This window comes from Neofelis nebulosa, chromosome 4, assembly GCF_028018385.1.
Source record: "Neofelis nebulosa isolate mNeoNeb1 chromosome 4, mNeoNeb1.pri, whole genome shotgun sequence".
Lineage (NCBI taxonomy): Eukaryota > Metazoa > Chordata > Mammalia > Carnivora > Felidae > Neofelis > Neofelis nebulosa.
Genome location: NC_080785.1, coordinates 7,378,318 through 7,506,336, shown reverse-complemented (window position 1 = coordinate 7,506,336; position 128,019 = coordinate 7,378,318). Strand labels below are relative to the sequence as shown.

General features: G+C 48.3%; 4 protein-coding genes and 1 long non-coding RNA gene across 10 annotated transcripts; 4 read left to right on the top strand and 1 right to left on the bottom strand.

Moving 5' to 3' along the window:
• Positions 1-16,492: 16,492 nt before the first annotated feature.
• On the top strand, positions 16,493-49,892 carry ZNF398 (zinc finger protein 398). Of its 2 annotated transcripts, none has more exons than XM_058723926.1 (6): positions 16,493-16,802; positions 21,958-22,353; positions 30,221-30,347; positions 30,896-31,009; positions 40,265-40,378; positions 41,397-49,892. In XM_058723926.1, exons 1-6 carry the CDS (start codon positions 16,779-16,781, stop codon positions 42,548-42,550), a joined length of 1,929 nt encoding a protein of 642 aa, XP_058579909.1. In that variant the 5' UTR covers positions 16,493-16,778; the 3' UTR covers positions 42,551-49,892. The 2 variants fall into 2 exon arrangements, with proteins under 2 accessions (XP_058579909.1, XP_058579908.1); XM_058723925.1 differs by lacking the exon at positions 16,493-16,802 and adding an exon at positions 16,867-17,420.
• A 328-nt stretch (positions 49,893-50,220) lies between these two features.
• On the bottom strand, positions 50,221-52,785 carry LOC131508787 (uncharacterized). Its single transcript, XR_009260147.1, has 3 exons — positions 52,406-52,785; positions 51,798-51,939; positions 50,221-50,552 (listed from the first exon to the last, which is right to left on the bottom strand). It is a non-coding gene; the product is annotated as an uncharacterized LOC131508787 (long non-coding RNA).
• An 82-nt stretch (positions 52,786-52,867) lies between these two features.
• ZNF282 (zinc finger protein 282) lies at positions 52,868-78,412 on the top strand. 2 transcript variants are annotated; one of them, XM_058723927.1, is made up of 8 exons: positions 52,868-53,165; positions 55,461-55,880; positions 65,259-65,385; positions 65,925-66,044; positions 67,877-67,996; positions 69,250-69,363; positions 70,842-70,955; positions 77,042-78,412. In XM_058723927.1, the coding sequence occupies exons 1-8, from the start codon at positions 53,001-53,003 to the stop codon at positions 77,800-77,802; spliced, it is 1,941 nt and encodes a 646-aa protein (XP_058579910.1). In that variant the 5' UTR covers positions 52,868-53,000; the 3' UTR covers positions 77,803-78,412. The 2 variants fall into 2 exon arrangements, with proteins under 2 accessions (XP_058579910.1, XP_058579911.1); XM_058723928.1 differs by lacking the exon at positions 70,842-70,955.
• A 7,889-nt stretch (positions 78,413-86,301) lies between these two features.
• On the top strand, positions 86,302-101,800 carry ZNF212 (zinc finger protein 212). 3 transcript variants are annotated; one of them, XM_058723931.1, is made up of 5 exons: positions 86,302-86,457; positions 97,322-97,711; positions 97,844-97,970; positions 99,531-99,620; positions 100,377-101,800. In XM_058723931.1, exons 1-5 carry the CDS (start codon positions 86,434-86,436, stop codon positions 101,231-101,233), a joined length of 1,488 nt encoding a protein of 495 aa, XP_058579914.1. In that variant the 5' UTR covers positions 86,302-86,433; the 3' UTR covers positions 101,234-101,800. The 3 variants fall into 3 exon arrangements, with proteins under 3 accessions (XP_058579914.1, XP_058579913.1, XP_058579915.1); XM_058723930.1 differs by lacking the exon at positions 86,302-86,457 and adding an exon at positions 86,464-86,869; XM_058723932.1 differs by lacking the exon at positions 86,302-86,457 and adding an exon at positions 86,603-86,869 and having other exon boundaries at positions 97,327-97,711.
• A 4,294-nt stretch (positions 101,801-106,094) lies between these two features.
• Positions 106,095-127,647, top strand: ZNF783 (zinc finger protein 783). Of its 2 annotated transcripts, none has more exons than XM_058723934.1 (7): positions 106,095-107,210; positions 113,539-113,940; positions 114,028-114,154; positions 114,319-114,447; positions 121,385-121,513; positions 122,565-122,657; positions 124,461-127,647. In XM_058723934.1, exons 1-7 carry the CDS (start codon positions 107,205-107,207, stop codon positions 125,297-125,299), a joined length of 1,725 nt encoding a protein of 574 aa, XP_058579917.1. In that variant the 5' UTR covers positions 106,095-107,204; the 3' UTR covers positions 125,300-127,647. The 2 variants fall into 2 exon arrangements, with proteins under 2 accessions (XP_058579917.1, XP_058579916.1); XM_058723933.1 differs by lacking the exon at positions 106,095-107,210 and adding an exon at positions 110,060-110,253.
• The last annotated feature ends 372 nt before the right edge of the window (positions 127,648-128,019 follow it).

The following is a 128,019-nucleotide window of genomic DNA, read 5'->3' as shown; positions in this document are numbered from 1 at the left end:
GTAAGCTTTTCTGGGAGTCGTGGTGAACATAAAAAAAAATATGTGAGTTCAAGACTCTCTACCTGTTATAGTCGAAGAAAATGTAACAATAATACAGATAGGGAGTTCCCGAAATAACTCCCTCAGATCCATATATGAATTTACAAAATGTGGATTTGGAGAAAGAGGTCATGTGGAAGCGTTGGGACCCTGTGGTTGCCTCATCATCTTGTTGAATTAAATGACTTTTGTTGTTCTGGCTGTATTTTGCTTTTGTGATGTGAAAATTTCTATTTCCTGAATAATGAAACTTGGACAGAGAGAGGTCCCGTGGGACTTGCAGCACCCCAGATATGATCAAGAGTTTCCTCTGATAAAACTCATGGTAGCCTGTGCTGTACCAATGCTGAGAATCCCACAAGTGTGCCAATTGAGTAAGTACTTTGTCTGTGAAAATGCCAGTGATCCACAAGGATCCCAGAGATGATACAAAATGCTTCCAGAGGGAGGCTGAAGTATTGAGTCATTGTTTCTTTCACAAAGTCTTCTTCAAAAAATGTGAAGGATTTGGGTGGCTCAGTCAATTGGACCTCTGACTCTTGATTTTGGCTCAGGTTGTGATCTCACAGTCGGTGAGTTTGAGCCCCGCATTGGGCTTCACGTTGACAGTGTGGAGCCTGCTTGGGATTCTGTTTCCCTTTCTCTTCCTACCCCTCTCCTGCTCACTCTCTCTCTTTCAAAATAAACAAACATTAAAAAGATATATATATTTTTTTAATGTGAAGGATTGGAAAAAAACCAAAAAACTGAGAGAGGGGAGGGCCTTTTTAAAAATTTTCTTCTAATGTTTTTATTTATTTTTGAGACAGAGAGAGACAGAGCATGAGCATGGGAGGGGCAGAGAGGGAGACACAGAATTCGAAGCAGCCTCCAGGTTTTGAGCTATCAGCACAGAGCCCAACACAGGGCTCGAACTCACGGAGTGTGAGATCATGACCTGAGCTGAAGTCGGACACTTAACCAACTGAGCCACCCAGGCGCCCCAAGGGGAGGGCCTTTTTTTTTTTTTTTTTAACGTTTATTTATTTTTGAGACAGAGAGAGACAGAGCATGAACGGGGGAGGGGCAGAGAGAAAGGGAGACACAGAATCGGAAGCAGGCTCCAGGCTCTGAGCCATCAGCCCAGAGCCCGACGCGGGGCTCGAACTCACGGACCGTGAGATCGTGACCTGAGCTGAAGTCAGAGGCTTAACCGACTGAGCCACCCAGGTGCCCCGGGGGAGGGCCTTTTTAAGCAAGGCATCAAAACCAAACCAAAGTGTTCACCAAAACACTGAAAACGTTTACACAAAAATTTTAAATTTCTATTTGGCAAGATGCAAAATGGCAGACGTCTTTACTAGGTAAAGTATATGTAACAAGAAAAACAAGTGTTTAATTTCTGTACTATATAAAGAGTTTGTGCAACCCAGTAAGAAAATATCAACAACTCATAGTGGAGGGGAAGATGATGGTGGACAAGGCGCCTAGGCTCACCTTGTCCCACGAATACAACTAAATAACTATCACATCATCCTAAATACGCCAGAAATTGATCTGAAGTCTGACAGAAGAATCTCCACAAATAAAGGTAGAGACGAGGCCACGTAGAAGTGTGGAGACATGGCTTGGGAGAGAGACAGATCCTGACCACTGTGGTGGGGAAGGAGCCACAGTCATGGAAAAGAGTGAGAGACACATAAGCGTTCAACGGAACACACGAATCCCCATAACAATTGGCTTGGAAAGCGAGAGGGCCTGAGTTTTGTGCGTTCTTGCAACCAGTGGGGCTTAAAGCTTGGAGTTTTAAAGGGTAGCGTGATTGGCTCCGTGAGCTTGGAGGACACGGGGCTGCTCTTGGAGAGAAGGCAGGGCAAACAGCCCATAGACCTACAACATGGAAGCAGGCAGTGAGCATCTGGGGCACACAGTGGGGAGGTTAGTTGCTCATCTTGAAGTGCGTCCCAGAGAGGCAGCGTTTATGGAGAAAGCGCTCTGGGAACAAAGAAACTAGGCCTGCACAGTTTACGTCTTCTTCTCCTAAGCACAGAGCACAGTGGCTGACACTCACTACTTAATTGCTTACACCAAGCCCCGCCCCCTCATGCTCTGGTGGAACTGCCCTTCTGATTTACACTTGTCTCGTTCCCAGCACAGTGGGTCCCTCCCCCAGAAGACAGGCCTAAACCCCTGCCAACACTGCACTTACTGACCCAGGAGTTTTGCAAGGCTTGGTTCCAGCGGTGGTGATCACAAGTCTCATTTCACAAGAGCACACCTAGTTAAAATGCGCCACATTCAGGCCACAGACTAAACACTGCCCACAAGAGGCAAAGAGAGCCTCTGCAGACTGGCCTGAAGAACAAAGCAGCCAGGACACCACAGCAGAGCACATGTAGCACATAGCGAAGACACTCCCAGCCCTACACTACACTGCAGGGCGCTACAGGACCTCTCCTAATAAAGGCATTACCCTCAAGAACAGGGGACATAGCTGACTTTCCTAACACAGAGAAACACACACAGAGACTTAGACAAAATGAGAAGACAGAGGAATTTGTCCCAAATAAAGAATATGACAAGGCCATGACAGAGATCTAAGGGAAACAGATATAAGTAACATGCCTAATGGAGAGTTTAAAGCAATGTTCATAAGGATGCTCCCTGGACTTGAGAAAACAGTGGAGAAATCAGTGAGACCGTTAACACAGAGATAAGGAATAACATAGCAGAGATAAAGGGCTCCATAAATGCAAGGAGAAACATGCTTGATGGAATGAACACTAGGCTGGAAGAAGGAGAGGAACAAATCAGTGATCTAGAAGACAGAGTAATGGAAAGTAATCAAGCTGACAAAAGAGAGAAAAAATAATTATGCAAAATGAGAATAGACAGGGAAACTCAATAGCGTATCATGGAAGTCCCAGAAGAAGAGAGAGAGAAAGGGGGCAGAGAATTTATTTCAAGAAATAATAGTTGAAAAATTCCCTAATCTGGGGAAGAAAACAGATATCCAGATTCAGGAGGCACAGAGAACCCCCAACAAAATCAACAGAAGCCGATCCACACCAAGATATATTGTAATTACAGTGGCAAAATGTAGTGATAAATAAAAAATTATTAAAAGCAGCAAGACAGAGAGGACAGTTACATACAAAGGAAACCCAAAAGGCTATCAGTGGATTTTTCAGCAGAATCTTTCCAATCTAGAAAGGACTGGCATGATATATTAAAAGTGCTGAGTGGGAAAAACCTGCAGCCAGGAGTACTTACCTCAGCAAGGCTATCATTGAGAACAGAAGGAGAGATAAAGAGTTTCCCAGATAAGCAAAAACTAAAGGAGTTAATGAGCACTAAACCACTCTACAAAAAATATTAAAGGGGACTCTTTGAGTGGAAAGGAGGGACCAAAAATGACAGTATGAAGGTAGGAAACACAAAAGCAGTAAAATAAAATATTTCCGTAAAAAAACCAGTCAAGGAACTCACAAAATAAAAGGATGTAAAATATGATACCACATTCCCAAAAAATGGGGAGGAAAGGAGGAAAGAATGGGTTCAAACTTAAATGGCCATTAACTTAATATAGACTGCTATATGTAGAAGATGTTGTATACAAACCTAATGGTAACCACAAATCAAAAACCACTAACACATGTACAAGAATAAAGAGAAAGAAATACAAACATATAACTAAAGAAAACCAGCAAACCTTGAAAGACAAAAAACATTCACAGAAAATCTTCAGAAACAACCACAGAACAAGTAATAAAATGGCAGTAAATACATATCTATTAATAATCACTTTGAATGTAAAGGAATAAACATTCCAATCAAAAGATACAGGGTGACAGAATGGATTAAAAAACAAGATCGATCTATATGCTGCCCACAGAAGAATCATTTTAGACCCAAAGATACCTGCAAATTGAAAGTGAGAAATATTTATCATGCAAATAGATGTCAAAAGAAAGGTGGAGTAGCAGTACTTGTGTTGGACAAAATGCACTTTAAAACAAAGACTAGTGGGGCACCTAGGTGTTCAGCGTCCAACTTCGGCTCAGGTCATAATCTCCTAGTTTGTGGGTTAAGGCCCCACATCAGGCTCTGTGCTGACAGCTCAGAGTCAGGAGCCTGCTTCGGATTCTGTGTCTCCCTCTCTCTGTGCCCCTTCCCGACTCACGTTCTGTCTCTGTCTCTCTCTCAAAAATAAATAAACAAAAAAAAATTTTTTTAAAGTAAACACTATAACGACTCAACTTGGAGGCACTCAAATATATATGTTAGTAACAAAACTAAAAGAACTGATTGATAATAATACAGTAATAGTAGGGAACTTTAACACCTCACTTACATTAATGGACAGATCATCTCTTTCCTTTTTTTGAAAAAAAATTTTTATGTTTATTTATTTATTTATTTGAGAGAGAGACAGAGCACGAGTAGAAGAAGGGCAGAGAGAGAAAGAGAGGGAGACACAGAATCCAAAGCAGTCTTCGGGTTCTAAGCTGTCAGCACAGAGCCTGATATGGGGCTCGAACTCATTGACTGCGAGATAATGACCTGAGTTGAAGTCAGATACTTAACCAACTGAGCCACCCAGGCACTCCATTTCTTTTTTTTAATTTTTTGGGAACAGAGAGGGCACAAGTGAGCAAAGGGCAGAGAGAGAGAGAGAGAGAGGGAGAAAGAGAGAATCCCATGAAGGGCAGACAGAGAGAGGGAGAGAGAGAGAGAAAAGTGGGGCTCGCCCAATGTGGGACTTGAGCTGACCCAAAATGAGGCTTGAGCTCACCTGATGTGGGTCTTGAACTCATAAAACACGAGATCATGACCTGAGTCAAAGTCAGATGCTTTACCGGCTGAGCCACTCAGGAATCCTAATGGGAAGGGCATCTGAACAGAAAATCAACAAGGAAACAATGTGGGTTTTTTTAAATGTTTATTTATTTATTTTTGAGAGAGAGAGAGTAAGAGAGAGAGCAGGGGAGGGGCATAGAGAGAGGGAGACAGAGAATCCCAAGCAGGCTCTGCACAGTCAGCGTAGAACCCAATGAGGGGTTGGGGGCAAGCTCACAAGCCATGAGACCATGACTGGAGCCGAAATCAAGCCAGATGCTCAACTGACTGAGGCACCCAGGCATTCCAAGGAAACAATGGCTTTGAATGACACACTGGACCAGATGGGTTTAACAGATATATTCAGAACATTCCATCCTAAAGTAGCACAATACACATTGTTTTCTGGTGCACATGGAACATTCTCCAGAATAGATCACATACTACACCACAAAACAAGTCTCAACAAATTCAAAAAGATTGAAGTGACACCATGCATCTTTTCTGACCACAATGCCATGAAACTAGAAGTCAACCACAAGAAAAACTCTGGAAAGACCACAAATACATGGAAATTAAACAACATGCTACTACGTGAATGAGTCAACCAGGAAATAAAGAAGAAATAAAAAAAATACATGGAAACAAATGAAAATGAAAACACACTGGCTGAAAACCTCTGGGACGTAGCAAAAGTAGTCCTAAGAGGGAGGTTTATAGCAATACAGTTTTATGTCAAGAAGCAGGAAAAATCTCAAATAAACAACCTAGCCTTATACCTAAAGAAGCTAGAAAAAGAACAACAAACCTAAAAAACCAGAAGGAAGGAGATAATAAAGATTAGGGCAGAAATAAATGATGTAGAAACTAAAAAACAAAACAAAACAAATAGATCAATGAAACCGGGAGCCGGTTCATTGGAAAAATCAATAATATTTAGCCAGACTTACCAAGAAAAAAGAGAAAGGACTCAAATAAATAAAATCACAAATGAGAGAGGAGAAATAACAATCAAGACCACAGAAATACAAACAATCACAAAAGAGTATTATGAAAAACTATACGCTAATGAATTGGACAACCTAGAAGAAATGGATAACTTGTTAGAAACATAAAAACTACCAAAATGGAAACAGGAAGAAACAAAAAATTTGAATGGACTAATAACCAAGAAATAAATTGAATTAGTCATCAAAACACTCCAAACAAACAAAAGTCCAGGACGAGATGGCTTCACAGGCGAATTCTACCAAGCATTTAAAGAAGAGTTACTGGGGTGCCTGGGTGGCTCAGTCGGTTAAGCGTCCGACTTCGGCTCAGGTCATGATCTCACAGTTCATGGGTTTGAGCCCCGTGTCCGGCTCTGTGCTGACAGCTCAGAGCCTGCAGCCTGCTTATGATTCTGTGTCTCCCTCTCTCTCTGCCCCTCCCCTGCTCACAGTGTCTCTCTCTGTCTCTCAGAAATAAATAAATAAATGCAAAATAATAATAATAATAATAATAATAATAATAATAATAAAGAAGAGTTACTACCTATGCTTCTCAAACTATTCCAAAAAATAGAAAAGGAAGGAAAACTCTCAGATTCATTCCATGAGGCCAGCATTACCCTGATACCAAAACCAGATAAAGACAGCACACACAAAAAAGAAAAGTGCAGGCCGATATCTCTGATGAACATAGAAGTAAAAATCCTCAACAAAATATCGACAAACCAAATAAAAAAAAACACATTTAAAAAATCATTCACCATAATCAAGTAGGATTTATTCTAGGGTTGCAGGGGCGGTTCAGTATTCACAAATCAATCGTGATATATCACATCAATAAGAGAAAGGATAAGAACCATATGATCATTTCAATAGACACAAAAAGCATTTGACAGAGTATAGCATCCATTCATGATCAAAACCCTCAGCAAAGTAGGTTTAGAGGAAACCTACCTCAACATAATAAAGGCCATCTATGAAAAACCCACAGCTAACATCATTCTCAATGGGGAAAAACAGAGCATTTCCTCTAAGGTCAGGAATAGCACAAGGATGTCCACTCTCAACACTTTCATTCAACATAGTACTGAAAGTCCCAGCCACAGAAATCAGACAACAAAAAGAAATAAAAAGGGGCGCCTGGGTGGCTCAGTCGGTTAAGCGGCCGACTTCGGCTCAGGTCATGATCTCACAGTCCGTGAGTTCGAGCCCCGCGTCGGGCTCTGTGCTGACAGCTCGGAGCCTGGAGCCTGTTTCAGATTCTGTGCCTCCTTCTCTCTCTGACCCTCCCCTGTTCATGTTCTGTCTCTGTCTCAAAAATAAATAAACATTAAAAAAAATTTAAAAAAAAAGAAATAAAAGGCATCCAAATTGGTAAGGAAAAAGTAAAATTCTCACTAGATGCAGATGACATGATACTTTATATAGACACAAAAGGCTCCACCAAAATACTACTAGAACTGAGAAACAATTCAGTAAAGTTGCAGGATACAAAATATACAGGAATCTGTTGCATTTCTATACACTAATAATGAAGGAGCAGAAAGTAAAATTAAGAAAACAACCCCATTTACAACTGCACCAAAAATAGTAAAAAACCTAGGAATAAACCTAGTCAGGGAGGTGAAAGATCTGTACCCTGAAAACTATAAAACACTGTTGAAGGAGATTGAAGTATCCACAAAGAAATGGAAAGATATTCTATGCTCATGGACTGGAAGAATAATATTGTTAAAATGTCTCTATTACCCAAAGCAATCTACAGATTTAATGCAATGCCCATCAAAATACCAACAGATTTTTCACAGAACTGTAACAGAGAATCCTAAAATTTGTTTGGAAACACATAAGACCTCAAATAGCCAAAGCAATCTTGAAAAAGAAAGGTAAAGCTGGCAGCATCACAATTCCGGTCTTCAAATCATAAACAGAGGTGTAGTAATCAAAACATTATGGTGCTGGCATAAAAATAGACACATAGATCAACAGAACAGAATAGAAAACCCAGAAATACACCCTCAACTACATGGTGAATTAATTGAGAAATTAGTTGGGAAAATTGGACAGCAACGTGCAAAAGACTGAAACTGGAACACTTTCTTATGCCATACACAAAAAGAAATTCAGAATGGATGAAAGACCTAAATGTGTGACCTGAAACCATAAAAATTGGAGAAGAGAGCAGGCAGTAACTTCTCTGACATCAATCATAGCAACTTTTTTCCTAGATAGGTCCCCTGAGGCAAGGGAAACAAAAGCAAAAATAAACTATTGGGACGACATCAAAATAAAAAGCTTCCACACAGCGAAGGAAAGAATCAATAAAACTACAAAGCAACCTATGGAATGGGAGAAGATACTGCAAATGACATATTTGATAACGGGTTAGTATCCAAAATATATAAAGAACTTATAAAACGCAACAGCCAAAAAACAAACAATCCAGTTTAAAAATAGGCAGAAGACATGAACAGAGATTTCCTTAAAGAAGGAGTACAGATCGGGGTGCCTGGGTGGCTCAGTTCATTAAGCGTCCCACTTCAGCTCAGGTCATGATCTTGCAGTTCGTGAGTTCGAGCCCCACATTGGGCTCTGTGCTGACAACTCAGAGCCTGGAGCCTGTTTCACATTCTGTGTCTCCCTGGCTCTCTGCCCCTTCCCCTCCCCCCCCTTCTCAAAAATAAACATTAAAAAAAGAAGAAGAAATACAGATGGCCAACAGACACATGAAAAGATATTCATTATTGCTTATCATCAGGGAAATGCCAATCAAAACTAGAAGGAGATATCACCTCACACCCGTCAGAATGACTAAAATAACACAGGAAACGACAGGTGTTGGCAAAGATGTGGGGAAAAAAAAAAGAATCCTCTTTCATGCTTGTTGGGAGTGCAAACTGTTGCAGCCTCTCTGGAAAACATTATGGAGGTTCCTCAAAAAGTTAAAACTAGAACTATCCTAACGATCCAGTAATCACAGTATTGGGTATTTACTCAAAGAATACAAAAACAGAATACAAAAACCTCAAAGAGATACATGCACCCCTATGTTGATAGCTGCATTGCTTATAATAGACAAGATATGGAAGCAGCCCAAGTGTTCATTGGTTGATGAATGGATAAAGAAGATGTGAGCTAGGTTTGTGTGTGTGTGTGTGTGTGTGTGTGCGCAATGGAATATTATTCAGCCTTTAAAAAGAATGAAGTCTTGTCATTTGCAATGACAGAGCTAGAGAGTATAATGCTATAATGCTAAGTAAAATAAGTAAGACAGAGAAATACAAATACCAAATGATTTCATTCATATGTGAAATTTAAGAAACAAAACAAATGAGCACAGGGGGAAAAAGAGAGAGATAAGCCAAGAAACAGACTGTTAACTATATAGAGAACAACAACAAAAAAAACCATATAGAGAACAAACATGCTTACCAGAGGGTAGGTGGGGTGGGAGGATATGTGAAATAGGTGATGAGGATTAAGGAGGGCGCTTGTCATGATGAGCACTGAGTGATTAAAATAAAAACTTGAAAAAAAGAGAAAATACCAACAAGCCAGAAAAATGCTTAAAATGTGAACAGTTCAGAGAAAAGGAAATTCACAAGGCTTTTAAGCTGATGATGTTCAGCTTTACTCATAATAAGAAATACTATGAGTATACTCATAATACTAAATGAGATCTCACTTTTTACTCATCAGGCTGGCAGAGATCAAAAAAGTTCAGGATACAGTGGATTCACGTGGGGAGTGAAACAGATACTCTTATACCTCATGGATATATATCTTTATGGATATGACCTCTACAACTTGTTGATATACTTCAACATTTTATGTATACATACCTTTTGACCTAACAAACGTTTCCACTTCTAGCAAAGTTTCCAACAGACATTATTATAGGTATGCACAGAGAAGTATGTTCCAGGATATTTGGGACAGTATTGCTTACATTAGTAATATTGTCTAATTAGATTAGAAATAACCTCAGTGTTTCTCCATAGGGGATTGTTGTCGAGGAACTGTTGGTTCTGGGGTTTCTACGATTTGTAAATTCACAAGTTAGCCTGCTATAGTTTCCAGAGACGGTGGAGAAGACAGGAGACTGCTGGGTCAGAGATGAGGGACTTTATTACTCACAGAGCAGCAGAGAGCATAAGCTTCACATTCCCATCAGTTCGCCCATACGGACAACCCAGGTGGCTCAGGTGGCTGCTGTACACAGTGTGGTTCTGTGTCACAGTAGGGGGACAGCAAGCTTAGGAAATTCTCAACATAGAGTTGCCAGAGTTAGCAAGTAAAAATACAGATGTCCATTAAATTTGAATTTCAGATAAACAACAAATAATTCTTAGTGTAAGTATTGCACAGTCCACACTTGTTGTTTATCTGAAATTCAAATTTAACTGGCCATCCTATTTCACCTGGCAGTCCTATCCTAATCTTATGAGGGTGATACTAGCATACATGTGCAACTTCTTTATTTTTATTTTAATTTTTAAATTTTTAAGTGTTTATTTAATTTTGAGAGAGAGAGAGCACACCAGCAGGGGAGGGGAGAGAGGAAAACAGAGAATCTGATCAGCATAAGGCCCAACGTGAGGCTCAAACCCACGAACCCGTGAGATCATGACCTGAGTTGAAGTTGGATGCCCAACTGCCTGAGCCACCCAGCTTCCCCTACATGTGCAAATTCTGACCTGGGGGAAGACAGTATCTTTATTATCCTAATGAAAAAACAAATATGCCTTCTCCCCCAGAGGAAGACACTACCTCTGTTTCACAGATTATTTGCCAGACAAATATCCTGGAAAAACTTGTCCGGGATAAAAGGTGTCACAACACGTGTAGAGACATGTAAAATCTCACATAAACTGAGGTGTAAAAAAGGCAACATCTACCTCATGTGGTTGATGTAAGGATTCAATTAGATGATTGTCTAAAGTGCTCAATAAATACGAATCACCAGTTCAACGTTAGTTTTTTGTTTTTACAGATAGGTTTTTTAAAAATATCCCTTTTTGAAAAGTTTATTTTGAGAGAGAGAGAGATAGGAGCAGAGAGAGAGAGAGAGAGAGAGAGAAAGAATCCCAAGCAGGCTCCATGCTGTCAGTGCAGAGCCCAACGCAGGACTCGAACTCACAAACCGTGAGATCATGACCTGAGCCAAAATCAAGAGTCTGGCTCTTAACCAACTGAGCCACCCAGGCGCCCCTCAATGTTAGTTTACTGCCTGTTTGGTAATTGCCATTTTTAATTCTTTCCATCCTCTTTTGTCAAGCTTCTGTGAGTTCACAGCTTGCAAGCCTCTCTCATCACGTGCGTCTGCGCTCTCCTCCCCACGATTCCACATTTTAACATCTAGCAGCACTGCCCCATTTGGAGTTCTCTGGACATCCCTTGCCGAGCACACCTCCAGGACTTTGCATTGCTGGAATGACTGTGTTCCCTTCTCAGGACATCTGGTAACTTCTGTTTTTCCTTCAAGACTCAGCTATCAGGTCACCTGCTCCAGGAAGCCTTCCCCGAAACTCCCTGAAACACAGAAATACTACAGCTACCGTAGTACAAACATTTCGTGTTTGTATCTCTTGTGGGTGGAATTACGGAAATTTTCATCTACAACTCCAGGAATCTGATCACTGCACAGTTGCCCAATCTTTCACGTATGCCTAGACGAGAGCTACATGCACTTGTACCAGGGGCGTGCTAACCTTTGGTTTTGGACTCAGAGCCTGACCAAATTCTGCCATCCAGGCTTGGCCATTGCAAGGTGGAATAGCTGAATACTTGCTCAGTGTCATTGCTGGTGTTCTTAGACCTGTACTTGAGTCATGACCGTACAATTGGGTAGATTTCTATCATGTCCCATTGGTGCTTCGATCTTCAGTAGCATGAATATGGCATGTCACTTGTATTTATTGTTAATATCTGAATATCTACTTTCAAGTTAAGGTATTCTAAATTCTTGGTAACTTAGAAAGCTAAATTTGGTGATGTCCTTTATATGTTGTACTGCTAACAGTCAGTTGGAGTACATATGATTGGATTTTTATTTTTTATTTTATTTTATTTTATTTTTTTTCCAACGTTTTTAATTTATTTTTGGGACAGAGAGAGACAGAGCATGAACGGGGGAGGGGCAGAGAGAGAGGGAGACACAGAATCGGAAACAGGCTCCAGGCTCCGAGCCGTCAGCCCAGAGCCCGACGCGGGGCTCGAACTCACGGACCGCGAGATCGTGACCTGGCCGAAGTCGGACGCTTAACCGACTGCGCCACCCAGGCGCCCCCATATGATTGGATTTATTTTTTTTTATTTTTTTTTTCAACGTTTTTTATTTATTTTTTGGGACAGAGAGAGACAGAGCATGAACGGGGGAGGGGCAGAGAGAGAGGGAGACACAGAATCGGAAACAGGCTCCAGGCTCCGAGCCATCAGCCCAGAGCCTGACGCGGGGCTCGAACTCACGGACCGCGAGATCGTGACCTGGCTGAAGTCGGACGCTTAACCGACTGCGCCACCCAGGCGCCCCAGATTTTTAAAAAATGTTTATTTTGGGGTGCCTGGGTGGCTCAGTTGGTTAAACCTCTGACTTTGGCTCAGGTCATGATCTCGCGGTTTGTGAGTTCCAGCCCCGCGTCGGGCTCTGTGCTGACAGCTGGGAGCCTGAAGCCTGCTGCAGATTCTGTGTCTCCCTCGCTTTCTACTCCTTCTCTGCTCACGTTGTGTCTCTCTCTCTCAAAAATAAACATTAAAAAGATTTTTTAAAAATGTTTATTTTGAGGGGCGCCTGGGTGGCGCAGTCGGTTAAGCGTCCGACTTCAGCCAGGTCACGATCTCGCGGTCCGTGAGTTCGAGCCCCGCGTCAGGCTCTGGGCTGATGGCTCGGAGCCTGGAGCCTGTTTCCGATTCTGTGTCTCCCTCTCTCTCTGCCCCTCCCCCGTTCATGCTCTGTCTCTCTCTGTCCCAAAAATAAATAAAAAAAAAAAAAAAAAAAAAAAAAATGTTGAAAAAAAAAAAAAATGTTTATTTTGAGAGGAGGGGGAGGGATAGAGAGGTAGACAGAGAATCCCAAGCAGGCTCTGCACTGTCAATGCAGAGCCCAATGAGGGGCTCGAGACCACAAACTGTGAGATCATGACCTGAGCTGAAGTTGGACATTTAACCGACTGAGCTACCCAGGCCCAGGCGTTCCTGCCCAGATAACTTTAGAAAGAACACTGTTATCTTTTTTGAGCCTACAGATGTTTATAAAAATATAAATATAAACACAGGGCAAAATAATAGATTAGATTATATTATAATTCTAATTACTGTGGAATTCTTTGGTGCAGTGGCATTCATAACACTAAATAAAATCTGTAGAAGGGCTCCTGGCTGGCTTGGTAGGTAGAGCACGCAACTCTTGATATCTGGGTCGTGAGTTCAAGCCCTATGATAGGAATACAGCTTACTTAAAAAGAGATAATAATATAAAATAAAATAAAAATACTTTATAAAAAATATGTAGAAACTAATGTCTGCTTACTTAATTCCATTTAGTCTGTGAATCTCAAAAAGCCCTATCTGGTAATTTTTCACATATTAGGAGGATAAATTAAAAACAGAATGTCGGTGGGGGGCGGTGCCTGGGTGGCTCAGTTGTTAAGTGTCTAACTCTTGATTTTGGCTCAGGTCAGGATCTCACTGTTCCTGAAATGGAGCCCTGAGGCGGGCTCTGCCTGCTTGGAATTCTCTCTCTCTCCCTGTCTCTCTTTGACCCTCCCCAACTGTGTTCTCTCTGTCTCAAAAATAAATAAATAAACACTAAAAAAAATAATAAAAAGCAGAATGTCAACATGGCTACCTCAAAATTTCACGAAGACAAAAACTCATATACAACAGATGTGTGATAAATCACCCTTTTTTTTTTTTTTTTTTTTAAGTTTATTTATTTTGTGAGAGAGAGAGCACTACCTCAGGAGGGGCAGGGGTTGGGGGAGAGACAAAGTCCCAAGCAGGCTCCATGCTGACAGCCCGGGGGCCCAACATGGAGCTCGAACTCACTAACCATGAGATCATGACCTGAGCTGAAATCAAGAGTTGGATGCTTAACCCACTGGGCCACCCAGGTGCCCATGATAAATCATCTTTGTGTCATGATTAAAAGTATAAAGACAGAATGAAAAAAAAGAATTTTTAGATAAAATGAGATACCCAGAATACATTCGTTCTCTCTAAATAATGAACTATTCAAGAATGGTTTTAATAAGATAATACCTCATGGTTTGGGATCTGTGAAGGCTAATGCTTTTTAAAGCTTGTAGAAACAATTGCAATAGAGTAATAACCGTTTCAGCATTTGAAGAGAAAGGATTTTTGAGATTTGCTGAAGCTATGGATTGTAAATATTGATTTATTTTAGAAAACATTCCTAAAAACTGTTGCTGGATTTATATTTTGTTATACACAAAAAGGTTAATGAGAATGTTAAATACGCTCCCAAAGTATATGGTGTGACCTTTGGACACAAGGTTGGAAGAATCAACCTTAATTTTTAGATTTGACAACAAAGAGGATTAAAGATTAATTCAACCATGTTTCCACTTTCCTTACTTGGTGAAAGATTCTTGTGTCTCACATAGTGGATCTGACTTTGAGAAATATTTATGAAATATAAAATCATACAGACCAATGCATGCAATTATCATTGACTACAGGACACATACAGTAAAAGGCTATGAACACAAACACACTGTAATTTGTTTACACCCTTCAGTTTTATATTCATAAAATGGTCATAGCTTAAAAAGATGTAACAAAAAATGACTGGCTGCAAGCAGAAAGACCACTTCCATAATTTTTCTTCAGCCAGTAACAAATTATATGATATACAAGAGATTGTGAGATTGTCAGTTCATATACGAGATATTTAAACAAGGTGGAATAACAGCTATTATGCTTTTCAAAGGTAATGAAGAAGGCCTTAATTCTGTATTTCCCAAAGAACATTACCAACATAGCAAGACTTACTAATAACCAATGGTTAATTACATAGAAAGCAGTTTGCTTGTTGGAACTTGATGCATAAATTGATGTGCCTTAAGAGTGTAAGTATTTCCTGCATGATCCCTGCTGAAAAGATCTTCCTTTGATTCTACTCCAGGGAAGATGCTGAAATTGGTGTGCATACAGGATAAGCTACAGACGGAACTTTGATTATTTTCTTAACTTGAAAGGTAATTAAATCGCTCCATTGTCACATTTCTAGATCCAAACTTTAAGGACAAATTTATTTCTGGTCACTGTGTATAGTGGCAAGAACAGACAAAAATATTACAACTTAGAATCTAAATAAATGAGTACAACCATGTTAAAACCTGTTTCTGAAAGTATCACGCCTTTTCTTGAAAGTGCACAAAACTTTAGTCAGTGAAATTGCTTCAGTGGAATGCTGTCATTGCCCAAGAAATTACCAAGGCCAACAATTAAAAAGGCACAAAGTCTTTACCATAATCAGTTCCTCTTAGAGGAAGAAACACATAAATTGGTGGCAATATTACCATATTATACTGGCAGATGTAGCCTTGCTATTCCTTGAAGCTCAGTTGAAAGTATTTTATTTGGTGATGCAAATGAACCTGTTTATTGGCCATAAGGATCCAGCAGTCGCCAGGGCTGAGAAGTTACTGTTCTTGCCTTACAAAGCCAAACTTTAACATTTTAACTGCTACGCTTTTAATAATAAAACCATAAAAACTGAGTTTCCAGGAAAGTTCGTATTTTCTTTCTTTTTTAAAAGCTCACTCTGTTATGGCGACATTCTCATTTAGAGAATAGCAATTTTTAATTTTTAACTATCAAACCGTTCACCACTTGACCAAAATAGATTTTCAGGTATAGCTCCAGTCTAAAGATAGTTTGTATGCTCAAGAGCAGGTGCCCCAACAGGATGGTTCTCATACTTTTGTGATTTAGTGTTACTTTGACCGTTACGGGCATTGACTTGATTCATTTGTTGAAATACAGGCTCGGGAGGATTTTCATTCACGTCGAGCATGTTCGAACTGAGGGCTGTGCTAGAAACTCAGGACTGTGTGGTTGTCTTAACTGTAACACCCACGACCTCCATAATAACACTCGGCTCTCTCCTGTTCATCAGCACAGACGCGGCAAACCGCAACCTCAATAATCCGAGACTGTAGACTTCGCTTTTGGTCCTAACACAGGCCACATGAGACGTAAGCCGCTTCACCTCGTTAGCCACAAGTGCTATGTCTGCAAATGACGGACGTCTCTTCGTCGCAGATTTGTGCCTCTCGGTCACTCGTCGTAACGCACCGGCTCGCTCCGGCCGGTCTGGCTCTCGCACTCCGCGCATCGCCACCTTTCCAAACTGGGCTGTCTTCCCGCCGGCGCGCCTCCCGTCGTGCGGTGCCCGCTAACCGGGCCCTCAGGAAGAAAGGCGCTCCCGGGAACGAGCCCTGGGTTGGGGCTGGGTCCTAAGCTCCGCTCCGACAGATACAGCCTCTGGGGGTAAGCGAGAAACCAGAAGCCTCGGGCGCCGCACCTCCACCGCCGGGGCGGAAGTGGCCGCCGGGGCCGGCAGGGGGCGCGCTGCGGCGGCGGGCGGGCGGCGCGGGCCTGCGGCGCGTCTAGGCCGGAGCCGTTTCCAGGGTGCGCTCGGTGGCCACAAAGCGCCAGCTGAGGGGCCGCTGCGGGCCGAGCGCCGCTGAGCCTGCCCGCCTCCTAAGCTTCACCGGCCGGCCGCCGTGCCTCCGCTGCGTCCCGGCGCCCCGAGCAGCCGCGCGAGTCCGGGCAGGGAAGGCAGAGCCGGGCGGGCGCCGCCTGCGGAGAGACCCGGGGCCGGCCTGCGTGGGGCCGCGCGCGGCGGCGGCGGCGGCAGCGGCGACGACGACGACGACTCCGGCCCGGGCCGGACAGCGCAGGGCCATGGCCGAGGCGGCCCCGGCTCCGGTAAGAGCGGCCCGCGCGCCGAGCGCTGCGAGCCCGGGACGGTCTGGGCGCCTAGGGCTCGGCGCCGCGGACCCGCGGGAGGGGAGGAGGTCGGGTCGCCCGGCCTGTCAGGCGCGGGGCCCCAGCGCAAGGGCGCTCCCGGGGTCCCGCCGGCGGGGAAGGGCCTGAGGCGCCGAGTGGGGACACCGACGCCGAACTCCGGCCCGGGACGGCGGCGCCCCCTCCCCCATCGTGCGGTCCCGGCGCCTCGGGTGCGAGGCCCGGGGCTCCTCCTTCCCATTCGGACGTTTAGAGCCGAGAGCGCGTCTTCCGCTAATGAAAAGAGGAATGAGTGAAGAGGGGCTCCTCCCGCTCGGTGTCAGCCCCGCCACTGCCCGCCAGACGCGCGGCCGGCAGGAAACTTGGTTGGGTGTTTCCATCAGCGTTCTCCGGCTCCGGCAGCCGTCTGCACAGAATCACGTTCGGGGCCGTCCGCCTGAGCCCCGCGCGGCCGCGGATGCGGCGGGGACGGTGGCCCCCGGGCGGGACGAAGGACTGCGTGAGCGCCGGGGTCCCCAGCGCCCGGTAGATGACAACGCGCGCCACTCTAGGCCCTCCGTCTGTGCTGCTGAACGACTGGTGCGGGTTCCGAGGACCAGATAGCCTTATACGTGTTTATTCATCCCGCGGCTATTTCCCGCAGGCCGGCAGCGAGCCAGGCCCTCTCCCAGTTGCTAGGGCCGCGGAGGTGACCAACGTAGTCCCTGCGCACAAGAGCCACGTAGAAGGAGCAGGGACCGGCCCAGTAGCATAGGACTGACACGGACGCCGTGCATTTTGTCAGCCAGGAAGCCTTTGGTCGCCCCAAGGAGAGCCGTTTTAGTGAGTCAGGAAACAGAATGGGCAATGGAGTGCCTGGAAAGTGAGGAGGGAAAGAGGGAGCAGGTAGCAATGGGGTGGGGAGTAGGGTAGAGAGGAACGCAGCGTCTGCCCTTGGATCGGTTTTCCTTTTTTTTTTTTTTTTTTTTTTTTTTTTTACCAGGGTAAAGATGATCAAGCCTCAATGCCAACCCTATTTAATAGAAATAAAGTGGAAGCTGCATAAATTTTCTAGTGCTGGCATTTAAAAAGTGCAAACAAATAGATGAATTTAATTTTAATATATTTTATTTAATCCAAAGCATACAGAATATTTCAGTGTGTAACCAATATTGAGAATGTTTTTTCTGGGGGGCAGGGGACGCCTGGGTGGCTCAGTCGATTAAGGATCTGACTGCTGGTTTTGGCTCAGGTCATGATCGCCTGGTTTTGTGAGTTCAAACCCCCTCCCCCCCCTCCCCCATCTGACTCTTAGGCTCTGCACTGGCTGCAGGGAGCCTGCTTAAGATTTTCTCTCTCCCTCTGCCCCTCCCCCACGTGCACTGTCTCTCAAATAAACTTAAAAAAAAATTTTTAGAATTTTAGAGCACACACTAGTCGGGGGAGGGGGAGAGAGGCAGAAGGAGAATTCCAAGCAGGCTCCATGCTCAGTGCACAGCCTGAGCCAGAGGCAGACCTGAATCTCAGGACCCTGAGATCGTCACCTGAGCCAAAACCAGGAGTCAGATGCTCAACCCACTGAGCCACCCCAGGTGCTCCCAATATTAAGAACTTACTAATGAAGTTTTCCATTTTCCCCCCTCATACTAAGTCTGCAGAATCTGGTGTGTGTTTTAAACTTCCAGCCGTCCCAGTCACCATACCCACATTTCAAGTGCTAATAGCCACATGTGGTTCCCATATTGAATGGTGCGGGTCTGTCTTTACCGAGAAGAATTAGGAGACATTGAACTACTGACCATAAAAAAGAGAAAAGAACAATGTCCCTAAAAGTGTGGAAAGCGTTGGCATTCAGAGCATAAGTGGAGAGATTAGTTTTAAATAGGATGTGTGCAACCTTTTCCTGGGGGAAGGAAGGAAGAAAGCATGGATTAAGCTACTGATGAGTTTGAAGTGAGAAGCCAGTGTAATAGGAGAAAGTTGAGAGAGTTGCAGGCTACTCTTTCTTCTCAAAGTAGGAGGCCATGTTGTCCCCTGAGGTTGAGGGGGCCTGCAGTGGACAAGGGTCTCACTGCCCCACGTGTGCTCTCTGAACCACCAGCATCTGCATCACCCGGCAGCTTGGTAAAAATGCAGAATCTCAATTTTCCTCCCAGGCCTGCTGAATCAAAGTCTGCATTTTTATTTCTTAGTTTATTTATTGTAGAGAGAGAACGCGCGCGCGTGCGAGCGAGCAAGCATGAGTGGGGGGTGGGGGGGCGGAGAGATGGAGAGAGAGAATCCTAAGCAGGCTCCACACTGTCAGCGCTGAGCCAGATGCGGGGCCGATCTCATGACCTGAGCTGAAATCAAGAGTTGGACGCTCGGGGCGCCTGGGTGGCGCAGTCGGTTAAGCGTCCGACTTCAGCCAGGTCACGATCTCGCGGTCCGTGAGTTCGAGCCCCGCGTCAGGCTCTGGGCCGATGGCTCGGAGCCTGGAGCCTGTTTCCGATTCTGTGTCTCCCTCTCTCTCTGCCCCTCCCCCGTTCATGCTCTGTCTCTCTCTGTCCCAAAAATAAAATAAAAAATGTTGAAAAAAAATTAAAAAAAAAAAAAAAAAAAAAGAGTTGGACGCTCAACCGTCAAAGTCTGCCTTTTAACGAGATCTGCAGATGATTCTCGGGCACGTTAGTTTGAGAAGCGTTGTACTAAAAGTTTAAGGGGTGTGCGGGGGGTTGCAGTGGCTACTATATGGAATGGGAAGAAAAGCGTAGGGGGCACCAGACAATGTTGAGTTCCTGCTGAGCTTAGAGACCACTGGTGTGGGGTGACACCAGTTTTCCCTGTCGTGTGACTTCCTTTAGTAGGGTTTACCAGCTTGCTTACAGGAGCAGAGAAGGAACAGTTAGACTGATTCAGAGCTGGAGCAGGTGAGGCAGAAAGACAGAAAGGGGTTGAAGGTGGTTGAAATGATGCACCGAGGAAGGAAACAAAGCCTGTAACGGGCTGGGAAGCCAGGAGCAAATGGCTTGGGCAGGGGTTTAATGGGATTGCAGAGCAGGTGGTGGGTGAGCTGGAGAGATGGGAGGTTGTGGCCAGGGAGCGGGTTGTCAAATTCGTAGAGTCGCAAGGCTTTGTGGAGGTCATTCTGGTCCAATCTCCCCTATGTTGTAGAACCTACCTTTCTTTCTTTCTTTCTTTCTTTCTTTCTTTCTTTCTTTCTTTCTTTCTTTCTTTCTTTCTTTCTTTTCTTTCTTTCTTTCTTTCTTTCTTTCTTTCTTTCTTTCTTTCTTTCTTTTCTTTCTTTCTTTCTTTCTTTCATTTTGGAGAGAGAGAGAGAGAGACCGACCATGAGCTAGGGAGAGGGGCAGAGAGAGAGAAAATATTTTAATGTTTTATTTATTTTTGATAGAGTGCAAGTGGGGGAGGGGCAGAGAGAGGAGAACAGAGGATCCGAAGCAGGATCTGCACTGATAGCAGTGAGCCCGGTGTAGGGATCGAACCCAAGAACCGCAAGATCATGACCTGAGCTGAAGTCGGATGATGAGAGAGAAAATCTTAAGCAGGCTCCACGCTCAGCGGGGGCTGTGTCTCATGACCCTGGGATCATGACCTGAGACAAAAGCGAGAGCTGGACACTCAACAGACTGACCCACCTAGGTTCCCTGGAATTTCTTTTTTTTAATATACATTTTATTTCACAGCATTTTCAGTGATGGGGCAGCCTGGTATTTTCTTGGAAAGATCTAGTTTCAAAAATTATTTATGTAGGACAGAGTTTGCCTGCCTGAAAATTCCATGTTCTAGTTCTGCCCTCTGGAATAAATGCAATATAATATTTAAAATATTAAACATTAAATAAAAAATGATAATGTTCTGGGGGCACCTGGGTGGCTTAGTCAGTTAAGTGTCCGACTTCAGCTCAGGTCATGATCTCACGGTTCGTGAGTTCAAGCCCTACATTGGGCTCTCTGCTGCTCTGCTCTCAGCGAAGATTCAGATCCTCTGACCCCCTCTGTCTTTGCCCCCCCTCCCTGCTCTCTTGCACATGCACCCTCTCTCTCAAAAATAAATAAACATTGGGGCGCCTGGGTGGCTCAGTCGGTTAAGCATCCGACTTCGGCTCAGGTCATGATCTCGCGGTCCGTGAGTTCAAGCCCCGCGTCGGGCTCTGTGCTGACAGGTCAGAGCCTGGAGCCTGTTTTGGATTCTGTGTCTCCCTCTCTCTCTCTGACCCTCCCCCGTTCATGCTCTGTCTCTCCCTGTCTCAAAAATAAATAAACGTTAAAAAATTTTTTTTTTTAAATAAAATAAGTAAACGTTAAAAAAAAAATTTTTTTAATAAAATAAATAAACGTTAAAAAAATTTTTAATTAAGGGGGCTCCCGGGTGGCTCAGTCGGTTAATCATCCGACTTTGGCTCGGGTCATGATCTTGCAGGTTTGAGGGTTCGAGCCCTGCGTCGGACTCTGTGCTGACAGCTCAGAGCTTGGAACTGCTTCAGATTCTGTGTCTCCTTCTCTCTCTGCCCCTGCCCCTCCTGCACTCTGTCTCTCTCTCTCTCTCTCTCTCTCTCTCAAAACTGAATAAACATTTAAAACATTAAAAAAAATTTTAATTGAAAAAAGTCTGTTCTGCCTAACGTTTTAGAACCATCAAATACTTGAAAATATGTTTTCTCCATACTCAATACTCTCAGCTTTTTAAAGTATTACAGAATGGTACGGTTGAGGTTCGTAAGCAGGGTGGTGGACAGGGCTGGAGCATAAATCAATAAAGGATTTATCAGAGGGCCGTGAGTTCAGAGGAACCTAGAAAGATCTGGTGCACGTAGGCCTTTTCCAGAAATAGAGGATGCAGCAGCAACCCGAGCCTCTGGACAATTGGCTCTACAGCGAAACACCCCAGGGGATAGGCCAGGCTGGTTCTGAATCCAGTGTCCCTCACTGACTTCATTCATCCCTGAACCGCCAAAGCGGTCCTCTTGGCTTTTGCTGCTGACGAGCACCGTAAAGATGAAGCTTTTGCAGGCAGTGCTAAAACTGTATTTAGATGAATCACAGCTGGTTAACCAGCTAACCAGTCCTTCTTTGATTTTAGTTTGGCTTAGGTTCCTTCCAACACTCAGTGTCTTGTCTCCTCTCTCCACCGCGTACAGACTTCTGAATGGGACTCTGAATGCCTTACCTCCCTGCAGCCCCTTCCTCTTCCCACGCCCCCGGCAGCAAACGAGGCCCATCTGCAGACGGCAGCCATCTCCCTGTGGACGGTGGTGGCAGCCGTGCAGGCCATTGAGAGAAAGGTGGAGGTCCACAGCCGGCGCCTCCTGCACCTGGAAGGACGGACGGGGACGGCGGAGAAGAAGCTGGCCAGCTGTGAAAAGACAGTGGCTGATCTCGGGAACCAGCTGGAGGGCAAGTGGGCCGTGCTGGGGACCCTGCTGCAGGAGTACGGGCTGCTGCAGAGGCGGCTGGAGAACTTGGAGAACCTGCTGAGAAACCGAAACTTCTGGATCCTGCGACTGCCGCCGGGGATCAAAGGGGATATCCCGAAGGTAATTCCCTCGCCCCTTCTGGGTGGAAAGTGGTACCACTAGTCCATAGACTAGGAGTAAGGGATCCTGTTGGCCAGTCAGGCTAAAGGAGCGATTAAGTTGGGTTTTGTTCATCTATTTGGGAAACATTTCACGTTCAATTTAGCTGTGATTTGAATTGAAGTGTCCGACTGAAGATTAGAAACCTCTTTCCAATTCAGCGTTGGCTACCTGGCAGATTTTGTTTTTCTCTTCAGCTTTCTCCTGTCCTTTATCTCCGAGTCCCTTTTGTCTTTGTTAACCTGTCTGCTTCGTTCTTGGTGCGGAAGCTAAATTAAATATCATTTCAGTCAGCCCTTATGAATTTGTTGGTAATTCTGGTGAAAAGAGGAGTCTGGGGGAAGAGCTGGCAAGTAGATGGTTTGGGGCTCTCCGTAGGCCTAGGATTGGCATGATCCTGCCCTTTAGTACCCTTTACGGAAGTATGTTGTGGGGCTAGGGCCCGGCCCTTCTGCAGGGAGTGGCCCATACACCAGAAGAAAATAAACTTCATTCTTAATCTATGGAACATAGCCTCGAGGCATCTGGTTTTCCTGAGCACATACTGTCTACTGAATATCTATATCCTGGAGGCACAGCACTGAACAATTCATGTAAGCTTCCCTGGAGCTTAAATTTTAGTGGAGAAAGACAGAAAATATAAACAGACAAGAATATAAATCCCTTTAGGTGCAAGTAGATTAAAAAAAGTGCTATTCAGTGATTTAGTTTTTGGTGGGTTTTCAGAGCAGCTCTCATAAAGGTGCTAATATTTAGGCTGAGACTGAACGACAGGAAGGACGCAGCTGTGAGAAGATCTGAGGAAGAACTTTCTAGGCGGTGACGATGCCCCGTGCAAAGTCCCGAAGACAAACAAACGTGGAACACTGAAGGCAAGGGGAAACCCATTAGCTGGTATGCGGTGAAAACAGGCCTGTGCCTAGAGAAATGGATGAGGTCACGTCATTTAGGGCAGTGTTTTTCAGCACTGACTGTACATAGGAATCACCCGAGGGCTTTTTCCATTTTGGTGGGCATCACACCTAGAGATTCTGATTTAGTGGGTCCTGGATGAGGCTAAAACACAAATCTTAACAGCTCTGTGGTGGGGTCTAATGTGCAACCGGGGCTGTGAATCACTGATGTAGGGGTCTGAGACCAAGGTAAGGAATTGGTTTTATCTTGGGTATAATGGAAAGAAATTGAGGGTATTAAGCAGAGGAGTTCTATCTGGTTGATATTTTGGACAAATCACTTTGCTCCGTAGGAGACGGATCAGGTTGGTAGGAATAGAGGCAGGGAGAAAACAAGAGGCAGCTGCAGCAGTGGGAGGGATGAGAGTGGCTTGGGTGAGGGTAGCCGTGGTGGAGATGGATAGTGGGCAGATTCTGGACTTTTGGCGGAGATGCTGGGTAGAAGTCACGGATGGGAATTTGGTAATGAAGAACAACGATAATTTTAAATTTAGTGTGTGATAATTTACATAGAACTTGTTCTAAGGGCTTTGGTTATTTTCATAGGAACCCTAACTTGCCCAAGATCATTTAGTTACTAAATATAAGTAATAGAGTAGTATTGCAACCCAGCTGGCTCCAGAGCATATTCTCTTAACCACCTTAGGTTTACTGACTGTTAGGCTTTTGGCTCCAAGAACCCGATGGATGGTGGTGACATTTACTGAGATGGGGACTATCTTGAGGAGTGGGAAGGAATTAGGAGCTCTCTTTTGGCAGTATTAGGTTTGAGGTGCCCGTGATACAGTCAGGAGAGATGTTAAGTGGTCCCCGCGGCTCAGAGCAGAGTAATATTTGGCAGTCATGGGTGCACAGACCCTGTTGAAAGTCCTGAGACTGGAGGTGATTGCCTCAGGAGAAAGCATGGCGAAGCAGGGAGAAGAGTCCAAGGACCATGCTCCAGGGGCACGCAGAGCTGGCAAAGGAGACCAAAAGGAGTGGCCAGCGAGATGGAAACAGGATAGGAGTGTATGTGGCATCACAGGACGAGGAGGAAAAGCATTCAAGGAGAAAGCTGTCATTTGGATTGCATGTCACTGAGAGGTCTAGAAAGATGCAGACAGAGTATGATTTGGCAACACAGACCTTGCCGGAGACCTTGCTAAGACGCGGGGCATAGAAGTCTGGGAAGGGCAGGTTGAAGAGTGAGTGGGAAGGGAGAAAAGGGAGAGAATGATGACCGATGCCTCTTTCCAGGTTTGCAGGGAGGGATATCAGAGTCAGCATCTGATAGAGAACCTTCCCCAGTGTGTTTTACTTGTGTGTCTGGAGCCCCTCCAGGAGTTCTTTGGGATAATTTATACTTAGTATTGCCATAAGATTAGTAGAAAAGTTAAGTTAAAGTGTGCGCCCATTGTCTTACTTAGATAAATGGATAATGTTTAAACTCTCCATCTTAAACTCCAAAATCGTATAGAAGATAATGTGATATTTCTTTAAGATATCTTCATAAAGTTAGAACATATTAGAGATTTATTAGCTTTAAATATGGGAAGCAAAATTTGCATTTTTGCTTTGTTGAAAATACTCTTCTTATTCTGTCTTTATTTATTTATTTTTTTTATGTTTGTTTATTTCTTTTTGAGAGAGAGAGAGAGAGCTGGGGAAGGGCAGGAGAGAGAATCCCAAGCAGGCTTCTCACTGTCAGCACAGAGCCTGACTCAGGGCTCAAACTCATGAACCATGAGATCATGACCTGAGCCAAAATCAAGAGTCGGACACTTACTGACTGAACCCCTCCCCCCCGCCCCCGCCACCAGGTGACCCTGTCCTTACTTCTGAGTGCCAAGTTCAGAATAATCTTCCCTCAGTTTTCTTCTTACTTTCAATTTTAAGCTGTGGTAAAATGTGCACAACCTAAAATGTACCATTTTCGCCGCGTTTAAATGCCCAGTTTAGTGGTACTCAGTACATTCACATCACTGTGCAACTACCAACACCATCCATCTCCAGAACTTCCCAAACTGAAACTCTGTCTCCATTAAACGCTAATCCCCCAGCCCCTCTGCCCCGGCCCCTGGCGCCCACCATTCTGCTTTCTGTCTCTGTGAATTTGACTCTTCTGAGTCCCTCATATAAATGAGATCATACACTATTTGTCCTTCCGTGACTGGCTTATTTCACTCAGCACAACATCTTCCAGGTTCACCCATGTTGTGTCAGCATTTCCGTTTTAAGGCTGAATACTCCACTTCTCTCAGAATTTTAAAGGCATCGGTCCTTTGTCTCATAACATCGAATGCCATTGATGATAAACCTGAATACCAAATCAATTCCAAATTAATATTTCTGCATTAATTCCAAATGAACACCAAATCCGTTTACAAGAAATCTGTTCTCTAGAATCTTCCCATTTGTACTTGGTGTGTTTTTTTGTACTTGTTTTTCTAAAACGTGTTGAGGGTGTGTCTTCGTATAGGTCTTTTAACATTTGTGTCACACACTTGGTGTTCTCTTTCATTCGGAAGATGGGTGTCTTGTTCGGCTCTGGAAACTTTTCTTCCATAATCCTATTTGTAGAATATTTCATCCCCATTTCTCCTGTTTTTTCTGGAACTACCACCTGACTCATGGTGGGTTGTGATCTTTGTCTCTAACTTTCCCTTCCTATTATTCACCTTTTTCTGTTTTTTATTTCAAAAGAATTTTTTTATGTTTATTTTTGAGAGAGAGAAAGGGCATGAGCGGGGAAGGGGCAGAGAAAGAGGGAGACACAGAATCTGAAGCAGGCTCCAGGTTCTGAGCTGTCAGCACAGAGCCCGACAGGGCTCAAACTCATGAACTGTGAGATCATGACCCGAGCTGAAATCAGACACTTAAGCGACTGAGCCACCCAAGCACCCCCTATTCACCTTAAAAAAATTTTTTTTATTAAAAAAAATGTTTTTTGATGTTTATTTACCTTTGAGACAGAGAGCGTGAGCGGGGGAGAGGCAGGGAGAGAGTGAGACACAGAATCTGAAGCAAGCTCCAGGCTCTGAGCTGTCAGCACAGAACCCGACGCGGGGCTTGAAGCCACGAGTCATGAGATTGTGACCTGTGCTGAAGCTGGTCGCCCAACCGACTGAGTCACCCAGGTGCCCCTCACCTTTAAAAAAATTTTAAGTTTGTTTATTTATTTAAAAAAGAATTTTTAACATTTATTTGTTATTGAGAGACAGAGACAGAGCACAAGCATGGGAGGGGCAGAGAGAGGAGGAGACACAGAATCTGAAACAGGCTCCAGGCTCTGAGCTGTCATCACAGAGCCTGATGCAGGGCTCGAACTCACAAACTGCCAAGATCATGACCTGAGCTGAAATCGGACGCCCAACTAACTGACTGAGCCACCCAGGCGCCCCATATTTATTTATTTATTTATTTATTTAGAGAGCGCACGCATGTGCAAGTGGGGGGAGGGAGAGAGAGAGAATCCCAAGCAGGCTCCGCACTGTCAGTGCAGAACCTGATGCAGGGATCAAACCCACGATCCATGAGATCCTGACCTGAGCTGAAATCAAGAGTCAGATGCTTAACTGACTGAGCCACCCAGGAGCCTCTTGTTCATCTTTTTAGAGTTTCATCACCTTCCTTTCCAGCCTTTCTCATTTTTATTTTAAAAATTACATATTTAGGGGCGCCTGGGTGTGGCTCAGTTGGTTGAGTGACCGGCTTCAGCACAGGTCATGATTTCATGGTTCTTGGGTTCGAGCCCCGCATCGGGCTCTGTGCTGATAGCTTGGAGCCTGGACCCTGCTTTGGATTCTGTGTCTCCCTCTCTCTCTCTGCTCCTCCCCCACTCACGCTCTGTCTTTCTCTCTCAAAAATAAATAAACATTTTTAAAAAATTACATATTTAATTTTCAAGAATAGTTATTTCTATCTCCTTTTTTTGAAGCAACCTGAATTTATTTAAATGGATGTGATATTCAAATGTCTCTGGGAATATGTATTAGAGGCGTGTTTGATTTGTTCATTGTTTTTTTGTTTTTGTTTTTTTTTCATGTTTGTTTATTTTTGAGACAGAGAAAGACAGAGAATGAATGGGAGAGGGTCAGAGAGAGGGAGACACAGTCTGAAGCAGGCTCCAGGCTCTGAGCTGTCAGCACAGAGCCCGACGCGGGGCTCAAACTCAACGGACTGTGAGATCATGACGTGAGCCGAAGTCGGATGCTTAACCGACTGAGCCACCCAGATGCCCCTGTTCATTGCTTTTCTTCTAGGATCGTTTGTAGTGTTTGTGTATCCTCACAGCATCATTTTTTTAATATTGAGTAAACCTAGGTTGTGTGTCCATAAGTGACAGGCTCAACTGATTAATAGGTTAATGACAGGAAGCTGGCATGTCTCCTCGGCCACTGTGTGAGTCTGTTTAACCAAAAGATCTTTCCTTTACAGCAGAGAGCTGCCTCCATTGATGCTAGACATAGTTGGGCTTTGCTCTGAGGTGCCCTGGTGAGGAGCAAGTAGGGGGTGCAGGGACCACCCAGAGACCAGGAGGGAAGCGGTACTCTGTGTCATCGCATGCCCCCTGGAAGTGCATGCTGTCTCCAGGCGGGCTGGACTGTTAGATGTCCTTAGAGGTGATGTCCGCCGTTTCAGCTCTGGGGTAAACGCTGCCGCTTCCTCCCTCTGCCAGGGCAGTGGAGGGGTCCCTGCTAGTCCCAAGATAGACCTTCAAACTGCAACCCATAATCACTTTTCTTCCCACTCATTCATTGTCTCTACCAGCTTTGAGCTTGGAAATCTCTGGATTCTTCAACTGCAGTCTGTCCTTCACGGAGTCGCGGAGCTGCGGCTTCCTCTTACACCCTGGACCCCCAGAGTGTGCCCATCGTTTGGGTCTCGGTGCGAAACTCATCAAAAACTCTGGTCTAGTGATGGCTTCTCCTTATTCTTGGCATTGCTTTAGATTTATGGGGTGTCTAGGTGGCTCAGTTAAGTGTCTGACTTCGGCTTAGGTCATGATCTCGTGGTTCATGAGATCAAGCCCTGCATTGGGCTCTGTGCTCCCAGTGAGGAGCCTGCTTTGGATTCTCTGTCTCCCTCTCTCTCTGCCCCTCCCCTCCTCAAAAATAAAAAAACATTAAAAGAAAAAAGATTTAGTCCCTGCTGATTTTATTTACTGTCATTTCAGTAGAACTCAGGGAGGGAAGGAAGATACATATGTGTTTAGTTCATAGCCTTGAACCAGAATCCCATCCTGATCCATTTTTTTTTTTAATCATTATTTTGTCATGTGTTTTGTTGTAAGGTGTCACAAATCTTTTGTGTAGTGACATTAGATACAATTATGTCATCTACACTTGCCCTCACCCTGGCTTCAGGTGCTAAGCAAGTGTAAAGTAAGTAATTTAAAGTTCTAGCCCCTAAAGAACAAAATTTCTAGTTGGAAAATGAAGCAATTAGAAAATAAACCCAGTTGCCTCATAGTATTGTATAGACCTTTGACTCTTAATGGGTATGTTAAGTTTATGAAAATAAATATGTATGGTTTTCATTGAATTTTTTAATTTTGGGAAAAAAATGTGTGTGTGTGTGTGTGTGTGTGTGTGTGTGTGTGTGTGTGTATAGTAGATACCAGAAATGTTTCTTCTTCTCTGATCTTCCTTTTTCCATAGCATCCTGTTTTTATTTTACGGGTGGTGTAATATCTCAAATCTTTGTGGGAATACTAGTTAGGAGGTGGTGGTGGTTTGTTTTTGTTTTTTAAATTCTGTTGCCTGGGTATTTGTTTCCTTCCACATTTTCCTCCCTCATTTTAGTCTTTCTTGTTCAAGTGGCTGACTTTGCTAAATGGGCATTGACACTTAGTGCTTAGCTTGTATTTCAGAATTTAACTACAGGAAGCTGTCCAGTGACAGGAGGGTGAGCTAGCCTTATGACCAGCTAGATGCCAGAATGAGGTGATAGTGCCCGTACTAGGTACCTTAAATTCCCCAGGCAACTCTTATACTTCATTACAGAAGAACCTTCCAGTTTTAACATTTTTTTTTTTTTTTTTTTGGGACAGAGAGAGACAGAGCATGAACGGGGGAGGGGCAGAGAGAGAGGGAGACACAGAATCGGAAACAGGCTCCAGGCTCCGAGCCATCGGCCCAGAGCCTGACGCGGGGCTCGAACTCACGGACCGCGAGATCGTGACCTGGCTGAAGTCGGACGCTTAACCGACTGCGCCACCCAGGCGCCCCGAACCTTCCAGTTTTTACCTAGGGAAAAGTGCCTAGCTTTGGATGAAACTTTGCCAGAGGGTGGGGGGATTCTGTTCTGCGTATGACCATTCCCTACATGAAGCCCGAGCTCCCAACTCGGCAGGCTTCATCATTGTTCTCTGAAAGTAATCTCCGGTCTTCCATGCTTACATGTTTTTCCTGTTCCCATTAGGCCTGTTAATAACCCACCAGAGCCCCATCTCTTCTAGACTCATCCCAGCCCTATTATAGCTCGATATTCAAAATTTCTGGTCCATGTCTTCAATTTGAATGTGACCATATGCTTATTTTGGGCAGAAACCATATTTTTGTAATCTTGGCACTTAGGGTAAAGCTTGTACGTAGTGGGTATTCAGAACATGTTGTATTGTGTGAATTATATACTGCTTTGCATCTGTGCCTCTCTCCATGAGGGACTGTTTACAAGTCATGTGCTCCAACCTCCCAAAACTCGTGGCTCTAAAGTTTATTGCCTTTCTCCTTGAAAATGTCTTCAACTCCTAGAGGTCGGGTCTGTGCCCTGTTTTTCCTGTATCCCTCCTGCATCCCACACAGTCTTTGTGTGACAACTAGGCACTTAGTAAGATTGGCTAAATGACTGAATTGCAGTGGGAGGGACTAACTCCAATATGATTATAATTTCAGGTGCCTGTGACATTTGATGATATCTCCATCTACTTTTCCACTCCAGAGTGGGAAAAATTAGAAGAATGGCAAAAAGAGCTTTACAAGAATATCATGAAGGGCAACTACGAGTCTCTTATCTCCATGGGTGAGGCTAAGTTGGCGCCTTTTGAATGAGGGGACCCCAGCTCCACGGGGGCTTAGAGCAGTCCCTTTCCCTCCAGTGGTCCTCATTTTCCCTCTGTCCCCACACACTTCAGATTCTAGGTGCAAGCCAGAGATTTCCAGTTCACCCTTCACAAGTAGGAAATCATAATCTCTCCTGCCAGTTCATTGGATGGAGAATGAAGCTCAGGGTTAGGGGTCTCCCAGTTGCAGTGGTTTCCATAGGTGTTCTTCACTTTGAAAGGGCCTTGTTCTCCCCCTTGAGGCAACTGTCCCTCTTCCTCAGTGAAAGCAGCAGGTGGGCAGTGCTAAAGTAGCACACATGCCTTTCCCATCACCTCTCCTCTCGTGTGCGTTTCCAAGAGATGTCATCCGTACAGGAGGGGAATGGAAGGGGAGGAGTGCTCTAGAATCTGAAACAACTTCCCTGGGACTGTGGACCTCAAAGCCTACAATTCAGCCTTAATGGCAATTAGTTGTCATCCTCATTGAGCTCTTTGTCATATCTCCTTTTCCTTCTTCCTCTCCTAGATTATGCCATGAATCAACCTGATGTCTTATCTCAGATTCAGCCGGAAGGAGAGCATAACACAGAGGAGCAGGCAGGACCAGAGGAGAGTGAGATTCCCACTGACCCCAGTGAAGGTAAGTAGGAGAGGAGATGATCCCCTCCTTGTCTCCCCTTCCTGGTCAGAGACGATGGCTCAGAACTAAGTAAGCAGGGCTTGGGGCTTCTAGAGCCTCTCCAATCTCAATCAGCTAGACCGTGAGTAACGCGTGACCCTCAGACACTTAAATAGGAGGGAGTATTAGAGATTGCCAGTCCGTGGCCTGTCCCCACGACTACCGCACCTCTGAGGGCTATTCATGGTGTTCCGTGACAGGTTCCCACACCTAATTATCTGGTAAAATTAACATCCTTAGATGGCAGGGGAAGCGGTAATGCTTTCCTGGAGGGAAGTGGCTTCAGTGAATATACACCGGGCGGGTCAGAAATGGTGGGGGGGCGGTGGGCGTCCGCAGGGTCCCTCAGAGATGCACTTAACCGGCGGAGCCCAATGATGGCCACCTGGGCAAACTTCACCTGGTTTGGGAGCCAGCTGTCATTAATGAGCCCTCCCTACTTTATTTGGTTGGCAGCTGCCTGCTGTTGTGTGCAAAGACTGCTCAGCCAAGTACAGTTGTATTGTTTGTCTCAAGTCCCACCTCTGCGGTCAGAAAAAGCTCACCATTTCGTTCTTTGTTGGACAGAAAGCTCACAGAAAGTTCATCCTTCAGACCACTCTATTAGATGAACTTTTCTTGGAACCCACCCCCTCTCCCGGGCACTATTTTTTTCCTAATGTTTCATTATGAAAATTTCTAAATAGAAAAGTTGAAATAATTTTACAGTGAACACCTACATACCTACCACCTAGATTCTGTCACTAACAGTTTACACGTATTTATCCATCTCTGCATCCCTATCAATCCATCCTATTTTCAGTGTATTTCCAGTTCAATACACACATCAGTACATTTTCCAATAGGGGCGCCTGGGTCATCTCAGTTGGCGTGGCGCCCAACACTTGATTGTGGCTCAGATCATGATCCCAGGGTTGTGGGATTGACCCCGCACTCAGTGTGGAGCCTGCTTAAAATTCATTTATTTTCTCCCTCTCTCCCCCCTCTCTCCCTCCCTGTCCTCCTTTTCTTCCTTCCTCCCTCTGCCCCTCTCCCCTGCTTGAGTTCTCTCTCTCTCCTTAAAAAAAAAAAAAAAAAAAAATTCCCCATATGTAGTTCAGTATGAATATCATTAGCCTAGAGTTCAATATATATATATATTTTTAAGTTTATTTATTTATTTTGAGAGAGAGAGAGTACGAAGAAGAGCAGGGGAGGGGCAGAGAAAGAGAAATATAGAATCCTAAGCAGGCTCTGCACTGACAGTTCAGAGCCCAACACGGTGCTCGAACCTACGAACCATGAGATCATGACCTAAGCCGAAACCAAGAGTTGGACACTTAACTGACTGAGCCACCCAGGAGCCCTGAGTTTTTTATTTTTAAATGTCTGTTTCTTTATTTTGAGAGAGTATGCGAACAGGCGAAGGGGCAGAGAGAGAGAGAGAGAGGGAGAGAGAATCCCAAGCAGGCTCCACGCTGTCAGCACTGAGCCCAACGTGGGGCTTTATCTCCCAAACTGAGATCATGACCTGATCTGAAATCAAGAGTTGGACGTTTAACTGACTGAGCCACCCATGCACCCCGACAGTCTCTGAATTTTGAAGAATGTATATATCTGCCACACATTATGTTATTCTACAGTCTCTGTGGGTGGTGGTATTAAGCAAACAGGTTGAATTTGACGAACCTTTATATCATGGATCTAAGTAATGAATCTAAAATCATATCACAAAGATGGGTGACTCGATTACAGAAATTATTGGAAATTATGCCATAGTTGATGTTATTGGCTATCTAACATAGTTTTCAACCAGTATAAATCAGTGTGTCATCTTATTTTTGAGGATGAATGGAAAAGGTGTAAATAATTTGGTTTTATAATAATATATGAAAATTTCATTTAGCTGCCAGTTTCTCTATTTTTACCATGTTTTTTTTTTTTTAATGTTTGTTTATTTTTGAGAGAGAGAGAGAGAGAGAGAGAGAGCGTGTGAGTAGGGAAGGATCAGAAAGAGGGAGACACAGAATCCGAAGCAGGCTCCAGGCTCCAGGCTCCGAGCTGTCAGTACAGAGCCCGACGCGAGGCTTGAACTCACGAACCATGAGATCATGACCTGAGCTGAAGTCGGATGCTTAACCGACTGAGCCACCCAGGCGCCCCTTATCATGGTTTTTAAGGATCCATTTGTGGGTGGTCAACCAAATGTATTAATACGTGTTTATGGAAAATTAACAAACAGTGTAAGCATTGAATTTCTTTAATGCTCTGGTTTGATTCCGTACAGTTTTAGCTTACATTGGTGATTATCAACCTAGGTACTTACCAGAACTTGAGGACAGGCTTTATATTATTTGGGCAGATCAATATATAGCATTTTTAAAACCCCCTCAGATGTCTCTACTTTAGAATCCTTTATATTTCCCCCCTTATAGATTTAATCATATATTCATGCCTTTTCATTCATTTAAGCCTATTTTCTTTTGGTTGCTGAAATTGTCAACTTGGCAAGTGAGATGATTTTTAAATGGTTTCCTGTGTCTTTCCAGTACTGCCTCAGTACTTGTTTTCTTAAAAAAAAATACGCTCCAGTCTATTCTGGGGGGTCCCCAAGGCCTCCCCCAGGTTCGGTCCTTCACTAGGAGGACACGCAGGATTCAGCATAATGTCATGCTTAGGGCTGAGGTTTATTACAGCAAAAGGATACAGAGCAAAGCCAGCAAAGATAAAGGTGCCCAGGGCAAAGTCTGGAGGGAACCAGGGGAACCTTCCAGAGTCCTCTCTCAGTAGAGAGTCTCTCTCAGTAGAGTCTCACAGGACACATGCGGTTCCTCCAGCAGGGAGTTGTGACAACATGCACAGCATGTTGTCTCCCAGAGAAACTTAGAGACTTAGCATCCAAGGGTTTCACTGCGAGCTGGTCACATAGGCATCCTCTGCCTAGCATATTCCAAAGTTCTGGACTCCCAGAAGGAAAAGAAACGTTCAGCATAACCTCCACTGCACAAACAACTAGGCCAGGCGAAGCCCTCCTAACATTTGGGGGAAGTTTCCAATTGGTGTAGGGACATAAACCTTGCAACAGGCGTTTCTGACGACAGGCAGGCTCAGGCTGTTGCCTTAACACAGGCCCAGCAGAGTTTTCTGCTCCTAACACACACGCAAAATCCCAATTCCTTTCAATGGAGAATAAACTGGTTATTAGGGTGCATACAAATACTAGGCAGAGGTACTCATTTTAGGCCACTTTAGTGACATAACTAATAAAATATCTTTTTGATAGATTATTCTCCATTTAGGTTTTGTTGTTGTTGTTGTTGTTGTTGTTGTTTTAAAGTAATCTCTACACCCAACATGGGGCTTGAACTCACAATCCTTTGGTCTCATGACCCTGAGATCAAGAGTTGCATACTCTACAGACTAGGCCAGCCAGGTGCCCCTCTTCCCTTAGAGTTCTAACCATTTAAATCCTATTTTCATCTTGTTCTAATGGAAACACTAATCATTTTTGTTTTGTTTGTTTGCTTTTTTACTTTTGTGCAAGCAGCTTTTCTTCCATAAAGCAACATCATATTTTTAAAAATCAATTTTAGGTGTGCCTGGGTGGCTCAGTTGGTTAAGCATCCAACTTTGCCACAGTTTGATCTCAGTTTGTGAGTTTGAGCCCTGCATCGGGTTCTGTGTCTCCCTCTTTCTCTCTCACTTTCTTTCTCTCTCTGCCCCTCCCCCCTCCCCCTGCTTGCACTCTGTCTCTCTCTTTCTTAAAAATAAACTTTTTTAAACTTTTACTTATTTTTGAGAGACAGAGAGAGAGCATGAATGAGGGAGGAGCAGAGAGAGAGGGAGACACAGAATCTAAAGCAGGCTCCAGGCTCCGAGCTGTCAGCACAGAACCCGATGCAGGGCTCTAACTCATGAACTGTGAGATCATGACCTGAACCGAAGTCAGATGCTTAACCATCTGAGCCACCCAGGCACCCCTAAACAAATTTTTTTAATCAATTTTAACACATTGTATAATTTATTATTGTCAGTGTATTTATATTGGAATAATTGATGGACTTCTAGAAACCTTAATCTTCTGAAATAATTTGGATTTTATCCATATTTCTCATAAAATAAAGCCCATAATGTATTATTGTATTACATTTTAGAGCTTTAGAAAGAACTGTGCGTTATAATAAAAATATGTAGCTAGAATGGATTTGAGGATAGTAATGGTACCATGCGAGTCCCCTTCCTTTTTAGGGCCAAATATCTTGGAATTAATGTTACATTCTGTCCCTATCACCATCATCTGAATCCAATGAAGGGAAAGAGAAATTGTTATACCTCCCTAGGCAATGGTCATGGATACCTATTGATGTGTTGGATAAAATTCCATACAATCAGTAGAGAAGAGTGGTGAATGGGAGAATACAGAAAAATATAATCTTGAGATTTTCTGAAATTCTTCTTTAACTCTATTATTGGGGCCAAGTGCAGATCAGCTGTGTGTGGGGGTGGGGGTGTGTGGGGGGCATGGCCATTATTTGGTCACTAACGGTTTGAATATTGAACTCCCAAGTTTTTGCAATTCTTTGGAGAAAAACTACCCAAGGAGTTCCAATGGAATAATTACTGAAAGTCCATTATCTTTGTCCTTCTTCTAGTTCAGAAGCCATGAACTCAAGCAATGATTCTAAAATGACCCAAAAGTAAAACAAATTCGTTTCTAAGTCTTACACTTCTGGGGAGATCTCCTTGGTCATGGTTTCAGGTGCATTGCCATTAGCCCCTGTTGATGCCTGTTGACCCTAGTCCAGTGAGGCCATCGTTTCCTATACAAACTCAGTGATTAAGGCGCATCCCAGTATGATACCCCTTTGATTTTGCTTTATCCTGTTTGAAAACAAGAATCATCCTGGGAATGATAAAACTCTGAGGTTTTAACTCACACAACTACTTAACAAATTCACCTGGCAACGTTTCCGTTCCATGGACAGAATCCAAATACCCATCAGTAGGGGACTCTTGAATAAACAATGGTATAGCTACCTAGTACAGCTCTAGAAAGGAATGAGAAAGATCTCTGTACATTAATTTATGTTTTTTCTTTATTTTTGAGAGAGAGAACGTGAGCAGGGGAGGGGCAGAGAGAGAGAGAGAGAGAGAGAGAGAGATACCGAATTGAAAGCAGGCTCCAGGCTCTGAGCTGTCGGCACAGAGTCTGACGCGGGGCTCAAACTCCCACACTGTGAGATCATGACCGGAGCTGAAGTCGGACGCTTAACTGACTGAGCCACCCAAGCGCACTACCTTGTAATTATTTTATATAATTAAAAAAAAACAATTAAAATTTAAAAATCAAGCATAGGCTGAAATAATTAAACTATATAATTCATGTGTGACATAAATACATAAAATAGATTTCTTTCAAATGGCTTTAAAACATAATATTTGAGGTGCCTGGGTGGCTCAGTTGGTTAAGCATACGACTTTGGCTCAGGTCATGATCGGGTGTTTCGTGGGTTTGAGCCCTGCATTGGGCTCTGTGCTGACAGCTCAGAGCCTGGAGCCTGCTTCGGATTCTGTTTCCCTCTCTCTCTGCCCCTCCCTCACTCATGTGCTGTCTCTATCTCTCAAAAATAAATAAACATTAAAAAAAAGTTTTTTAAGAAATAAAACGTAATATTTTAACTATATATCCCTAGAGGATATATAAAAGAGTCACAAAATAATCTTTTTTTTTTTTTTTTTTTTTAAATTTTTTTTTTTTTTTTTTAACGTTTTTATTTTTGAGACAGAGAGAGACAGAGCATGAACGGGGGAGGGGCAGAGAGAGAGGGAGACACAGAATCGGAAACAGGCTCCAGGCTCTGAGCCGTCTGCCCAGAGCCCGACGCGGGGCTCGAACTCACGGACCGCGAGATCGTGACCTGAGCCGAAGTCGGACGCTTAACCGACTGAGCCACCCAGGCGCCCCACAAAATAATCTTAAATCGAGTTCATATTTTTGTTTATAACGTTGCTATTATTTTGACACACGTCTTCAGATAAAGCAAAGATTATATTAATGTCATTAGGAACCAAAATTTTCAAGGTAAGGGAGAAAAGATACAAGTATAAAATGAAAGGATTTAATGAAAGCTGTGTAATCTTATATATGAATCATGAATATGAATGTAAACTCATGACATTTTTTCTAAAAGGTATGTATTTCAATAGCTGTGTCCATTGAAAAGAGAAGTAACAACAACCTGTTAACTGTTGGCATCCTCATCATCCAGATTGCGGTCTCTAAATTCTGTTTCTCAGATCAGTGATTGTGTGCGTGGAACAGGAAATGTCCAGGATGAACCTGGGATAGTCTGTCATGCCAGAAATGGAAGAAACTAGATGTCTGATGATATGAAAAGACATGGAGCCGCTCTGAAGAGGCTCCCACTGGCCAAAGAAGGCACAATTTGAGCAATGGATTGAAACTCATCAAATATATTACACCCCCCCACCCCCGCAAAAAAAAAAGTCAAAACCACTTGAATCACATTTAGAGGTTTCTAAAGCACTGTTTTAAAAGTCTCGTAGTTTTGGGGCGCCTGGGTGGCGCAGTCGGTTAAGCGTCCGACTTCAGCCAGGTCACGATCTTGCGGTCTGTGAGTTCGAGCCCCGCGTCGGGCTCTGGGCTGATGGCTCAGAGCCTGTTTCTGATTCTGTGTCTCCCTCTCTCTCTGACCCTCCCCCGTCCATGCTCTGTCTCTCTCTGTCCCAAAAATAAATAAAAAACAAAACAAAACAAAAAACGTTGAAAAAAAAAAATAAAAGTCTCGTAGTTTTGATGAATAGTTCATCCTCTGGATGTCTGTAAAAAGACCCTCTTCGTTATACCTAGTCTGTCCCCTCCTGCTCTTTTCCATATATGTGTGTGGGTATAAAATCTGGAAGAAAAAAAGATATGGTTGGACTATGTTTAGTACATTTCAGCCTGTAGTTTAAAGCAGTAAGTTGGAAAGGCAACCTGCTGTGTGCACTAGAACCTGTATTTTCCTGGTCTTGCTGCATAACCTGAGAGTCTTTGGGGCCTTAGTCTTGTCCGCCTCATATTTCTGCTTTAGGCACACCAAATTTCAGTGGACTCTAACTGATTTTAAAGGCACTGGGCAGAACAGTGAGTTCTGCTCATTTGCTACAAATAAAACCAGAACCTACCTACAAGGCTTTTTTGAGAAATAGTATAGTTTGAATTTACTCTGTGTACCTTCTCAGCTTGCCAGCTTGTCCTTTTAGGCCAAAAAAGGCCATATAGGCGCCGTGGCTCAAATAGCAAGCACAGCTGTTTCTGTACTGACCAAATGAGGCATGTTATGTGCAAAGCGTTTGGAGGCTGTTCTTTTTTTCTTTCCAGAAGAATCCACTAGGCCTGAGGGACTTGGAAACACTATTCTTCCCTCTCCTGGGGGTTCAGGGAACAATGAGCTGTATCATTTAATAGGCAAAAGTAATATGATCTTGGGGCACCTGGGTAGCTCAGGTGGTTAAGTATCCAACTTCGGCTCAGGTCATGATCTCGCGTTCCGTGAGTTCAAGCCCTGCATCGGGCTCCACTGACAGCTCAGAGCCTGTAGCCTGCTTCAAATTTTGTGTCTCCCTCTCTCTGCCCTTCCCCTGCTCACACTCTGCCTCTTTCTCAAAAATAAACATTAAAAAATATTTTTAGGGGCGCTTGGGTGGCTCAGTCGATTAAGCATCTGACTTTGGCTCAGGTCATGATCTCGTGGTTCATGGGTTCAAGCCCTGCATTGGGCTCTGTGCTGACAGTTCAGAGCTCAGATCCTGGAGCCTGCTTCAGAGTCTGTGTCTCCCTCTCTCTGTCCTTCCCCTGCTTGCTCTCTCTCTCTCAAAAATAAATAGACATTAAAAATATTTTTTTTTTAAATTTTTTAAAGTACTATGATCTTTTAGAGCCTAGAACCGAGAACCTGAAAAGTATTTTTCTGAGGAGTCAGATCTGTGTTTAAATAGGCCTAAGTTTGTAATTCTGGGAATGTATTTGTTTTTTAATTAACATCTAAGAAAAACTTGTTGGTCAATCTTGTTTCTTCTGCCTTTTTCCTGCTACATTTTAAAGCAGACCTTTGATAATATGGCATTTCACCATACATACTTCCTTACTGGCAATTTATTTAACCTCTGGGGGCCCTCTCTACCGAAATGGAGAAAATATTCCCTACTTTATTATTTCATTAAAAAGCTGTGAGAGAAGGTGAAAACATTTTGGAAGTAAGAGTGCTAACAAAATGAAAGCACTACTGATTCTAGGTTATGTCAGGGTGTCCTCTCCAAGGTAAAAACTCTGATTTGTTTTAAAATGAAAGTAGTGAGGGGCGCCTGGGTGGCGCAGTCGGTTAAGCGTCCGACTTCAGCCAGGTCACGATCTCGCGGTCTGTGAGTTCGAGCCCCGCGTCAGGCTCTGTGCTGATGGCTCGGAGCCTGGAGCCTGTTTCCGATTCTGTGTCTCCCTCTCTCTCTGCCCCTCCCCCATTCATGCTCTGTCTCTCTCTGTCCCAAAAATAAATAAAAAACGTTGAAAAAAAAAATTTAAAAAAAAAAAAAATAAATAAAAAAAAAAAAATAAAATGAAAGTAGTGAGGGACACCTGGGTAGCTCAGTCGGTTAAGTGGGCAACCTTGGTTTTGGCTCAGGTCATGACTATCTCACAGTGTGTGGGTTTGAGCCCTGTGTCGGGCTCCCCACTGGCAGTGTGGAGCATGCTTGGGATTCTCTCTCTCTCTCTCTCTCTCTCTCTCTCTCTCACTCTCCCTCTCCCTCTCCCTCTCTCCCCCTCTCCCTCTCCCTCCCTCCTCACTTGCCCTCTCTCTCAAAATAAATAAACTTAAAAAGTATTCTAGAAATGTGGGTGTGCCTAGGGCACTCATACTGTATTGAAAAAAAATGAAAATAGTGAATCAAGGGATGCTTGGCTAGGTCAGTTGACAGAGCATTTGATTCTTGATCTTGGGGCCACGAGTGAAAGTTTACTAAATAAATAAAAAGAAAGAAAATAGGTTTCGGTATACCATGTAAAAATACATAAATCAGGTTCTCTAGATGTATGCCTTTTTTTCAAAGGCTGATTTAGTTTTGGTTTTCCAGTTGGAGATAAATATTTGGGCAAAACATAGTGTTCAGCACACCAACCCGATCATTGTCACTTTTGGAGTCAAGCCCTGAAGGCCATTCTCTTTTCCCCACAAATAGAGCCTGGCATTTCAACATCAGATATTCTGTCTTGGATCAAACAAGAGGAAGAACCCCAGGTTGGGGCCCCACAGGAGGCCAAGGAGAGTGACCCGCACAAGGGTGCCTATGCCGGTGAGTGAGGACTCGGAGATGCCCCTGTCCAGATTCTGCTCGGGCCAGGACTGACTGAGGAAGCGGCAGGTGGGGGGCGGGGTGGGGGGGCGTGTTGTGGAGGCAAGGATGGGGAAGAAGATTGGGGAAAGGGGGAAAAGGACACACTCAAGTAGGTTAGAAATAATGAAATCAAAGTAAGATGAATTTTACGTGTGAAAACACCCTTTTAAGTGTAAAGACAAAGTCGATTTGTTAGAGGGAGAAAGCTGAGGATTGTGTAGAAAGGATAGAACAAAAACGGGGGGAGGAGATGAGCCATAGAGACAAGAATGTCCTTGGAGAGGCGCAAGTGTTGACAAAGCTCTCCCGCGGGACAAAGTGATGGCAGAAGCAGCAAATAGCTTCCTTCCCAGAGATTTAGCACCATCTATATTTTGCCATCTGAATTGTAGAAGAGAATCCCAAGGTCAGAAGGAACCCATTCATATATATGACTTGATGCAGCCTGTTTTAAATATCTTCTATGCCCTGTATTCCATTAGACTCTAGGAAACAAATAAAAAATACCAGTTGGTGCTCTTCCAGATATTTATATCGGACACCTCCCCCCACCCCAGGACTGGGCATGCCCACTGTTAAGTCTCCAGGGTGAGTGGGGTGGATGACTTCTATAAGAGAAATCAGGAGTTTGGAGAAGATCCATTAGTTTTAGTTTAGGTGTTTAGTTGCGGCCTCTAGCCAGTTGTGAAGCCGGAATTGGGCCTTGCAAGATTGGCGTGACATGGTCGGGTGTGATTTGGGAAGATGGGAAGAGACGGATGGAGGCTACAAAAGGGAGGGCAGAATGAGCAAAGATTCAGAGCCAGAAACGTGGACTGGATTTTCAGGCAAAGTAAAGAGAGCTAATAGTCATGAAGCATTTATCTGGCCGACCGAAGAGAAGTAAGAGTAGACGAATGTGTCATTTTTAGGCCTTGTACCGGGAGTTGCCATCAGACGGCTGTTGACAGGGGTGACCCTGAGTCCTTTCTTTCAGATGAGGAGCTTGTCATCAAAGCTGAAGGCCTTGCCCGAGCCTCCCTGTGCCCCGAGGTTCCCGTCACCTTCTCTTCTCCACCACCGGCAGCGAAGGACGCTTTTTCCGATGTGGCTTTCAAAAGCCAGCCGTCTGCGTCCATGGCACCTTTTGGACGTCCAGCCGCCGACCTGGCCGAAGCCTCTGAGGGACAAGTGACTTTCACGCAGTTGGGCAGCTACCCCCTGCCGCCTCCGGCCGGGGAACAGGTATTTTCGTGCCACCACTGTGGCAAGAGCCTCAGCCAAGACATGTTGCTGACCCACCAGTGCAGCCACACAGGTGAGCACCCCTTGTCCTGTGCCCAGTGCCCTAAGCACTTTCCCCAGCAGGCCGACCTCAGCAGCAGCTCCCAGCCCCACGCCAGTGACACGCCCCCCACCTGCCCGCACTGCGCCAGAACTTTCACTCACCCTTCAAGACTCACCTACCACCTCCGGGTCCATAACAGCACCGAGCGCCCCTTCCCCTGTCCCGACTGCCCCAAGCGCTTCGCGGACCAGGCCCGGCTCACCAGCCACCGGCGAGCGCACGCGAGCGAGAGGCCCTTCCGCTGCGCGCAGTGCGGCCGGAGCTTCAGCCTGAAAATCAGCCTCCTGCTGCACCAGCGGGGGCACGCGCAGGAGCGGCCTTTCTCCTGCCCCCAGTGCGGCATTGACTTCAATGGCCACTCGGCCCTGATTCGCCACCAGATGATCCACACGGGCGAGCGCCCTTACCCGTGCACTGACTGCAGTAAGAGCTTCATGCGCAAGGAGCACCTGCTGAACCACCGGCGGCTGCACACGGGCGAGCGGCCCTTCAGCTGCGCGCACTGCGGCAAGAGCTTCATCCGCAAGCACCACCTCATGAAGCACCAGCGCATCCACACGGGCGAGCGGCCCTACCCCTGCGCCTACTGCGGCAGGAGCTTCCGCTACAAGCAGACGCTCAAGGACCACCTGCGCTCGGGCCACAGCGGGGGCTGTGCGGGCGACAGCGACCCCTCTGGACAGCCGCCCGACCCCCCGGGGCCGCTCCTAACTGGGCTCGAGACTTCTGGCCTGGGCGTTAACACCGAAGGTCTAGAGACCAGTCAGTGGTACGGGGAAGGGAGCGGAGGGGGAGTTTTGTAAATCTCGCTCCTTTCGCGGTTCTCCGTGCCCGCTGGCCCTTGGGCCCTCTGCAGTGATCGCCGTGTGGCACGTCCGTGAGTTTGGGATCTTACACACTTGACTACAGACAGGCCGGAATTTGGAACTTGACAACATTACAAGAACACCACACTCTGAAACCCAGAAAGACCTGGAAAGGGACCCAGCATCCCGATTGTTTCAAAAGTATTACCTAAGCAGAAGTTGTATAAGAATGTTATATACGAATGTTGCAGAGAGGTTAGGAAGCAAGATTTGTCCTCTGGTAATCCATCACAGGGTCGTAAGGTGATAATGATTGTGGCTCTAGGTAGGAAGAGCCTCCAAAGTTCGAAGCCCATCCTGAGGCATGAGAATGTCTCACCGAACCTCTGGTTAATTCCTTGATGGTGAGATGGTTGTTAGGAGGGAGTGCTGGAGCCTGGGTCGCGTATGCCCCTTCCTGACACCAGCTAAAATCTGCTCCTGTGCTGATGTACTGCCTCTCCCAAGATGAGAATTCAAGACTGCCTTCCTAGGTTTCCTAGATTAATTCTTTTAATACATTTTGTTAATATCGGGGGAGCAAGAAGCCTGACTTTAAAAGCTCCTTAAGGAGAACAGTTCCTGACTTTGAATAGTTTGGTTTGAAGAGTTCAGGATCTTACTGGCATTTAAACTGCTAGGAGCCTTTGTGGAGGTCCTCGTTAAAAAAGCGGGAGCAGTGTCCTTAGCCCCAGCTTTAAAATCTAGAGAGCCCAGAGAAATGACAGAACAGCCTGAAATTTGTGCCTGAACCATGACATAAAAATTTATGTCAGATTTTCCTTATTTCCAAGCTAATAAGCTGGTTTTTCCATTCCTGCTGTCTCATCTTCTTGACAGTCATCAGCAGAAAAGATCACGGCACTTTCCAGAAGCGTTACGGAGTTTCAGAAAGTGCCCGTGGCTCTCAGCTTTCCTTTCCTCAGTAGTGAGATGATGGTGCTCTCCTGCAGCTTTCTTGAGTTATCAGTGTCTGCGCGCCCCTTCCGGCTCTCCCCATTGGCAGTGGGCAGACTGAAGGGCTTTGTGAGTCCCTGAGCACTAAGCACCAGTACAGACAAGGACAGCCCCTTCTTGCCTGTTCTGCTTTTAGGGACCTTGGCTCCCATGTGCTCGAGATCATTCAGTCAGAGGAGGGCGTCGGAGTGTGGTCCTGCTACTAAGTGGCTTTGCAGTGGGACGTAAGTCCCTTTCCCTGTACAGACTGCAAATTTTCATCTGCAAAATGATGAGGCTGGTGGAAGGAAAAAAAAGTGAAATTAACAAAGAAATTAACAAAACTCGTGGTTCATTTCTTCTGCCAAAATTCTCTCTCTAACTCTGGCTTCTCTCCAGGCGAAGCCAAATAAGACCCCCCAAATCCAAGCAGAGACGTTCTTGTTGAAACTTGACCAAACTCGATTTGTTTTATTCCGGCTGGGAGCCTGAGGTGGAAGAGACTGCCCTAAGTCTTGGGCTGTAACGCTGTTGATTCCTACCCTCTCTTGTTTCCCCTGAATCTTTCTCAGATGCCTGGAAACAAGGTCTGCAAGTACTTAGGACAGTTTCTTGATGAAATGATAAGGGAGGCACCCATTTTTCCCTTATCATCTAGCCCAGCCTTCACCCAGCCTAGCTATGCATAAACACACTAGGAAAAAGGTTTTGCCCTGGCTAGCTTTGCTCCTGGGAAGGCTCTGTCTGAACATGCTGCCCTTAGAGGACAATTGCATTTATGAAACATCTGCTCTGTGGCATTCACAATACCAGGGATCACAGGAGATCTAAGAATGAGTGTGAGACCCGATTCCCTGCCATAACTTATAGTCTGAAGGCAATGAGAAAATCCAGTGTAGAACAAACCAGGACAACTGATGAAAAGAACCCCAGCATATTGGGATTAGTGCTTTCTAGTTAGAATCTAGACCAATACTGTAGGTAAATGTAGGGGCTTTGGGGCTTCCAAAGCCAGGGTTCCAGCTTCACTGGTGACCTACTAGGAACTTGGTGTGAGATCCAGCTCTGGTTTGAACCTTGTCTCCTCATTAAAGGGGACAAGAATCAAAGCACTACCTTTAGGTGGTGAGTTCCCTTTTCTGGAAGGATTTGAATATTTGCCAGGGTGTGCTAGAAAGGGATTCCTACATTAGGTGTGGTGCTGGTCTAGATAACGTCAGAAACTCTCTACTCAAAGATTTAACGAGGGTACAGAGCTTGTTAATGAGAGAGACCTGTGGGTTAAAATGCTACAAATACATCCCACAGTCTTTTCTGCAAGGAACTGTAGTCAGCAGGGACCCACGCTCTGGCAAGAAGTTGAACACGGTTCAAATATCAATGAGGTGGTTCAAATGCCATGGCAATAGCCATGAAGCTGAATGACAGGGAATGGGCAGGGCCATGCCAGAAAGATGGAAGTCCGTGTTCTACTCCTCAGCCCCATACACACCAGGGGTTTTCGATTGTGCATTCTGGTCTCCTTTCCCTGCACTGATCCTCTAACAGGTAGAACTCCGGGCCAGCTCTAGAGTTTGTTTGCTTAAGATTCCTGAGCGGATGCATAAATGTATCGGTGGAAAACTTAAGTCCAACAGAAAGGTTTCAGAGTGTGGAGAAACTTGGTCCATCGAGGGCTCTTGAGAGAGACCATTTAACTGAAGTTGAAGTAGCTGAGGATTGGTTGTCATGACCAGACAAGATAGGAAAGACAAGAACCCAGAAATGTGCTCTCCGTCTGCCCCTGGGCTAAGAGGTATGTCACGTACAAATAGGCATATCCCCTTGGAGTAGATCCAGATATTGACTCTAACCAGATTCACTCTTTGCTTGCCAAGTTTTTCATTGTCACCATTAGATGAGCCTCTGTTTCAGCCACAGGTGTGAAAATAAATGGAAGTTGATTGCTTGTCTAGAAAGCGAAAGAAGACTCTGGTCCTTTCTGCTGGATTTTTAATATTGGAAACACGGTAGCTGGGCTCTGGCTAGAGCAATGCTTTACGTAACTAAGACTGCAAGGTTCCAGTGGGAGACTGCTGGGCTGCTTTTTGGAGCGTTTCGGAAAGACTTGGGTGACCATGCCCATCTCAACCAGGATGAGATCAGATGGCTGCTTACTGGGGAATAACAAACGTTCACTGTCTCAGTCCACAAAAACTTTGTTGATAATAAAGGACCCAGGTTCCTTTATTCATAACATGGGATGGAGAACCCAGTTTCTGCTCAGGTTTTCTCCGAGGAGAGTCAGAACACCCTGGTCCTTCCCCCCACCTTCCACCCCATATCGAAGCTTCTTAGACAACAAAAAGCTGTCTGAGGGCTGCTTAATAGCAATGAGTCAAAGCAAGTCTTTCCCCAAATGGCTCTTATAGACGAGGAACTCTGTTATCATCAGATAGGTTTCTTCTGTGTGTTTGGTGGATGCTTTGACCCTGTTCCATTAACTCTACAAACTCACAGGGTCTATACATAGGACATCCTTTGAGTAGGGAAGTACCAGGTTCTTTAAGCAAAAGAACCTCAAGTTAGGTCAAACTGGCAGGGAGGGGAGGAGGAAGAGGGGGAGGGGGAAATGCACAGGGCCTTAACTGAAGGACACACGTGGATTAGTAGAGCTTAATGGGCACAGACTCTGAGTCAGACCTGTATTCAAGTCCTAGCATCATCAGAAATATCATAACATATGCTATGTAACCATCATGAGCCTAGTTTCCTTATCTGTAAAATGGAATGACATCTAGGTCTCAAGAGGGTTTGGGGCTTAGAGGAAAAGGAAGCCTGTGTGAAGTGCTTAGCTCAGAGCCTGCCAACACAGGGGTCAGTACGGAAAGTATCCAGAAAGGTTACGGGACCGACTGGAGAGACGATCCTAAGTCTGGGCTGCTCTACAGAAGCACTTAATTGCCTGATGTCTCAGCTTTTTGACCGCCGTCTTTTGCTTCTGTTTAACCTGTTCTTGTATTCCGTCTTTCCTGTACCTCCTGGTTCCCACAGGTTTCTGTGTACCTTGGCCCCACGTGGCTCTGATTCTTTTTTTTCTTCAGATTCTAAAGCATGCGATGTGGCCCAGCTCCCCTTTCTATACCAGGTCACACAGGTTTCCAGCCAACCCTTGGATTGGCTGCCCTTGGGTTGCATGTTCATCTTGGTTCAGTCAGCTGTGGTCAGGAGGAAACGTCCTGTGCTTCCTGCACCAGGGTCTGTGGGCCTGGGAATGGGCAAACGGTGGCACAGGGTTGTATTTCTGGCACCACCAGGACAGGGGACAGTCTCTGTTTCAAAGACGTCTACTTCATTAGGACTTTAAGAGACCAGAGCTTATTGTCCCCACCATAAGGGAACTAGAAGGTACTATTTACGTATCTTGCAACGTGAGCAATCTCTTGCCTTCTAAGGTGTTAACTCCTCCCTTTCTGGCCCCGCTCTAGTTTCTTTTCAAATGTGTAACTCTGGCCATGATCCTGTATGTACGCATACACAATGACTTCTGTCAGCTAGGTCAAGTTGTCTCTTCGAAACAAAAAAGTATTTCACCCCTAGGGCCAATCAACCACTAAAGGAGGCAGAGAGATATGGCCCAATCAGAGAAGCCTCAGAAGCAGTGTGCTGCAATGCTCTCAAAAACTGCCAGGTACATTTGAAATATTTGATAAAGTCTCATTGAGCTATGTGGCTTTAATAGCAAAGCCATTATTTACTGTAAAATCTTGAAACTGGTCTAAAAAGTGAGCTAATAACCAAGAACACGGGCCATATCCTGTTTTGTATCCCTCACGGGCCACGTGCTGATAGGGACATGGGTGTTCAGTGCGTAATCATCCAGTGGAAAGACCACCTGAGCAGGAGTTAAAAATGGGATTCTGGCCAAGCTGAACACTACTTAACTTGATAGGGAGCAAGCCACTTAATTTGTAGGTCTCATCTTCCTAATTCTAATATGCAGACAGAACACGATGGTTCTTCCAACTCCAAAATCATGGAATTTAACATTTTACATCTGGGTCCTGTTTTCCTTGTCTGGTTTCTCCCCAGATTCTGCCCTGTTGAGAGATTGCATCTGACACAGTAGAATAAACACCTTGGAGAGGTATGCATTCTTAGACTCTTACTCTAACCGTATTATAATTACTCCAAAGCCATACAAACTGACAAAATTCCAGCAAAACTATAACATTTTGTTTTAAATACACATTCGACTGCATTTTACTTAAAGCACAGGAAAACAAAAAGAAGGCATACCAAAATAACAATGATGGATCTAGGGTACTGGGGCCATTCAGTGGTTCTTTTTGGAAAGTGGTTCTTCCTCCCCGTGTTTGTAATGTAAAATACTTTATGTCCAGCATCTATAATGCTTTGATAAGAATAAGGCTAATCGTAATGAAAAAATTCTTGGAAAGGAAGTCAGGAGGCCAGAGTTTCAATCTCATTTTGGTTTTCTCATTCCTAGTATGAGGATAATGCCCACTTTACTAACTTTACATAGGTCACTCAAATGAGGAAAGGTCTTTGAAAGCACTTTGAAACATACTGCAGGCCTAAGAAAGTGTTGACATCGATGCAGAATTACTTGTTGACCAGTTAAACAATTTCCTGGATGTTGTTGGTGCATCTTTTCGTTCAAGGCCAGGCAGCAGTTGTTTCTTCGCTTCCAGTCTGCCTGCCTGTGCTGGGGAGAAGCTGGCCCGAGACGGCAATTTGGGAAGCAGTGGGAAGAACAGTCTGTGTGAGCAGAGACTGAAAACAAAGCTTGATGCAGAAAGTGTCAGACCTATATAATGCGTTCACTTCTACCAGCAACTTATGCCAGATAACCAGTTTTATGTATATGAGGAATTGAAACAAATTAGAAAGGCAGGCACATTACTGGAGAGACCGGGCTAAACAGGCTGAATTCAAAATCAAGGAAGTACAGAAAGCAGTCTACATAAGGCAGTTCTTGGCGTTGAATTGTAGTTGTAAAAAAATTGTGTAAGAAAAACAATATCTACAAGCCAAGCTCACCGAGTAAACAGCAGGATAAAAACAATGGACAAGAATAGTTCAATCCGTCCCATGTTTATTAGCCAATAAGTACTAATTCGGGATGCTCATTGCCACAGGGTGATCCTGTAAGGCGGAGACAGGCACACTGTTTTGATCTCGGCTGAACGTGAGACAAAGCCGGGGACCTTAAAAAATAAATTTGTGCCAGGGCCCACCCTGGCATGATCTAATTTTCCTGGGGTGGAGCCTGGGTGTTTTGTTTTTTTTTAAGTTCCCCCCACGCGATTCTACTGTGCCTGCAAGTTTAGAAGATCCTAGAACAAGAAAGTGAATTCTTGGACTGGAAATGAGCAGTTAGCCTGCTTTACTGGAGCAGGGAGCTGTGGATCGGAGATTCATAAAGGGTCACTGAATCCACAACGGGCCGTCCTAATTTCGTAGGAAGTAAGGCTATGGGCATGGTGGTTGAAAAAGTTCTGACTGATCGCAGTCGGTAGGACCTCTAGAGGCCGCGGGAAAAGCCGCATTCTCTCCGCTGCGCCCACTGCGGGCTCTGGCCAGAGAGACCTGGTGTGTGACACACTGTCAGCATACCGGACGAGCCCAGATGGGATCCGTTTCGATGCCTGCAGTGTACCCTGACTCGCATTGTGACACTAGCAGTTTGATGAAGAATGAAAAGGGATCTTGGTGATGTCCTTACCGGCTCGGCTTTAACAATAATACGGGGTTTCACACCTTATTTGTCGCATTTAGGAAAACCAGTATAGGAGCACTGGACTTCATTTGGAATGAATTTTGACCATTTTTAATAATCAAATCCACACTTAAAAGTTGAAGTGACGCCCGTCGGGAGGATTCAAGAGAACATACTGCGATTGTTAATTTACCAACACAAAACCTGTCTTCTGCATGCACAGAGTTTCTAAGCCCTGGACACCTGTCGCAGTAGAACTGTTGAGTAGCTAACTCAGGCACCCAAGCAATCACATATTTATTGACACTGAGCAAAGTACCGTAGTCATTAAGAACCGAAGAGGAGCCAGGGAACTTCACTCATCTGCTGTGCCAAGACTTGTAAAGAAGGTGATGAAATGCCTACTTGAAATAGGCTGAGAATAAACTCAGGAGGGAAAAAGTATTTTCTCTAAACTTTCTGCAAAGCAGGAATTCTCAGAAGTTAGTGAGAAAGAGGGAATGTGTGTGTGCATGCACGCGCACACTGAAGTTTGAATAAAAACGTTGGTAAAGGTGGGTCTGAAAGGGCAAGTATGTTGGAAACTCATTAGGGAGAGCAAACTGACCTTAAAACTGTAGAATACAAAACATTTTTCTGTGACCCTGCCATCAGCACTCTGCCTCTTCAAGTAGCCGGAGCTTTATCACCTCTCCCTGCAGTGCCCGCCCCTCCATAAGCCCTGCCTGATTTTTTTTGTTATAATTTTTTTTTAACGTTTATTTATTTTTGAGACAGAGAGAGACAGAGCATGAACAGGGGAGGAGCAGAGAGAGAGGGAGACACAGAATCTGAAACAGGCTCCAGGCTCCGAGCGGTCAGCACAGAGCCCGACGCGGGGCTCGAACTCACGGACCGTGAGATCATGACCTGAGCCGAAGTCGGACACTTAACCGACCAAGCCACCCAGGCACCCCAGCCCTGCCTGATTTTTAGTCACACTTAGGATATCAGAGACTTTGACACCCACAGGTTACCCTTCCTTGGAGGTTGGCAGCACTAGAGCCTAACGTGAAGACAGGAAGTTGTCACCACAGACACGCCAGCAGGTGAGGGGACCTGCCGCTGCTCTGTTCTCCTTCCCGTGGGTTACACTGTAGGCCCTAAGCCTGCTTGGTAAATTAGGCGTGGGGAGACCACGGAGATAGGAGTGCAAATCCGGTTACCCTGTTGGCTTCGCTGAGTGAATCTGGAGGTTCCCTTCCTCAAATAAAGCTTGTGGTTGTTGAAGGGGCGTGGAGTGCATGGGGGCAGCAGGAATACCTAGGAAGTGATAGACACACGTGATGGGATTCTCCGGAGAAAAAGAACTAAAACGGTATATGGAGATACATTCTAGGAATTAGCTCATGCATTTACGGAGGTCCCGAAGTCCTATGATCTGCCCTTTGCAAGCTGGAATACCAGGAAGGCCAGTTGTGCAATTCATTCTGAGTCCAGAGGCCTAAGAACCCGGAGAGGTGATGTCCAAGGGCGGGAGGAGATAGATGTCGCAGCTCAAGGAAGGAGTTAATCTGCCCTTCCCCTGCCTCTTTGTTTTATTCAGGCCCTCAATGACTTGGATGAGGGTATCTTCTCCATAATCAGTCTACCAATTCAAATGCTAATTTTTTTCTGGAAACACCCTCCTAGGCACACCCAGAAATAATGTTTTACCAACCATCCGGCCATTCTTGGGCCCGACCAAGTTGATGCGCAAAATGACCCATCACGACACATAAATGTTCTGGCATTTATGAATGCCCTCTCCTTTGGCCTCTCCCACATCCTCTGGTTCAGCATCTATCACTTCAAACACCCTGTCCAGAGCAGTAGTTATGGAACTTCTAGTGAGGAGATGAAAAGCAGTTCCCACCAGAGAGACAGAGGGTCCACAGCCTGGGTCTCTTTCCCTCACAAGAGCTGTTTATTAACAACAATACTTGACATTTTATAATCCACATTGTCCAGCTGCTTACTCTGCCCCTCAATAATTTAAACTGCCTCTTGGTTACCCAGTGACTCAGAGAAACAGGTCTAATGACCGGACAGCCCTCCCAGTATGAGATCTCCCCGCCTTCCTAGCACAGCCCTCAGCCCATCAGGCCATCGGTCACTGGAGTACCCAACAGAGGGTCTGTGGGCAGTGCTGTTCCAGCAGCCCCTTCCTCGGGCCCTTCTTGTTTTCCTTTTGGGAGGTGTCCCTGATGCATTCTCCCCCGCCCCGCCCCACCCCCCCTTCCCTCCCTCCCACCCAGCTGTAGCTACCACTGGTTTTTGTGGCCTGTGGTCACCAAGCATGATTGTTCTAGAATAATGCTGGTACAGTGAAAGCTGTACATTTAAATTCTGTTTGAGTTGAGTAGCTTCGAGCTTATCATGCAGGGAATAGAACCTTCACTAGCCTGTAAGCTCCTTGAGGATATGACTGTCCACAAGAGACTCATTCTGTATCTGGAAAGGGTGTCTAACAGAGAAACCACTTGATAATTATTCATCGGAATATGATGCTGTAAGCACAGGTCTCACCTGGGCCAATAATGCCCTTTATTTTACTAAGTGCAATGGGACCAAAGGGTACCAGTCTGGGGTGATTCTGTGGCAGGCCTGCCTCTCCACAGGGCAGTAAGTAGCTTTGGAGATCTTGGTCTTTAGAAGAGAGGAACTAGTCCTTTAGGAAGACAAAGTAGATACAATTTTAAGGATAATTGTAAGACATCTTTGGGGGGTAACTACCTTAGTTGGGTGCCTATTATGTGCTAAGCACTGTTCCCGTCTCATTTGATTTTACAGCTGTGGAGTAGACATTTGCTTCATTTCTATAGGAAGTGACTGAGGGGAAGGTCAGAAGTTAAACTGCTCACGGTCACAGCTAGCGAGTGGTGATTTTGGAACTTAAACTCAGGTATATCCAACTCCAAAGCCCACCCTCTGCCTAAGCAGTAGGGGGCACATAGTAGCTGCTCAGTAAATATTTGTGGAATGAATGAGTGAATTTCCCCCTCACCCTAATCTCCATCAGCCTACCAGGGCCTCCCCCTGGTTCCTCCTCTGATTTAACTGGACGTTTCAAAGTGATGTTGACCTATATTTAAAGGTTTTGGAAGAGGCTGCTATTAAAATACGGTGCACCTTACCTGGGAGGAAGAGTTCGGCCCTCTTCTGACACGTTGGCCCAGATCACTTCTCTGTCATCCAGACCAATGCAAAGGCCTGGAATTGGTCGCGGTAAATTTGGAGTGGGAAGAGGGAGGGAGAGTGGGAGGTAAAGCCCGTAAAGGAACGAGGGAAGGGGAAAGGCCAGAAGATACAGTCCGCAGGCACAGTTACTCTTGCAAATTTTTCAGTAGGGTCAGACACCATTTCCCTTGGGGATGCCCAAAACATATTTGCAGCATTAACAGAAATCGGGACCCGGCATTGTTTGGGACTCTGGGGCCAGGCATCCCACACGCAGGGATCCAACGAGCATATCCACCCAGGGCCACCTGGGGGGCGGCGGTGGGCGTGGCCCAGGCCCCGAAGTGGCCCCCGCCGGTCCCCGCGGGCGGGCAGGAACTCGGAGGCCATTGGCTGGCGAGCTGGCGGCGCAGGGGCGGGGAGCGCCGCCGAAGGGGACTGTTTGCTCCTACGGGCTGTAGATGGAGCTGTCCGGCCCCGGAGAGGGGGAAGGCGCCTGGAAAACGTTCTTCTTCTCCCTGGCCGGCCCGAGCGGGGAACAGCACTCCCAGGATGCAGTTTGTGTCAACACGGCCGCAGCCTCAGCAGCTGGGCATCCAGGGCCTGGGGCTGGACAGCGGGAGCTGGAGCTGGGCCCAGGCTCTGCCCCCGGAGGAGGTCTGCCACCAGGAGCCGGCGCTGCGCGGGGAAATGGCCGAGGGAATGCCGCCCATGCAGGTGGGTGCAGCCCCCGCCCAGCGCCATGGCCGCGCCGCCTGGCCGTGGGGGCGGGGCGCGGGGCTGCGGGCGCCCGGGGGCCCTCGGCGTGCGGGCGCGGAATCGGAGGCCCCGGTGGGCCCGGGGCCCGGGAGGACTCGCGCGGCAGGCGGGGCGCGGCGGCTCCGAGCAGGCCCGGCCCCGAGTCCCGCGGCCGGCCCCGGCGCCCGAGCAGGCCCGGCCCGCGCGCGCCGCCGAGCAGCAGGCCCCGAGGCCGCGTGCACGGGGTGCGGGCGCCCGGAGGAGGCCCCGCGGGGAAGGGGGCCGAGACCTGGCGGAGCCGTGACCGCGGCTCACCTTCGCGCCCGGCGGCCGAGCGCTCGGCCCGCCGCACTCGTGCCCCGGCCCCGGGCGTGTGCGCACCTGCGTACCCCAACAGGTTTACACCGTAGCCACTTTGACAAAAAGATATTTTTGGATGTTGTATTGCCATCTTGCACCAAGTCTAACGAGTCATTCGCTTTTCCCTTGCACCGGGTGTGACGGAGGAGAGGGGCCGTCGAGAGGTGACTTTGCCTTCTTTTCAGCCGTTGGCAAACTTGGCTGCACGTTAGAGTCACCCGAGCAGCGTTTAAGACTCCTGACGCCCAACTTGGCCCCAACCCAGTGAAATCAGCGTCTCTAAGGTTGAGAGGAGACACCAGTCAGTTCTTTAAAGCTCCGTGAGGACCTCAGTGTGCAGGGGAGTTTGATAGCCAGTGCTTGGGAGCTGTGTACTGTGTAAAAGGCGAGGAGGTGGTGCCCATGGAGACCTGGACGGGTCTCCCCGCCCCCGGAGAGTGTGGGAACCGACCCTGGGCGGATCCCCCAGAAGCCCCCTCTGTTCCTGGCCTGCTTCTCGACCGGGTTCTGACAAGTTAGCCGGGAGCTGCTCCGTTGTGTTGGATCATTTTTCAGCCTTAGGTCTCTAAACCTTCCAAAAGCAAATTGGGCCTGGGGACGCTCTGAGCTTCCGCTGTCTGCCCTTGTCTCCTCCTATGGGCCCGGAGGAGTCAAGCCTAAATCTGCTCAGATGGATGGCTTTGATGGAAACATCGCCTCTTTCTTCTGCAGGGCCTGGCATCCAGGGCCCTGTTCCCCTTTATCCCAGGTCACCGAGCGATTCCCTGGAAGCTGTGGGGTGTTCCTCTGTGACGGTCACAGCTGCTTAGAGTTAGGGCAGTTGGCATGCTTGTCCCTAGCCTGCCCGGGTCACCCCTAAGCAGCAAGCCACCACGTTGCCCAGCCTGAGGGCCTCTTCAGCAGCAACAGGGAGAAAAGAAAACGGTACCTCCTCCCATCGCACATGTAAGGAGAATTGGCTATCATCCCTGCTGTTGTCCATTATTAAGCCCTGGTTGCTGCTATGGTATGGGGCTGGTTCCCAGGTCACCAATGAACTGTGACCACCCCCTCTTGGTCATAGGGTTTAGCTCCCAACTTGTACCCAGGGGGCCTCACCTTCTGGGGACAGAGCTGCACCCTGGGGTGCCCCTCCTCCAGGAAGCAAGGACGGGACTGGGAAGTCTCCTCTTCCTCTTAGGCACGTCCTCTTCTCCCCTCGTCAGTGAATGTTTTCTGGTGAGCCTATTTTCATTTTAGAAAATATGAATAAGTAGTTGTATATGGAAAAAAGGCTGCCCTTCAGCTCACTCACTGGGGCTCTCTGGTGGCTCCTTGGGTCACAGCCCTGCTGGGTATGGTGGCACTTTCCTCAACTGTGTTTTTGTTCCCTGCGGCACCTAGAGCTGCCCCATTTGGCGGTGAAACCGGGTGCCGTAGAATGACCACCACTTCTCCGTGCCTCAGTTCCATCATCTCGAAGGTGGAGATAATCATTCTTGCCCCAACCTGCTTAGAGATGGCTGGGAAGATTAGGGTCAGATGACTTACAAGAAAATTCTTACTCTGAAACAGAAAGCACTAGGCAACTCCAGAGAGAGTTCATCACTAAGTCTAGCCCCTGAGGAAAGCGGCTATTCTGTGAAAGCGATATGTGACATTGTAGGCAGGGGGGGGGGGGGGGTGGTGTCCACAGCCTTGACCTGCCAAGGGTCAAGGTAGGTGAACCAGTGACCATGGCAGGAAATGGGAAGGTTGGCTGGGCTGCTTGAGCTGTCACTGGGGACATTAACGAACAGCGTGGCCTGGAGGGTGGGGGCATGGCGGAAGGGCGAGAATCTGAGGCATTTGATTCGTTGTTTCCTGTTGTCAGGCCCCACTCCCCACTCACATAGGGTCTCATCCCAGGCTGTCACTTTCTCGTTCCGCACACAGGCTCAAGAATGGGACATGGATGCCCGGCGACCGATGCCTTTTCAGTTCCCGCCCTTCCCAGATAGGGCACCCGTCTTCCCTGACCGCATGATGAGAGAGCCCCAGCTGCCCACAGCAGAGATCTCGCTCTGGACCGTGGTGGCCGCCATTCAGGCCGTGGAGAGGAAGGTGGATGCCCAGGCCAGCCAGCTGCTAAATCTGGAGGGGCGGACGGGCACCGCCGAGAAGAAGCTGGCGGACTGCGAGAAGACGGCCGTGGAGTTCGGGAACCACATGGAGAGCAAGTGGGCCGTGCTGGGGACCCTGCTGCAGGAGTACGGGCTGCTGCAGAGGCGGCTGGAGAACATGGAGAACCTGCTGAGAAACAGGAACTTCTGGGTGCTGAGGCTGCCGCCGGGCAGCAAGGGGGAGGTCCCCAAGGTACGTAGCGGTCCTCGCGGGCAGAGATGGAAGCGAGGACCCGCACATGTGAACAACTCTTGATTCCAAATTGCCAGTCCTGCCCATGCAACTCTCTGGCTCCCCCGTGTGGGATTTCAGTTTCTCTTAAAGCCTGCCTCCGCTTAAACAACCTAGTCTTGAATTTTCTAGCTCCGCGAGGCTGCCCTCTACCCATTCCCCGCGGAATCCGTGTGCTGCTTTTCTCTGTTGGCCTTTCCCGTCACCTTTCCCAATACCCCCAAGGTACCTGGGTGTCTGCAGACTCCTGCAGCTCTTCATTGCTTGGGGTTTCCCCTTGGCACCTACAGACGACCATGAGTCATTGGTTATCTTTGGATGAACTTACCTGAGCGTGGCTGAGACACACCCCAAACCATGCTAACTGGAATTGCTAGGAAGTTGTGACCTTCCCCCCTGTGGGCCCCTCTTGCAGCTCAGAATTCATGCTCCATTTCCCCCTTCCATTCGCTCTCCCACTGTCCCTCTGGATCCTCAACATAGCACGGTTGATTGATGACCCAGCCTCTGGTCCACTGAGAAAATGGGAGTCCCCAAAAGAGATGCACGTGAAGCCACCACATTCGTCCGATGCTGCCTCGGGCCTGCTGCCTTCCCTGTTCCTGCGGCCTTACTGGCCCACCCTTCACCGACCCCGGGGCTCACTCGGGCCTTCTCCCCCTTTCTCCTCTGGGTCGTCCACTCCTGCCTCTACTGGTTGCTCTAGACATCTTCGAACATTGCCTGTCTCTGTAACGAAACCGTCCCTAGACCCTGCCTCTCCCTCCAGCCCGTGCCTCATTTCTCTGCTCCTCATTAGAGCAGAATTCCTTAACCGAGTCATCAGTATTTGCTGTCTCCAGTTCCTTTTCTCCCTCCCCTTTTTCATCTTTTTATTATAGAAAATTCAAATATACACACAAGTAGATAGAATAGTGTGATGAACTGTCCTGTGCCCATCATCCAGTTTTGTTTTTTAATTTTTTTTTTTAATGTTTATCCTTGAAAGAGGCGGGGGGGGGGGGGGGAAACAGAGCGTGAGTGGGGGAGGGGCAGAGAGAGAGGGAGACACAGAATCCAAAACAGGCTCCAGGCTCTGACCTGTCAGCACAGAGCCCGACGCGGGGCTTGAACTCACGAGCCATGAGATCATGACCTGACCTGTGGTTGGACCCTTAACCAACTGAGCCACCCAGGTGCCCATCCTTTGTCCAGTTTCAATGGCTGTCAGCCCTTGGCCCGTTTCCTCTAAATCCCTACCCACATCCCCTCCCATTTTATTTTGAAGCCAGTCTCAGATATCAGTCTTTTTTTTTTTTTTTTTGTAAATATTTCAGTGTATAGCTCTAAAAAGTAGAGTCTTTTTCTGAAATAATGTCTCAATATTGCTACCACCACAAAAGCCTCAGCCCACTCAGACATCCAGTCAGTGTTCACATTTTCTGGTCTTCCAAACATGTTATAATTTGTTTTCTATTAATTTGTTTGGATCAGAACTTAAGAAGGTGCTATTTTTTTTTTAAGTCTTTTAAAATCTATCAGTTCCTCCTTTGTCTCTTTCATTTTTCCATGAAAAGTGTCTGTAGAGGGGCACCTGGGTGGCTCAGTTGGTTAAGCATCTGACTTCAGCTCAGGTCATGATCTTGTGGTTCGTGAGTTTGAGCCCCATGATCCCCTGTGCGCTGATAGCACAGAGCCTGCTTTGGATCTTCTGCCTCCCTCTCTCTTTGTACCTCCCCAGCTCGCTCTCTCTCTCTCTCTCTCTCTCTCAAAATAAATAAACATTAAAAAAAAAAAAAAAAGAAAAGAAAAGTGTCTGTAGAAGAAAGTAGGCCCTGTGTCCTCCCAAGTTTCTGACTGTCTGGATTCTGCCTCTGCATCCTCCATGGTCTCGTTGAACGTGTTCCTCTATTCTCAGTATCCCAGTACCTTGGTAATTGGATCATTCTCCCTGGAACCTCTGCCCACCAGGCTTTTGCTCTCACCTCTCCATCCTGTCTTGCCAAAGCCTTCATGATGTCCACAGTCAGTTCTGTCTTCGTCCTCTCTGCCCCGAAGGTGGCAATGCATACAGGGAAGCCACCCCCCTCCTTGAAATACCTTTTCACATGGCTCCCAAGTCACCTCTCTTGATTCTGCTCCTATCTACTCGTGGCTCCTGCTCAGTCTTCCGCACTGGTTCACCTTCATTTCCCGACCTCTTCTGTTTGGAGAGGTCTGGAGCTGGGTGTTGACCTTTGACTCATTATCTACGCTCCCTCCCTCATGATTTCATTTCATCTCGGTTTTCTGAATGCAGCCTGTGTGCTGTCGGCTCCCGAATGCAGTCCCCCCCTCCCACACTCTTTCTCTGTCTCTTGCCCAGACTTCCTTCTTAAATGCTAGATTCACATGTCTACCTGCTAATCCAGTGGTATTCAATCAGTATCTTAGATTTAACACGACCAAACTGAACTCCCATCTTCTGCCTGAAACCTGTTCTAACCGAATCATCCTCGTCTCCATGGAAGATGACTCGACTCTACCCTTCCAGGTGTTCAAGCCAAAAACCTTGGGGTCACGTTTGCTTCCTTTCTTTCTCAACCCTCCTTCCAATAGATTGGTAAATGCTGTCTGCCTGACTCTTCTTCAAAATACTGTCCATGGTCTAATCTCTGCTTTCCATCTCCACTGCTCCCACCATCATCTGGTGGGAACCTCTGTCGCCATGGTCTCCTGCCTGGTCTCCATCCTCGTCCCTCACCCTGTACAGTCTGTTCTCAGCAGAGCAGCCAGAGCGATCCTTCAAAAATATAAACCAGTTAGTGGCACCTGGGTGGCTGATTTAAGCCTCTGACTTTGGCTCAGGTCATGATCTCGAGGTCCATGAGTTTGAGCCATGAGTAGGGCTCCGTGCTGACAGCTCAGAGCCTGGAGCCTGCTTCAGATTTTGTGTCTCCCTCTCTTTCTCTCTCTCTCTCTCTCTCTCTCTCTCTCTGCCCCTCCCTCAATTGCGCATGTTCTCTCTCTGTCTCTCAAAAATAGACATTTAAAAAAATTAAAAAAAAAAAAAATCGGTTACTTCTGCTTAAAACCCCCAAATGGCTTCCCCCTCATGCAACATAAAAGCCCCTGTTCCATCAGGAGCCCTCTCTCCAGCTGCACTTTTCTGACCTCCTCTCCCCTCCGCCCTTCCTGTCCACTCCTTCCCGGCCACGCAGTCTCAACCTCAGGGACTTTCCTCCACTAGCAAGCTCCCTCCCTGAGTACCTACCTGGACCCCTCCCGTTGCTTCCATCCATCCAGGGGTCTGCCCTTCCATGCCCCTCCCCCCAAACAAGAAAACCACGCCCCCCCCCATCCCTACATGCTCTTTTCCCTGTCCCTGCTCTGTGCCATTGGGCACCGTAAGTATGTACTTCCTTTTTTTTTTTTTTTTTTTTTTTGCCCCCTTGGATGGTTTTCTCTGACCGGAATGTCATTTCTGCATGGTTCACTGCTGTGTCTCCTTGCCTATAGCTGTACCTGACTTTAGTCAGTATTCCAAAAGTATTTGCCGAGTGAGTCTGTCCAGCTGGAGAGCTCCCACCTCCAAATAAGGGATTGGGTCTCCTCTGTCTCCATATCTGCTGAGGCAACCAAGGCAGTGACTTTGCCAGCAGAGTGGTGTGACGGCAATTTATTGCGGGCTCCTAGAACTGAGTTGTAAGAGTGGTTTGGTTCCTCTCTCGAATACCCCCTCCTGCTGCAGCCATAGATGCCCCTTCTCAGTGTGGTTTGGCACACTGCTTATCTGGCCCAACCGGCATCTCTTCACACACTGCCCTTTCCCCTTCTCCGTGCCACATGCTTTAACCTGGCTCCGTGGCCTCCGGTGGCACCTTTGTGTGTTCTGTGCATCGGATCGGGCGTTAGGTGTACCAAGTTGACATATGCCCTCGCAGAACGATGGGATGGGTATGGGGTCTGGGATCAAAGGACTAGGGTGTGAATCTCGGCTTTTGCCACGTACTGTCTTCCTACACCTGCTGAAGTCTGTTTTTGGTTGTCGCGGAGCCTCCTCAGTCCCTCTTTTGAAAGAAGTGAAGGAGAAGTAAATGATGCTGTAGGTAAATGCCCAGCTGGTCCTTCTGAGTTTCAGTATTCTCATGGGAAATGAAAATGATGATACGTGTGTCGCATGAATTGTGAGGATTCATTGATTTTGTTGATGGGACAACACTGTGTAGCTCGCTGTGTGTTAGTTACCTGTGGCTGTGTAACAGATTACTCCAAAACTTAGCGTATTTACCATCTTGTGCTTTCTGTGGGTTAGGAACTCAGGGAGTTCTGGCTGAGTGGTTCTGGCTCAGAGTCTCATGAAGTTATAATCCAGTTTATGGTCACCTGAAGGCTCGGCCGAGGCTGGAGACCCTGTCTCCAGTATGGCCCACTCACTTGGCTGATGGCAGGAGGCCTCAGTTCCCCACCATGTGGACCTCCCAACACACCTGTTGTGTCCTCACGACATGGCAGCTGTCCCCCAAGACTGAGTGACCCCAGAGAGAGACCGGCGCGGAGCCGTAATGTCTTTTATGACCTGGGCTCAGAAATCGTACACATCGCTGCTTAATTTGTTTGTTAGAAGTGGGTCACTGAATCTTCTGCCCGCACTCAGGGGGAGGAGAATTGGGCTGTACTTTTGGAAGGGATGGTCAAAGAATTTGTGGGCCTATTGTAAAACCCACGCCCGTAAAGCACCATGAGAAAGTTAATTAACGTTGCTAGTAATAGTTAGAATTCATCGTGTACTCTTGGCCATGCTAAATGCATCCGCTTTGTCAGATCCAAGGAAGGCTGTTGTCTCTCAGATCCTCTGTGCCTTTTGGGTTCTATTGTGTCTGTTAATTGGCCGACAGATAATTCACGGATGGTTTTTCTGTCTAGCCAGACTGTAGGCTCCCTGCAGTCTCCAGCCATGTCTCAGACTGTCTGCTGTATCCTGGCCCAGGGAAGTTTTTATGAAGGGATGTCTATTTCCGACCGCGAGAATATGATTCCAGAATTGTGACTCTTCATAGAAATGATGAAGTGAGGCCGAGGAGTCGGCCTGTTGGAAAAGAGAATGAACTTGGTTTTGGATACGTGTAGTTTGAGGTACCTAAAAGGCGACTGAATGGAGCCACTCAGAGGGCTGTGGAAATCTGAACTCTGAAGGCAACAAGGAAAGCTGAAGAGTGTCATGTGCAAAAAGGTAACCACTGAGGTGGTGCAGGGGATGAATTTGCTGAAGAAAAAGCGAAGGAACAGGGAAGGGGAAGGGCAGAGCCTTGGGGTTGGGGGAGGAAGAGGAAGCAGTAAGCTGTGGTGGGCAGGAGGAAGCAGAGTTGTGGAAACCAACAAGGAGAACATTCCAGAAAAGCGATCTGCCCTTTCAAAGAGGTCTGAAAGGGTGAGGGTTAACAAGAGGCCACTGATGACCATCCAGGGTGTGGTTTCAGAGTGTGAGGGGTTCATAGCCGGATTGTAAAGGGTTAAAGGAGGCATGGGTTGTGGAGAAGAAATGCCAAGTGTGTTTCAAGCAAAGAGGGAGGGTAGGGTCTCTTGACGCAGCAGAGTTGGGTTCATCTTAGGTTGGGTGACCCACAAGGGAGAGCCTGGGATGTCAGAGAGAAAAGATTGTTTGGGTTGAGTTTCCCGGGCAGGAGATGGAGGAGAAATGAGGGGCACGTTAGCAGGAGGGTTGGCTTGGTGAGACGGGCCAAGAAGGGGAGCTTGCCAGCAGCTACCTGTGAGCAGAATCTGGGACCGATGGGGGTAGGGGAGGGTTGGGAGGAGGGAAGAGTTTGAAAGATGCCTCTCAGGGAGCACAGCAGATGTCAACAAGATCAACGAGAGGCTTCCAAAGCAGCCTTGGGACAAGTGGCACGAATGTATGGTGGGTGTCACCTGCAGAATTTTGTGACTTTTGTCTAGCAGCAGGAAATTCAAATGCGGAAAGTGGTCTGTGTCGGTTTTCCCAGGTTGGGGATTTGCCGAAGTCTGGTGGAAGATCCAGGAAATTAGGAATTCTCTTCTGTCTCTAAAGATGGGTGATGCGTGAGCTATCACTCAGCGGGTGGCATATAGGTGTGCAGGATGCCCGTAAGGTTATGAGCACCTGATGTGAGAGCAGACAATTCTGTCATTTTTTTTTTTAACATTTATTTATTTTTGAGACAGAGAGAGACAGGGCATGAACGGGAGAGGGTCAGAGAGAGGGAGACACAGAATCTGAAACAGGCTCCAGGCTCTGAGCTGTCAGCACAGAGCCTGACGCGGGGCTCGAACTCACGGACCGTGAGATCATGACCTGAGCCGAAGCCGGCCGCTCAACCGACTGAGCCACCCAGGTGCCCCTCTGTCGTTTTTTTTTAACGTTTATTTATTTATTTTGAGAGAGAGAGAGAGAGGGCATCATGTGTGAGAATGGGAGAGGGGCAGAGAGAAAGAGGGAAAGAGAAAGAGAATCCCAAGCAGGCTCTGCACTGTCAGCATGGAGCCTGACAAGGGGCATGAACCCACGAACCGTGAGATTATGAGCGGAGCAGAAGACAGACACTTCACCAACTGAGGCACCCAGGTACCCCCAAGACATTTTTAATTTATATAAAGCCTCTGCCCACTCACTGAGCTGGGCACCAGCAGGTCTGGTGTTTTTGTTTTTGTTTTTGTTTTTTTGAGAGAGAGAGAGAGAGAGAGTGCATGAGTGGGGAAGGGGCACAGAGAGAGGGAGACACAGAATCTGAAGCAGGGTCCAGGATTTGAGCTGTCGGCACAGAACCCGACATGAGGCTTGAACTCATGAACTGCAAGATCATGACTGGAGACGAAGTTGGACGCTTAACCGACTGAGCCACCTAAGTCCTCTCTTTTTTTCTTTTTTTTTTAATGAAAGTTTTTTTTTTTTTTAAGTTTATTTATTTGAAAGAGAGAGAGAGAGACAGCACCAACGGGGGAGAGGCAGAGAGAGAGAATCCTAAGCAGGCTCTGTACTGTCGCTGCAGAGCATTATGTGGGGACTTCATCCCACGAGCTGTGAAATTGTGACCTGAGCCAAAACCAAGAGTCAGATGCTTAACTGACTGAGCCACCCAGGGGCCCCTAGACATTTCTTCTTCTTCTTTTTTTTTTTTTTTTTTAATTTTTTTAGTGTTTATTTATTTATTTTTTTTTTAATTTTTTTTTTTCAACATTTTTTATTTATTTTTGGGACAGAGAGAGACAGAGCATGAACGGGGGAGGGGCAGAGAGAGAGGGAGACACAGAATCGGAAACAGGCTCCAGGCTCCGAGCCATCAGCCCAGAGCCTGACGCGGGGCTCGAACTCACGGACCGCGAGATCGTGACCTGGCTGAAGTCGGACGCTTAACCGACTGCACCACCCAGGCGCCCCAAGTGTTTATTTATTTTTGAGAGAGAGAGAGAGAGAGAGAGAGAGAGACAGAGCATGAGCAGGGAAGGGGCAGAGAGAGAGGGAGACACAGAATCTGAAGCAGGTTCTGGGCTCTGAGCTGTCAGCACAGAACCTGACTCAAGGCTTGAACTCGTGAACCACGAGATCATGACCTGAGCCAAAGTTGGACGCTTAACCTACTGAGCCACCTAGGTACCCTCTTTTTTTTTAATGAAAGTTTTTTTTTTTTTTTAAGTTTATTTATTTGAGACAGAGAGAGAGAGAGAGAGAGCACGCACCAGCAGGGGAGAGGCAGAGAGAGAGAATCCCAAGCAGGCTCTTTACTGTTGCTGCAGAGCCTGATGTGAGGGTTGATCCCACGAACCGTGAAATTGTGACCTGAGCTGAAACCAAGAGTATGCTTAACTGGGGGCGCCTGGGTGGCGCAGTCGGTTAAGCGTCCGACTTCAGCCAGGTCACGATCTCGCGGTCTGTGAGTTCGAGCCCCGCGTCGGGCTCTGGGCTGATGGCTCGGAGCCTGGAGCCTGTTTCTGATTCTGTGTCTCCCTCTCTCTCTGCCCCTCCCCCGTTCATGCTCTGTCTCTCTCTGTCCCAAAAATAAAAAAAAAAAAAAAAAAAAAAAAAAAAAAAAAAAAAGAGTATGCTTAACTGACTGAGCCACCCAGGGGCCCCTAGATATTTCTTCCTCTTCTTCTTCTTCTTCTTCTTCTTCTTCTTCTTCTTCTTCTTCTTCTTCTTCTTTTAAATTTTTTTACTGTTTATTTATTTTTGAGAGAGAGAGACAGAGCATGAGCAAGGAAGGGGCAGAGAGAGAGGGAGACACAGAATCTGAAGCAATCTGTGCTGACAGCTCAGAGCCCGACGCAGGGCTTGAACTCACGAGCTGTGAGATCATGGCCTGAGCCAAAGACTGAGCCACCCAGGTGCCCCTAGACATTTCTAATTCATGTAAAGGCACTGCCCACTCACCGAGCTGGACGCCAGTGGGCCAGGTGCCCCGAGGGCTGTCCTTATGTAATGTGTCCAGAGGTGCCGCAGGGGCTTGCCTTGGCCACACGTGTGTGCAGGTTCGAAGCCTGACCCACTCCAGTTAGGGCTGGGGAGAATGGAGAGTGGGAGGCCAGGATGCGAGCGATGGCGACAAGGCCATGTGTCCCGGAGGGGAAGCTCAGATAATAAAGTCATGAAGCGAAACCATTTTGAAAGATTTGGTGCAAGGCTGGGCCATGCCGGTGAGCGTCTGAGGGGAGTAGAGACAAGGACCCTTGTCATACCGAAATAGGAGTCCTGGAGAACAGACTAGACTGGGTGGAATCACTAGGGAGCCGCACCGGCGATGGGTGAGCCAGGCTGCAGTGGACTTAGCTGCCCAGTACTGGCAACAGCCGTTCAACATATTCAACACACAGTTACTGGCTCCAAAGCAGGTGCCTCCAGATGCTTGGGAATCTAGCGTCGAACCATCGAGATCAAGGTCCTGCAGCTTTAGTACACGCCCTTAGATTTACGTGTTTTGGTGACAAAAATGTAAGCGTGTACCTTGAGCTAACCTGACTGGAAATACAGGTTTGGGGACAGGGACCCCCCCCCCCCCCTGAGAACCTTCCACACCTCTGACACCTGGAGTGCCAAAAGCAGCATGTGGATTTCAGCTCTGCCTTCAGGTACCCAGTTTACCTGAAAGCGAACTTACAAAGGATATGGTTAAGTGCGTTAAAAAAAAGGGGTGGGGCGATGGCATGTTGACCATCCCTGTTTTGGAAGCATAAGAAGATCGGGAGTAGAGTGGACTGTGCCCACTGAGGTGGACTGGGCTGCGATCTGGGGGGCAAGGAGCCGTGGAGATCGAAGGCCAGGCTCTGGGGTGAAAGGGTCCCCGTGGCCCCTGGAGGGGAGGCTGTGGGGACAAGCAAGCAGATGCCAGACTATGACTCTTGTCGGCCCAGGTTCCGGTGACCTTTGTCGACATCGCTGTCTACTTCTCTGAGGATGAGTGGAAGAACTTGGACGAGTGGCAGAAGGAGCTTTACAACAACCTTGTCAAGGAGAACTACAAAACCCTGGTGTCCCTGGGTAAGAGCGCCCTCCCTCCTCTGGGGCAGGCAGCGTGTGCAGAGGGCAGTGAAACGCTTTCCAACCCACGTTCACACCACCCGGGCAAGGTGTTCGTGTTTATCCCTCAGGGAAATGCAAGAAACTCTGTGCTTATAATGCCCTAAAGATAGAATGATTCTAACAACACGATGGTTGAAAGCCCAGTTACAGGAACTGTCACTATAGCACTCAGCTCGGGGCTGCTTTGTTCTGGAATGTAGCCAAACCGCATCACTGGCACCTGACTACACGCCTCATCCCAATAGCCTTGGACGAGCCCCGGTCTGTCTGCTGCTGGCTTTCAGAGTCCAGCTGTTTCTACACCAGAACCTGGGAATCCGTTCGCTGGTTCTCAAGGTTCCTCATAAGAGATTAGCTCGTATACGTGATGGCCACCGCCTCGAGGGGCCCTCTGGTGGGGAGGGCATTTGGGGTGAGGGAGACTTCTGCCAGCGCCCTTGATCGGGATCCGTTGGTCAACTTCGCTGTGTCCTTCCTTCCCCTCCAACTCATTCTAGACGCGGAGGGCGCGGTGCCCAAGCCGGATGCGCCATCCCAGGCGGAGCCCAGGGAAGAGCCTTGTGTGTGGGAGCAGCGTGACCCAGAAGAGCGAGAAATCCTAATGGATGCAGACACAGGTGATGGCAGCTGAAAAAAAGCCCCGGGCCAAGGGCAGGGCAGGAGAGAAGCCTCACCATCCTTGCTTGAGTTCAAGACGGGCTTCCCTTGAGTCGTTTTTGGGGCCGGTTCTGCCACCACCGAAATAATGGCAGTCACTTACAGGAAGAGGCTTCTGGGCCCAAGGAGCACCGAGCTTGTCTGTTGGGTCAGAGCCAGGCAGCTGTGGAGGCCCAGGTGAGCTGGGCAGAGAGAAGAGAGGAGCAGGCTCGCAGCCTCCCAGGCCTGACCTCCGCCTGCAGGGAGAGGCTGGAGACCTGGGAGCAGCCGGGCCTGGCCCCGGGGCAGATGGGGAGCCCGCATGGATACGGGGTTTTGCTGGGGCCTCACCACAGGCAGATTCACACTTCACGCCTTCCTCACTGCCTTCCTTACTCAAGAGGGGATGTGTGGTCCCCAGGAGATCTAGTTCCTGACATTACGAGTAGGGGAGGGGGCGCGGGGACAGAGGATCTGAAGCAGGCTCGACACTGATAGCACAGAGCCCAACTCGGGACTCGAACTCAGCCTTGAGACCGTGATCTGAGCTGAAGTCGGACGCTTAACCGACTGAGCCGCCCAGGCACCCCTGAACTCTGTCCTTTTTAAGGAAGCTCCCTTAGAAGGTAGCGACCCCTCCTTGCCAGTCTGTTCTCTTCATTGAGATGTAATTCATGTGCCATAAAGTCACTCTTTTATTTATGTATTTATTTATTTTAATTTTTTTTAAGTTTATTTATTTTTGAGAGAGAGAGAGACAGAGTGTGAGCAGGGGAGGGACAGAGAGAGACAGAGACACAGAATCCAAAGGAGGCTCCAGGCTCTGAGCTGGCAGTACAGAACCCGACGCAGGGCTCGAACTCACTAACTGCGAGATCATGACCTGAGCTGAAGTCGGACGCTCAACCGAGCCACCCAGGCGCCCCTAAAGTCACTCTTATAAAGTGTGTAATTCAGTGGTTCACAAAGCTGTGTGACCGTCACCACTGTCGAGTTCCAGAACATTTTCCTCACGGGAGACCCTGGACCCATGAGCAGTCACTCCTACTTCCCCCACCAAGCCCCCGGCCCCCAGCCACCGGCCACCACTGATCAAGTCTCTGTCTCTGGACAGTTCATCCGAGTGGCCCCTTCCCTGCCTTCCAGCTCTGCAGGCGTTCACGTTTCAGTCCGGTACATCAGCAGTCTCCCCGAGTTCTCATCCATCCCTGTGCGGGAGCTAGAGCTGTGGTCGCTATGCCCACATTGTGGGGGGAACGAGCAGGCCGAGAGAGAGGTCGGGTGACTCGCCTGCTGGGCTGCGGGCAGTGTTGAACCCAGTCCCTCATCTAATCTGTCCCCCTCCACCCAAGCCGCCTGCTGCCGGGGCTGGTACATCACGCCATGGAACATCAGAAGGACCTGGCCTGTGTGTGTGTGTGTGTGTGTGTGTGTGTGTGTGTGTGTGTGTGTGTATCTGGCCACCTCTTTCTGACTGGGGTGAAAAGTGAAAATCAGTGACTCCTACACGGAGGTCAAACTTCTGATCTGGTCCTGATTAGCCCCGAACCCAGCCTGGGCTGTTTCTGGAACTCTCTCCCGGCCTTATTACACCTCATCTTGTGGCCAGGCCTACCCCTTTGTCCTGAATACTGATTGTTTCTCTGCTCCCAGGACCTTCTGCTTCTCGGGGTCCCCTGCAGTTGCCCACCAGGAACCCGAAGCCCCCGTGTCCTTCCCTCACAAGTGCCGTCAGCCGTGCTCCTGACCCCAAGAACATCCGGGTGATGTTGTTCAGAAAGGACACCAAAATGACATGATTCCCTCTCCCCAGGAGCGGAGCCCCTGGTGCCTGCACAGGATTCGTCCTCTCAGGTAAAGCGGGAGGAAGCCCTATGTGTCCGGGGCCAGCGGGGCCTGGAGGAAAGAGCCATCCCCACGGAGTCCATTACTGGTGAGTGAGTCCAGGAGCTGCCCGAGCCAGGGAGGGAGAGGAAGGGCCTGGCATGGTCTGACGGCCCCCAGCATTGTCCATTGTGTGTGCCAGGCCAGAGGCCAGAGCTGGAAATGGAGGAGCTGGACCTCGGCCGGGCAGAGAGACAGGTTTCCTGAAGGGGCACGAACATGGCTCCGGCAATCTGCCGCACATCCGGGCTTAGCTTGTCCTGTTTCTTGTCTTTTTTGTATCAGTTTTCAACTATTTTAACTATTCCCGAGAACCCACAAGGTGAGTGTGGGTGTGTGTCCGGGTGTGGAGAGAGAGAGACAGACCGATTGATTTTAAGGACTTGGCTTCAATGATTGTGGAGGCTGCCGTGTCCAGTCTGCTGGCCAGATCCCCTCTTCTTTGGGGGTGCTCGGTCTTTTTCTATGAAAGCCTTCAGCTGTTGGCATGAGGCCCACCCACGTTGTGGAAGGCAGTCCGTTTGACATAAGGGTTCCTGATTTAAATACCAATCTCTGAAAAAAAAAAAAAATACATTTACAGAAATATCTAGAATGACGTCTGGCCAACTATGTGGGTTCCATGGCCTAGCTGTCACAAAATTACCCATCACAGGATCTCGTAACATACTATAGCTCATTACTTATCCAGAGGTTAGAATTCCACAAACCTCAGCCCCCACTTAGTCAGAGCCTCACGCCCACAGGTAAGGGATCACATCATCTGAGTGGAGGAAAGCCCGTTCCCTTTCCATCAGGCATGCTTCCAGATGGCATCACAGTATTAGTATCTTCAAAGAGAGCTTTGAGAGATAAGAAGGCAAGAAAGAGTAAATGAGGTTGAGCAGACTGCAGAAGAGAGAGCACACATCTTAGAAAAATCCCAATAAAATGGTGAATCTAAAAGGCTCATGGAAGGCCTCATTTTCCTGGAAAATCCCCTCGCGAGGAATACCTCTGGCCACGGTGGAGCTTTGTGCTCAAATGTGACTCTTACTCTAACGACTGAAGTTCCCGAAGCACAGAAAGACTCTCTCTCGAAGTCACTGGTAATGATGCTCCCCCCACAGTATCCACGCATCTGCTACAAAAGCTCCATTAAATGGGGACAAGCTGACTTAAACCTTTAATTAATTAGTGTGATTCAATTATGTCTGAATTTTAGGGAAAAGAGATCGTTGCAGGAAATGAGAGATTTACTCAGAGCACAGACTTGCAGGCCCCCTCGTGTCCCCTGATGCCTTTGTTGCTGTATCCCCACAGACTCACCAGCCTCCGCCCAGGACCTCTTGTCCCGGATTAAACAGGAGGAGCACCCGTGCGTATGGGATCAGCAGGATCTGGCAGAGAGAGATATTCCAACGGACCCCAATTCAGGTGAGCAAGATACCAGGATGAATGTCAAGGACACGGAGACTCTCTCTGAGTTTTGTAACTGCTGGGAAGTCAGTCTGATCACTTTTGGTTAAAGGCCAGTGAAAGGCTCAGGGGATAGAATACAGCGTGTCCCTCAGTTAGCAACTTCGTACAGATTTTGGAATCTAACCATTCGTAAAGTACAGAGGGCTTTTCTAAAAGAATCATTACATTGACAGTTTATTGCGTCAACGTAACTGACGCGACAGTTATTTCAGCAATGACAGTTTTTGAGCAATAAATATAACCAGAAAGACTTTTAGAACTGGTGTATATTTCTGTGACAGAATGAAAGTAATTTACATTTTTTGGAATTTTTCATGAGTGGACGCTAGTTAAATCTCTTCTGAGAAACTTCTGGGTACGGTCCACGCATACAGAACAGTGAAGTTGCACCTGTCTGGGACGTGTGTGTGTGTGTGTGTGTGTGTGCGTGTGCACACATGCGTGTATGTGTTTTCACGTGTGCTTGTAGAGCTGGAGAAGTCCCGTGTCCTCATATTTGGTAGCGATGACCCCAGGGTCTCAACTGACCCCACACACCAGGAAGACAAGATCAGACATAAAAGCTAGCATTCCTGGGGCGCCTGGGTGGCTCAGTTGAGCATCTGACTTCGGCTCAGGTCATGATCTTACGGTTCGTGAGTTCAAGCCCCGCATCAGGCTCTGTGCTGATAGCTTGGAGCCTGGAGCCTGCTTTGGATTCTGTGTCTCCTTCTCTCTGCCCCTCCCCTGCTTGTTCTCTCTGTCTCCCTCTCTCTCAAAAATAAAATAAACATTAGAAAAATTAAAAAAAAAAAAAAGCTAGCATTCCTTGTTTCAACTTTAGAACTTAAAAAATTTTTTTGTTTAATGTTTATTTATTTTTGAGAGAGAGAGAGAGACAGAGACAGAGAGAGGGAGCACAAAGAGGGGAACAGAGGATCCAAAGCAGGCTCCATGCCGATAGCAGAGAGCCCAATGCAGGTCTCAAACCCGGGAACCGCGAGATCATGACTTGAGCTGAAGTCAGACGCTTAACCAACTGAGCCACCCATGCGCCCCTGCCATTGCTGGTTCTTAAGTCCCATTACTCGTACCCCGGTCCCATGGGCCGTCAGACACCAGACCTCCCTCTGGCCTCTTGTGGACCCGCAGGCTGCTCTGGGGCTCCGTGGACAGATTGGAAGATGCAGGTTCTCATCTGGGTTCTGCAGCTGCACAGACTTTGGGGGAAGCCTCCTCCTCCGTGGCCAGCTCAATGTCTCGAGCACAAGCGAGATCCCATCCGTGAGGGCACTTGGGAGGGTGAGGAGGCCAGGAAATGAGACAAAGATGCCCCACTGCCATGTGCCCTGTGAGCCGGGGCGGCGGGCCTTGCATGTGAGGGTTTTCTAACCCTTGATGGGCTGCTCAGTGGGAATGAACAGAATCTCAGGCTGCCTTCTTTCCGCGAACAGAGTCTCTGATCTCAGCACATGACATTCTGTCGTGGATCAAACAGGAGGAGCAGCCATACCCGTGGGGCCCACGTGACTCCATGGAAGGAGAGCTCGGATTAGACTCTGGCCCCAGTGAGTAACGCGTCCCCTGGGGCCCCTGGGTATGTCGTCCACAGGGATGGTTGCTTGCCTCGGCCTACCCCCTGACAGGGTGATGTTCTGTATCAAAGCACTGTCTCCTTTCCTCTTGGAAGACGGCAGGCATGTTTGTGTCCTTGTGCTGTCGTCTTCTTTTTTTTTAATGTTTATTTATTTTTGAGAGAGAGACACACACACACAGAGCACGAGTGGGGGAGGAGCAGAGAGAGGGAGACAGAATCCACAGCAGGCTCCAGGCTCTGAAGTGTCAGCACAGAGCCCAACGTGGGGCTCGAACCCACAAACTGTGAGATCATGACCTGAGCCGAAGCCGGCCGCTCAACCCACTGAGCGCCCCTCCTAGTGCTGTCTTAACAAGGCACCACAAACGGGGTGGCTTAGAACAACAGAACGGTATTGTCTCTCCGTTCTGGAGGCCAGAAGTCTGAAATCAAGGGGTCGGCAGGGTCATGCCCTTTCTGAAAACCTCCTAGCTTCTGGTGTTTGTGGCAGCGTTTAGCATTCCTTGGGCTTGCAGATGCATGGCTCCACCTCTGCCTTTACCCTCGCGTGGTGTTCTCCCTGCGTGTCGGTGTCCTTTCCTAGCCGTCTTCCTTTAAAGACATAAGTCAGACAGCGTCAGGGCCCACGCTACTCCAGTATGACCTCATCTTAACTAATTACGTCTGGAAAGAGGCTGTTTCCAAATAAGGTCACTTTCTGCAGTACCTGGGGTTTGGATTTCCACATCTTTTTGGGGGGCTGTAGTTCAGCTCGTAACAGCAGGGAAAGGAGAGGGGGCTGGGAGAGAGCCGAGCCACTGGCGCCTGAGCAGGAGTTGATGACACCAGGTGGCTCACGTAATTAGAAGACGCTGGCCGTAGTCCCAAGCCAGCCCTGAGCTGACCTCCCAAAGTAGCTGGTAAAGATACTAAAGCTCCAACAGGCAGAGGGGATTTTTTTTTCCCCCAGTAGGTAAGGGACCAAACGTCTCACATGACTTGGGTCTCCTGGGTCTTTTTTGAAGTTTCACTTATTGGCCAGTGACCTTAGGCATATGTTCGCGGATCATTTAACACCCTTAGCGTCTGGCTGGCGTTCCTTGCCAGACTTAGCACTATGTCCTTGCCCTCGAGATGGCTGACTTAGTGTCTTCTGGTCAGTATGCTCCCTGTCCATACTCCTGAAACCCTCCAAGAGCCTAGAATCCAGGGAAGAGCTGAGCACATAGATTATTTCTGATCGGGAAGGCCATTTAAAACCCAGGCAAGTGGATCCCGCTCTCCGTGAGACCAGTTGAGTCCAGTCTGGAAGAGTTGGCGGGGGCTGGAGGACTGGTCAGGGAGCCGGAGAGGAGCTGCGTGTGCCCTTGTTGAAAATAGAATTTAAAGTGGTCCTCTTCCGACCTGCTGCTGGGCTGGGGTGAGACCGGGCAAGCCAGGGGACTGACTGAGGCCAGGAAGAAGCGACCGCAGTTTTCCACTTCCTTCTTGATGGTGCTCAGGCCGTTTCTGGCCTCGAAGACGTAGGTGCTAGTTCATTAAACCCCGTGCCAGGAATTCTGCCCAAACCTTTGTCCCTCAGCACGACCGCTTGATTTCTCCAAGTTGCCTGGGGGTACGTGGGCCTGGAGGAGCCTTTTCCTGGAGACCTTGTGTGGCCGTGGGAATGATCGAGGGGAGTCTATACAGAGACTGCAAAGCTTTGCAAGTGAGCAGACCATTTTACCTACTCGGTTTGGATATTCTGAGTCACAGAACGATTTGCCTCGTGCTGTTTTCTCTCTGGGAGGCCTTCGAACCTTGGCATTTGGGAGGCAATGCCCAGTGTTTGGGAGACAGGAGTGTCGGGAAATGCTCCCACCGGCCTAGTCACCAGAGCCTCTTACCAGAGCTTCCTGACTTTCTCCCGAAGGGGGGGCCCGCCTTCCACTTGTTCGTCTTGAAATTAGTATCTCACCTGTGGTATCTCTGAGGTTTAAAGAGTGCACGTCCTTTCTCAAGGACAACAGGATGGACTTTTGGTGAGACGTGGGATCACGTCTTCTGGAGAGGGTTTGGGACTGGAGAGGGTAGTGGAATTAGAGTAAAACACAGAATCCTAGGATGCCCGTCTCTGCCAGCCTCCTTCCCCCTGCCCCGGGGTGTGCAAGAAAGACCTGGTGTCCTGTTTGACCCAAAGTCAGACTTCAGCCTGATTGGACACTACATTGTAGTAAAAGGGATTCCTCAATTATATCTGATAGCTAGTGTAAGACAGGAAGAAAAATCTAACTCAGCCAAAGGGAAGGGAATGTGCGTGAGGCTCCATCGAAGCAGGAAGTCTGAGGAGGACTTTGGAGTCCCGTGGCTACCAGATGCTTCTGGAGAGAGTGGGGTCAGGAGCCTAGAGCCAGACTCCCCTACGCAGATGCCAACACCTACAAAATGCGATTTGAAGGCCCACTCCTGAAATTCCCACGTTGTTCGCTGCCTTGGGTTAAAGTTCTGGTCCCCGCCTTTTTCAATTTCTGTTATTTGAGAAAGATTTCCTCAGTGCCTACTCTGTGCTATGCAGTATTACAAGTACTTAGGAACAGCAGGGAAAAAGAGCCTGGGTCGCTCCTTATGTGGGAAGGTGATGGGGGACAAGCAAGTTCATGAGCACACCAGATAAAGTCAGGGGCAGTCTGGGCTCTGAGGTGATGACTCAGGGGGAAAGCAGGCAGGTGGGGTGGGGGCTGGGGGGTTAAGTCAGGAAAGGCCTCCCTGGGGAAGAAACAGGTTAGTGACATGATCTGATTTCCTTTTTTTTTTTTTTTTTTTTAATGTTCATTTATTTGTATTTATTTTTGAGAGAGAGAGAAGGGGAGGGATGGGGGTGGGGGGGGGGGGACAGAGAGAATCAGGCAGGCTCCATGGGGTCAGCGTAGAACCCGATGCGGGGCTCGAACTCACAAACCGTGAAATCAGGACCTGAACCAAAATTCCATTTCCTGGAATGGTGAGTCCTGGGACAGAGCCGGTTCACTGTGTAAATCAAGTGCTCTACTTTGGGCCTGTGAGATCTGAGATGGCATCCAAGTAGGCAGATGAACACAGGAGTCTGAAGTTCAAGAGAGAACTCGGGGTTAGATTCACCTGGGGTTGTAGGTGGCAATGACTTCTGACAGCAACTCCCTGGAATTAGACCAGACTTCCCAGGTGAAGTACCCTCCTCCACGAGACTGCTCTGACTTCAGACACCAGCTGCAAATTTGAGGGTCCCCAACCCACTCACTTGTGACCATCTGGGTACAAATCCAGGGGTTCCCGTTAGCCCCTGGGGTTCATTCAGTTCACTAGAACAACTCACAGAACTCAGGAAGGCATCTATACTCATAGTTAGTTTTATTAGAGCAAAAGGAGAGATCCACAGGACCAGTTCTGGAAGGGTCCTAAACATTGAAGCTTATGTTGTCTGCTCCCTGTGGGATCAGGAGTGTCACCGTCCCAGCACAGTGATGTGTGACAATACACAGTATGTATTGCCTATTAGAGAAGCTCACTGAAGCTTCTGTGTCTAGAATTTTTACTGGAGTTTCTTTGCATACTTCTGATTGATTGAACCACTGGAGGTGAGGTTGAGGTCGTTCTCCAGCCTGTCCCCTCTCTCCAGTCGTGGGGAGGGTCTTACAGGCATAGGCAGCCCAGATCCTGAGTCATCAGTTTTTGGCTTCCACTATCTAGGCACTCACCACGAATTGCCTCATTAGCATAACACCAGAGCCTACCTTGAATAAGAAAGACACTCCTTTCACCCTGGAAATTCCAAGGATTTAGAGGCTACCTCCTAGGGACCAGGGACAAAGGCCTGCTAAATTATTACACATAGGTTATTTTAAGGCTGGGGACTCTAAGAGATCTAGGGAGAGCGTAGACAAAGAATTAAAGAGCCATGAGGTGTGAACCTGGAGGAAATCCAGAGGCTAAGAGAAGAGACTCTCAAGGGAGGGAGGGTTAACTACAAACACAACGAAGGCCTGAATATGCAGGACTGCGAAGAGGCCATTGGATTGGGCAACTTGGAGGTTGTTGATGACCTTGAAAAAGTTGTTTCAGCGGGGAGAGTTTGAAAGAGATCAGTAAAAGCAAGGGTAGATAACTCTTCAAGAACATTGGTATGAAAAGGACCAAAGATGAGGTGAGATGGGGTAGCGGAGCCTGGGAACACATGGGGTCCGGGGAGAATGTTCTCTTAAATTGGGAGATACTGGACCACCGTACCTGGTAGGCTGTTCTCCACTGCTTTAGACCCCTGATTGAAACTGCCCTCAACAATGAAGACATTTATTCCACTGCATAACTAAGAGGCAGTTGAGGTTCAGCCTCAAGTTGATTCAAGGATGAAGCTACATTATCCGGGACCCGGGTTCTTTCCAGCTCTTTGTTCAGCCTCCTTGGAATGGCTGGAGCAAGGTGGGCACAGCTCTTCCGAAGCAGTCACATCCAGACCAGAGGGAAAGGAAAGGCCATCTCTTTTCCTACACTCGAAGGAGTGAGGAAGCACCCAGAAGCCTCCTACTCACGTGTCATCGGCCAGAACGAGGTCACATGCCTAAGTCTGAATCCATTACTGGCCAGTGAGGGCGGGAACAACAGTCCTCAGGCTGGCGGCTGGAAGAGGTGGGATGTACGCCCCATAAATCAGGGCACGCTGAGAAGTAGAGTAGGGTGCCAGGCTGGGTGGGGGCCCCTTTTGAGATCTGTGCAGTTTTTGCCAGCCGTCTTCAGCTGCTCAAGCATGGTTGCTGTGTTGGGGTTCCCCAGGCAAGCAGAGCAGAGGCATAAAGGGTGTTTCGTGGCCCAGTGACCCCGGTGCTGACCACAGGAACTAAGCTGGGTCAGCAAGGGAGGGCAGAGGGGAGCGGGTGCATGATGGGAAGGTGAGAGCAGTGGACTGATGCGCACACCGAGTTGGAAGAATTATCAGAGTAGAAATTAGGACTGTTTCAAGTTGGGTTTCCTGGGAAACAGGCCCTGAAATGGAGGCTTATGTGCATGTGGTTCCTTGGGGTCCCCTTGGGAATGAAGGGGTGAGAGAAGCAGGTTGGGTGGAGGGAGAAACAAGGCCCATGGTGCAGCTGCGATGGAGGCCACAGCCCACGATCAGTCCTACAGGATTGAAGGCCTGGCACCCTGGATCGAGGCCGGGAGAGTTACTGTGGCTTTTGCCCCTGGCCAGTGTCCTATGGAGTTGGCTCTCTACCTCGTCAGTTTTTTGGGGTTTTTTTAAGTTTATTTATTTATTTTTGAGAGAGAGAGAGAATGCTTGGAGGAGGGGCAGAGAGAGAGGGAGACAGAGAATCCCAAGCAGGCTCCACACTATCAGCGTAGAGCCGGATGCGGGGCTTGAACTCACGAACCACAAGATCATGACCTGAGCCAAAATCCAGAGTTGGAGGCTTAACTGACTGAACCCCCCCCCCCCGTTGTCTGGTCAGTTTTGATGGGGATAGAGACGGCAGGCTGGGCCCAGTGGTCCGGGCACTGTGCTGCTGTTCAAGTCTGAAGGCCAGTGGCTTCAAAGAAACATGACTGAAAATGGCCGTGTGGTTCTGGTCCCCACTCCCTGCATTCCATTTCTGTAGGCCCCCCAGACAGGCTTTCGCCTTGGATAAGTTCTGGTAAATTCTTTCCCTCTGGTCCAGAGATTCTCCTTAGATAAATTAGCATCAAACATCAGAATGCGGTTTTCTTATTTCCTGGCAATTCGGCCTTCCAGCGTGACTTCCGCATAGCCCAGCCCCCACCCCCCATCCCTGCCCCTGCTTTCTGCAGGTGTTTCCTCTCCTAACCGAGTGCCACCTGCTGGACCTGCTTCTGGTGCTCTCTGGCCAGCGGGTGGCTTTGGGCATGTCAGAGGGTCAAGGAGCCCCGGAACCATAGGGAACATGCCCCCTGCCCTTGCTCAGTCCCCTCATTTTTTCGGAGAAGCTGAGGCCCAGATAGCTGCAGAGGAAATCCGTTAAGGGCCTGGGCCCCTCTCAGGGAGGGTGTGCGGGGGGGCGGACCCCGGACAGAGCGCTATCAGCATGTCACTTCGTGTGTCCTCCTCTGCAGGTGACAGCCTGCTGCTGGTGAAGAACCCGCCCCCCGCCCCGCAGCAGCCGCAGCAGCCGCAGCCGCAGCCGCAGCCGGCTCCGCCGAGCCTGGCGGTGCTCCCGGCGGCCGAGACGGCGGCGGGCGGCGGGCCCCCGGACGACGGCTTCCCCGCGCTGGCCGGGGAGCGGGGCGCGGGCGGGGCGCAGGGGGGCGGCGGGGGCGCGGGCGGGGGGCCCGGAGGCGGCGGCTGCGGCAGCTGCTGCCCGGGCGGGCTGCGGCGGAGCCTGCTCCTGCACGGCGCGCGCAGCAAGCCCTACTCGTGCCCCGAGTGCGGCAAGAGTTTCGGGGTGCGCAAGAGCCTCATCATCCACCACCGCAGCCACACCAAGGAGCGGCCGTACGAGTGCGCCGAGTGCGAGAAGAGCTTCAACTGCCACTCGGGCCTCATCCGCCACCAGATGACGCACCGCGGCGAGCGGCCCTACAAGTGCTCCGAGTGCGAGAAGACCTACAGCCGCAAGGAGCACCTGCAGAACCACCAGCGGCTGCACACGGGCGAGCGGCCGTTCCAGTGCGCGCTCTGCGGCAAGAGCTTCATCCGCAAGCAGAACCTGCTCAAGCACCAGCGCATCCACACGGGCGAGCGGCCCTACACGTGCGGCGAGTGCGGCAAGAGCTTCCGCTACAAGGAGTCGCTCAAGGACCACCTGCGCGTGCACAGTGGCGGCCCCGGGCTCGGCGCCCCTCGGCCTCTCCAGGCGCCACCAGAGCACGACTAGGGCTGGGCTGGGGGAGGGGAGGGCCCGGCGGCAGGAGCAGGGGGTGGGGAGCGGCCCCGGGCTGGGGGCGCGTCCGGAACACCCCCCCCCCCCAACCCGATCCTGCCCGTGGTTCGTGGTTCTCTGCGCGCCTTCCCTCCCTCCACCTGCCGCCCGCTGGAAATTGGGAAGAGGAATTGCACTCCAGACAGGGTCCTCCGGGGGGGGGGGGGAAGGGGGGGGGTTGGCAGGGGCCCCTAGACCTGTCCGGCCTGAACGGACGGCCAGCTCATCTCATAGGGTGGACCAAGGGGCCAGCTGAGCGTCTTCCCCAAGGGAAGGTGCCAGAGGGACAGTGAAGAGGCGACAGCCTTCGGGCACTCCCCTCAGGCACCTGGCGCGCCCCATTGGCCGCGGGGGTCACGGACTGTGATCAGGGGAAGCAACTAGGGAGTCCCAGAAGCCTTCTGAGCGAAAGAAATGAGGTCCTAAGGTTAAGAGATGCCGAGTAGGTTAGCCAAAGTGTGTCGGTGAAATGAGGGATGGGCTAAGGGGTAACGTGTCTTATGACAGCACTGCCTCGCGTTCCAATAGCGCTTTGTACTTTTTTAAACGTGTTTTCTATCCGTCAGCCGTTTTTACCCTTAGCCTGTCCCTCTGAGGTGGATGGGGTGTAGGATCGTCCCCACTTGGCAACTGAGAGAAGAGAGACCCCAGATGGATGGCTTACCCAGGATCCCGCAAGAAGAGTGGCAGGGCTCCTGGGCCCCAGAGCAGTGTCCCCCACCACACACACTGCCTACCTCCCGCGTCTGAGAGACTATTCTGGCCTGGCCTCTCTCAGTCTCTCTCCTGCCTCCTTCCCCTGACCCACCAGAAATCAGAAGCAGCGGGGGGCGGGGAACCAAGCAGCTCTGAGATGCCCTGGCTGGTGCCTCCCAGAAAGGCTCTTCCTGCCCGGGCAGTAGGTCCCCTGCCCCCAGCCTGTTCTTCCCACCTCCGGTCCTTCAATCCGGTGCGTCTTTTTACTGCACAGTAGTGACCCGGCCCTGCAGAGGCAGCCGGTGCCCTGGGTCAGACCTCACTTTGTTGATTTATTCCAGTTGATTTATTCCCAGGGCGAAGGGGTGAGGGAGAGGCTGTGGCCACAGGAGCAGCGATCAAGGAAGTGAGTCTCTTCCCGGGAGGGCCGGGCAAGCGGGTGCTAGAGTCTGAGAGCCTCGGTCTCCTGCCCTGAGCCTCCCAACCGGTGCTATCTGTTATCTGACCATGCTCGTGGACAGCATATCCTACTCTGCTCCAGACCCTGCAGGCGCCTCGGGAGGCGCCCAAAGGACTCCCTTCGGTTGGTGCATCTGCTCCGTGGTCCTGAGGGGCCACGGTCTCCATTTCTGCATCCTGCATGACCAGGCACTGGGATGGGGTGGCGCGCCCCAAGACCCTTGTTTGCGTCAAGAATGACTTGTTCTGCCCCTCCCGTCGCTCCTGCTTCTGTCCCAGTCGGGGCAGCCCAGCCGGCACCAGTTTGCGAGTGTCCTGCTTCCACCCTCCCCTCATCTGCGCTGCGCTGCTTTGCTCAGACCCCTTTCCGCCAGGCAAGGGGAGTTCTTGAAATTAAATAAAAGGTGTCCAGATTGCAGACTGCATTTTCACAAGGCCAGAGGGCTCTGCAGCATGGCTTCCTACGGTAAAGCCTTGAGGAACCGGAGCCCGACTGCGATTTTCTTTTTTTCCTTCCTGCTTTCTGAAGAAGGCAAATCTTAAGAAGAGGAGTTGAGATGAGAAGTTAAACAGATTCCGTGGAGTTTTGGTAGAGCAGAAGGGAACCTTCTAGTCCAGTGTTTTCCTTTTGGGAGGAGGCAGTATTCTGCTTGTAAGAGTATATGCAGGAAATCAATATTTTCAGAATCTAAATCATGGAGAATAAGACCAACTTTTTCTTTTTTCTTTTCTTTTTTCTTTTCTTTTTTTTTTTTTTTTTTTTTGGCTGTTGAGAGTGCGAAGAAGGGGGAGAAGTCACTGTTGAGACATGGGTTTGAAACACCTGAACGCATAGCCGGAGTCCCTCCCTTTATTTTAACCTCAAGGAGCTGATTCCCAAAGAGGTTTAGTGACTGAGCCAGTGAGAGGGGGGGCCAGGGCTGTCTGGTTCCTGCGTCCTGGTCTGGTGGACGCCACTGCATCAAGTGCCCCTCGGCTACACCATGAGACACCCCAGCATCTGGCACCGGCCTTGGGCATGTCCTAGAGTGAACTCCACCCCAGGAGCTGATCAAAGGTGGTGACACTCAGTGTGGACCTTTCCCAGGCAGCAGGGGACCTCAGTGTGGACCCTGGAGTCCACTTACTGAAGCAGGACAAAGGTCAGGGGTCCTGCTTTGAAGGTGGATTTTTATTTTCCTTCTGACGATGTGTTAATTAAAATTAACTATTTTAATTTAAAAATTAATGCATGCAGTAAAACTTTAAATGGTTAAAAAAAAGAAAAAAGACACAAGAGTAAAACTCTTTCCTACCAGACTCCCTGTTAAGAGATAATCTACGGCTAAGAGCTTCTGTCTCCTTCCAGAACTGGAGAAGTCACGGCTTGCAGGATGAGTTGGATGGGGCAGGGGGAGGCGAGGTGGGAGGCCATGTGGGGTAAGGATGAAAGGCGGCAGGGAGGCATGAATTGGGATCACAAAACAGCAGTCTGGCCTGGCCATACCTGGGAGATGAAGAGCTGGTCAGTGATGCAGTTTCAAGGTGAGTCAAGGCCAGGCCATGGGAGGACCTTGAATGCCAAGACTATTCCATAGACAGGCTGTCAATTAGCCTGGGGTCTACTGGGCCACAGATTCTTCATGGGACCGTTAAAATTCTTGGGAAGCCCAGGGGTGCCGGGCTGGTTCAGTCAGCAGAGCACGTGACTCTTGACCTCGGAGTCATGAGTTTGAGCCCCACGTTGGGTGTAGGAATTACTTTGAAAAAATACCTATTTTTTTAATGTTTATTTTTGAGAGACAGAGACAGCAAGAGTGGGAGAGGGCAGAGAGAGAGAGGGAGACGCAGAAGCAGGCTCCAGGCTCTGTGCTGACGTGGGGCTTGAACCCACGAGCTGTGAGATCGTGACCTGAGCCAAAGCCAGACGCTCAACCAACTGAGCCACTCAGGTGCCCTAAAAATCTTTAGAACTCTTTAGAAGCCCAGAGTGTATAGCTCTGAGAGGTCAGAGAGGGTGAAAATGGGACTCTTGAGATAGCAAGTTTAAGCTAGACCCCACTGAAAAAGAAAACACACAAGGGGACGTTTCTCTTACCAGCAAGGATCTGGGCACCATAACTGACTGATATTCCAGGATATTGGGTGTTGTTGGAAAGTAAGGTGAAAGAGGAAACTTCACCCCAGGGTCAAGATGAACCAGCCTATGCTTGTATTTTAGGGTATTGATCTCTGGTGGTTATCATCAGGAAAACGTGTAATAAAAGCATCTTATCAGCCTGGGGCCCTGACAGCACCATTTGGGGGAGGCCATGACTGGCTCTCCATCTGCCATGGACTCAGGGAGCCACTGTGGAGGGATATCTCTAACAGAGTAAAAAAAAATTTATGTTTATTTTTGAGAGCGAGCAGGGGAGGAGCAGAGGGGGAGACACAGAATCTGAAGCAGCTCCAGGCTCTGAGCTGTCAACACAAGCCCAACACGGGGCTCAAGCTCATGAGATCATGACCTGAGCAGAAGTCCTGAAGTCTAACACCTAACCGACTGAGCCAGCCAGGTGCCCCTCTAAAAGTAATTCTTGAGAAGAGGGATCTTGGGTGTGAGGATCTCCGTCTCCCTGCCCACTCCACCCTGTGAGGCTTCCATAAGCCTCCTTCTAGAAGAATCTTCTAGTGTGATGACTGTGTCCTAAAGGTCAAGAACCTCTACTCAAGCTTCTTTAGGTGTATTTTATTATTTTCATATTTATTTTTGAGAGAGAATGTGAGAGAGGGGGACAAAGGATCCAAAGCAGGCTCTGTGCTGAGGGCACCAAGCCCAATGTGGGGCTCGAACTCAGAAACCATGAGATCATGACCTAAGCCAAAGTCGGATGCTCAACCAACCGAACCACCCAGCTACCCCTGGGTGTGTTTTAAACCCACCTCATCCCTGACTGTAGTAATTTCTCTAGGTTTATTCTCTCCTGTTGTAAAAGAAAACTATCTTTGATTAGTATCCCATTCAAGATTCAAGGGAGCTCCCATATCCATTCTTGGAAGCGAGAGCCAGTGTTGGTTACCCGAGCGTCCCCCCAACTTCCATCCCTAGGGGGTCAATATCCTCTAACTATAAAATGGCTTAAGTCCCCATCCTACAATAATGTCAAAACCAGCAGCCCCTGCCCCACATCTCAAGGATGTGGGACTGAGGAAAATTTCCTTTTTCTTCATTAGCCCATGCTTCCTGGATTCTCAAGTTCAAGTATGTCTGCCTTCATGCTGCTGTCTCCTCTCACTTCTGCATTAGCCCAGGCAGCTCCTTCCCCAGATAAGATCTTATGTTTAGTAGACTTATACTTTGGTGGTTACAGAGAGGGTCTCATCTCAGCCTAGCACAGCATATGGCCCAAAATTTAGACCTAAAATATCCACTATGTCTGTTCTTAAAAGACCTTGAACAATTTTCACCATCAGCAATTTCTCGGAATTCAATATCTCCCACTCTTGGTCTTGTGTCACCTGCCTCTCGGAAAAGTAGCTCTCCTCCTCCTTTCTGAGGCCCCTCACCCCCTCCCGGAGTATCCAAGGAATTCCCCAAATCCTAATTGATTAAAGAGAGCAATTTAGGTTTTTTTTTTTTTTTTAATTTTATGTATTTATTTTGAGAGAGAGAGAGAGAGAAAGAATCCTAAGCAGGCTCCCTGTTGACAGCGTGGAGCCCGACACGGGGCTCGATCATGACCTGAGCCAAAATCAAGAGTCAGATGCTTAGCCGACAGAGCCACCTGGGCACCACACCCCCTCCCCCCTTTGAGAGCAATTTAGTTTTTTGGTTTTTTAATGTTTACTTATTTTGAGAGAGCGTTTGAGCGAGTGGGGGAGGGACAGAGACAGAGGAGAGAGAGAATCCCAAGTAGGCTCTACACCATCAGCACAGAGCCCCACTCGGACCTCAATCCCATGAACCGTGAGATCATGACCTGAGCCGAAATCAAGAGTCGGTGGCCCAACCGACTGAGCCTCTTAGGCGCCCCAAGAGATAGCAATTTAGTTCTATCTTTCCTTACCTTCTGCCTTCCAAGCCATTCCCTGAGGCCTATTTTCCCACAATTAAAATGACCAGTAAAACTCTTTCGCAAAACAAAATGCTATTTGCTCCCTAAGAGGGATTCGGCACCAGGTTTTAATCCATTTATGGGGTTTTGAATAGATTTTACATTAATAAATTCAAAATGGGTAAAAGGAGGGGCGCCTGGGTGGCGCAGTCGGTTAAGCGTCCGACTTCAGCCAGGTCACGATCTCGCGGTCCGTGAGTTCGAGCCCCGCGTCAGGCTCTGGGCTGATGGCTCGGAGCCTGGAGCCTGTTTCCGATTCTGTGTCTCCCTCTCTCTCTGCCCCTCCCCCGTTCATGCTCTGTCTCTCTCTGTCCCAAAAATAAATAAAAAACGTTGAAAAAAAAAATGGGTAAAAGGATATGCTTTAAAAAAAAAAAAAAACCAGACAAAACACAACTCCTTGTCACCCAGTCATTCAGTTCCTCTGCCTGAGGCAGACTAGTCGACTATGGAGAAAGGGGACATTTCTGGAAGGAAGCTGGAATCATTCACACACTCAAAGGTACAGTTGAACAACGAATCCTGGACATAGACAAAAATGTATCTCTCGTCTCTAATCTTTTCTATGTGTTGGGATCATTCTTTCAAACCACTTACCCCCCAAAATGGGGGACAAGACTGTTCCTGACTCATATATTTATAACTTCACCAGAGAGGAAAATAACCTGTCCTCTCAGCTCCAGTTAGAAAGACCCCAGGGAAGAACTCTGACTGCTCCAGCTTAGGTCATATGGCCACCCTTGGCTCAATCACTGTGGCCAGGAGGCTAGGGTGCTATGATTGGACTTTAGTCAGGTGCTTCAGCAATCACTGTCAGCAGCCTGGAATTGTCATGCAACAGGATGGCACTACCATTTTCAAGTACACATGGCTGGAGCCTAGGGAGGAGCCGTCCCCAAAGAGAAGAAGGTGCATCTATGCCCAGAAGAAGAAGGGAAAAGTGCCAGACTGACAAAGTTAACAGATGTCCACTACATGTGGACACACTGTGTGTGTGTGTGTGTGTGTGTGCGTGCGTGCACATGTGTGTGCGTTAACTGTCCACTGTGTCCGTACACACATATATGGGGGCCAGAGGGTGGCATGCAGTTTGAACCAAGATGTATTCATTCTAGAATTCTCCCTGACCTGGAAGCCTAGCATGCTCCCCAGGAGGGTGTTTATGAGCGAGAAGGGGCACACAAGACATTGTCTCTGCCATCTAGAGACTTGCAGGATAGGAAGGGGAGCAGAATAGAAAGGGTCTCAACTAAGTGGAGTAAAGCCACGGTCTATAACCTTTCTTGAGTAAAAAAAAATGTTTGGGCATATACGCACATATATATGTTAATATGTAGGCTATAAATCATATGCATGATAGAAAATTTAAAGGACAAGACATTTCTGAAACATTATCTCAAACTTAATTTGAATTATAGGTGATTCAAAGGATACTTTTTTTCTGTCACTAGAAATGAGGGGGTGGGTGAGATAATGTCTAAGGTCACCTTCAGCTCTGCATATTACATTCATATTTTACAGACGTAGAGACGAGTATACTAAGAGAGGTGAATATACTAAGTATATTTTCTTGATTCCTTTGGTACCACTGCCACCAATGAGAACAATTATGAGCCTTATTTAAACGTTTATTTAAAGGCCTGTGTCAAGATGTGAGTGTCATTGGGAAAGGACAAATAGGAAGCTTCTAGGAGACCAGAGAAGGTACCATTAACCTTGGTGAATTCATTGCAGCTCTAAGCTTGGACCCCGCCAAAGCACAAATGTACCAAACAGGTGAGAAATCACCTGTTACTGAATGCTTGCTATAGACCAGGCATTCAGCTATATCAACACTTTACTTACACACGTTATTCCTTTTAATGCTGTGAACAACCCTCAGGTATGGTGTTTGTATTCCCAGTGGAAAGATACTAATTTGTGTCAGCCTTCCCTGCATGTGGTTGCCCAGTGGCTACATGGGAACCTGTCTCATCAGACTGCCCGGTGAACACAGCAGCAAAATAGAGAGTTCTAGAACTGAACCGCTTGGTGACCCCAGTATCCTATGTCCTGACATGTCTGTCTCCACAACCATGATCCATTTTTTTTCTGGGTCTAAGTTTTTGTTGGTCTGAGAAAGGAGGTCAGACCCTAGACGTATGTCAACGGCTGACTAGTTTCCTCGGCTTGACCACCCTGTTGATCTGGTTAGCATGGATATCCTACCTTGTCTTGGAGGTGAGTTTATCTATTTCTATTCTCTGATTCACCATTCAGTAACCCAGAGATCTTTATGAGCACATTGGTGTGCAAGAAATGGCATGTACTGTGGAGGGACATTTTAGTGAGAGACGTGATTACCATGTAAAGCAATGACAAGATGAAGTTACTTCAGGTAGTGATCATGCTGTGAAAAAATTTGATCAGAGTATCAAGATTGTGTGTTGGGATGGGCTATGGGCAGGGTGGACCGAGAATGTCTCTCTAAGGAGGTAACGTCTGAACTGAGCCCTGCATGCTAAGAAGGAGTCAGTTACGTGCGAACATAATTTTCTGTTGATCTTAAGAGTTTAGTTTTCTGGGGAAGAGCCTCAGGCCTGTAATTCAAAGTGGAAGTCCATTGCCTGTCTCTATAGAGACAATGTGGTACAAATTAGGCAAGTATGGTTGCACTAGTGTTTTGTATTGGGTGATCAAATGGAAACGCAGCCGTGCTTTCCAAATCAAAATTCCAAAGACCTCAACTAACAGTAACATGTGGACTGGATTAAACACTTGAAATCAGGGCCATCTTGGATTTTCCATGGCATGTGATTACCATAGTTAATAGGATACAGTGAGTTGGTCTGAGCACCTTGACCCCACACTGTTGATGTGGAAAGTGTATTTCTAATTTCTAGAAAATCAAATGACAGATGAACTAATGGAATAAAACCACTTGCCATTTGGGACCGTATCTCTTTTCCCCGACGAAATTACATACTCTTCCCTCAGAGCAAAGTCTGACTTGTATACATTTTTATATCCCTCAAAGCCCAGCGCTCGGCACGTAGAAGAGGCCCGCGTTCGCCTTAAATTCTGAACCTACCCTTGACTTGGAGGGACAGAGCCCTTCTAAGGTCGCACAGTCTGGGCCCAAGGGCCGAGCTGCTGTTCACCCTCCGGCCGCACGGAGGCGCCCTAGAAACCCCGCGCGATGAGGACGAGCGGCGAGAGCAGCTCTTGGCGCCGGAGGGCCGAACTCCCACAATGCACCTTGTATCAACACGGCACTGGTGGCGGCTTCGAGGAGGGGCAGGGAGCGCTCAGGGGACCGGCACGCAGCCCGAGGGTTATCAGGCGGGGCCCGGGTGTTGAGGGGCGACTGGCAGCCATGGCGGAGTCGGAGCCTACTCGGGTAAGGGTCCTCCTGGCACCGACTGGCGGGCGCGTTCGGGATGGCGGAGCTCCTGGCCGGGGCGGGGCTTCGAGGTCCGGACTCCGGTGGGGCTGGGGGTCCGGGGGGCTCCCGGGCTGCTGCTGGCGAACGCCGACCTCCTCCCGCGGCGACCCCCGAGCTCTGCCCTCCCCCTCTCCGGCTCCTTCCGCGTCGGGCCGGAGCCCCAGCGCCACGCACCGTCGCCGAGAAACTTCTCCGAGGCTTGTTTCGTGTTCTTGGATTTGCGACCGTCCCCACACTTTTCCGTCATGCGCTTCCAGGCTGGAGAGGTGGCGCGCTTTGGAAACCCCGGGTCGCCATCTCTGCCAGCGAGCGCGCGTGGTGCCCCGGGACCCCAGGAGTCACGGCCTCGCCGCATGTTCTCAGCTTGGTGTGTTTTGCTCGTTCTTTCTGTCACTCTCTCCTGCTGCAGACTTCTGTACTTGGGTCGCAGCCACAGGGTGAAATCAGGCCGGGCTTCCTCCCTTTGGGGACAGGTATTACCCCACAGTGTAGTTGCTGCTTTTGCCTGTGAAGCTCTCGGATCTCTCTCCCTTTCCCCGGTCCCCATTCGTCCCCATTCAGGGGATGTCAAGACACGGAGCTTGAGGGTGAAGAAAATCCCGGTTACGGAGTCAGGAAACTGGGGAACTCAGCTCTCAAATACCCATTTGACTGATTTTAGGCAACTGTGTTTACACCCTGGGCCTCCCTTTCTTTGGCTAGAGATGGAGAGTTTAGGACTGATTTACTAGATGATCTCAGAGGATCCTTCTAGCTCTGACATTTTCTTACTAGCGGTTAATTTGGTAACACAAGGAGGTTTGCTCTGGAAAGGACAGAGGGAATTAAATTAGTTTTTGACGAAGCATTTCTGGGTCTGGAAACACTTTCGGAATGATGTGAGATCTTTGTGAGAATTGGGAGCTAAGGAGAGCCTGTGGTGAAAAGTTTACCATGAGCAGGTTAAACTTGCTCCTTTTTGATTCTTGTAGAAGGTGGGTAAGAACAGGAGGGAAAGGATTGGAAGAGGGAAAGGACTGGAAGACTCGGAGAAGGCAGTGTTTGCTTTCAAGAAGTTACAGTGGAATTGCAGAGACACAAATGTTTATAATATTTGCCTCCTGTGACCCTTTTCATCTCAGCTGTTGTAGTCCAAGACTTGGCTTTTCCTCAAGACCAAATTGGTACTAAGGTAGGGCAGGACGACAAGTTACGAACCTCCAGAGTACTCCTTTCTGACTCGTCAGTGTCAGTGCACCGTTCCGTGCGTGTCACCAACAGACCTTGTCAAAAGAGCCTTCAAAGATCCACCAAAATCCCATACCGCCCTTTAAATGACTTAAAGATCTGTCATTGTAGAATGTATTTAAATCGTTTCGCAGCTTATTTCTGTTCTCAGATATTACCGCTTCAGATGAGGATTCCGTACCTTTCCTTTGACACTGACCAAGTAGGCACCCTGATGAAGACAGCTAGAAACAATGGGGGGTGGGGGTGGGGGGGGAACACCACTTAAATATATCTGAAATGTAAGTTAATAAAGAATACTTGGAGCCCAAAGATGAGTTCTGAGGCCAGCTTGGAGGGCGTTTGCTAAACATTCATCTTTGGTGTTTATGGTCCCAAAGGACCTGAAAACCAGGAGACCAAACTTAAGGGGCGGGTGTGTGTGTGTGTCTAAGAAGCTTCCTGCCCCAAATCCTTAAAGTGGAGACTTCAAAGGGCAGCATTCAGCATGAACTGAACGTAAGCTCTTAACTCCCAGTATTACACAGAAAATTGTGTGAAACCTTGGTGCTGGGAGATAGAGGCAAGGTGTCCCTTGAGAATTTATGGTGACTCTGATATGGGTTTATTGCCTGAATTCATGCTACCTGGATGGTCTAAGAAACCTCAAGCCAAGAACGTAGTTTATATTCACTTAGTTATTATTTTGAGTAGACTCCGTGCCCAATGTGGGGCTTGAACTCAACTACCCTGAGATCAGGAGTTGCATGCTCTACTGACCGAGCCAACCAGGCATTCCACCCCACCCCACCTCGCAAGAATGTAGTTTAAAGTACTGCTGTGCATCAGAAATAAACACAGATCTTCTCTGGAGGAATCTGCATTTGACTCAGACTTCAAATAATTCCCCTATATAAAATTATAGGAAAATTGAGTTAAAAAAAAAAAAAAAAAAACAACCTGCTACCGAACAAGCAATGAAACTACAAGGAAAAGGCAGTAAAAATAATGGACAAAAGTAGACCTTCAAAGATTATGGATATTGAAATTACATAAGAAAAACATATTAAGGGGTGCTTGGGTGGCTTAGTCAGTTAAGCGTCTGACTTCAGTTCAGGTCATGATCTCAGGGTTTGTGAGTTCTAGCCCCACATCAGGCTCTCTGCCATCAGCTCAGAGCCAGCTTAGGATTCCGTGTCCCTCCCCTCTCTCTGCCCCCCCCCTCCGCTCTCTTGCACATATTTTATATCTTTTGCGCTTTCTCTCTCAGTACGTTAAAAAAAAAAACACAAAAACTGAAATTCCAGAAGGAAGGCACATGCACACTTAACACTCTGCACTGGAAGCTATATTTGATAAATAGCTAATGACTGAGGCTATTTAGGACCAATGCAAACATTAATAAATACGTTAGAAACCCAGTGGATCCCAATCAGGATAAACAGAAAAAAATCTCTACCTAGACACATAATAGTGAAAGTAGAGAATACTAGACAGAATTCTTAAAAGCAGCTAGAGAAAAGAGATTACCTTCAAATGAAGTGTCACTAGATTAATGGGGTCCAGCTTCTCAACAGCAACAGTGGAAGCCAGACAAACTAGAATGATGTTAGTAAACTGGAAGAAAATAGCTGTGATCCCAGATTTTTATACTCCGTAAAAGATCTTTTAAAGACAAGGGTAAAAAAAATATTTTCAGTTGGGGGCGCCTGGGTGGCTCAGTCAGTTGAGCGTCCAACTCTTGATTTTGCCTCAGGTCATGATCTCAAGGTGGGATTGAGCCATGCATTGGACTTCACACTGAGCATGGAGCCTGCTTGGAATTCAATCTCTCTCTCTCTCTCTCTCTCTCTCTCTCTCTCTCTCTCTCTCTCTCTCAAAATTAAAAAAGTATTTTCAGACAAAACTGCCATGTTACTACCAATACATTCTCAGTAAAGGAAATTATAAAGGGTATACTTCAGGTAAAAGGAAAATCTTCCCAAATGGAAAGTCTGAAAATGTAAGAAAGTATGATGATCCATGTAAATGGGTAAATCTAAACAAATATTGACTAAATAAAACAATCTTTTGTGAGGTTAAAAACAAAGGCAAATTAAAATACATGGAAGCATTGATGTAAACTTAGAAAGAGATCAGAATTCAGTTATTCAAAAGCCTTTATAAGTATGCTTCCTGTAATATCTAAGATACTTGCTAAAAGACTAGAACTTGCCTGTAAAACCTGCAAGTTAGAAGGGAGAATAATAGGATAAGGAAAAAAAAAATCATCTACAAGAAAACAAAGACAATGAAAAGAGAAGAGAAACAGTACAAGGTAAAAATCAACAAAAATAGATCAATAGTTACAAGAAATGTAAATGGACAAAATGTTCTAGTTAAAAGGCAATATTTGTCAGGATGAGAAAAAAAATCCCATTATATAGTTTATAAGAGATACAACTAAAAGATAAAATTACAGGAATGGTTGAACATAAAAGAATTTGAGGGATGCCTGGGTGGCTTAGTCAGTTAAGCATCTGACTTTGGCTCGGGTCATGATCTCACGGATCTTCAGCTCAGAGCCTGGAGCCTGCTTCAGATTCTGTGTCTCCCTCTCCCTCTGCCCCTACCTCACTCATGCTCTGTCTCTCTCTCTCTCAAGAGTAAATAAACATTAAAAAAAAAAAAAAAAAAAAAAAAAACATACCAAGCTAATATTAATCAAAAGAAAATTAGCTCAACTATATTAATATTCCTAGAGCTAGAGAGGTACTACTACTTTTATAATGGTTAAGACTCAATTTACCAGCTTGATATGACATTTCTAATATTTTGAGTTTATTTATTTTTGAGACAGAGAGAGAGCATGAACGGGGGAGGGGCAGAGAGAGGGAGACACAGAATCGGAAACAGGCTCCAGGCTCCGAGCCATCAGCCCAGAGCCTGACGCGGGGCTCGAACTCACGGACCGCGAGATCATGACCTGGCTGAAGTCGGACGCTTAACCGACTGCGCCACCCAGGCGCCCCTCTAATATTTTGTATCTAATTACATAGCCTCAAAATATATAAAACAAAAGCTGACAGAACTACAAGGAAAATTCACTAGCATAGTAGAAGACTAACAAAATAATTTTTATCAAGCAGAGAAAAAATTAGTAAGGTGTGGCACATCAAATAGAACTTTCTGAGATTATGGAAATACTCTGTTTTGCACTGTTAAATATAGTCACTGTTCCTATAGTCATACATATATATATGGCTATTAAGCACTTGAAATGTAACTAGTATGGCTGAGGAACTGAATTTTTAATTGAGTTTCTGTTAATTTAGATTTAGATAGCTATGTGCCTCTAGTGGCTGTCGGACAGCACAGATAGAGATTTTTTTAGCCATATATCTGTCAATATATAATATCAACATACAGGCATACCTCAATTGATTGAGCTTTGTTTTGTTGCACTTTGCAGATACTTTGTTTTTTTTTACAAATTGAAGGTTTGTGGCAACCCTGTGTCAAGTCTCCCAGTGCCATTTTTCCAATACCATTTCCTGACTTCGTGTCTCTGGGTCACAATTTGGTAATTCTCACAATATTTTGAAGTTTTTCATTATTATTATGTTTGTTGTGAAGTTCTGTGACTGGTAATTATGACTTGCTAAAAGTTCAGGTGATGGTTAGCATTGTTTTTTGCAATACAGTATTTTTTTTTTAATATTATTTTTGAGAGAGCGCAAGCAAGAGAGGGGCAGAGAGATGAGGACAGAGGATTCGAAGCAGGGTCTGTGCTGACAGCAGTGAGCCTGATGTGGGGCTCAAACTCATGAACCATGAGATCATGACCTGACTACAGCCAAAGTTGGACGCTTAACCAACTGGGCCACCCAGGCGCTCCAGTAAAGGAAACTTTTTATTTTTTATTTATTTATTTATTTTTTTAATTTTTTTTTCAACGTTTTTAATTTATTTTTGGGACAGAGAGAGACAGAGCATGAACGGGGGAGGGGCAGAGAGAGAGGGAGACACAGAATCGGAAACAGGCTCCAGGCTCCGAGCCATCAGCCCAGAGCCTGACGCGGGGCTCGAACTCACGGACCGCGAGATCGTGACCTGGCTGAAGTCGGACGCTTAACCGACTGCGCCACCCAGGCGCCCCATAAGGAAACTTTTTAAATGCACAAATAAGGAGACAATCTTTGCAACACATATAGCATGGATAAAGATTAGTTTCCAGAATTTTCAGAGAAATTCTGAGATGGTAAGGAAGTCAGATAACCCAAAAGATAAATGGATAAAAGACTGAGCAAGTAGTTCACTGAAGAAATTTGAATGGCCAATAAACAGTTAAAATATGCTCACCCTTAGTAATCAAGGAAAATGGAGATGGAAACCATGAGGACATGTCAATTCAGACCTATTAGGACAAAATACTAGTCTGACAGTAACACATAATTGGGGAACATCTAGAATATGCACATACTATTGATAGGAGTGCAATTGATACAACCACTTTAGAAAACATTTGGCATATTTACTGAAGTTCAAGATGTTTACCCTATTAGCCGACAATTCCCTTTCTAGGACTATACCCTCAGGAAGCTGGGCTGTGTCTGTTAGGAGCCATGCACGGTCTGGTTCATTGCAGCACTGTTTGTGATGACAGAGGTGGAGGACACGTCAGTAATGGGATGGAAAAGTAAATCGTGGTATCGGCACATTGTTATATAGAAGTGAAAATGAATTAATTACAGCCATCTGCAACAACAGGATATTCTTAGGAGTTGTGAAATAAGGATTCTATTTGTGTCAAGTCCTAAAATATGTAAAACTAAAGAGCATACATTGTTTTGGAAACAAACATTTGGTGAAAACATGAAACAGAAAATAGTGAAAAATCAAATTCAGGATAGTATTTCAGAGAGTCATACCGAGGACTTCAGAGGCTATATATCTGTAACTGAGTGGTAGTTACGTGATTTGTTGCCACTACATAAGATGTATAAGATCTTATGCATTAAGTAGTTTATTTAAACTATTCAGTATTTAAAAATCATGGTATCTCAGGGGCGCCTGGGTGGCGCAGTCGGTTAAGCGTCCGACTTCAGCCAGGTCACGATCTCGCGGTCCGTGAATTCGAGCCCCGCGTCGGGCTCTGGGCTGATGGCTCAGAGCCTGGAGCCTGTTTCCGATTCTGTGTCTCCCTCTCTCTCTGCCCCTCCCCCGTTCATGCTCTGTCTCTCTCTGTCCCAAAAATAAATAAAAAACGTTGAAAAAAAAAATTAAAAAAAAAAACAATCATGGTATCTCAGAGTTGGAAGTGACCTTAAATATTATTTAGTCCACCTTAATCAAATACCACTTTAGGATGTTATTTCATTATTTTGTACTTCAGTCAAGCAGATTGCAGGTTCCTTAGCAAGGACTGTGTCTTATGCTTAATGGTGACGCGTTTCAGACCATAGCTGCAGTCCCATTGTATGAGACTTGATCTCAGTATAATAGAACACTCAAGCAGGACTGCCCTGGAATATCCAGAAGTATGGGCAACATACGAGTACTGGTTGGTTGGTTGGTTGGTTGGTTGGTTGGTTGGTTGGTTTTTAATGCGTATTTTTGAGAGAGAGAGAGAGAGAGAGAGAGAGAGAGAGAGAGAGAGAGAGCGAGAGGGGGAAGAGACGGACAGAGAGGGAGACACAGAATCTGAAGTGGTTCCAGGGTCTGAGCTGTCAGCACAGCCTTGACATGGGGCTGGAACTCATGAACCACAAGATCATGACCTGAGCCGAAGTCAGATGCCTAACTGACAGCCACCCAGGCGCCCCAATAAGTGTACTTCCTGTATTTTTCACTGCCATCAGGAATACTCTTAAATATGGAAGTTCTGTAAAAAATAAATTACAAAAAAATACATGTTTATTGTCGAAGTCAAACGATAGTTGACAAGGAAAGGTTAAAATCCCTCCCACTCATCTCCTTGAAGGTAAGTGGTGTTAACAGTTTATTGAGTCCCTTTCAGACCTCCCTGTGTGCTGAAACAAACATATACTTGTATATCTTCTCTTCTTTAGGAAAGTGGGATCATAATAAATACATTTCCCGGGGAGCCTGTGTGGCTCAGTGGGTTGAGCTTCTGACTCAGGTTCAGGTCATGATCTTGTGGTTCCTGGGTTTGAGCCCTGCATTGAACTCTCAACTCTCAGCTCAGAGCCCACTTCAGATCCTCTGTGCCTCCTCTCTCTGCCGCTCCCCTGCTTGCACTCTCTTTCAAAAATAAACATTAAAATAAGTCTCTTTCCCTAAAAGTTGGATTTTTAACCAGCAGTGTATGGTGAAAACTCTACTGAACCATACACATAGATCTAACTCATTATTTAAAAAATTTTTTTTTCAATGTTTATTTTTGGTACAGAGCATGAGTAGGGGAGGGGCAGAGAGAGAGGGAGACAGAATCTGAAGCAGGCTTCTGGCTCCAAGCTGTCCAACAGAGCCTGACTTGGGGCTTGAACCCGTCAATCGCGAGATTGTGACCTGAGCCGAAGTCGGAAGCTCAACCGACTGAGCCACCCAGGCGCCCCTAACTCATTATTTTTAAAGGTCCTGTTTGGTTGTGCCATAATTTATTTAACCACGAACAGACATCTGGATTATTTCCAGGCTTTGACTATTCCAAAGGATGTTACCAGTAATCTCTGTGTGGATGTCAGTAAATAATGCCATTTATTTTTGTAAGATGGATTCTGGTAAATGGGATTGCTAGGTGAGAGGGTTTTTAATGGCTTTTATGAGATATTCTTCCCTGAAGTTTGTGGTAGTTTTCATTCCTTCTGGGAGTGTTATGAAAGTGCCAGTTTTATATCCTAGTCAGCTCTGAATGTAGCTCCTTATCCCTCTTTTTCAAGTTTGTCAGCCTGGTGGGTGAAAAGCAGTTTTACTTGGTTATATTTGCACTCCTGACTGCTTCTTGACCACTTGCGTTTCTGCGCTCACAATTGCTTACTTTGCAGTTTTATTTTGGGGTTGTTATCTTTTCCTTCCAGTTCATACCCTGTTTACATATATTCTCTCCCTGTCTGTTTTTTTAGACTTTGTTTATGGCGTCTTTCATGGCAGCTAACATTTTCTTCTCTCTTGGCGTTCTAAGTCGTGCTTACTGAGATACAGTTTACATCTGGTAAAATTCGCTCTTCAGGCATACAGTTCAGTGAGTTTTGACAAATGTGTAGCTATCATCATGTTACCAAAATATAGAATATTTCCATCATCCCAGAAAGTGTTCCTTTGCATTCACTCTCCTTCTCCCCTCCAACCCCCTTACCCCCCACCCCCGCCCCAGCCCCTGGCTACCACTCATCTGTTTTCTGTCTCTGTCGTTTTGCCTTTCCTGAATGTCATGTAAATGGAATAGAGTGGGTGGCATTTTGTGTCTGGCCTTTTTCACTTAGCATAATGATTTTGAGATCCATCCATGTTGTTACATATGTCAATAGTTTGTTCCTTTTTATTGCTAATGTATGATTAATACGTTAATTATTAATATAGTAATAATGTATTAGTATTCTCTCGTATGGTATATTAGTTACCTAGGGCTGCTGTAACAAAGTACTGCAAATTGGGGGGCTTAAACACCAGAGGTGTATCGTCTTCACGGTTCTGGAGGCTGGAAGTCTGAAATCAGGGTGTCCACCGAATTGGAGAATCGGATATTCCAGGCTTCTCTCATTGCTTCTGGTGCCCCAGGCATTTTCTTGGCTTGTGGCAATAGAACTCTGACCTGTGCCTCCACCGTCTTGTGGTTGTCTTCTCCCTGTGTGTGTCTTCACGTCGTCTCCCCTAAGTGCACGTCTGTCTCTGCCCAAATTTCCCCTTTCATAAGGACGCCAAATCATATTTGATTAGAGCCCACCCAATGACCTCATGTAACTTGATTATCTCTGTAAATATTCTTATCTCAAGATGAGATCACATTCCGGGGCACCTGGATGACTCGGTTGATGGAGCATGAGACTCTTGATCTCGCTGTTTGAGTTTGAGCCCCGTGTTAGGTATATAGATTACTTAAAATAATAAAATCTTTAAAAAAAAAATAGTTACACAGATAAGATCACATTCTGAGATACTGGTGGTTGGGACTTCAACATATCTGTTTGAGGAAACAAAATTCAACCCGTAACATAAGAATGGACCCTAGTTTGTTTATTGATTCACCTGGTCCGTAGACATTTGAGTTGTTTCCATCTCAATAGATGGTCCCAAACAGAAGTAGCAGCTTGATTTAACCACTCTTTTCAGCCTTTTGTTATGTACAAGAGGAGAGGAATTACTCCTTTGCTCGGATCCTGACCCACCTGCCCGTCTGCCTGAAGTGCTCAACAAGCTGCAGAAAGCTGGCGGCAGAAAGGCAAGAGGGGGCTCCACGAAGCTGGAGAGGAGCGAGTGAAAGTGAAAAGCAGAACATGTGATGAAATGAGTCTGTCCAAAAGCCTAGGATTTTGTTTTGTTTCATTTGTATCGATCTTTTAGGTTAAACTTTCATTTAAATCTTTTTTAGGGGCGATAGTTCAGCTTTTAACCCACATGTTCTATAATGAACTGAGTTGAGTAACTGGAGTAGGTCACGGCCAAGCGTATGTTTTGAGTTTGGGGCCCGTCGGTTGCATTTTGGCCCCTGTTTCTCCAGACCCTAAGTCCTGGCCCCAGCTGTTCTTCCAAAGATACTTCCTCTCAGTGTCTTGGTCTCAGTGGATGGAGAGGAAGCCTTGAACAAAGTCTATGCCATATAAAAGAACATGAACCTCTGGGGTTTCGGACTGAGATCAACTTGCAGTGGTCCAACGGGGGGGTAAGAGGGAGTGGTGGGAAGACTTCCCAGATGTTGGTTTCAGTCATGTCGAGCTTCAGCTGTAGTGATTTTCCTGCTGTTGGGGACAGATCATAAAAACGAGAAGTGTAAGGCAAATGTCACTAGACTTCATCACATCATGTCAGTGAACGTATATGAAGGATTTAGGAGGTGGTACTGTGCTAACCGCTTGGGCACAAAGATAAAGGAGTTGAGTCCTGTAGGTCCTACTGAGGATTTGTGTCTTTGTTGGTCTTAGAGAATATGCTAAGAGTGAAAAACAGGTAACAAAATATTATGTACAATATAATTTCAACTTTGTGGAAAAATAGATAAAAGATTAACGAAAACCTTACAGGGGCGCCTGGGTGGCTCAGTCGGTTGAGCATGACCTGACTTTGGCTCAGGTCATGATCTCATCCCCCTGCTTCGGATTCTGTGTCTTCCTCTCTACCCTCCCCTGCTCATGCTGTCTCTCTCTCTCTCTCTCTCTGTCTCTCTCTCAAAAATAAATAAACATTAAAAAAAAAAAAAACCTTACAGAAATACACCAAAATTCTAACAGCTTACTTCTGGATGGTGGTATTTTACATAATTTTTTTCCTTCTACTTTTCAGTATTTCCTCACTACAACGTACATGTATCATTTGCAGTATCAGAATGTAAAAGAGCATGCTTTAAAAAAACAAAAGTAGAAACTAGGTAGCTCTAAACACTCTTGGACCCACTGGACCCATTGTTTCCTTTACGTGATGTTTGGAAACGACACTGACCCTGTGTCTGATTCTTCAGCACAGGAGGAAACGCCGCTCCACACCTTTGACTCCTTCCATGTTGCCCCCACAAGAGACAGAGAAAAGCTCCTATTTGCAAACCACAGAGATCTCACTGTGGACCGTGGTGGCCGCCCTTCAGGCCGTGGAGAAGAAGGTGGATGCCCAGGCCGCCCGGATACAGAGCCTGGAGGGGCGGACGGGCACCGCCGAGAAGAAGCTGGCGGACTGCGAGAAGACGGCCGTGGAGTTCGGGAACCAGCTGGAGGGCAAGTGGGCCGTGCTGGGGACCCTGCTGCAGGAGTACGGGCTGCTGCAGAGGCGGCTGGAGAACATGGAGAACCTGCTGAGAAACCGAAACTTCTGGGTGCTGAGGCTGCCTCCGGACAGCAAGGGGGAGGCCCCCAAGGTAGTCCCCTTGGGGATTAAGAGTTAGGCTACATGGGGAGTCCTGCCTTTTATTCTTTAAGATTCTGACTTGCTGGCTTTTCCTTCGTAGCCGTGGCTGGAGGCGCTCACCGCGCAGTGTTTGTGATTTCAGGTGCCCAGGTCACTTGAAAACGATGGAGGGTGCTTTTCGGAGCAGGAGTGGGAGAATCTGGAGGACTGGCAGAAGGAGCTTTACAGAAATGTGATGAAGAGCAACTACGAGGCCCTGGTCTCTCTGAGTAAGTAGCAGTTTCTCCCTGGAATTCTCTTTCAGCGTCTTACATCCCTGGCCAAGTAGCTTGTGACTCAGACCACACCTGTGATTCTAGTCGGCTTTGGCTCCTCTGTGGATCTGGGCCGGGTCGAGAAATGGGAATCTCCAGGTCCTCAGTTCTCGAAGACTTTTAGAAAGGTCTTGGTGTTGCATATTGTGTATTTCTTCTCTGCGGTCACATAGTCCGTTCCTGACAGTATTTACTAGTAGAGAAGATGTCATATATATGCTGTTTTTAATACTTAAACTGTTTGACAAGAAATTCTTTGTTACCTAAGATGAGGCAGGCAGCACAGGCTAACCAAAACATTTTCTTGGCCTTTGGCTGGACTTACAGCCAATCACTGTGAGCTCCATGTCTATTTTGTGTTAATTACAAGTGCTGCTTAATAGATGTATATCTTTATATATAAAAGACTAGCTTTTACTTAGTAAGTAGATTTTGGTAAACAAAATCTTTTAAAACTGAAGTCCATGGGGGCCCCTGGGTGGCTCAGTCTGTTAAGCGTCCAACTTCGCCTCAGGTCATGATCTCACAGCTGGGGAGTTGGAACCCCACATCCGGCTCTCTGCTGTCAGCCCAGAGCTCGCTTTGGATCCTCTGTCTTCCTCCCTCTCTCTGCTCTACCCGCCCCCACCCCCAGCTCTCTCTCTCAAAAATAAACATTTAAAAAAAAAAAAGGAAAAGAATGTTGTATGAGTGTCTCCCTCTTTCTCTGCCCCTCCCCCACTAGGGCTCTTTCTCTCTCTCTCTCTCAAAAATAAATAAACATTAAAAAAAAAAACAACTGAGTTTCATGGAGGAATGTCAGAAAGACCAGTGTGTGGGGCGCCTTTGGTGGTTTAGTCTGTAAGTATCCAACTTCGGCTCGAGTCATGATCTCATGGTTCGTGAGTTTTAGCCTCGCATCGGACTCTCTGCTTTCCTCCCAGGGCCCGCTTCAGATCCTGTCTTTCTCCCTCTCTATCCCTCCCCCACTTGCACTCTCTCTCTCAAAAATAAACATTAAAAAAAAAAAAAAAAAAAAAGCCAGCATGACTGGAGCAGAGAGGGAAGTAGCAAATGGGCCAGAGAAGGGACTGCTTGACCTCGGCTGTTATGTGTTCTAGTGGCAGGTTCCTCGGCTGTCCTAGCTGGGGATAATGGTGCCTGCCTTACTTGCAGTATGTCAGCATGGTTGAAATTAGATACCCTGAAAGGAGGCAGCACTTGAAACCCTGTACAAGTGAGGGCAGGGTGGTGCTGGGGGAAGGGGAGCGGGCTCCAGAGGCTGAATACTTGAGCCATGGTAACGCATGAAGGAGCGTGGAAGGCAGCAGCAAACTGAAGAGATCTTTCTAATCATCTCTAATTTTCCAGTTGTCCCAAACTGCCAGGGGAAAGTGGCAAGAACGGTAGCCCTTTAATCTTTTCAGCTTTTAGTATCAACCCTCTGGCAGTGGTCACCTTGTTCATTGGCCACTGACCAGTGCCCAGTGAGCTTTTACTCTCTCCTGGGCTCACACTGTGCCTATTCCAACCCAGAGGTTCTTGGCCCGCCAGAAGAGGAAGCGGAGTTGGGTACAGGGATGCTGGGTGACTTGGAGGAGGAAGGCCCTGGTGATGTCCACCCAGGTGAGTGGAACCAGAATATTCCATCCCTCTCCCTACTCCCTGCAGCCTGTAATGAGCTTTCCTACTGCTAAACTGCCAAACTGCCAAACATTGTCAGCAACCTCATCTGGTATTACTTCTTTCAGATTCCTTGATGATTTTCATTAGTTCACCTGCTAAGGAGTCTTAACTCCTTACTGCTGTGAAGGTCTTGAGTTTCGTGACCATATCCTACCTCATGCCTGCTCTACTGTAAGAGTAGTGTACGTAATAGTTCTAGTTAAAACCCACTGAAGATTGAAGATAGGGTTGGTCAGATCTTAGGAGTTGGTCAGATCTGGGTGAGAGGCAGGCAGAGCATTTATAAGCCAGGTAATTCGGGGGGAATGTGCAGGAAGATTGGGGCTGGATACGTGAATATTGAAGCTTTAGGTTTAATCATTCACATTATTTTAACACTCTTGAGTTAGTACAGTTTTTATAGTGTATTTTGCCATTTTTCATAGAAATTGAATACAAATTTGTGGACAACCTTAGAGAACTATCACTTATAACATTGTTCTAGAAAAATAGTATTCAGATTTTTCTTCATGAATATAGGTTTAGTTTTTCAGGTCTTAGAACCCAGTCTCCTTCTCCTCCAAATTGTCTTAATTCCCTTGATCCTGGGATGCTTTGATTTGAGCCCTTTTGAAACTCACGGATGTTTGTTTAGTTCTGAAGAAACCGAACGTGCTAGAATGTGATCTTTTTTGTTGATCTTCTTTCTCTTGGCAGCAGAAGGGGTTATGATCAAGCAGGAGATACAGTATACTCAGGAAGGCTCTGCGGATCTTCCTGGAGAATTCTCAGGCATTGCAGAAGAGCACGCTTTCCTGAGCCCAGAACATACTGAACTCTGGGGTGGTCAGGGTAGTTCTGTCTTCTTGGATCCAGGCCCTGGAGACACTAATCTGGAGGATCCCATCGAGGGCAGTAGAGACTCTGGCAGTGGCGGCACTCTGGGCTGCCCCCCAAAGCAGGAGCCTAGAAGGCAGGTACAGCTGGAACAGCAGTGTGGCCAGGGCGTAAAGCTGAAAAGGGATGCTTCTGGCCCTTATGAATGCTCCGAGTGCGAGGTCAGCTTCCGCTATAAGCAGCAGCTAGCCGCGCATCTGCACACCCACTCGGAGTCGGGCATGGCCTCGGAGCCAGAGGAGAGCCTTAGACCCAGGCCACGACTTAAGCCCCAGTCCAAGAGGGCAAAGCTGCATCAGTGTGACGTGTGCATGCGGAGCTTCAGCTGCAGGGTGAGCCTGGTAATCCACCAGCGCTGCCACCTGCAGGACGGGCCCAGTGCTGGCCACTCTGTCCAGGAGAGGTTCTCGCCCAACAGCCTGGTCGCCCTGCCCGGCCACATCCCTTGGAGGAAAAGCCGGAGTTCCCTCCTCTGTGGTTACTGTGGCAAGAGCTTCAGCCACCCATCTGATCTGGTGCGGCACCAGCGCATCCACACGGGCGAGCGGCCCTACAGCTGCTCAGAGTGTGAGAAGAGCTTTGTCCAGAAGCAGCACCTTCTGCAGCACCAGAAGATCCACCAGCGGGAGCGGGGCGGGCTGACCCTGCAGCCGGGAAGGCCCAACGGCCTGCTTTAAGGGTGCCGGCCCCTCGTCTGTCTGGGGGGCGAAGGGGCTGGCATCGGTCCCCCTGAAGAGACACTGTGCAGAGTCAGGGACTGACTTCTTCCTGAGGGGAGTCGCGTTGATTTGCCTTCCCTTGGCCAAGCACCAGGCCGAGCCCAGACACTGTGCTGAAAACTGTGGAGGAGGAGGAGTCGGGGGCCGCGCCTCTCCCTGCCGTCTCTACCCTGCTGTGGAGCTTGCTGTCTCGGGCACCTTCACGTCTCTGGTTTTCTCATCCGGGCTGATACTCGTGGGCTGGGGTTGGCCCTCTGACCCTGCAGGGACCGGTGGCTGCTTCTAGGGCCTGTCCCAGCATCTCAGGTCTTCCCGGGAGGTTGGGTCAGGTCAGTGGAGCGAGCAGGTGGGCGAAAGTGTTCTGGGAAGCATATAACCCTCTCTTTCCTCTTCTTTTGTAGTCTCTTTGTTAATAACAAGTAGAGGACATAATTTAAATGACTGCTTACCCTGTTCTGAAGAAACTTTTTTGGAATTAGATTTTAGTTGATTTAAAAAAAATACAGTCTGACCTTGTTTTCTAAATTTCCAGCATTGTAGAGGTTGTTCCTAACATGGGGACTGGGCCTACCCTCTGGGAGGGATTTGTTTATGGGGCTCTTCTAGCCCACCCACACTTAGTTAGGCCAGAGATCAGGGGGCAGAGTGCTGGGCTCCCTGTCGTGGGGGTCCTTGGCAGTCTCACAAGGGGCTACCTGAAGCCAGAGGAGCCAGAGGAGGAGAGGGGTCGGAGTAGACCCCCAAAGCCCCTGCTGAGAACAGAGTCCCTCATGGAGCCAAGAGCTCACTGCTCGGGAATCCCGGTCTCTCACCGTAATCTTCCTCTTCCCACCTGGTCCTCGCTGGGTTCTGCAGCCGCCCAGGGTAGAAGACTACTTCGTTCCTTATGGTTGTCTGACTCGTTCCGGTGGGTGTTGGAGTTTGTTCTTACTACACCAGTTGTTGAGATTGTGCAGATTACACATGTTCCAAATTAGTTCTGGGATGGACTGTTCCAGAGACAGTGGAGAAAAAGCGCAGAAATGCTTATTTCTCAGGAGTGTTGAATGCTTGCCTCACTGTTGTCTGGGGAGATGGGAGTGGGCTTCTGGGTCCTATGTGAGTGTCCCCTTTGATGATTTGCAGTTGCCTAGAATAAATCTTGCTACTAGCAAAAAAAAAAAAAAAAAAAAAAAATGCTCACGTTGGATATTTTTCTCCCTTTGTCAAGAATACCGAGATGGAGGGGCGCCTGGGTGGCTCAGTCGGTTGAGCGCCGACTTCGGCTCAGGTCACGATCTTGCGGTCCGTGAGTTCGAGCCCCGCATCGGGCCCCTGTGCTGACAGCTCAGAGCCCGGAGCCTGTTTCAATTCTGTGTCTCCCTCTCTCTGACCCTCCCCATTCATGCTCTGTCTCTCTCTGTCTCAAAAATAAATAAACGTTAAAAAAAAAAAAAAAAAAAAAAAAAAATTAAAAAAAAAAAGAATACCGAGATGGAGGGGCGCCTGGGTGGCTCAGCCAAGCGTCCGACTCTTCATCTCAGGTCGTGGTCTCATGGATTGTGAGTTCAAGCCTCACTTGAGATTTTGCCTCCCTCTCTCTTCTCTCTGCCCTTCCCCTGCTCTCTTTGTCTCTCTCTCTCTCTCTCTCTCTCTCTCTCTCTCTCTCTCTCTCCAGACAAACAAATAATATGGAAGAGGTGGCTGACCTGGAGCAGTGACAGAGGCATAAAGTCACAGCCTGACCTGCATTTTTACTTCAGTTTAGGACAGACGAGAAGAGGGCATGTGTGAGGATGTTCGTGGGACCTTGTTTGTGATCGAGGGCCGCACACAGTCTGGGTGTTGGTTGTTGGGAGATGGAAGGAAGAGAGGGCAGGTAGGGTGTGATCTCAGGGGGTACTGGGTAGCAGGAATGTCGGCTTGGATATGCATGTGGCCACATTGGTGGTTGATCTTAAACATGCAGTGCTGAGTGGGAAAATGTAAGGAACTGGACGGGATCTATGACAATACCATTTATATGAAATGCACGTACACAAAACATTTTGTAAGAACACCTGGAAACCAAAAGTGACACCTTAAAGGCATTACAGTTGCCTATGGGAGCGGTGAGAGGGACGTGGGGATAAAAAGGAATAAATAAATAGATAAAAATAAACGCAGGTCGCTGTAAGGTATGGGACTGGCTTGGTGTAGAAATTGAACATGAAGGGAACGCAGGTGCCGTGTTCAGCTGAGGTGTCGGGCTTCGTTATATGTAGGAAAACCTCTGGAGCTACTCCAGGTTCCTTCTATAGGCTCCTGCCCCCAAGCTTTTTTGCATCCTGGATTCCCCTAAATCCCATCCTTGAATATCCTTACCTGCCAGTTGAGTGTCTTAATGTGACCAGTCTTTGGCATCGTGGGGAAAAAAAAGGACAGGGTAGGATTCTGGTTCTCTGGCAGTGTTTAAGTTTTCCCAGAGGCAGGAGAACAATTTATCAGGCCTTTGGACTACTGTAATAATGGCTGATACTTGGCTGAGCCCTCATGTGGGAGGCACTCTTTTAAAAGTGAACTCAGCCCTCACACCAGCCTCTTGGGGGGTACGATTATACCCCGTTTCACATCTCGCATTCTGCGAGATGAAGTGACCGGCGGAGGTTGCTGGCAACCCAGGCCATCTTGCCTCAGAGCCCATACACTTGACCATGGGTGCTTCTGGTTGACCGTAACCAAGCACCTCGGGTCCAGGCTGGGTTCTGAGTCCTTGTTACCCGAAGCGTGGGTTCTGCACCAGCGGCATCCGCATGGCCGGGGAGCTTTGTAGAAATGCAGACTCAGACCCACCGAAGCCGAGTCTGCAGGTTTTAACAAGATCTCCGGGTCTGTGTCTGCATCTGTGTCTGCGGTGCCTTCTTGAGTGTGATACAAAATACCAACCTTTTGCTGGCTCTGCTAGGTGCCGGGAGGGAAACGGCAAATGGAGCTGTCGGAAGGACAAGGATGATCAAGTTAGAAAATTTTAAATCGACAATAAGGAAGAATTAAATGCCGAACATTAGTGACTCTCCTCTGTCCTATCTTCTCTCCTTCCTTTCCTACAGATTAGGGTCCCGACTGTTGCCCACCTAAACTGTCCGGTAGCCTAACTGCTCTCCTGCCCTTCACCACATCCTTTATGCTACCAGAGTCATTGTCCTGGCACACGAATTGGAGAAGGGCTTTCCTCCAAGACAAAGAGCCGGCTTTTTAGTATAGAACTTACACTTTGACCGCCCAAAACCTAACCTGCTCCGAGTTTCTTCCCCTTTCACTCTCTAAAGTATCCTTGCTGCTGCCACATTGGGCTGCCTGCCACTTAGTGAATAAGCTGTGCCTTCCATTTTCCAGGAATTCCCTTCTTTGTGAACCAAATACTATTTATTTTTCGCTGCTCAGTTTAAATTTTTTTTTTTAATGTTTATTTTTGAGAAAGAGTGAGACAGTGCGAGCAGGGGAGGGCCAGGGAGAGGGAGAGACAGAATCCAAAGCAGGCTCCAGGCCCTGAGCTGTTAGCACAGAGCCCGACGTGGGGCTGGAACCACGAACCGGGAGAACATGACCTGAGCCGAAGTCGGCCGCTCAACTGACTGAGCCACCCAGGTGTCCCTCGCTGCTCAGTTTATAAGCCCCCTTGTGTGAATGCTTCCCTCATGTGTTTCTTATTCAACAAATCTATATATCACACCTGTCATCTAGGCACTTTTATTTTTATTTATTTTTTAAAATGTATTATTTTTTTTTGATGTTTATCTTTGAGACAGAGAGAGAGAGATGATGTGAGCGGACAAGGGGCAGAGAGAGAGGGAGGCAGAGAATCCGAAGCAGGCTCCAGGCTCCGAGCTGTCAGCACAGAGCCCGATGAACAGCTGGAAGTCAGACGCTCAACCCACTGAGCCACCCAGGCGCCCCGAGGCACTTTTAAACACTTGGGATATTTAAGTGTACAAAACAGATCTTTGCCCTAGTCGAGTTTATATTCTATCAAAATCTGTCTCCTCCTTGTGCTGCGTGTTTGCATAACCCTTTCCCAGACTGGTGCAAGATTCCATTCCACCTGAGAGTGTCCGCTCACAAGGATCTGAGTAGCCTCCGGGTGCAAGGTCTGCAGAGGATGTGGACGGCTAAATCAGACAGAGATCTTGCTCTTGGGGTTTACAGGCTGTTAAGGGAATCTAATACAAGGTAAAATTATATGTCCCAAGTGAGGCTGAAGGTCTGTTAGAATTCAGAGAATTCTTAAGTCGGTTAAGCATCCAATTCTTGGTCTTGGCTCAGGGCTTGATCTCCGGGTTGTGAGTTCAGGTCCCGAATTGGGACCTGCACTGGGTGCGAAGCCTACTTAAAAAAGAATTCAGAGAACAATTACATTTAGTTGTGGGGGTTGGGGAAGGCTTTATGAGAGGTGAATTTTTTTTTTTAATGTGTGTTTGTTTTTGAGAGAGAGACAAGAGTGCAAGCGGAGAAGGGGCAGAGAGAGAGGGAGAAAATCTGAAGGAGGCTCCAGGCTCCACACTATCAGCACAGAACCCAGCGTGGGACTCGAACTCACAAACCACAAGATCATGACCTGAGCCAAAGTCAGACACTTAGCCGACTGAGCCACCCAGGCGCCATAAGACGGGACTTTTGGACTGGACCTTTAAGGATGGGAAGAAGGATGGGGTGCCTGGGTGGCTTAGTTGGTTGAGCATCCAACTCTTGGTTTCAGCTCAGGTCATCTCTCACAGTTCATGAGTTCGAGCCCTGTGTCAGGCTCCGCGCTAACAGTGTGGAGCCTGCTTGGAATTCTCTCTCTCTCTCTCTCTCTCTCTCTCTCTGTGCCCTTCCCCGCTCACTCTATCAAAATAAGTAAGTAAACTTAAAAAAAAAGGATGGGAAGAAGGACATTCTCGGTGAAGCAACATAAGCAAAAGAGACATTATAGGGCATGTACAAAGAAACACCAATTCATAAGATTTGGCTGGAGGGTGGGATGTGAGAAGAGGAATAGTCGGGGATGTGGTTGGAAAGATAGGTTGCAGTCAGCCTCAGGAGTTTGGATTTTATTGAGTTAGTAATGGAGAGCTCAGAGTTTGAGCAAAATGGTGAACTGATTCTAGCTGTGATTTGGGAATATTAATGTCATGAGAGTTACATCATGTGGGGTGGGGTGGGTTTTTTGGTATTCTTTCTTTTTTTGGTTGGGGTAAGGGGATATGTTAGAAGGTTTCTGAGGCCAACAAGAGCCAATGAAGACCTGACGGTACAGCTGTGATGGGAAGAGAGTGACGGACAAGGATATTGGATGAGATCGCTAAGGTAGAGTCAACAGGATGTGATGCGTTTTGAAGACAGGGACCAGACTCTACAGCTCTGAGTACCAGGGCTTTGCACTTACCTGCTCTCCATGGTTGTTGAACGATTCCGTATAATGGGTATTCCCGGAATAGGGAGCTCAGTATTGTCTACACTAGGCTCCCGGGGGGAAGGGGGGGCGTGGTTATACTTCTGGTCTCCCTCTGCTAATACTTCCCTTCCTAATGCTTTATAATTCTGCGTGGGCCCATTTCCTAATCTAAGTTACAAGCTTGGAAATAGGGCGTGTGTGGAGGGGGGCACAGGAATTCTTTTTCCGAGCTGCGCCTATCCCTTGGCTCATAATGTGCCGATAGGACACTCGCACTTGAGTATCTTGACCCCACGCTGAGTGACCCTAGGTGGTGGTGTGGTGGGCCTCAACCTCTGACGATACCACCTTCTGCAGGAGAGGCCTGAGGGTACACTGTTTCAGAGTGACCTACACCTTGGCAGAGTCACCCCTGTTCCTCCAGGGTCTGCGCCGCCCTTTTGGAAATCCGGTGTTGTCAGCTCACCGAGAGGTATTCAGGCCCAGGAGATCTGATCCAAAAAAGAGCAAACTCACCAGAAACATTAATAATTAAGGATGCAGGTAATTGTAACTTCTATTAGAGCTGCACAAGGGGGTTCCTGGGTGGCTCAGTTGGTTAATCAAGAGTCAGACTCTTGATTTCAGCTCAGGTCATGATCTCCTGGTTCATGGGTTTGAGCCCCACGTTGGGCTCTATGCTGACAGCACGGAGCCTGCTTGGGATTCTCTCTCTTCCTTTCTCTAAATACATAAGTAAGTAAGTAAATACATACATACATACATACATACATACATACATACATACAAAAAAGCTACACCAGGCTGGTCTGCCCAGTAAACCACATCGTGGTGTAAAGTTTTTGTGTTTTTTGTTTAATGTATTTATAAAATCCGAGCATGGGAATGGGAGGCAGCTGTGGGAACCTGATAAACAGGGCAGTGGTTCTCACAGTATGATCACCACATCAGTAGAATCAGCATCACCGGGGAGCTAGTTAGAAAAACAAATTCTGGGGGCGCCTGGGTGGCCCAGCCGGTTAAGCGGCCGACTTCGGCTCAGGTCATGATCTTGCGGTCTATGAGTTCGAGCCCCGCGTCGGGCTCTGTGCTGACAGCTTGGAGCCTGGAGCCTGTTTCGGATTCTGTGTCTCCCTCTCTCTGACCCTCCCCCGTTCATGCTCTGTCTCTCTCTGTCTCAAAAACAAATAAATGCTAAAAAAAAAAAAAAAAAAAAAAAAAAAAAACCCAGATTCTGGTCACCCCCACCCCCACCAGCCTCAGACTTGGACACTCCGAGACAGGTGCCCAGCAGTCTGTGTCTTAACAAGCGCACCAGAGGAACATGATGCACACTGAAGGCTGGCTACCACAGACTTACAGAAACTTTCTAAGAATCTAAGACGGCTGTCAAAAATTAGAGCACTCTTTGGGGCGCCTGGGTGGCGCAGTCGGGTAAGCGTCCGACTTCAGCCAGGTCACGATCTTGCAGTCTGTGAGTTCGAGCCCCGCGTCGGGCTCTGGGCTGATGGCTCGGAGCCTGTTTCTGATCTGTGTCTCCCTCTCTCTCTGACCCTCCCCCGCTCATGCTCTGTCTCTCTCTGTCCCAAAAATAAATAAAAAACGTTGAAAAAAATTAAAAAAAAAAAAAAAATTAGAGCACTCTTCCCTGAACAGAGCTTGTTAAATACTAATGTTTTCTTCTCCAACTCATCTTCCAGACTCTTTCTGTTTGCATTGGACATTCTTATTTTATAAGACCACAGCCTACCAGGATTTTATAATCCTTAATACATTTGTCTGACCAACCCCTGATGAGATGCTAAGGATGCTCTTAATGTTTTTCAGCACACATTTGCAAATTCTTAGGCTGGGTTATCTCAACAAGGATCTTCACAATGAATGAGGCCATATATTGACTTGATTTTTCTTATTAAAATGACACTTCCTGTAGCACCTGAGTTGCTCAGTCGATTAAGCGTCCGACTCTTGATTTCGGCTCAGGTCAGGATCTCACAGTTTACCGGTTTGAGCCCCCCATTGGGTTCTGTACTGACAGATGGGAGCCTGGAGCCTGCTTCAGATTCATTCTCTCTCTCTCTCTCTCTCTCTCTCTCTCTCTCTCTCTCTCCCTCCCTCCCTCCCTCCCTCCCTCCCTCCCTCCGCTGCTTGTGCTCTCTCAAACATTAAAAAAAAAAAAAACACTTCCTAAAGAAATAAAAATAAAAGAACGCTTCCTAACCTTGCCCCAAATTCTAGGGGTGCACCTTACTTGGAGAAAGTCAGTTTCTTTATTGTAGGTCAGTTGACCACACTTTTGCTTGGATCAAATATATGGGCAAATAATTTTCTTTCCTCCCTCCAAAAACAGGAAATACTAAAAAAAGAAAGAAAACTGCAGAGTAATTTCTAGTGGGAACTATTTTCCGACTTGAACAGAAACTAGGATGAATGGGAAATGCAGAAAAGATAGAAAATAAAACTTTAACTGCATAGGCACATTTTACTTTATATTCAGTGGTTAACTAGATGAGGAAAATGGGTCCCAGATTGAGTGGTTTACTCAAGATGTGTCAGGGCCTGAATTAGCGTTCGATTTACTCTTGCTGCACACCCAGTCGGGAGCCAAAGCTACAGAAGATCCCCAGTTGGTGGCTGATGGGCAAGTGAAGACTGGGTGTGGCACACAGAGAGCTCTGCAAAGCGTGCCTGAACTGACGGAGTGTCTGCTGGGGAAGCAGGCCCCAGGGAAGGAGGAGGAGACCCAGGATTCCGGGGGGGTGGGTGTTGGGGAAGGGAGGGAGAGCTTTTTGCCCTTCTTTCTTTTCTTTTCTTTCTTCTTTCTTTCTTTCTTTTTTTTAAATGAAATAATTTTTTCCTGAGGGCCTTCTATTTGCTCTGGAAAACTAAACAAGTAGTTATCTGTCCCACCCTACCCCACCGCTGGGCAAAACGTGTATACCCAAACTAATAGTCACTTTGGGTCCATTAGAAGTGTTAAAATGGTAAATCTGCATACACTTCAGATTCCCCGCTGAGGACGGCCCTTCCTCCCCCACACAAAGGGAAACTCCCACATTTTCTTAGTGTCCTGAAAGCTTGTTTCGTTAGTAACCTGATCCGATTCTCCCAAGAGGGACGCTGGGGCCCCAGCGTCCTAGAGGGGTTAGGGGCCAGGGCTGGGTCCACCAAGCTGCTCCTGCACGGGGTCCGCGGGTCGCTCCCCCTCCCGCCGAAGCCGGGCTGGAGGGGCCCGCGGCAGGTCCGCCGCCCGCGTCCACTCCCGCGGCCCAGGCCAGGGCGGGCGGCCGCCCTCCCCCGGGTGGGCGCGCGGAAGGCCGCGGGCCGCGGGCGTGCGGTCCTTCAGGCTGCAGGGGGCGCTGTGCGCACCCTCGGGCCCGGCCGCGAGCACAGCTCTTGTTTAAAGGGCCGGCGGGGCACGTGGCTCGAACGCAGCTCGCGGCCGCCCGGCAGGAGCTCCGAGGCTGGGCGGCTTCGCTCCGCCTCCGCCGCCGCCTGCGCGCTGCGCCAGGCCCGACAGGCCAGGCCGAGGAGAGCCGCCGAGAGAGGGACGCGAGCAGCCATGGCCGAAGCGGCGCCCGCCCGGGTAAGCGCCCAGGCGCGCAGACGCCCAGACGGGCCGGGGCCGCCGCCGCCGCGAGGGCCCGCGAGGGTCTCGGCCCGGCCGGCGTGGGGCGGCCCCGCGGCGTGGCCTCCTGGCCCGCCGCGCGGCCTCCTGGCCCGCCGCCTCCGTCCGGGCCTGCGCCCGCGCCCGCGCCCGCCCGGTCCGCCCCGCCGACCCCGTCTGGAGTCCGGGCCGGGCTTTCGGGCCGACCGGCAGGGCGGCCCAAACGGGCAGGCGGGGCGGCGGGCGCCGGCCGGAGGCCCGACGGCGGGGGACAGGCCGGGCTACCCAGTAACACCTCAGATGACAGGCCTCACATTAGAACAGAGTGGCTGTTCCCCCCCCCCCCCTTCCCCGTCCATTGTCTTCCCGGAGGCGCGCACGGAGGACAGGGTCGCCAGCCCCCAGCACCATGTGGTTCTGACAGCCACAGAGTCTGAGGGAAGGGACCCGCCCAAGGTCACTCACCTAGTCGAGGCCGCGGCCAGGACTTTGGAATTACGCCCCCTCGAAGGTACCCAGTGTTCTACTTTTACCTGAGAGACAGGTGTTGAATGCTGCTCAGGAGAGGAATTGTAGGTAGATTTTTTTTTTTTTCTACGATTAGCATGTTGGATTAGATTACTTGTATTCTTTTAGAATATTGGCCGATAATGTGCAGTATGCCCAATTCGGAGAAAAGAATCCTTTGGCTATTTTTGACGCACCAGAAAACCACTTGCAAACAGAGCTCAATAAATAGCTTCTATTAACGCATCTCAGTGAACTTTTTGAAACTTTGATTTTTGTGGATCCTTTTACAGGAGAAACTTCCTCTCCCTCTTCTTTAATGAGTTTGGTGTGTGCTTCCCTTAGGGTTCCCCGAGTGCAGGGGAGAGAGAATGAGGGTGCGAGTACTGTGGTTACCAACCTCCACCCCGCGCCCCCCCCCCAAAGCATTTTTGTGACTACACTGGTGACAGCACCAGCTCCCACCCAGCCCAGGGCCACTGCCTCAGAACTTTTTCTGGCCATTCCTACCCACTCCCTCCTTTCCCTCTGCCATCATACAGTACCTGAGATTCCCCAGAAACTGCCCAAACAGGACAGAGTTGCCCCCAACTCTTGTTAGCCCATCATATACTGTCGTTTATCATGACGGTTTCTGTACGGAATTTTTCTCCCGGCGAAGGAAGAGCCACATCATTTTTTCTGCATTCCCACCTTGCACCTTTGCAACGACAGGTGTTCAGTAACTGTTAATTAATGTTTCATTGTGTAGTCCTTCATTCATTCACTAGGTATTAATTGAGCATCCGCGGTGAGAGAGGCGCTCTTTTAGAAGCCGGAAATACAACTGGGAATCACAAACACACTCTCGGGAACTCATGTTCTGGGGGAAACAGACCATAACACAGATAGATGCGTAGAATCATCACGGGTTATTAGTGCTGTGAAAGAAGGAACCCACCGCGGCGTATTTTAGATGTGTTAGTCGGTGAAGGTCTCCATGGGGCTTTGAGCTGGAGCCTTAAAGATGAGAGGAAGCCAGACGCGGAGAGGTGCAGGGAGAGCCAAAGCCGACATGGAGGAGGGTTATGTGTCCCAGGAATCCAAGGAGGCCAGGGTGGCCGGAGTGTAGTAAATAAGTGAGGTCGGGGGGCAGGGTGAGGTCTGAGAAGCTTAGATTCTGTTCTAAGTACGCTGGGAAGCTGTTGAAGAGTTTCGAGCAGGGGGCTAAAATGGTCTAGCCTGTTTTTTAATGCTTACTGACTACTCTGTGGAAAGTGTATGGAGGAGAAGGGAAAATTAGCATTGCAGCAGCTCTCTGGGTGGACCGGGTGATGGCAGGGGAGAGGGAGGGAGCAAAGAGGATGGGTTTAAGTTTGGAAGTCAAACGGATAGGACTTGATGGTGGTTTGGCCGTGAAGGAGGAGTGAACTGGGGGAGTAAGAGGTCAGTTCATCCTTCCAACAAGGCTTTTAGCACCATGTACCGGGACCAGGCCATTGCACGAGCTCCGGAAAGGCTTGTGCACCAGGCGCTGAGCTAAGGCGCCACAGGCTTTCAGGACAAGGCTCCTGTCCCCTCTCCATCTGGGTTAGGATGTCCCGTTTAGAGATAACATAATCTGCGCACAGAACGGAAGTGGATACCACACCGGGGCGCCTGGGTGGCTGAGCGTCCAGCTTCGGCGCGGGTCATGATCTCCCGGTCTGGGATTTCGAGCCCTGTGTCGGGCTCTGTGCTGACAGTTCGGAGCCTGGAGCCTGCTTCGGATTCTGCGTCTCCCTCTCTCTGCCCCTCCCCCACTCGTGCCCTGTCTCTGTCTCTCAAGAATAAAGAAACATTAAAAACAAATTTCTAAATAAATAAAAAAGAAGCTCTTTCCCAGGGTGTCGAAGGATGATGAAATGACAGAGGGGGAGAAAAAAGCCCATGAGAACTGTTTCATGCTGTGTCCCTGAGCCCAGAACCATTATCATTGTCAGCATCCTGATCATTATCATCTTAGCTGAATCAACATAGGGCGGCACACGCAGCATGCACGTATTGCGTATATGATGCGGTGCTAAGTGCTTTCAACAAAGATTGTGTCATTAATTCTCAGCACCCTACCACCTGAGCACTATTATTGTTCCATTGTCTAGATGCGGAAGTGAAGTTGAAAGATGTGTCAAGACCTTGCCCAAAGTCAGTGGGCGGAGTTGCCAGTTGCACCCAGGCTCTCTCACTGCAAACCTCATGTCCTCTGTGCTTTAAAGCCTGTGCCTTCATTTGTAGAGGAGACTAAGACCCAAGGTGGAAGTCACCTGAGACCCATGCCTTTGGCCATGTTTTTTCTCCTGTTTCCCACTTGCTAACACCTTGGTCCAGCCGGGGTGTTTCGTGTCCCTGAGGCTACACTAACTGACGTCCTAACTGATGTCCCTGCCTCCCATCCCACACTGCTGCCTGGCTGGCCCTCAGGATCCCAGACGGGGCTTTATCAGGGCAAGTGTTATTGTGAGGCATTGGATTGTATATATTTTTTTAATGTTTATATATTTTGCGGGAGAAAATGTGTGCACCTGTAGGTGCAGAGCGAAGGGCAGAGGGAGAGAGAGGGAGAGAGAATCCTAAGCAGGGGCCTCACTGTCAGTACACAGCCCTATGTGGGGCTGGATCCCCTGAACTGTGAGATCATGACCTGAGCTGAAATCAAGAGTTAGACACTCAACCAACTGAGCCACCCAGGCGCCCCGATCGTGTCGTTGTCATACCATCTCCCCTTTCTCGTGTGGACAGGCTCCAGAGAGGGACAAGCAAACAGGGGACGAAAGCCCTTCGACACCTTCTCTGTCACCCCAGCCAGCTGCTGAGAAGAACTCCTACCTGTACTCCACGGAGATCACACTGTGGACGGTGGTGGCCGCCATCCAGGCCTTGGAGAAGAAAGTGGACTCCTGCTTGGCCCGCTTGCTGACCTTGGAGGGGCGGGCGGGGACGGCCGAGAAGAAGCTGGCGGACTGCGAGAAGACGGCCGTGGAGTTTGGGAACCAGCTGGAGAGCAAGTGGGCCGTGCTGGGGACCCTGCTGCAGGAGTACGGGCTGCTGCAGAGGCGGCTGGAGAACATGGAGAACCTGCTGAAAAACCGAAACTTCTGGATCCTGCGGCTGCCCCCGGGCAGCAAGGGGGAGGTCCCCAAGGTATCCCTCGGGCACCGGGGGTGGGACAGCGCGCGGGGCCGTGCCCGTAAGCGTGTGGGTGAGCGCACGTGGTGCTTGTGGTTCCAGGTGCCCGTGACCTTTGATGACGTGGCCGTGTATTTTTCCGAGCCGGAGTGGGGCAAGCTGGACGAGTGGCAGAAGGAGCTCTACAAGCACGTGATGCGGGGCAACTACGAGATGCTGGTGTCCCTGGGTAAGGCCGCGTAGGTGGGGATCTGTATTCACAGATTGGCCTCCGGCAGGGCAGTCTCTGTCTTCGCTTTGACTTCTGTTCTGCTCCGTGTCTCTCCATCTCTGTGGACAGCCGGGTGGCGGGTGTCCAGTCTTGACCCAGCTCTCCTTCCATTCTGTGCGCAGATTATGCTATCTCCAAACCGGACATCCTAACCCAGATGGAGAGGGGAGAGGAGCCTTGTCCTGAAAGCCTGTGGGGTCATGAGGAGGGGAGTAAGAGAGAGGCAGCACGTCCCAGGAGGCCAAGCCCTGGTGAGTGGGGGCGAGGTGGGGGGTGGGCACACCGAATTGGAGCCCTGCTCCCCGGACGGGCTTTCCAGATGTGCTGTGAGGCCAGGAAGGGAGCACAGGCCCCTTTACCCAAAGCGGGGCCCGCTCTGTCCTAGGCCGGCCTGGTCACAGGCTGTTGGGGGGGAGGGGAGGGCTTTCGCCTTAGAGCCACAGGGGTCGGCAGTGGTTGGTTATTGTGAGGACTGCGTGGCAGACGTAAAGTAAAGCGCACGTGTGCTGCGCATCGTGTCAGTGGGGCCTTATTCCTGACACTGACCCTCCTGGCACCGGTGCATCACGGGCCTCCCACCTCTGCTCCCCGACCTAAGCGGTGGCTGCGAGGCCCGTGGTGCACCGGCTTCCCTTTGTGGTGACGGCCGTCTCGGAGGGGCGGCCAGGGCGGGACCCTAGCTGGCCAGCTGGCGCGCTGTAGGACCATGGTTCTAGCAGGTCAGAATCTTCTGGGAGGGTTGTTTTTGTTTGTTTGTTTGTTTTTGTTTTTAATAAAATGAAGAAAGTAAAGTCGAGAGAAGGGCAAGCGCACCCCCCGAATGACGGTCAAGCACATTCAGCAAAGATCGATGGTTTGCCACCTTGGCTCCATCCGTCTCTTTCTTTCCTTTCTCTGAACATAAACACCAAAATACCACTGTCTCACACCCAGCAGATTAGGATCTCTTCCCAAGTCCGTGTTGTGATTTCCCCGATTGTCTCCAAAATATTTCCTATAGGTATCGGGTTCTATTTCTAGTCCACCAAAGTCCACGTGTTGTATTCGGTTTATAAAAAAATCCGTAAAACAGCCTGGGAACACCTCCTCCGCCATTTAGCAGCTTTACTGAGATAGCTAACTTGCCAAAACCATTCGTATACGACGCAGTCCGTGTTTCTACTGCATTCACGGTTGTGACCATCACCGCCGTCTGTTTTTAGAACTTTCTTGTCAGCCAGAGCCGAACCTGTAGTTGTTAGCGGTTCCCTCTGCTTGCTCCCCAGCCCGAGGCCAGGCTGCTGACCTGATTTCCATCTCTGTAGATTTGCCTCTTCTAGACGTTTCTTGTCAATGGAATCCTGCTGGGTGTGACCTTCTGTGTCCACCTACTTACATTGAGCTTGTTTTCCAGGCTCACCCACCTCTGCACTGTCCCTGGGCCCAGCTGGGTGCGTGTATATTACACATTCTGTTCCTCCCGTTCTTCAGTTGATGGACCGGCCCCCACCTCTCCCTCTTTAACGTCATTTATTTGTTTGACCTTCTAATGCCATTTATCTTTTGAATAGTTTTGTGTTTTTTTTTAAGTTATTTATTTTGAGAGTGAGAGCGCGTGTGCACAAGAGCCTGGAAGGGGCAGAGAGAGGAGAGAGAATCCCAAGCAGGCTCTGTCAGCACAGTGCCCGACGCGGGGCTCGACCTCCCGAACCGTGAAATCATGACCTGAGCCGAAACCAAGAGTCGGGGGCGCTTCACTGGGCCACCTGGGTGGCACAGTCGGTTAAGCTTCCACCTTCGGCTCAGGTCATGATCTTGCAGTTTGTGAGTTCGAGCCTCCCCCTGTTCCTGTGCTCTCTTCTCATAAAGAAATAAACATTTAAAAAAAAAAAAAAAAAGAGTCGAGCACTTAACACTTAACCGACTGAGCCACCCAGGTGCGCCACGTCATTTACCTTTTTAAATGCCACTATTTCCCGTATTCTGGATTTGGTGTCATTTATTGTTCTTCCGTTTTTTTGCATTTCCTATAAACTGGTAGATCGGGAGGCCTGTTTGGATTCCGGCAGACTCTTACGGGCAGGATTACTTCAGAGGTGGTGCTGTGGGCTCCACGCTGCCTGTCAGGAGGCACAGAGGCTCCCCTCGCCTGGCTTTCCAGTGCTTTCCTTCCCCTGCTCTTCCAAAGCTCCCCGCAGCTCACCTGATGACATCAGTAGTCACTGAACATGATTGCCCGGATTTGTTATTCCATTAGGGGTTGCAAAATGGTGAAATCCTGTCCTCCTTATGCACCAAATAGCTGAAATTCTTTTGTAAAGAGTAATTTCCTGAATCAACTCTTTTAGTTCCCCGGAAATGCAGTCTGTACAGAACAGGCAGGAGAGACGCTGAATTCTTTTCCTTCATCATTTTTCAGAATGAAGAGCTATTTATTGCCTTAGAAACCTGCAAAGGTGACCAGTACTTGAGCTTTTTACGTTATTATTATCATTGTCGTTGTTGCTGTTGTTATTGTGACTTCATAGACTGTTGAATATGTTATATGTGCCAATCCTTCGCAGTCATTATTTTTTGTGCTTAAATTGTCCCATCTTTAGCTCACGGCAGCCCCCTTACGTTGGGTTGTAGGTCATTTTGGTGTGACTTCAGTGGCTTTTCAGATTCAAGATGTTCTAGAATCATTTCCTACCCCAGACCTGGAATACAAATTTCTCCATGGAGTTTTAATTCCTTTCAGTGATGAATGATATTTGGAGACCACAGTATCAGTGCCAGTAGTGGCTAATTTTTGGTATTACTTCTAAACCTTTTCAGAAAATATGTGGGTTTTTTTTTTTTTGAGAAAATGGTTATTTTTGTAAAGAAAAAAAATCATGAGTTCATAGTGATATTTCTAACTCAAATTTAATGTTCTTTGATCTTATACTTGTGTGTCACTTTTCTTTTACATGGGAATGTTAAACAATTACACTTTTGATTAAAGCCTGAGATTTTTTTTTTTTTTTTTTTTGTATAGCTCTTTTGGTCTTCTGAATGCATTCCATTCGGGACCTACAGACAAAATAATGCCTTTTAAGGTCCCTTGAAATAATTATTTTCTCTATGTGGTTATGTCATCAACTTGATATACAGTTAAGTTCATTTGCTTCTATTTATTTTTAGATTTTTAGAAATGGCTCTTTTTACTTTTCGATTTAGCCATTTGAGTATGTAAGGCATGTTATGTTTGCAAAGTCAAATTGGTTTAACAGGATACATTCAGGGAAGTCTTATTTCCATCGTTGTCCCCTCCATGTCCCTACAGATAACGATTTGTATTAGTTTCTTGTTGGTACTTCTGGTGTTTCCTTTTGAAAAGGTCAGTAACACAGAGATACATCCCTGTCTTACACAGTCTGCCCTGGGCATCGCTTCACACGTGTAGGTAGAGATCTTTCTCCTTTCTTTTGTGGATGTGGAATGTTCTGTGGCGTGATACACCATAGTCCGTCTACCCAGTCCCCATTGGCGGACCTCTGGGTATTTCCAGTGTTTTACTGATAGAAGTCATGCCGACGGGACTATGTTGTGCCTAAGGCAGTTCGTATTTCTGCCAATGTATCTTTGGGATAGATTCCTAGGAACTGCGCTGCAGGGGAAGTAAAGGCATATGTAAATTTGCCAGAAGTTACCACCAAATACCCCTCCGTGGGGCTTTACCATTTGCATCTCCCTCAGTGTTGTGAAAGAGAGCCTCCTTCCCCACTGGCCTGCTAGCAGAGAATGTGGTCAACCTTGTAGAATTTTTGTCTACCTAATAGGTAAGAAGTATGTCAGTATAGTTTTTTTTTTGTTTTTTTAAATAACAGCTTTATTAGATATAATGAACTCCCCATGCAACTCACTCATTTAAAGTGTCCAGTCCATTGGTTTCTAGAATATTCATAGAGACGCGCAACCAGCAAACACAGCAGTCAATTTTATAAAACTTTCATCACCTCAGACACAAACCCTGTACCCTGCAGCTATCACCCCCAACGCTTTCCCAGCTCCTCCAGCTCTGAGCAACGACACATGTTTCTGACGATACACTTGCCCTGCCTGGACATTTCATATAAAAGGAATCTTAGAATCTGCGGTCTTTTGACTCTGGCTTATTCCCCTTAGCATAATGTTTTCAAGGTTCATCCGTGTTGTACTGTGTATCAGTATTTCATTTCTGTTTTCTTTTCTCTTTTTCTTATTGTGGTCAAATACATATAACAAAATTTACCATCGTTGCCTTTTTTGGGTGTGCTGTTCGATGGTATTAAATACATTCATAATGGCACGCAGTCGTCACCTCCACCCATCTCCAGAACCCTCTTCACCTTCTAAAACTGTAAACTGTAAAACTGAAACACTATACCCGTTAAACAGTACTCCCTCCTTCTGTCCCCCTCCCCTAGCCCCTGGCAGCCAGCGTTCTACTTTCTGTCTCTATGATTTTGTCTACTCCGAGTCGCTCGTATCAGTGGAATCATACCGCATTTGTCTTCTTGTGACTGGCTTATTTCACTTAGCATGATGTCCTTAAGGTTCACCCATGTTTTAGCCTGTCAGAATTTCTTTCCTTTATAAGTCTAAATAACATTCTGTTGTATGTGTGTACCACATTTTGCTTAGCCATTCATCCCGTTGATGGACACTTGGGTTGTTTCCATGTTCTAGCTATTGCGAATAACACTGCTACGATCGTGCACGTACAAATACCTCTTAGAGACTCTGCCTTCAGTTCTTTTCGGTGTATACTTCTAAAAGAAATTTTTTTAAATGTTTATTTTTGAGAGAGACACACAAAATGTGAGCGGGAAAGGGTCAGAGAGAGAGGGAGACACAGAATCCGAAGCAGGCTCCAGGCTCTGAGCTGTCCGCACAGAGCGCGACGTGGGTCTCGAACCCACAAACCGTGAGATCAGACCTGAGCCGAAGCTGGACACTTAACCGACTGAGCCACCCAGGCACCCCTCAGTGTATACTTCTAAATGGAATTGCTGGATCATATGGTAATTGTATTTGTAATTTTTTGAGGACTCTCACACTGTTTTCCATAGTGACTGTACCATACACTTACCTACATTGTGCCAAGGTTCCAGTTTTTCCATGTTCCTACCAACAGTTACTATTTTCTGTTGTTTCTTTTTGATAGTGGACATCATTTCCCTGATGATGGGCGATTCCAGGCATCTTTTCATGTGCCTATTGGCCATTCGTATATCTTCTTTGGGGAAACGCCTATTCAAGTCCTTTGCCCATTTTTGAGTCAGGTTGTTTGTTTTTCTGTTATTGAGATTTTTTAAAAGTTTTTTTTTAAGTTTATTCATTTATTTTGAGAGAGAGAGAGAGAACACCAGTTGGTGAGGGGCACAGAGAGAGGGGACAGAGGATCCCAAGCGGGCTCTATGCTGACGGCAGAGAGCCTGATGTGGGGCTTGAACTCACGAGCTGTGAGATCATGACCTGAGCCGAAGTCGGATGCCCAGCCAACTGAGCCACCCAGATGCCCCATCTGTTATTGAGTTTTAGGAGCTCTCTACATATTCTGGGTATTAATATCTTGTCAGATATGTGACTTGCAAATATTTTCTCCTGTTCTGGGGATTGCCTCTTAACTCGATAGTGTGTTTTGATGCACATATTTAAAAAGTTTTCAGGAAGTCTTGTTTGTCTCTTTTTTTCTTTTGTTACCTGTGCGTTTGGTGTCCTGTCCAAGAAATCATTGCCAAATCCAATGTCTTGAAGCTTTTGTCCTAGGTTTTCTTCTAAGAGTTTTGTGTTTTAGGTCTTATATTTAGGTCTTTGATCCATTTTGAGTTTATTTTTGTATATGGAGTTAGGTAAGGATCCAACTTTATTCTTCTGCGTGTGGATGTGCGATTTTCCCAACACTATTTGTTGAAAAGTCCTTTCCCTGTTGAGTGGTCTTGGGACCCTTCTCAAATATCTTTTGACCAGATATGTGAAGGTTTATGTCTTGGTTCTCTGTTTCTTTAGGCTGCATAGTAAGTTTTGAAATCAAGAAGTCTTTCAACTTTGTTCTTCCTTCTCAATATTATTGTTGCTATTTGGGGTCCCTTGAGACTCCATATGAATTTTAGGGTGGGTTTTTCTCTTTCTACACTTGATCTTAGCCAAAAGGCTGAGAAGTAATGGGGTTTTCTATTTCTGTAAAAAATATCGTGGAGGCTTTAATAGAGATTGTGTTGAATCTATAGATCAGTTTGGTAGTATTGACGCCATAAACATGAAATGTTTACATTTACGTATGCCTTTAATTTCTTAACGCAGTGTTTTTTTTAATGTTTATTGTATGTATGTATGTATTTTGAGAGAGCACAAGTGAGCCTGGGAGGGGCAGAGAGAGGGAAAGAGAGAATCCCAAGCAGGCTCCATGGTGTCAGTGCAGATCCCCACATGGAGCCTGAACTCACGAACTGTGAGATCATGACTTGAGCTGAATTCCAGAGTCATATGCTCACCTGACTAAGCCACCCAAGTGCCCCTCTTTCTGCAGCGTGAGGGGGGGTAGAGGGAGACACAGAATCTGAAGCAGCCTCCAGGGTCTGAGCTGTCAGCACAGTTCCAGCGGGGCTGGAACTCACAAACCATGAGATCGTGACTTGAGTCAAGGTTGGAAGCTCAACCGACTGAGCCACCCAGGCGCCCCATACAACAGTGTGTTTTTAATGGTACCTCTCTCATTATGAGTGTGGTCAAATATCTTTTTATGTTTTCATGGGCCATTTAAATTTCTTATTCCATAAACTCTTTGTTCATCTCTTTTGCCCTCGGAAGCTTTTTTAAAAAATGCATACTTTCTAGGCCTACCTAGAAGTCACGGTGATGAGAATCTTGGGGTGCTTCCAAGGGGATCCTTATACATCAGCCTGGTGTAGGACTTGTGATTGGGAGCCACTGTAGTACCGTTCTGAGCTGGGAGTCCCCAAAAGCCAGATCGTTGGCCCTGCTGTGTCGTGACCTGTCTGGGACTATTGCACGAGTTACTGTGCTGTCCCTTTTCCTTCTCTTTTAGCCACTAATGGTCAGTGGAGCCCACTGCATGATCATAACCTGGGTTTGACCCGACGCCCCCTGGTCCCAGTGACTGCGTGTAGCCATTCCTCAGAGGCTCCTGCCACCTGGGGGATCCCTGTGTTGTCCTTAGCATCCCTGATTTGCATTCTCCAGGTCTCCCTCCACATCCAGAGCACATCCTCAGCCCCGTCAGCCCTGCCCAGGATGAGCCAAAAGAAGGGAGGGCCCCCAGGCACGAGCAAGACCCAGAAGCAAGGGGAAGCCTGGACGGAACCATCGCTGGTGAGAGAGGGCCGCCGGGCAGCGGTGCGGACGGCACCTCAACGGCGGCCCCAGACAGGCGGTGCTGAGAACGGGTGCTAAAGCTGGCAGCTGGGAGGGGTGGCGGGGACCCGGCTGCCTGGAAAGGGGACCCCTGAGGCAGGCCTTAGAGGAAGATTAGATTTTGGCTGGGAACCGAGGGCATTTTCAGCAGAAGATGGTCTGAGCAAAGGCGTGTGTCCCTAAGGCCTGGCTGGGCTGAGGGGAAGGGCACACGAGGGCAGGCGCTGGGCCTCCTCAGGCTTTGCACACGGGGCACACGAACTGGGCAACCTGTGTCATATGCCTGGAACAGCCCTGGCATGGGCATTCCTCCGTAGATGTCCTCTTTCTGGAGCCCGTGAGGGGCTCTGTGCCTTCCGTCCCCCCTTCCAGTGATCTCTGCGTGCTTATGTTTGAAGGACATTTCTGTCCATCCATTCCCAGAAATGGAGTATCACGCAGAAGGCATGTAGCATAACATGTGGCATACCAGAGCCTTGTTCTCTGCCTCCAGACTGCGCTTCGCCAGCTCCCGCCCCCGTTCCTCCTCCTCCTCCAGGGGCCTGACTCTTCCGGGCTGGGTCGCCTTCTCTCCAGTCATTTCTGTGACCCTCCCCCAGTGAATATGAGCTCGCTGAGGTTGGAGGTGACCCTCCCTCCCTCCCTCTCCCGAGTCCCTCCTTCCCGGCCAGTGTGTAAGGAGAGGGAGGACCTTCTCACTGTCCTTGTTCCCCTGCAGACCTGGCACTGTGCTCCAGGGGCCTCCCCACACCCTCTGGGTGACAGGGAGTTGTCAGCACTGACCCAGACGGGAACCGGGGGCATGGCCTTCTCGGCCCTCCTCTCACCTCTGACGCAGAGGCCGTGCCGTGGGCAGTCCTCCGGTGGATCGGGCAGTCCTCCAGACAGAGCCCTGGAGCCCCCTCTTCCTGGCAGGCGTTCGAACATGTCTGGGGGCTGCTTAGAGATACCTGTGCTGTCCATCAAGGGCCCGCTGTTGGGAAAGGCCCTCACGGACTCTCTCTCACAGGTCCACCAGCATCGGTTAAACAGGAGGAAGAATCTTCAGGTGGGGAATCTCCAGCCTCCCCTCCCAGGGACAGCCTGCCCAGCAGGGGGCCAGGTGAGTGAAGGGAGAGGCCCCGTGGCCACAGCAGAGCCTTGGAGGATCTTGGGGGCCCTTGGGAGTGGGGTGGGAGGTGGCAAAGTGGGACCTGGTGAGGGGCTTCCTCCCGAGGGGTCCCTTCCTCATCCCCGGGTACTGGTGCCCTGGGGCTCTGGCAACCCAGACCACGTAGGTCCTGGTTTCCCCCCATTACATGTGACCCGGTGGAAAGGTGCTGCTTGAAAACAAGCTGTGTGCACCCGGTCTGCAGTCTGGCGACAGAACGGCCTCCCAGCAGCCCTGGGAAGTGGTCCAGGCTCACAGCTTCCAATGTCTCCCAGTTTGTATGTGGTGGCCTGTGACTTAAATTTCGTTCCCTGGCCTCGAGTCCGTAAAACCAGGCTTACAACCTGATGAGCGGGAAAAAAGAGAGCAATTGTTGCCCATTCTGGCTTTGGGGTGGTTTTCTGCCCTAATAGAAAGCGATCCGGTTCTCACCTGGTTCCACCCTGGTACCTGCTTTGGTGGGAGCAGAGGTGAGATTTGGGCCCACCTTGGGGTGGTGGCATGGTGGGAGTCCAAGCTGGAGATGGGCTTCAAACCAAGAGATCTGGGACCCTTGGCCTTCACAGGGAATAGGGCCTGAGACCCACAGTTGGGCCATTTCTAGTACAGAAATAAAATTCTGTCAGGAATTATCTGTGCGGGTCACCAGGAAGCTGCATCAGGCAGGGAGCTGCAAGGTCCTGACATCAGGAGGTTCTGCAGTTAAGGGTTCACTGCAGCCTGCCGGGGTGTGGTTTCAGTTCATGCTTCAGCAAGAATAGAAATCCCTCTTGTCCTAGACCTTGGACGTTTCTCAGAAAGGGCTAAAGGTTTCGTCTTAAAGGGCCCAGGGTAAGGTTCGCTGTCAGCTTTTGAGCCTCAGCTGAGCTCCGGGGCGCTGGGGGAGGTCAGAGAAGCCAGTAGTTGGGGCTGATTCCAGAGAAGCTCAGAAGGGAGCGGCAGGTAAAGGATTTGGAAGAATGCAGCGTTCCAGCAGGGCTTGTGGCCGGAACCTTCCTTCCCAGCATCAGGGACCCCTGAGGGCTGTTGCTGCGACCGCTGTGCTGCTTCAGGTCTCCCTTGTCTCCTCTGTTCTGGCAGTTCCTATGCCTCAGTCCCGCCTCAGAGTCCAGGGTGACCCACACTGAGGCCCAGCCAGGAAGCCCAGGTTCTCGCGCCTCCTGCCTGTCATTAGAGAGCATGGCGGCAGGCAGGTGGCAGTTGCTCAGTGTAGATTTGTTATGTCGATGAGTAGCTCAGGGTGTGGCTACGACATCCACCACTTTCAGGCCTGAGGCTTCTTACTTAGTCTGGCTGCCCCAGGGTTCACTGTCCTTCGTAGACGGGAACTAAAGTTGTCAGAACTCTTGGGGACCCTGCATGGCCAGTGTATCTCGGGGTCCACAGTCTCCCCTGCCCCCACCTACCTATTGTCTTTCATTCCGTCTGACCTCCCGGGTCCTGGTTTTGCGGCTCTGTCTCTTCTCTCCTGATGTCCTTAGCTTGGCCTCCCAGGATGGGCCATCGGAGCCTCTGGGCTACGTGACAGTAAACAGACTGGATGATGTTAGGAGGCAATGCCTGCTTGCTAGGGCCAAGCGAACAGAGTCCCTGATCTGTGCTGTGAGCTCGTGGAGAAGAAAGGACTCTGTGCAAGTAGGTGCAGGATGGGTGCAGATGTGGCCAGAGATGTGCCTGGAGGCCAGCACCGGGTCGAGTGGCCTGGGTGGGGGCCAGTGTGGCCCACTTGAAATCAGTGGAGATTCCTCTGTCCAGGTGGTGGTGGTGTGGTCATCAAGACAGAAGCACAGTCTGAGGACGAGATGACACCTGAGCAGCTCTTCCTGGGGGAGTCCCGGAGCCAGACCGTGTGTCGAATGCCCAAAAGGCCCAGGAGCAGGACTGGGGGCCCTGGGCGGCTTCATGCCTCCGGGGTGCCGCGGGTGCGGGCGGGGGACCCGCGGGCCGGAGGGGCCGCCGGGGAGCCACCCCGCATCCTCCCTCGACGCCGCGAGCGGACCTTCCCCTGCCCCGACTGCGGGCAGAGTTTCCGCCTGAAGATCAACCTGACCATTCACCAGCGGAGCCACGTGGAGGAGGAGCACCGGGAGGCCCCGGGGAGCTCGCCCACCGGCTGGGGGGAGGACCACTCCACACTGGAGCCGGGGGAGGTGGTGGTGCCGGGCCCCGTCATCCGCTGGCTCCCCGACGATCCCGGAGCGCGCCGCTCGCTGGCAGGCCGTCCGTTCATGGGACGGAGGCCGGCGGCCACCAAGGTATATCACTGCAGCGAGTGCCTGCGCTTCTTCCAGCAGCGGAAGAGCCTGCTGCTGCACCAGCGCCTGCACACGGGCGACAGTCAGGGCTGGCCCACCTGTCCCTACTGCGGCAAGGCCTTCCGCCGGCCGTCCGACCTCTTCCGCCACCAGCGCATCCACACCGGCGAGCGGCCCTACCAGTGCCCTCAGTGTGGCCGGGCCTTCAACCGCAACCACCACCTGTCTGTCCACATGCAGACTCACGCCCGGGGCCAGGCGGGCCCGCACTTTTCCGCTCCCTCTGCCGTCGTGGGGAGTCCACCCCGGCCCAGGCCCAGCCACACTGAGGAGGGCTGACCCGGCAGGAGCCCTGGGGGTGGGGGGGGCCCTCTGCTCTCCTGGGCACCCCCAGCGGGACTTCTGTCCGCCTTCAGGCCTTTCCCCTGGTGCCTGACGCCCGGTTCCTCATTCTGGGAAGCTTTGGAGAGGTTTTTTGTTTGTTTTCGTTTTTCATTCAGATGGGAAGTGGCGGCCTTTTTGGTGACCGTCTGTGTGTGGCCAGATGCCTGAATTTCCTAAGTTTCCTAAGTTTGTCATTCTTTGCTGCCTTTTCTACATTCCTGACTTAGAAAGGACCCTCGAAGGTTTAGAGGATGCCCAGTTTCGGTGAGAGACTTTGGCAGGTACGGGAGGCGGGTGGGGGGACTGGAGACAGTGGCCCTTGCAGGTAGGGAGCGACGGAGACACTGAGGGCCTGCAGTTTTGTTATTGTACACAGAGGTCACAGCAGAGTGGACAGTTTGAAGGGTGGGCACTGGAAATTTGAATTTCCTACTTTTGTTATTTGAAACCTTCCCCAACCCCCCTCCTTATGGAGCTTTTCTGATGCTTTTGTAAGTATTGTGTGTGGTTGCAAAGGGGACCAGGAGCCCCCAGGGGCAGGAATTCTCCTGCCACCTTGCATGTGGGGACAGCAGGGGGGCTCTCCACATCAGCCAGGGTGTTGACAGGGATTCCTTGGCTGCTGCCCTGGAGACCAGGTGCCTTCCCAGGTATGTGAGTCCCCGTATTCCAACATCCATGATTGATTTTGGTTATTAGTTGAGAGCGGGGAAACAAGTCGAAAGTGGATGACGCCTCCTCCAAGGTCTCAGTGTTAATGGGTACGCACGCTCCTTGCTGGGAGGGGGGTGGGTGCTTTGAGGGGAGGGATGCAGACCCAGCCATAGGAGGCTCTTCCCTGCCAGGAAGATCCTGGTGTGGGTGAGGCTGGCCAGTCAGCCTGGACTTCTGGGCTGCCGGGCCTGACTTGCCACCTTAAAAGAGGGATCTGTTTCCAAGAACTTGGGGCCGGTAGCAGAGAAAGGCCAGATCTGGGTGGATTTTTTTAACCACTTCCATTTCAGGTTCCTCACTTGTCAAAGGGGGTAATGACCCCAGCGCATCCTACCTCACCTTAGGGTTTTCAGGGTCATAAAAGATTTAGAGGCAGTGGGGCAAACGGGGAGTGTGGTTTGATCCTGCAAGTTCAGGGCCCCCTCTCTGTCCCATTCCAGCCCCCCCCCCCCCCCCCCGCCGGCCCAGCCAGAATCCCTCAGAAAGGACCTTTATTTTCTGGAGTGAGTGGAAGGTCCTTTGGGTGCAGAGTGTGAGGTGAGACATTCCCATCGGCTACATCCCCTAGGAGCCCTTTGTATTTCATCGGAACAAATTCTTACAACAGCAAGGAGGTTCAAGCCGTGGAAGTTGGAACAGCGTCAGCCCTCCTGGAAACATTGAGGGCAGCTAGCATCTTGTGCCTCTTAAGTAACACCACCGTGGGTGCTACCTAGAGACTAGCTCTTGGTTTGGGTGATTTTCAAACTGGAGTAATGGGTCCTTAGCTGTTTTGACTGTTGTCTTATTTTTCTGGCACTGTGTGAAATGGCCGGCATTCAGGCCTGCTTCCCGGTGCCTGGGTCCCTGGCTGGGCCACTTCTTGTGGCCCCCTCTGCCCTCACGCCTCTCCCAAAATCATGAACGGAGCTGGGGGCAGATGGGAACATTGCCATAACCTTTGGGGCAAGAATGAGTAAACAAGTCTGTGCGAGCTCAGCCACACTCCCCTGGGCTTTGGGAGAAGGGGTGCCACCCTTCCCTACTGTGCATTCTTGCTTCTCTGCTCTGACATCCCCAACCCTCTCTCCAGGAGCCTCACCAGTCAGGACTGGGCTCTGACAGGATGTGGTGTAAAGGTAGCTGCTCTGAGCCTGCCCCTTAGCGCTCAGAGCTGGTCTCCGGTGTTTCCTGGGGATGCCTCAAGGCTCCGAGTTCCTAGGCCTTTCTAATGCTAAATGCCCTGTGTAAATACTGGGACTCCAGTGGTCGCGCGAACCCGGGGTGATCGGGGTGATCGCAGGGCACAGGCTCCCCCTTCTTCCAAAGCTAAGGCCTTAGGAGTTTGCCTGGCACTCAATCGGTGTTCAAGGAGCATTCTTTACACCAAATGAATCCACGGATGCTGCGTGGTGCGGAAGCAGAGGGGTGCTCCAGAGTCCTGGAGACTAGCACTTGGTTTGGCCCTTAGACTCACTCCTAGCTCCGGGTCTCGGCTTCCTCCTTTGTAAAACAAGGAAGGGTGGGGTCCTGGCGCTTAAGGCCCTTCAGAACTGTGACGGTGGCGGCCCTTTGCCTTCATCGGTGCTCAATAAATATGTTGGACTCAATGAGTGCGTGCGCATGACCTGCTTACAGCTTTCCGGGAGCCGGCCCTACGGCGCAGTCTGTCCGCCCGGCTGGCGAGCAGCTCCCGAAAGGCCGAGCCTGGGCCTGCATTCGCGCACGAGACCCCGGTACGCGCGTAGACGGGCTTCCGCCGCGGGGGGCGGGGCCTCCTGGGCCAGCCAGTGGGGGACCGGCTCCCAGCCCGCGGGGACTAGCCGCCCGCGCGGGCCGGGGGCGGAGCTTCCTGGGCTGGCCAATGAAGAGCGGGCTCTGGGACGCGGGGCGGGTCCCGTACGGGTCTAGTGGCGCCGCCTGCCAGGGCCGCCGCGACGCCGCCGCCCTGGGCCGCAAGGTCTCAGCGCGTGCCCGTGAGA

Excerpts from the sequence above, each read along its gene's own strand:
- ZNF398 (XM_058723925.1), top strand. The coding sequence starts at position 17,118 with ATGAAAAGAGGAATGAGTGAAGAGGGGCTCCTCCCGCTCGGTGTCAGC. Across the intron at positions 17,421-21,957 it reads TCTGTGCTGCTGAACGACTG|ACTTCTGAATGGGACTCTGA; the intron begins GTGCGGGTTCCG and ends CACCGCGTACAG. Across the intron at positions 30,348-30,895 it reads CGAGTCTCTTATCTCCATGG|ATTATGCCATGAATCAACCT; the intron begins GTGAGGCTAAGT and ends TTCCTCTCCTAG.
- ZNF282 (XM_058723927.1), top strand. The coding sequence starts at position 53,001 with ATGCAGTTTGTGTCAACACGGCCGCAGCCTCAGCAGCTGGGCATCCAG. Across the intron at positions 55,881-65,258 it reads GCAAGGGGGAGGTCCCCAAG|GTTCCGGTGACCTTTGTCGA; the intron begins GTACGTAGCGGT and ends TTGTCGGCCCAG. Across the intron at positions 66,045-67,876 it reads CCTAATGGATGCAGACACAG|GAGCGGAGCCCCTGGTGCCT; the intron begins GTGATGGCAGCT and ends CCCTCTCCCCAG.
- ZNF212 (XM_058723930.1), top strand. The coding sequence starts at position 86,498 with ATGGCGGAGCTCCTGGCCGGGGCGGGGCTTCGAGGTCCGGACTCCGGT. Across the intron at positions 97,971-99,530 it reads CGAGGCCCTGGTCTCTCTGA|AGGTTCTTGGCCCGCCAGAA; the intron begins GTAAGTAGCAGT and ends ATTCCAACCCAG. Across the intron at positions 99,621-100,376 it reads CCCTGGTGATGTCCACCCAG|CAGAAGGGGTTATGATCAAG; the intron begins GTGAGTGGAACC and ends TTCTCTTGGCAG.
- ZNF783 (XM_058723933.1), top strand. The coding sequence starts at position 110,230 with ATGGCCGAAGCGGCGCCCGCCCGG. Across the intron at positions 114,448-121,384 it reads TCCCAGGAGGCCAAGCCCTG|GTCTCCCTCCACATCCAGAG; the intron begins GTGAGTGGGGGC and ends TGCATTCTCCAG. Across the intron at positions 121,514-122,564 it reads CCTGGACGGAACCATCGCTG|GTCCACCAGCATCGGTTAAA; the intron begins GTGAGAGAGGGC and ends TCTCTCTCACAG.